Consider the following 142,143-nt stretch of genomic DNA (forward strand, 5'->3'; position numbering starts at 1 on the left):
GTCATGGAAGTTGCTCCTCCATTCTTAGTTTGCTGAGAGTTTTTATCATGAGTGGGTTTTAGATGTTTTCAGATGATTTTTATATATCTATCAATACACAGTCATGTGATTTCTCTTTAAACTGTTGATGTGATGGGGTATATTAATTGATTTTCATATGTTGAACCAGTCTTGGATACCTGGAATATATCTTACTTGGACACAGTGTATAATTCTTTTTGTACATTGTTGGATTTGGCTTGCTAATATTACGCTGAGAATTTATGAGGAATATTGGTCTGTACTTTTCCTCTTCCATAATGTCTTTGTCTGATTCTGGCATTAGGGTAATGCTAGCCTCATAAAATCATTTAGTAAGAATTTCCTCTACTACTACATTCTGGAAGAGACTTTAGACAATTGGTATAAATTCTTCCCTGAATGATTCATAGAATTCACCTGTGAACCCATCTGGGTCTCGGATTTTCTGTTCTAGAAGATAATAATTATTGATTTAATTAATTTAATAGATAAAGGCCTATTTGGACTGTATATCTTCTTGTGTGCACTTTTTAAATTGCGTTTTATTGTGATAAGAACACAACAAGAGATATAACCTTATAACTCATTTTTAAAGGTACAATGCAGTATTGTTAACTATAGGCACAGTGTTACATCATTGATATCTAGAACACATTCATCTTATTATTACTGAAATTTCATATCTGTTGATTAACAACTGCCCCTTTCCCCTACTTCTTAGGATTTAGCAAACATCATTCAATTCTTTGATTCTATGAATTTTATTATTTTAGATACTTCATAGAAGTATCTAAATCATGCAGTGTTTGTACTCTGTAGTTGACTAAGTTCACTCAGCATAATGTGTCAAGGTTCATTCATGTTATCAAATAGTGCAGCGTTACCTACTTTTTTAAGGTTGACTAACATTCCATTGTATGTATATACCACATTGTTTCCATTCATCCATTGATTGACACTCAGGATTTTTCACATATTGGCTATTTTGAATAATGCCAAAACTAACATGGGAGTGTAATATCTCTTCAATATCCTAATTTCAATTTTTTTAGGTAAATAGCCAAAAGTAACATTGTTGGCTATATGGTAATTCTATTTTTCATTTTTTGATCAACCTCTGTTTTCCATAGAAGCTGCACCATTTTACATTCCCACCAACAGCATACAAGGGTTTCAATTTCTTCACATTCTTGCCAACACTTCCTTTCTTTCTTTTTTATAATATCCAGCCTAACAGGTGTAAGGATATATTTCATTGTGGTTTTGATTTACATTGCCCTGATGATTAGTGATGTTGAGTACCTTTTTATACGCTTGTTTGCCATTGTTATGTTTTTCCTTGGAGATATGGCTCTTCTAGTCCTTTACCCATTTTAAAATTGGGTTAACAGATTTTTTAATTATTGAGTTGTAAGCATTCCTATATATTTTGGAGATTAACCCTTTATCACATATGACTTGCAGATATTTTCTCCCATTCTATATGTTGCCTTTTAACCTTATTGGTCATTCCCTTTGTTTTGTAGCTTTTCATTTTTATATAGTCCCACTGGTCTATTTTCCTTTATCTGCCTGTGCTTTTAGTGTCATATCCATAAAATCATTGTCAAAACCAATGTCATGAAGCTCACATTCTATGTTTTCTTCTAAAAGTTTTATAGTTTCGGGTCTTACATTTAGTCTTTAATCCATTTTTAGTTGATTTTTATATCTAGTGTAAGATAAGTGTCCAATTTCATCCTTTTCAACATGGATATCTATTTTTCCAGCATTATAGAAAAGACTGTTCTTTCCCCATTGTGTAGTCTTGGCATACTTGTCAAAGTCCAAGTGACTCCATAAGCTTGGATTTATTTCTGGACTCTATACTGTTTTACTGCGCTATGTGCCTATCTTTATATCAGTGTAATACTGTTTAATTACTATAGCTCTATAATAAAATTTGAAATTAGGAGGTGTGATGCCTCCAGCTCTGTCATTCTTTTTCTTGTTAAAAAAAATTATTGAATTATAGCTGATCTGTAATGTTGTGTTTAATTTTTGCTTTACAGCAAAGTGACTCAGTTATACATATATATATATATTTTCATACTCTTTTCCATTATGGTTTATCACAGGATATTGAATATAGATCCCTGTACTATACAGTAGGACCTTGTCGTTTATCCATCCTATAGATAATAGTTTGCATCTGCTAATCCCAAACTCCCAATCCTTCCCTCCTTCATCCACCCTCCCCCTCGGCAACCACAGGTCTGTTCTCTATATTGCAGATCTGTTTTTGTTTCATAGATATGTTCATTTGTGTCATATTTTAGATTTCACATATAAGTGATATCATATAGTATTTGTCTTTCTCTTTCTGACTTACCTCACTTAGTATGATAATCTTTAGGTCCATCCATGTTGCTGCAAATGACATTATTTCATTCTTTTTTATGGCTGAATAATATTCCATTGTATATTGTATACAATGGAATATTATTATATTATATATTATTATATATACAATGGAATATATATATATACACACACACCACATCTTCTTCATCTATTTCAGAGGTCCCCAACCCCCATGCCTTGGACTGGTACCGACCTGTGGCCTGCTAGGAACTGGACTGCACAGCAGGAAGTGAGTGGTGGGTGAATGAAGCTTCATCTGTCATCCCCTATTGCTCCCCATCACTTGCATTACCACCTGAACCATCACTCACATAACCATCTGAACCACACACCACCTCCATCCCATCTGTGGGAAAACTGTCTTCCATGAAACCAGTCCCTGGTGTCAGAAAGGTTGGGGACCTCTGCATTCCTCTGTTGATGGACACTTAGGTTGTTTTCATGTCTTGGCTATTGTAAATAGTGCTGCTATGAACATAGGGGTGCATCTATCTTTTCAAATTTTAGTTTTGTCTGGGTATATGCCCAGGAGTGGGATTGCTGGATCATATAGCAACTCTATTTTTAGTTTTTTGAGGAATCTCCATACTGTTTTCCATAGTGGCTGCACCAATTTACATTCTCACCACCAGTGTAAGAGGATTCCCTCTCCAGCACTTATTATTTGTAGACTTTTTAATGATAGCCATTCTGACCAGTGTGAGGTGGTACCTCATTGTAGTTTTGATTTCTCTAATAATTAGCAATGTGGAGCATCTTTTCATGTGTCTGTTGTATGTGCCATCTGTATGTCTTCTTTGGAGAAATGTCTATTTAGGTCTTCTGCCCATTTTTTGATTGGGTTGTGTGGTTTTTTGTTGTTGAGTTGTATGAGCTGTTTGTATATTTTCAAAATTAAGCCCTTGTTGGTTGCACCATTTGCAAATATTTTCTCTCAGTCCATAGGTTGTCTTTTCATTTTGTTTATGGTTTCTTTTGCTGTGCAAAAGCTTGTAAGTTTGATGAAGTCCCATTGTTGTTCTTTTTCAAGATCACATTGGCTATTTGAAGTGTTGTGGTTCCATATGAATTTAATGATTGTTTCCATTTCTGTAAAAAATATCATTAGGGTTTTGATAGATAGTGCATTGAAAATGTAGATGGCTTTGGTTCTACAGACATTTTAACAACATTAATTCTTCCAAACTATGAACACAGATGTCTTTCCATTTTTTTTGTTGTTTTAAATATCTTTCAACAATTTTTTATATTGTTTAGTGTACAAGCCGTTCATTTCCTTAGTTATTCTTAACTTTTTATGTTTTTTCATGCTGCTATAAATGGTATTGTTTTTCTAATTTACTTTACACATAGTTTATTATTAGTGGATAGAAATGCAACTGATTTTTGCATGTTGACTTTGTGTCCTGCAAATTTATTGAATTCATTTATCAGTTCTAACAGGATTTTTGTATGGAATTTTCATGATTCTTTCATATAACATCATGTGATCTGTGAACAGATATAATTTTAGTTCTTCCATCTGATTTAAATGCCTTTTACTTCTTTTTCTTGCCTAATTTCTCTAGTTAGGACTTCTAGGACTATGTTAGACATCAGTGATGAGAGTGAGTATCCTTGCTTGATCCAGATCTTAGAGAAAGAGCTTTCAGTTTTTGCCATTATGATCTTAGCTATCAGCTTTCATGTGACCTTTGTTATTTATTATTCCTAGTTTGTTGAGTGAGAGTGTTTTTATACTGAAAGGATACTGAATTTTGTCCAATGCTTTTTCTACATTTATTGAAATAATCATATGATTTTTATCCTTCATTGTGTTAATGTAGTATAATACATTGTTTAAATATTGTACATTGAAACACCTCTGCATCACAGGAATAAATTTCACTTAGCCATGATATATGATACTCCTAATGGGTTGTTGAATTTTGTCTGCTGGATTATATTAAGGATTTTTATATCCACTGTCATAAGGAATACTGACTTGTTTTCTTTTCTTGTAGTGTCTTTGCCTGACTTTGGCATCACAGAATTGCTGGCCTCAAAAAAATGAAGCTGGAAATGTTCTCTCCTCTCAATTTTTGAAAGAGTTTGAAAAGGATTAGCATTAGTTCTACATTTAAGTATTTAAAATTTACCAATGAAGCTAGGTGGTCCTGGGCTTTTCTTTGTTGGGAGGCTGTTGATTACTGATTTAATCTCTTTACTCACTGTATGTCTTTTCTGACTTTCTTCGGTGGCATATAATAGTCTCTTACAATCCTTTTTATTCTGTGACAATGTTATATAGGTTTCTCTTTATTTTTGTGATTTTATTTATTTGAATTTTGCTCTTAGTCTAGGTAAAGTATGTCAATTTTGTTTATTTTTTCAAAATACCAACTTTTATTTTCACCGGTTTATCCCTTTTTTAAAAAATATTCTCTATTTTATTCATATCTACCTTAACCACTGTTATCTTGTTCCTTCCACTAACTTTGGTTTTAGTTTAATCTTTTTCTAGCTCATTGAGGTGTAAAGTTAGGTAGTTTATTTCAGATCTTTCTCTTTTTTAATGTAGCTATTTATTGCTATAAAATTCCCTCTTAGTACTGCTTTTGTTGCATCCTGTAACTTATGGTATGATATCCTTTTATTTTCATTTCTCTCAAGGTGTTCTCTAATTTCTCTTTGATTTCCTCTTTGATCCACTGGTAGTTCAAAAGTGTATTGTTTTATTTCCACATATTTGTAAATTTCCAGTTCTCCTTCTGCTGCTGATTTCAAGTTTCATTCCACTGTATTTGGGGACGATATCTCATATGATTTCAATCTCCTTAAATTTATTAAGACTTGTTTTCTGACCTAACATGTCATCTATCTCAGATAATGTTCCAAGCATGCCTTAGAAGAATGTATATTCTGTTACTTTTGGGTAGAATGTTCTATATATGTCTGCTATGTCCATTTGGTCTACAGTGTTGTTCAAGTTGACAATTTCTTTGTTGATTTTCTTCCTGGTTGATCTATTCATTATTAAAATGGTGTACTGAAGTCTCCTACTATTATTGCATTGCTCTTATTATCATATTATACTACTATGGTATTTCTCTCTTCAGTTCTGCCAAAATTTATTTTATATATTAAGGTGCTCTGGCATTGGGTACATGTGTATTTGTAATTATTATTTTTTTTTTCTTTTTTTATTTATTTATTTTTTTATTATTTTTTTGGGGGGTACACCAAGTTCAATCATCTGTTTTTTTTTGTTGTTGTTGTTGTTTTTATTTTTTATTTTTTTTACATTTTTTTGGGGGGGTACACCAGGTTCAATCATCTGTTTTTATACACATATCCCCGTATTCCCTTCCTTCCTTGACTCCCCCCCCTCGAGTTCCCCCCACCCTCCCCGCCCCAGTCCTCTAAGGCATCTTCCATCCTCGAGCTGGACTCCCTTTGTTATACAACAACTTCCCACTGACTATCTATTTTACAGTTGGTAGTATATATATGTCTGTGCTACTCTCTCACTTCGTCTCAGTTTCCCCTTCACCCCCTGCCCCCTCCCATACCTCGAGTTCTCCAGTCCATTCTCTGTATCTGCGTCCTTGTTCTTGTCACTGAGTTCATCAGTAATTATTATATATTCATGGTGGATTGGTTCTTTTATCACTATATAACATCCTTTATATCTCTTTTAACAGTTTTTGACTTAAAGTCTATTTTGTGCAAGTGTAGTCATCCTTGTTGTCTTTTGGCTACCATTTGCAGGGAATACATTTTTCCATCCATTTACTTTCAGTCTATGAGTGTCCTTAAATCTAAAGTGGGTCTATTGTAGACAACACAAAGTTGGATCTTATTTTTTTAATCCATCCAGCCACTCTGTGGAGTTTAAACTATACACATTTAAAGTAACTGATAGAGAATGACTTACAATTGTGGTTTCATTGTCTCCTATTCATCTTGTAGTTCCTTTGTTCCCGTTTTCCTATCCTATTGTCTTACTTTGTGTTTCATTCTTTTTTGTATTGTTATATTTTGATTCTTTTCTCTTTTTCCTTTGTGTAACATCTACAGGTTTTCTTTGCAGTTACTAAAAGGCTTCTGTAAAATATTGTATCATTATAGCAGTCCATTTTAGGTTGATAACAATTTCAATCATATACAAACCTCTACAATTTTAATCCCCCACACACATTTCATGTTATTAATGTCAGAATATATACACATTCATTTACATTGTGTATCCATTAACATATTTTTACTTATAGTAATTCTTAATACTTTTTCTTTTAACTTTTATACTAGAAATAAAAGTCACCTTTGTACATCATCACAGCAAAATAGTACTCAGTATTTTTCTATATATTTACCTTTACAAAGGGGTTCTATTCTTTCTCATACTATCATGTTGCTGTTTATGGTGCTTTCATTTCAGGTCACAGAACTCCCTTTAGAACTTCTTGTAAGGCAGTTCAAGTTGTGATGAATGTTCTTGGATTTCTTGTTTGGGCAAGTGTTATCTCTTCTTCATTTTTGTTTTTTTTCCCCAGGTTTTTTTTTTAATTGAAGTATAGTTGATTTACAATGTTGTGCTAGTTTCTGCTGTACAGCAAAGTGAATAATACGTATGCGTATATATATACACACACAAATATATATACACACACACATATATATCTCCATTCTTTTTCAGATTCTTTTCCCATATAAATTATTAGAGAATATTGAGTAGAGTTCCCTGTGCTATACAGTAGGTCCTTACTAGTTACCTATATTTTATATATGTTAATCCCAATCTTCTAATTTATCATTTCCCCCCACAGATTCCCCTTTGGTAACCATAAGCTTGATTTCTAGATCTGTGAGTCTGTTTCTGTTTTGTAAATAAGTTCATTTGTATCATCTTTTTACTAGATTCCCCATATAAGTGATATCATATTATATTTGTCTTTCTCTGTCTGACTTACTTCACTCTGTATGACAGACTCTGGGTGCATCCACCTCACTACAAGTAACTCAATTTCATTCCTTCTTATGGCTGAGAAATATTCCACTGTATGTATGTGCCATATCTTTAACCATTCATCTGTTGATGGACATTTAGGTTGCTTCCATGTCCTGGCTATTGTAAATAGTGCTGTGATGAACACTGGGGTACATGTATCTTTTTGAATTATGGTTTTCTCAGGGTATATGCCCAGTAGTGAGATTGCTGGGTCATACGGTAGTTCTATTTTTAGTTTTTTAAGAAGCCTCCATACTGTTTTCCATAGTGGCTGTATCAGGTTACATTCTCACCAACAGTGCAGGAGGGTTCCCTTTTCTCCACACCCTCTCCAGCATTTACTGTTCCTAGATTTTTTGATGATGGCCATTCTGACCGGTGGGAGGTGATACCTCATTGTGGTTTTGATTTGCATTTCTCTAATGATGAGTGATGTTGAGCATCTTTTCATGTGTTTGTTGGCCATCCGTCTGTCTTCTTTGGAGAAATGTCTATTTAGATCTTCTGCCCATTTTTGGATGAGGTTGTTTGTTTTTTGATATTGAGCTGCATGAGCTGCTTGTATATTTTGGAAATTAGTTCTTTGTCAGTTGCTTCATTTGCAAATATTTTCTCCCATTCTGAGGGATGTCTTTTCGTCATATTTATGGTTTCCTTTGCTGTGCAAAAACTTTTAAGTTTCATTAGGTCCCATTTGTTTATTTTTGTTTTTATTTCCTTTATTCTAGGAGGTGGGTCAAAAAGGATCTTACTTTTATGTATGCCACAGAGTGCTCTGCCTATGTTTTCCTCTAAGAGTTTTATAGTATCTGGCCTTACATTTGGGTCTTTAATCCATTTTGAGTTTATTTTTGTGTATGGTGTTAGGGAATGTTCTAATTTCATTCTTTTACATGTAGCTATCCAGTTTTCCCAGCACCACTTATGGAAGAGGCTATCTTTTCTCCATTTTATATATTCTTGCCTACTTTGTCAAAGATAAGGTGCCCATATGTATGTGGGTTTATCTCTGGGCTTTCTATCCTGTTCCATTGATCTATACTTCTGTTTTTGTGCCAGAACCATACTGTCTTGATCACTATAGCCTTGTCGTATAGTCTGAAGTCAGGGAGCTTGATTCCTCCAGATCCATTTTTTTTCTTCTCAAGATTGCTTTGGCTACTCAGGATCTTTTGTGTTTCCACATAAATTGTATAATTTTTGTTCTGGTTCTGTGAAAAATGCCATTGGTAATTTGATAGGGATTGCATTGAATGTGTAGATTGTTTTGGGTAGTATAGTCATTTTCACAATGTTGATTCTTCCAATCCAAGAACATGGCATACGTCTCTGTTTGTATCATCTTTGATTTCTTTCATCAGTGACTTATAATTTTCTGCATACAGGTCCTTTGTCTCCTTAGGTAAGTTTATTCCTAGGTATTTTATTCTTTTTGTTGCAGTGGTAAATGGGAGTGTTTCCTTAATTCCTTTTTCTGATTTTTCATGGTTAGTGTATAGGAAGGCAAGAGATTTCTGCGCATTAGTTACAAAAATCATTTTTATTGAGACATACATACTAAGGTAGTAAGGTGTAGGTGGGTAGATGGATACATAAGTGGATATTAATGGAAGAAGTTTTCACATATTGAGGTATGGGGAAGTCATTCTGGCTTATACTTGATTTACTTGAATTTTACATTAAGTAAAGCAGCCTATCTGCGGCCTATCAAACATACATTGTATGTTTAATAATTTTAAAAAGGGTTCGTTGACCAGAAATAAAGCATGTTAAAAATAAAGATTAAATGCCTTCTTTTGGGGACACCAAAGATTCTTTGAAGGAATGTCTCCCTGACTTGCTTGATGTACTTTGTTCTGACGAGATATAAAACTGTGCTGAAAACCATGCTCCTCCAGAGCAGTTCCTCAGAGCGATCTGAGAGGCTGTCTCATCCACTTAGGCCTAAATTTGCCTCAAATAAAACTCTGTTCTGTTCCTAATATAGATTGTTTATTATTTCCATCGACATTACAAAAGTAAATATATACACAAATTCATACATTACATATATATGCATACATTTTTAATGTTTTTAGGTTTAAAAAATATTTAATGCAACCTTGGGGAAAGTTTCCACCCCCTAAACTTATCACATAAAAGGTCTACAACTCTACTTTTTTATTATTCCATGTACATTTCTACACAGGTACTGTATAAAAATATTTCCTTAAAAAAAAGATACAAAAGTCAACATACTTTCATCAAATGTTGCTCAAACAATTGCATATTCATAAAGAAATAAAGGAAGCATAACCATTACTTCACATCATAAGTAAAAATTACCTGAATGGATCAATTATCTAAATGTAAGCACTAAGGCTATAAAGCTTTAGAAATAGATAAGGGTAAATCTTTGGGATCCTCTGCTGGAAAATATTCTTTATACAGGCCAAAACAAACAAACAAAAACACAAATCAATGTTTTATATATATATATATATATATATATATATAGTCATATATTGTCATTCCCTGAAACAGTGAATGGGAGAGATAGGCAGTCGCATTTTGATTCCTAGTGCATTGTTTCCCATTTATATAGAAATAAGAGGAAAAACAAGTTTGCTTATTTATTACCTTAGACCCCCAATATGTAAAAAGAAAAGTCTTTTCCTCATTGTGTCTTTTGATGAAAAAACAGTGGACTTGAAGTCCCAATCCTTGTACCAAATCTGTGATCACTGAGACAAGTCCTGTTAGTAAAATCATAAATTTTGTCTTCTCCAAAGATTGGCATTAGTACTTGCAGCCTTACCAATCTCATTACTTTCTTTCCCCCAAAAAATACAAGTTTCAATTATATTATTTTCTAATAGTAATATGTCTTGCCTTCAAAAGGAATAGAGTAGTTTGCAACACACCAAGTAGTAAGTCTAAATACATACAGAAATTATGTGTTAGAAAGCATTAGAAATCTGCTAAGACAAACATTTGTCTCAATATTCTATAGTTAGGAGAACCTCAAACATGCAAGACTACATCTAAAGTTAATTTTAGTGTGTGTCAATGTCCTAATTTTACTTAAACAGGAGATGTTACATCATTCTGACTGCCTAATAGGAGAGGGATGAATCCTTTCTGAAGTAAGATAAACATCATCTGAAACTTCATTTTTTCATTTGTAAAAATTGATATTTAACCAAAAATAATTAGGTATTTCAAAGACACAACTAAGTGGCCATAAGTAGAAGTGGGGAAGGCAATAAAAGTAAACCCACATTATAAAACATTTCTCACCTAATTTTATGATGCCAGAATTACCTTGATAACAGAAATATGACAAGAAAATTTTGAGAAAGAAAAATTGTAGACCAAAAATCTCTAATGACTATAAATAGAGAAGTCCTGAACAAAATGTAGAAATCAAATCCACCTGTTGTGTATACTTATAACACATATATTTAGTGGGAGAAGTGAGAATAATATATATAATCATACCAGTAGATGGAGATATTGAATGAAAAAACTGTATATATGTTCATAACCAAAAATTATAAAAAACAAGAGGGTAAACTTCCCTAAACCGATTTTTAAAATCTAACAAAATGTATACAAAACATCATTCTCAATAGTTTATGTTAATCTTTACTCTGCAGCCAATCAGAAATGATGAAGGATGAAACAAAGATATTTACCCAGATAGCAGGACAATGTATACAGAAACTGCCATTAATTATTAGTAATTATTTTAAATTTAGCAAGGTTGCTACATATAAGGTCATCCAAGTGATAAAATCAATTATATTCCATATTCCAAATAATAAAATGGTAAAGTCACTTTTTAAAATTTGTAACAACAATAATATTAAGCACATAGGAAAACCAAACTAAAGTTTTACAAGTCAATGTACTGAAAAAAAATTATTGAGAAAATTAAAGAACGCTCCCCCCCCAAACTAGGAGCATATACCATATCCATTAATTGAAAGATTCAACGTGTATGATGTTAAGTCTTTCCAAATTGATCTAATGTCACCCTGATAAAAATCGCAGAGTGTTTTGGTAAATTGACAAACTGATACTAACATTTGTTTGGAAAAATAAACTGCTAAGATTAGACAAACAACATAAAAGAAGCAGAACAAATTTGGAACACTTATACTGCCAGCTGTCAAAACCTGTTAAAGCTTTATAGACTAAACTAGAAACAACACACAATCCATCAAGTTGCCACACATACGATTTTTGTGTTTCTCTCACCTCATGTTCATAGTGTATTACACCCATACTGTGTAAAGGGGAACTTCAAGATCACTGAGGTCAGTATCAGAGAAAACAATCTTACCTTGGGGATGAAGTAGTTTCTGAATTTAATGTCACAGGTCACCGCATGAGGTACGTTGTTGGGGAGGAAGTCAATGTATCTCTGGATCTCGTGGACCACGCACGGATGCAGATCCTGACATGCATGCAGGGACTCCATTGTCTGCCAATCATGTGGTCAATCACTTCTTGGACCTTAGCTGATAAGAGACAATTTTAAAATGTTGGAAAAAGAGAAAATGCATATCACATTTGCATACCAATTCAGGGATACATGAGGCATTATGAAGGTGTTCCAACATTATTATAAACATCAGTTATATTTCAGAAATGCACCTAAACATAAGGAGATAATTGCCATGATATAAATACCAATAACTCTCTTGCAAGCTAGACTTAAGGTACATCTATGTATACCTCTATATTAGCACACATAATAATACAAACAGAAATCCCCTGCATTTCAGGAAGCAGTATGGAGAGAGGAGCTAAAAGCCTCTGAATTTAAGAAGTGGATTCTTACCTAACTTTTCCTCTCAGCCGTGTACCTCACTCTTTTGCCCTTTCTCTGCTTGGTGTCCCTGAGTGTAGGTTCTCTTGGTTTCAGTTTCTCTGAAGAATAAACCTCCCTCATCCTATTGTGGGAAAACAGTTACCTGATAAAAGGAGTTGTCAAAGAGACATGGCAGGGAGAGCTACTTTTTCAGCCTATTTTTCCTTCTACCCTCTGTGACATTTGGTACTTCTAAATATTGAACCTTACAGAACTGTAGGGACACAAATTAATTTCAATTATGTACCTTTTCCTCTTTACATTTAGAATGCAACTTCATCTTCTCTACTGAGTTCATTGTCACCCCTCAACATGCTTCCTGTGTTTCAGAAACTTGTTGAAGATCTGTTGGCTATTTCCTGACCTCCTCTTGTCCAACTTTAAAATTCTTAGTCTTGACGATAATGTTATAGTTTTTAGTGGGATTGTGAAACAGAACAAGATAATGCATATTTCTAACCTGCCATGCAGATTTATAACTCTTTAAAGGTAAATTTCTAACAAAAAAGTTCTTTGTAAAAGATAAAATTATTGGCTCCCTGAAATTCTTATTTTGGCAATAACCACTTTTCTGGAAACAGACTTCTGGACTGATAAAATTCCTTTATACACATCTTAAGCCAGAATAGTACAATTTCTCATGAATCTAACTTTTTAGAGCACCTCCCAGAATGTGGAAATTATCTCAGGCAGCCTTACTAAATTTCTGGGATTTCCATTTATGCTTCATTAAGGAGAGTTTCCATTTTCCCTATTTTGGCTTTAGAATGCTGAATTTTCAGAATGATGAGAGGTTAAAGTGGGCCTTTCCAAAATAAAACCAACATCAGGTCAATTCATGCTGGTCATGCCGAATAACCTCCCATGAAATCCAGACACTGATTTACTGTTTTTGCTACTTTTCACAGTGTCTTCACTCCTCTCAGTCATCCTCCTGTATTATGAAAAGATGTCCCTTACTATCCCTTCATTAAATTTGCAAGAATTAAGCTATTCAGACAGAGATTTAAATACCAAAGCTTTGAGTGTGCTGGGGTAGGGAGATCAACATAGCAGAGTAAGAAGATGGGGAGCTCACCTCCCTCTATAAACACATCAAAAATACATCTACATGCAGAACAATTTTCACAGAAAACTAACAGGAAACTGGGAGAAGAACATTTAAACAATCAAGGCTGTAAGAAACATACACACATAAAGAGGTAGGATGGGAAGAGAAGCGTCAGGTCAGGACGGGTGCCCCTGGGAGGGGACTAAGAAAAAAAGGGAGATTGCATGGTGGACCTTTGCCCTGGGGAGTGACTGAGTAGAGCCACAGACTGGGCATCCCAGTCCTGGGGTCCTGTAAGTAGGAGACAAGACCACTTGGTTGCTTGGAGAACTGCTGGGACAGACCAAAAGGCTGGAGAAGCCTAGACTCCACTTATGAGGAGTGTGCTGGTGCTGGCTTGCCCTCACACAGGTGGAGAGAGGTCTATCCTAGTGATTGCTGCCTCACCACACTACCCAATCCAACTCAAGTGAACACCCCAGCCCCTCTCATCCACACCACAGGTTGACACTGGATCTAGGGTAGCCAGAACCTGGAAAAAGACTCCATCAGGGATGCAGAGGTGACCTGGGGTCCTGGGGTGTGCTCCAGGTGAGGCAACAGTGACCTTGTTGGTGCTTACTCAAACAGTACCCTGGAAGCAGCCCAGACTTCTGATGGCAAGGAAGCCTCTTGAATTCCTGCAACTACCACACGGCACTCCTGCTGCAGCCACTCCATGCCACAACCTAGCACTAGATCTGGGATGACCATAACAGAGAAACATGCAATTTTGGGCTGCATCTTAGTGGAATCACAGATGCCTATATAGGCAGCATATAAGACCTCTGTAAGTGCACAAGCCCCACTTGCTTCAGCACTTCCTTCCTTTGGGACGAAGGCCCCAGTGCAGAGAAAAGGAAAACACACACACTTCAAAGGAACAGAGCCAGCTCAAGTCCAAATTTCATGGCTTCCACTCCAGCAACTTAGAAGCATACCCCACCCCTAAAAGGACAGCAACAGTCACTAAGCAGAGAGGAATTCCCATCTCACACCTTGTGCAGGCTTTAGCTCTTCCATCACCAGCCACATCCCTCACCAAGGTGATAGTGGCCAGCACACCCTGAGGAAGAAACGACTGGCATCCACATCAAATTCAGCCCTCCCACCAAAGGCACTGGGCATACACAGTCTACATGGGGACATTTCCACATAAGAACACATCTTCAAGACCACAACAGGTAACTGTTTCACCTAAATTCACAGAGACAGAGAAAATTAAGTAAAATGAAAAAGCAGAGGAACCATTCTCAAGTGAAAGGGCAAGAGAAAACCCCTTAAAAATTAAATAATGAAACAGAGATAATCAGACAATGAATTCAAAACGTTGCTAATAAAAATTCTAACTGAATTAAGAAGGAGAATTGATGTAAAAACAGATAATTTTAACAAGGAACTAGAACTATAAAGAAGACCCAATCAAAAATAGGTAATTCAATTTCTGAGGTAAAAAGCACTCTAAATGCAATTAAGAGAAGACTAAATGATACAGAAGAATGCATAAGTGATCTGGAAGATGGAATAATGGAAATCACCCAATCAAAATATCAGACAGAAAGATAAGTTAAAAAAAAGAAGAAGGCAACACTGGAGATCTATGGGATAACATAAAACATAGGAACATTCTCATTGTAGGGGTTCCAGAAAAAGAAGAGAGTGAGAAGGGGATTGAAAATGTATTTGAAGAAATTATGCTTGAAAACTTCCCAAACCTAAACACGGAAACAGATATCCTGGTACAGGAAGCACAGAGGATCCAAAACAAGATGAACAGAAACAGACTCACACCAAGACATATTGTAATTAAAATGGCAAAAGTTAAATATAAAGAGAGAATTCTAAAGGCAACAAGAGAATAACAGTCATATACAAAGGAATTCCCATGAGGCAATCAGATGATTTCTTTGCAGAAACTCTGCAGGCCAGAAGGGAGTAGCAGCACAATACATTCAGAGTTCTAGAAGCGAAAAACCTGCAACCTAAGATACTCGATCCAGCAAGATTATCATTTAGAAGAGGAGAGACAAAGAACTTCTCAGACAAGCAAAAACTAAAAGAATTCAGTAATACCAAACCTACTCTAAAAGAACCATGTAGGGTTTTCTCTCAATAGAAAAGAAGTAAGAATCTATAGGAAAGACAAATATATACTAAGGATTGAAGATCACTTAAGCCAGAAAATAGATTAAAAAACAAAGTTTGAAAAAGCAACTATAACCACAATAAACAGTAAAGGGATAAGCATAGAGATGTAAAATACAACATCTAAAACAAAAAATGTGGGAAAGGAAGTAAAAAATGTAGATTTTTTGAATGTGTTTGAACTTCAAGGACTATCAGTTTATAGCAAGTAGAAATAATTATGGGTCAATATACATGAATCCATAGTAACCACAAATCAAAAACCTACAGCAAATACACAAAAACAAAAAAATAAAGGAATCCAAGCATACTACGAAAGAAAATATCAAATCACAATGAGAGAAACAAAAAGAAATGAACAAAGAAGAACTACAAAAACAACTGGAAAACAAGTAATACAGTGGAATTAAGTACATACCTATCAATAATTACTTTAAATGTCAATGGATCAAAAGACATAGGGTGGCTGATTGGATTTAAAAAAAAACAGACCTTTCAATATGCTGCCTACAAAAGACTCACTTCAGAGTAAAAGACATACGGACTGAAAGTGAGGGGATGGAAAATGATATCTCATGCAAATAAAGGCAACAAGAAAGGGGGTAACAATAATCATATCATACAAAACCAACTTTAAAACAAAGGCTATAAAAGAAGTCGAAGGGCATGATACAGTGATACAGGGATCAATAAAAGTGGAAGATATTACACTCATTAACATACATGCACCCACTATAGGAGCACCAAAAACATAAAGCAAATACTAATAGACATAAAGGGATAAATTGACAATAATGCAATAACACTAGGAGACGTTAACACCCCACTGACATAAATGGACAGATCATCCAGACAGAAAATCAATAAGGCAACAGTGGTCTTAAATGACACAACAGATCAGTTGGACTTAACTGAAATCTACAGGACACTACATTCCCAAAGAAGGAGAATACACATTCTTTCCAAGTGCACATGGAATGTTCTCCAGGATAGATGACATACTAGGTCTCAAAATAAGCCTCAACAAATTAGAAGACAGAATTCATATCAACGACTTTTTCCAAACACAATGGAATGAAACAACAAATCAACTACAGAAAGAAAAACAGGAAAAGAGCAAACACATCAAGACTAAATAACATGCTACTACAAAACCAATGGGCCAACAATGAAATCAAAGAGAAAATTAGAAGATACATCAAGACAGATGAAAATGTAAATACAACACTCCAAAATCTATGGAATGCAGCAAAAGCAGTTGTAAGAGGAAAGTTTATAGCAATACATGTCTTCCTTAAGAAATAAGAATCTCAAAGAAACAACCTAACCTACCACCTAAAATATAAAAGAAGAAAAAATAAAGCCCATAGTCAGAAAAAGGAAGGAAATAATAAAGATCAGAGAGGAAATAAATAAAATAGTGATTTAAAAAACCAACAGAAATGTCAACGAAACTAAGAGCTGGTTTTTTAAAAAGATGAACAATTTTTTTTCTATTTATTTGTTTGTTTATTGGCTGCATTGGGTCTTCGTTGCTGCACACAGGCTTTCTCTAGTTGTGGCGAGCAGGGGCTACTCTTTGTTGTGGAGCTTCTTATTGCGGTGGCTTCCCTTGTTGTGGAGCATGGGCTCTAGGCGCACAGGCTTCAGTAGTTGTGGCACGAGGGCTCAACAGTTGTGGCTCGCGGGCTCTAGAGCACAGGCTCAGTAGTTGTGGTGCATGGGCTTAGTTGTTCTGTGGCATGTGGGATCTTCCTGGACCAGGGCTCAAACCCATGTCCCCTGCATTGCAGGCAGATTCTTAACCACTGCACTATCAGGGAAGCCCAAAAGATGACCAATTTTGACAAACCTGTAGCCAAGCTCACTAAGAAGAAAAGAGAGAGGATCCAAAAAACAAAATAAAAAATGAAAAAGGAGAAACTGATACCACAGAGATACAAAAAATCATAAGAGAATTCTATGAACAATTATATGTCAACAAACTGGACACCCTAGAAGCAATGAACAATTTTCTAGAAACATAGAGCCTGTAAAGACTGATTCAAGAAGAAACAGACAATTTGAACTGACCAATCATTAGAAGTGAAACAGAATCATAAATTTTAAAAATCCAGTGGACAAAAGTCCAGGACCAGATGGCTTTGCAGGGGAATTCTACCAAACACATAAAAAAAGAACTACTATCTATCCTTCTCAAACTTTTTTTAAAAATTGAAGAGAACAGAGCACTTCCAAATTCATTCTACAAGGCCACCATCACCTTGATACCAAAATTAAACAAAGACAACAACAAAAAAGGAAATTATAGGCCAATATCCCTAATGAATATAGTTGCAAAAATCCTCAACAAAATATTAGCAAACCAAATCCAACGATACATAAAAAGGATCACAGGTCTATGGTCACAAGGATGATTCAACATACGCATATCAATCAATGTGATACACCACAATAACAAAAGGAAATACAAAAATCAAATGATCATCTCAATAGAAACAAAAAAAAGCATCTGACAAAATTCAATACCCATTCATGATAAAAACTCTCATCAAACTGGGTACAGAGGGAACATATCTCAAAATTTAAAAAGCCATTTATAACAAATCCACAGCCAAAGTAATACTCGACAGTGAAAAGCTGAAAATCTTCCCATTAAATTTAGAAAGAAGACAAGGATGCCAACTCTTGCCACTTATTTTTAACACTATTGGAAGTCCTACTGTAATCAGACAAGAAAAAGAAATTTTAAAATATCCAAATTCGAAGGTAAGAGGTAAAACTGTCACTATTTGCAGATGAAATGATTGTGTGGTGAACCCTAAAGTGTCAGCCCAAAAACTACTAAAACTAATAAATGAATTCAGCAATGTTTCAAGATACTAGATTAATATACAAAAATCAGTTGCATTTCTATACACTAATAATGAAATGTCAGAAAGAGAATGTAAAAAACTCTGTTTAAAACTGCATTAAGAAAAATAAAATATCTAGGAATAAACTTAACCAAAGAGGTGAAAGACCTAACTCTGAAAACTATAAAACAGTGATGAAGGAAAGTGAAGATGATTCAAAGGACTGGAAAGATATCCTGTGCTTTTAGACTGGAGGAAAATAGTATTAAAATGGACATACTACCCAAAGCAATCTATAGATTTTCTGCAATCCCTATTAAAATACTCTTGACATTTTTCACAAAACTAGAACAAAGAATCCTCAAATTTATATGGAACCACAAAAGACCCTAAGTGCCAAAGCAATCCAGAGAAAAACGAGCAAAGCAGGAGGTATAATCCTCTCAGATTTGAGATTATACTACAAGCTACAGTAATCAAAATAGCATGGTACTGGCACAAAAACAGACACAGAGATCAATGGAACAGAACAGACAGCCCAGAAATAAACCCACATATCTAGTTAATTAATCTATAACAAAGAAGGCAAGAATACACAATGGGGAGAAACAGTCTCTTCAACATGTAGTGATAGGAAAACTGGAGAGCCACATGTAAAACAATGAGATTAGAACATTCTCTCACATTATATACAAAAATAAACTCAAAACGTCTTAAAGACCTAAATGTAAGACCTGAAACCATAAAACTCCTAGAAAAGAACATAAGTGGAACACACTTTGACATAAATCGTAGCAATATTTTCTTGGATCTTTCTCCTAAGGCAAAAGAAATAAAAACAAAAACAAACAAATGAGACCTAATTAAACTTAAAAACTTTTGTACAGCAAAGGAAACCATTGACAAAACAAAAAGACAACCTTCAAAATGGGAGAAAATATTTGCAAAATAAGAGGTTAATATCTAAAATATACAAACAATTCATAAAACTCAATTTCAAAAAGTAAACAGTCTATTAAAAATTGGGCAGAAGGGAATTTCCCTGGTGGTGCAGTGGTTAAGAATCCGCCTTCCAATGCAGGGGACATGGGTTCGAGCCCTGGTCCAGGAAGATCCCACATGCCACAGAGCAACTAAGCCCATGCACCACAACTACTGAGCCTGCGCTCTAGAGCCCACGAGTCACAGCTATTGAGCCCACGTGCTGCAACTACTGCAGTCTGTGTACCTACAGCCCATGCTCCACAACAAGAGAAGCCACCACAATGAGAAGCCTGCCCACTATGCTGCTCATACCTGTGACCTCTGGGTGCTTCAGCAGAAGGAGCCCATATCTCACATGGTGCTCATTGTCTCTGCCCCAGCTCCAAACAAACCAAATATAGTAACTGTCAAGTTTTCAAATGTAAAGTCCAATTGTTGATTGTGCTTTCCCTGAGAATGATTTGATATAATTATTTGACAAGCTAATTTGCCAGAATTGCAGTTAATCCAAAATAACTCATATTGTTTTAAAGTTAAGCCAATATATATATTGCAAGATGCAATTTTAGGAAAAAACTACCGTATGGTATATCAAGAGACTATAGTTCAATTGACTGAGACATCATTTTCTCCTGTCTTATTTCTCACTTGCCTGAAATTTCCATTCATGAGTCTCTTTTGCATTTAGGTGAGCCAAGCAGCACAGTTTTTGCCCGTCAGATATAAGCAGAAGCTTATTGTTGCCAATTCCTCTACGTCCTCCTTCTTACCCAAAACAAATATTTGAAGGAGTTGGTAGAGTACACATCATTTTGGGACAAGAAGTTTCAACAATGAGTGAGCTCTATATACTCAGTATCAGTAAATAAAAATGAAAGGTATTTGAATCTCTGATGTTTCCAGGCTACTATACTATCCCTACACTGACACAAGACAAGACTCTTTGCATGTGAAATAAATAAAGACACTATTTGTTAAAGCACTTATGAATAGGTTTTCTCTTATTTGTAGATGAACACAATCTTAATTAGTAGAAACAGATAAATTAGGGCCATATCATGAAAGATGTTATAAGCTTGAATCAAGATTTCATAATTCTCTTCTTTGTTAAAAATGTATATAAACTCAATATTGTATGTATATTCACTATGAAGTTGAAACTGTGCAAAAGCTAATATTGCAGCTCTACCTGAAATGAATTACAATAAAAAAATGGATTCTCAAAGAGAATACAGGGCCATCAAAATTGTATTCCACAACCAATGCAATTAGCAGTTTGGTCTAGGAAACAAACATAGGAATAAATAGGGATATACAACTTGAAGTGACACTACAATCATAAAGAGAGAGAGTTGAGGCTTTCTCTGCCCACAAGGGAAAAAAGAGAGAGTAGGAGTAATACAAATGCCAACAGAGAAGAGCAGAAAGAGAAATTAAGGAAACTCTCCCATTCACCATTGCAACAAAAAGAATAAAATACCTAGGAATAAACCTGCCTAAGGAGGCAAAAGATCTGTATGCAGAAAACTTTAAGACATTGATGAAAGAAATCAAAGATGACATAAACAGATGGAGGGACATACCATGTTCCTGGATTGGAAGAATCAACATCGTGAAAATGACTGTACTACCCAAAGCAATTTACAGATTCAAGGCAATCCCGATCAGATTACCAATGGCATTTTTCACAGAACTAGAGCAAGAAATCTTACGATTTGTATGGAAACGCAAAAGACCCCGAAGAGCCAAAGCAATCTTGAGAAGGAAAAATGGAGTTGGTGGAATCAGGCTTCCTGACTTCAAACTATACTACAAGGCCATAGTGATCAAGACAGTATGGTACTGGCACAAAAATAGAAAGGAAGATCAATGGAACAGAATAGAGAACTCAGAAGTAAGCCCAAACACATATGGGCACCTTATCTTTGACAAAGGAGGCACGAGTATACAATGGAAAAAAGACAGCCTCTTCAATAAGTGGTGCTGGGAAAATTGGACAGCAACATGTAAAAGAATGAAATTCGAACACTTCCTAACACCATACACAAAAATCAACTCCAAATGGATTAAAGACCTACATGTAAGGCCAGACACTATCAAACTCCTAGAGGAAAACATAGGCAGAACACTCTTTGACATACATCAAAGCAACATCCTTTTTGACCCACCTCCTAGAATCAGGGAAATAAAATCAAGAATAAACGAATGGGACCTCATGAAACTTAAAAGCTTTTGCACAGCAAAAGAAACCATAAACAAGACTAAAAGGCAACCCTCAGAATGGGAAAAAATAATTGCCTATGAAACAATGGACAAAGGATTAACCTCCAAAATATACAAGCAGCTCATGCAGCTTCATACCAAAAAAGCAAATAACCCAATCCACAAATGGGCAGAAGACCTAAATAGACATTTCTCCAAAGAAGACATAGAGATGGCCAACAAACACATGAAAAGATGCTCAACATCACTCATCATCAGAGAAATGCAAGTCAAAGCCACAATGAGGTATCACCTCACACCAATCAGAATGGCCATCATCACAAAGTCTGGAAACAACAAATGTTGGAGAGGGTGTGGAGAAAAGGGAACTCTCCTGCACTGTTGGTGGGACTGTAAGTTGGTACAGCCACTATGGAAAACAATTTGGAGGTTCCTTAAAAAACTACAAATAGAACTACCATATGATCCAGTAATCCCACTCCTGGGCATATACCCAAAGAAAACCATAATCCCAAAAGAAACTTGTACCATAATGTTTATTGCAGCACTCTTTACAATAGCCAGGACATGGAAGCAACCGAAATGCCCATCAACAAATGAATGGATACAGAAGATGTGGCATATATATACAATGGAATATTACTCAGCTATAAAAAGGGATGAGATGGAGCTATATGTAATGAGGTGGATAGAACTACAATCTGTCATACAGAGTGAAGTAAGTCAGAAAGAGAAAGACAAATATTGTACGCTAACTCACATATACGGAATCTAAAAATGGTACTGATGAACTCAGTGACAAGAACAGGGAAGCAGATACAGAGAATGGACTGGAGAACTCGAGGTATGGGAGGGGGCGGGGGGTGAAGGGGAAACTGAGACGAAGCGAGAGAGTAGCACAGACATATATATACTACCAACTGTAAAATAGTCAGTGGGAAGTTGTTGTATAACAAAGGGAGTCCAACTCGAGGATGGAAGATGCCTTAGAGGACTGGGGCAGGGAGGGTGGGGGGGAATCGAGGGGGGGGCATCAAGGAAGGGAGGGAATATGGGGATATGTGTATAAAAACAGTTGATTGAACCTGGTGTACCCCCAAAAAAATAAAATAAAATAATAAAAAATAAAATAAAATAAAATAAAATAAAATAAAATAAAAATGAAAATTAAAAAAAAATGCCAACAGAAATTACCCACTCTGAATTTCAAAAATTAAAGGGAGTAAAGAAAATTGAACACAGCCTAGAGACCTATGGAACTCAATCAAGTGTACCAACATCCACTTTATGTGAGTCCCAGAGAAAAAAGATAAAGAAGGAACAGGAAAAAAAAAAATCTGAGGAAAGAATGGCTGAAAATTTCCAAAATTTGGTGAAATACATTAATTTACATATCCAAGAAGCTAAAGAAGGATAAAACCAAAAAGACCCACAGCAAGGCATATTTTAATCAAACTATCAAAAGATAAAGAGAGAACACTGAAAGCATCAAGAGAGCAGTGACTCATCATGTACAAAGGATCCTCAATAGGAGTAACAACCCATTTTTCTACAGAAATTGGAGGCCAGAAATCAGCAGAAAGATAACATTTAAAGTCCTAAACGGAAAAAATGTCAACCAAGAATTCTATATCTGGCACAACTATCTCTATAATGAAGAAGAAATTGAGATTGATTCAAGATAGTGGAGTAGAAGGACGTGTGCTCACTCTCTCCTGTGACAGCACCAGAATTACAACTAACTGCTGAACAATCACTGACAGGAAGAGGCTGGAACTCACCAAAAAAGACACCCTACATCCAGAGACAAAGGAGAAGCCACAATGAGATGGTAGGAGGGGTGCAATTTGGATAAAATCAAATCCCCAGAGTTTCAGACTTTGAAAGCCAGTGGGATTTGATTGCAGGATCTTCACAGGACTGGGGGAGACAGAGACTCCACTCTTGGAGGGCAAACATGTGCTCACCAGGACACAGGGGGAAGGAGCTCTACTATTTTTCTTGTGGCATCTTTAGGATTTTCTTTGTATAGTATCATACCATCTGCAAACAGTGACAGTTTTAATTCTCCTTTTCCAATTTGGATTCCTTTTATTTCTTTTTCTTCTCTGATTGCTGTGGCAAGGATTTCCACAGTTATGTTGAATAATAGTGGCGTGGGTGGACATCCTTGTCCATCCTTGTCTTTTTCCTGACCTTAGAGGGAATGCTTTCATTTTTTCACCACTGATGAATGAAATCAAACACAACACAAACAGATGGAGAGACATACCATGTTCTTGAATTGGAGGAATCAACATTGTGAAAATGACTATACTACCCAAAACAATCTACACATTCAATGCAATCCCTATCAAATTACTAATGGCATTTTTCACAGAACCAGAACAAAAATTATACAATTTATGTGGAAACACAAAAGACCCCGAGTAGCCAAAGCAATCTTGAGAAGAAAAAATGGAGCTGGTGGAATCGAGCTCCCTGACTTCAGACTATACTACAAAGCTACAGTAATCAAGACAGTATGGTACTGGTGCAGAAACAGAACTATGGATCAATGGAACAGGATAGAAAGCCCAGAGATAAACCCACGTACATATGGTCACCTTACCTTCAACAAAGAAGACAAGAATATAAAATGGAGAAAAGAAAGCCTCTTCAACAAGTGGAGCTGGGCAAGTAGGACAGCTACTTGTAAAAGAAAGAATATAGAACATTCCCTAACACCATACACAAAAATAAATTCAAAATGGATCAAAGAACTACATGTAAGGCCTAACACTATAAAACTCTTAGAGGAAAACATAGGCAGAACACTCTATGACATAAATGGCAGCAAGATTTTTCTTGACCCACCTCCTAGAGTAAAGGAAATAAAAACAAGAATAAACAAATGGGACCTAATGAAATTTTAAAGTTTTTGCACAGCTAAGGAAACCATAAATATGACAAAAAGGCAACTCTCGGAGTGGGAGACAATATTTGCAAACAACAAAGGATTAAACTCCAAAATATACAAGCAGTTCATGCAACTCAATATCAAAAAAACAAACAACCCCATCCAAAAATGGGCAGAAGACCTAAATAGACATTTCTCCAAAGAAGACAGACGGAGGGCCAACAAACACATGAAAAGATGCTCAACATCACTCATCATTAGAGAAATGCAAATCAAAACCACAATGAGGTATCACCTCCCACCGGTCAGAATGGCCATCATCAAAAAATCTAGGAACAGTAAATGCTGGAGAGGGTGTGGAGAAAAGGGAACCCTCCTGCACTGTTGGTGAGAATGTAACCTGATACAGCCACTATGGAAAACAGTATGGAGGCTTCTTAAAAAACTAAAAATAGAACTACCGTATGACCCAGCAATCTCACTACTGGGCATATACCCTGAGAAAACCATAATTCAAAAAGATACATGTACCCCAGTGTTCATCACAGCACTATTTACAATAGCCAGGACATGGAAGCAACCTAAATGTCCATTGACAGATGAATGGATAAAGATATGAAATATTACTCAGCCATAAAAAGGAATAAGTTGAGTTATTTGTAGTGAGGTGGATGGACCTAGAATCTGTTATACAGAGTGAAGTAATTCAGAAAGAGAAAAACAAATACCATATGCTAACTCACATATGTGGAATCTAAAAAATTGGTATTGATGAACTCAGGGGCAGAGGAAGAATAAAGACGCAGATGTAGAGAACAGACTTGGGGGGGGGTGGGGAGGAGAAGCTGGGACAAAGTTAAAGAGTAGTATTGACATTTATACACTACCAAATGTAAAAAAGATAGTTAGTGGGAAGAAACTGCCTAACACAGGGAGATCAAGTAGATGATTGCTGATGACCTAGAGAGGTGGGATAGGGAGGGTGGGAGGGACAGAAGGAGGGGATATAGGGATATATGTATAAATACACCTGATTCACTCTTGTACAGCAGAAACTGGCACAACAGTGTAAAGCTATTATACTCCAATCAATATTAGAAAACAAAAAGAAAACCATATGTCTCAAAAAAAAAAAAAAAAAACTCTTGCATTCCTATACATTAACAACGAAAGATCAGAAAGAGAAATTAAGGAAACAATCCCATTCAGCATTGCGACAAAAAAGAATAAAATATCTAGGAATAAACCTAAGTAAGGAGGTAAAAGACCTGTACTCAGGAGAGATAGGATTAAGATGGCAGAGTAGGAGGATGTGCGCTCACTCCCTCTTGCAAGAGCACCGGAATTACAACTAACTACTGAACAATCATCGACAGAAAGACACTGGAACTCACCAAAAAAGACACCTCACATCCAGAGACAAAGGAGAAGCTGCAATGAGATGGTAGGAGGGGCGCAATCGTGTTAAAATCAAATCCCATAAATGCTGGGTGGGTGACTCACAAACTGGAGAACAGTTATACTGCCGAAGTCCACCCGCTAAAGTGAGGGTTCTGAGCCCTACATCAGGCTTCCCAACCTGGGAGTCCAGCAACGGGAGGAGGAATCCCCAGAGAATCAGACTCTGAAAGCCAGCAGGATTTGATTGTAGGACCTCCACAGGACTTGTGGAAACAGAGACTCCACTCTTGGAGGGCACACAAAAAATGTGCTCACCAGGACCCAGGGGGAAGGAGCAGTGACCCCACAGGAGACTGAGCCAGACCTACCTGCTGGTGTTGGAGGGTTAACTGCAGAGGTGGGGGGGCAGCTGTGGCCCACCGAGGAGGCAGGGGCACTGGCAGCAGGGGCTTTGGGAAGTGCTTATTGGTGTCCCAGAGTCCGCCATTAGCCCCACCAAAGAGCCTGTGGGCTCCAGCACTAGGTGACCTCAAGCTAAACAACCAACAAGGTGTGAACACAGCCCCACCCATTTTAGCAGACAAGCAGATTAAAGTTTTACTGAGCTCCGCCCACCAAATCAGATTAAAGCTTTACTGAGCTCCACCCACCCAGCCCTATCCACCATCAGTCCCTCCCATCAGGAAGCACACATGAGCCTCCTAGATAGCTTCCTCCACAAGAGGGCAGACAGCAGTATCAGGCAGTATCAGCAGTATTTCGTCTTGTGGAACTGAAAACCACAGCCACAGAAAGAGAAGAGAAAATGAAAAAGCAGAGGACTTTGTACCAGATGAAGGGACAGGATAAAGCCCCAGAAAAACAACTAAATGAAAAGGAGATAGGCACCCTTACAGAAAAAGAATTCAGAATAATGATGGTGAAGATGATCCAGGATTTAAAAAAAGACTGGATGCAAAGATCGAAAAGTTTGCCAAAGACCTAGAAGAATTAAAGAGCAAACAAACAGAGATATGCAACACAGTAACAAAAATGAAAAATACACTAGAAGGAACCAATAGCAGATTAACTGAGGCAGAAGGACAAATAAGTGACCTGGAAGACAGAATGGTGATCATCACCGATGCAGAAAAGAATAAGGAAAAAAGAATGAAAAGAACTGAAGATAGCTTAAGAGACCTCTGGGACAATGTTAAATGCACCAACATTCGCATTATAGGGGTCCCAGAAGGAGAAGAGAGAGAGAAAGGACCCGAGAAAATACTGGAAGAGATTATAGTTGAAAACTTCCCTAACATGGGGAAGGAAACAGCTACCCAAGTCCAGGAAGCACAGAGAGTCCCAGGCAGGATAAATCCAAGGAGAAACATGCCAAGACATATATTAGTCAAGTTGACAAAAATTAAAGACAGAGAAATATTATTAAAAGCAACAAGGGAAAAATGACAAATAACATACAAGGGAACTCCCATCAGGTTAACAGCTGATTTCTCAGCAGAAACTCTGCAAGCCAGAAGGGAGTGGCATGATACATTTCAAGTGATGAAAGGGAAGAACCTACAACCAAGAATACTCTACCCAGCAAGGATCTCATTCATATTCGACAGAGAAATCAAAAGCTTTACAGACAAGCAACAGCTAAGAGAATTCAGCACCACCAAAACCAGCCCTATGACAAATGCTAAAGGAACTTCTCTAAGCAGGAAACAGAAGAGAAGAAAAGGACCTACAAAAACAACAACAAAACAATTAAGAAAATGGTAATAGGAACATACATATCAATAATTATCTTGAATGTAAATGGACTAAATGCACCAACCAGAAGACACAGACTGGCTGAATGGATACAAAAACAAGACCCATATATATGATGTCTACAAGAGACCCACTTCAGACCTAGGGACACATACAGACGGAAAGCGAGGGGATGGAAAAAGATATTCCATGCAAATGGAAATCAAAAGAAAGCTGGAGTAGCAATACTCATATCAGATAAAATAGACTTTAAAATAAAAAATGTTACAAGAGACAAGAAAGGACATTACATAAAGATCAAGGGATGTATCCAGGAAGAGGAGATAACAATTATAAATATATATGCACCCAATATAAGAGCACCTCAATACATAAGGCAAATGCTAACAACTATGAAAGAGGAAATGCAAGTCAGAAATGGAGACACAGATGTAGAGAACAAACACATGAACACCAAGTGGGGAAAGCGGGGAGGGTTGGGGGGGAATGAATTGGGAGATTGGGACACCAAATTGTACACTCTAAATATATGCTGTTTATTGTCTGTTAAAAAAAAAAAAGACCTGTACTCAGAAAACTATAAGACTATAAGACAGTTATGAAAGAAATCAAAGAGGACACAAACAGATGGAGAGATATACCATATTTTTTGATTGGAAGAAGGAACATTGTGAAAATGTCTATACTACCCAAAGCAATCTACAGGTTCAATGCAATCCCTATCAAATTGCCAATGGCATTTTTTACAGAACTAGAACAAGAAATCCTAAAATTTGCATGGAGACACAAAAGATCCTGAGTAGCCAAAGCAATCTTGAGGGAAAAAGACAGAGCTGGAGAAATCAGACTCCCTGACTTCAGACTACAATACAAAGCTACAGTAATCAAGACAATATGGTACTGGCACAAAAACAGAAATATAGATCAACAGAGCAGGATAGAAAGCCCAGAGATAAACCCACACACCTATGGACAACTAATCTATGACAAAGGAGGCAAGGATATACAATGGAAAAAAGACAGCCTCTTCAATAAGTGGTGCTGGGAAAACTGGACAGCCACATGTCAAAGAATGAAATTAGAACACTCCCTAACACCATATACAAAAATAAACTCAAAATGGATTAAAGAGCTAAATGTAAGGCCAGACACTATAAAACTCTTAGAGGAAAACATAGGAAGAACACTCTTTGACATATATCACAGCAAAATCTTTTTTGACCCACCTCCTAGAGTAATGGAAATAAAAATAAACAAACAAGTGGGACCTAATGAAATGTAAAAGCTGTTGCACAGCAAAGAAAACTATAAAGAAGACAAAAAGACAACCCTCAGAATGGGAGAAAATGTTTGCAAATGAATCAACAGAAATAGGATTAATCTCCAAAATATATAAACAGTTCATGCAGCTCAATATCAAAAAAACAAACAACCCAATCAAAAAATGGGCAGAAGACCTAACTAGGCATTTCTCCAAAGAAGACATACAGATGGCCAAGAGGCACATGAAAAGCTGCTCAACATCACTAATTATTAGAGAAATGCAAATCAAAACTACAATGATTTGTAGAATGGGCATCATCAGAAAATCTACAAACAATAAATGCTGGAGATGGTGTGGAAAAAAGGAAACCCTCCTGCACTGTTGGTGAGAATGTAAATTGATACAGCCATTATGGAGAACAGTATGGAGGTTCCTTAAGAAACTAAAATTGGAATTATCATATGACCCAGCAATCCCACTACTGGGCATATACCCAGAGAAAACCATAATACAAAAAGACACATGCACCCCAATGTTCATTGCAGCACTATTTACAACAGCCAGGTCATGGAAGCAACCTAAATGTCCATCAACAGATGAATGGATAAAGAAGATGTGGTACATAAATGCAATGGAATATTACTCAGCCACAAAAAGGAATGAATTTGGGACATTTGTAGAGACATGGATAGACCTAGAGACTGTTATACAGACTGAAGTAAGTCAGAAACAGAAAAACAAATATCGTATATTAAAACATATATGCAGAATCTAGGAAAATGGTACAGATTAACCAGCTTGCAAGGCAGAAATATAGACACAGATGTAGAGAAGAAACATAGACACCAAGAGGGGAAAGAGAGGTGGGGTGGGGTGGGGTGGGATGAACTGGGAGATTGGAATTGCCATATGTACATTACTAATAAGAAAAATATATCAAATTGTACACTTTAAATATACGCAGTTTATTGTATGTCAATTATATCTCAATAAAAGTCCTTAAAAAGAAGAAGAAATTAAGACACTTACAAAATAAAAGCCAAAGGAGTTCCTCGTTAATAGATCTGCCATATAAGAAATGCCTAAGGAAGTCAGTTTTTAGGTTAAAACCAAAAGGCACTAAATGACAATTAAAAGGAATAGTAACAAATGAAGATCCTTGTGAAAAATAACTATTTAGGTAAATAGAAAAGGTGCCTTTGATTTTTAAGTAAAAATAAAAGACATTTTTCATTTTCACCTATCTATAGAAGAACAAAAATAAGAATCATATGAGACTTCTCCTCAAAAACGATGCAAGGAAGAATATAGTGGACTGAAATATTTAGAGTATTGAGAGAAAGAAATCAACAATCTAAATTCTGTACCCTTCAAACTTTCCTTAAAAAGTGAAGAAGAGGACTTCCTAGGTGGTGCAGTCATTAAGAATCTGCCAGCCAATGCAGGGGACATGGGTTCGATCCCTTCCCCAGGAAGATATCACATGCCACAGAGCAACTAAGCCCATGCACCACAACTATTGAGCCTGTGCTCTGGAGCCTGTGAGCCACAACTATTGAGCCCATGTGCTGCAACAACTGAAGCCCATGTGCCTAGCACCTGTGCTCCCACAATGAGAGGCCACCATAATGAGGAACCCGCATACCACAATGAAGAGTAGCCCCTGCTCGCCACAACTAGAGAAAGCCCATGTGCAGCAATGAAGACCCAACACAGCCAATAAAGTAAATAAATAAATAAATAAATAAATAACTTTATATTAAAAAAGTGAAGAAGAGAGACTTCCCTGGTGGTTCAGTAGTTAAGAACCTGCCTGCCAATGCAGGGGACATGGGTTCAATCCCTGATATGGGAAGATCCCACATGCCACAGAGCAACTAAGCCCATGCACCACAACTACTGAACCTGCACTCTAGAGCCCTCAAGCCACAACTGCTGAGCCTGTGCACCACAACTACTGAAGCCCGCACACCTAGAGCCTGTGCTCCGCAACGAGAAGCCACCACAATGAGAAGCCCATGCACTGCAACAAAGAGTAGCCCTTGCTCGCCACAATTAGAGAGCACCCATGCGCAGCAACAAAGACCCAACACAGCCAAAAATAAATAAATAAATAATAAATACATTTTTTAACAAAGTGAAGCAGAAATGAATTTTGTGAGCAAACAAAATTGAGGGAATTTGTTGCTAGTCGAACTGCCTTGGAAGGAATTTTTTTTTTTTTTTTTAAATAGAGGTCCATGAATCACACTTCAGTGAAACCTTTAAATTATATTGAAAACTGCTCTGAGTATATCTGTCAGTCTGTGTGTGTGTGTGTGTGTGTGTGTGTGTGTATACATATATATGCAAGGAATGTTTTAAAAAATCCTTAGAGGAAAGGAAAATCATATACGTCAGAAACACATCTACATAAAGAAAGAGTTACAACGGGGATATGTGTATAAAAACAAATGATTGAACCTGGTGTACCCCCCCCCAAAAAAATAAAAAATAAAAAATAATAAAAAATAAAAAAAATAAAAATAAATAAAAAGAAAGAGTTACAAAGAAGGAATGAGTGAAGGTAAAATAAAAAGTTTTATTTTACTTTTTCTTTTACTTATTTACTTTATTGCTCTAACATAAAAATATGCTGAAAATAATAACAGTGTATTTGATTATGTAATGGTTATGAATATACCATATATAAATATACATATGCTTATATATAAGTGCACTGAACCATAACAATGATACAAAGGATGGAAGGGAAGAATTACAATTATTTATTATTATAAGATACATTAACTGCGAAGTGGAATAGGGTTGTTTGGAAGTGCATCAGAGCATTAAAATATGCGAGGCAAAACTGACAGAACTGTAAGGAATAGCAACAAAATGAATAAAATACTTAACATAAATTTAACCAAGGAGGTGAAAGATTTGTACACTGGAAACTAAAACACTGATGGAAGAAAATGAAGAGGACACAATCACAATAAAAAGATATCCCATGTTCATGGATAAGAAGAATTAATATTGTAAAATGTCTACACTACCCAAAGCAATCTACAAATTCAATGCAATCTGTATCAAAATTCCAATGGAACTCTTCACAGAAATAGAAAAAAGAATCCTAAAATTCATATGGAACAATGGAAGACCCTGGATAGCCATAGCAATACTTAAAAAGAAGAACAAAGGTGGAGGAATAACCACACTTCCTGATTTCAAACTATATTACAAAGCTATAGCACAGGGAACTCTGATCAATATTATGTAACAATCTAATCAGGAAAAGAATTTGAAAAAGAATAGATACATGTATATGTATAACGGAATCACTTTGTCGTACACCTGAACCTAACACAACATTGTTAATCAACTATACTCCAATATAAAATAAAAAGTTTTTTAAAAAGTGTGATACTAGCATAAAAACAGATACATAGACCAATGTAAAAGAGTAAAGAACCGAGAAATAAAAGTACAAATTTACGATCAACTGATCATCAACAAAGGTGCCAAGACACATAGTGGAGAAAGCACGTCTCTCCAAAATATAGTGCTGAGAAAACTAGATTACCACATCAAAAAAAAAAAAAAAAAGAGTTTGGATCTTTATCTTACAACATACAAAATATCACCACAAAATGGATTAAAAACATAAAAGACCTAAAGCCATGAAACACCTAGAATAAAGCATAAGGGATATTGTGTTGTATAACCACCCACAGAATAATATGTTTTACTAAATTCTAAGTTTTTCCATCATTTAAATTGTTTATCATATTTCCAATGAAGAAATTATACTACAGGAAAAGCTTTCTTTTTTGTAAAATAAAATTGCTGCAATCAAATGATTAAAGAAAATTCATTACATGTAAGGAGATATAAGATGTAATTAAAGATTACTTGAACCAAAAGTATAGCAGCAGAGTGACATCAGGAAGGTAGTAGAATAGGAAATTCCAGTCCTTGTTCTCCCACAGAAACACTGACTTGACAATAATATACGGACTAAAATTCCTTTACAAGATTTTCAGAATCCAGTTATGATGTCACAGTATCATAGGTGAGTACAAAGTTGAAAAAAGCCACATTAAAACTAATAAAAGGGGCGATTTAACTTTACCTGCATCAGCACCTCCCTCAAGCTGGCAGAACTCAATGATGGAAGAGAATGCCCCAGGTTGTGATTACTCCATCATAGGAAAAAGAAGGATGGAACATGCATCCAATGAAACAGTGGACTGCTTGAGGAAGTGGTTTCTGTCTTACCTCACTTGGAGTGCTGATAGAACTGGCATAGTCTGGATTTCTGGGACCACTGAGAATAAAGGCGAATGGGAACAGTAGTTTGCTATGGCCATCATGGCTTGGAACAACTTAGAGAAGATGAACCACTTTGGGCTTTTCCTTCAAGGGGAAGGGAGAGCAATGGAGCTTGCATCTGGTGTTATGGATTTTTGGAGGGCTACCAAGGGACTGATATTATCTTAACTGACTCAGGGTATTGAGGGGGAGTTTGCAAACTTTGGATGCCACTGAGAAAAGGAAGAGTTGAGTAACTTGTTTCTGTTGAACCAGAGAACTTACAATGCTTCACACAAACAACAAAGGGAGTAAGAGATTACTAGCACCTGAAATAGAAATTGGCAAGCTTCTCTAAATGTGAGATTCTACACACAAACCCGGAAAAGTTGCATCCACCAAAAGAAAAAGGTTTAAAAGGCCCCAGAGTCTCCAGCCAAGTTGACTGCTAAGGGTTTCACCCTACATAAAGCTGGTCCATAAAGGGTAGGAGAGGTGGATATCTTTCCAAATTTATAGATCCTGACACAAAAGTTACAAAACACACAAAGAAGCAGAAAACAGGGCTCAAACAAAGGTATAAAAAAAATTTTTTTAGAAACTGATTCTAAACAAAGGGAGAATATCACTTATGTGAACAAAGAATTTTTTTTAACGTGATAAAGATGCTTCACAAGCTCAAGAAAATGATGCATGAGCAAAATGATAATGACAACAAAGAGATAGAATACATTGCAAAAGATCCAAGAGCTGAAATCTGGCAGGCTGAAGAACATAACAACACAACTAAAAATTTTCTTCACAGATAGGTCTTTTAATATTATTCAATCAGTACAAGAGGAAAAATAAAAAAGAGTGTAGACAGCCTAAGGGACTTATGGCACACAAAAACAGGATCAATATGTGTGTTATGGGAGAAGAGAGAGAGAAAGGGGCAGAAAGCTTATTTGAAGAAATAATGGCAAAAATCTTCCCATAACTGGGGAGAAATTTTTATACCCGGATTTAAGAAGGCCAACATACTGTAAGTAGAAAGAACAAAAGAAATCCACAATGAGATACATTAAAATGAAATTGTCAAAAGTCAAAGACATCTGCAAAGAGTAACAATTTTACTTCTTCTTTTCCAATTTGGATACCTTTTATTTTGTTTTCTTCTCTGATTGCTGTGGCTAAAACTTCCAAAACTATGTTGAATAACAGTGGTGAGAGCGGGCACCCTTGTCTTGTTCCTGTTCTTAAAGGGAATGTTTTCAGTTTTTCTCCATTGAGAATGATGTTGGTTATTGGTTTGTCGTATATGGTTTTCATTATGTTGAGGTAATTTCCTTCTATGCCCATTTTCTGGAGAGCTTTTTATCATAAATGGATGTTGAATTTTGTCAAAAGCTTTTTCTGCATCTATTGAGATGATCATATGGTTTTTATCCTTCAATTTGTTGATATGATGTATCACACTGATTGATTTGCGTCTATTGAAGAATCCTTGCATCCCAGGGATAAACCCCACTTGATCATGGTGTATGATTTTTTTAATGTGCTGTTGGATTCTGTCAGCTAGTATTTTCTTGAGGATTTTTGCATCTATATTCATCGGTGATATTGGCCTGTAATGTTCTTTTTTTGTGACATCTTTGTCTGGCTTTGGTATCAGGGTGATGGTGGCCTCATAGAATGAGTCTGGGAGTGTTCCTCCTTCTGCTATATTTTGGCAGAGTTTGAGAAGAATAGGTGTTAGCTCTTCTCTATATGTTTCATAGAACATGATATTATACATAGAAAACCCTAAAGACACTACCAGAAAACTTCCAGCACTAATCGATGAATTTGGCAACTTAGCAGGATACAAAATTAATGCACAGAAATCTCTTGCCTTCCTATACACTAACAACAAAAGATCAGAAGGAGAAATTAAGGAAACATTCTCATTTACTATTGCAATAAAAAGAATAAACTACCTAGGAATAAACCTGCCTAAGGAGGCAAAAGACCTGCATGCAGAAAACTATAAAACACTGATGAAAGAAAACAAACATGATACAAAGAGATGGAGGGACATACCATGTTCTTGGATTGGAAGAATCAACATTATAAAAATGACTATACTACTCAAAGCAATTTACATATTCAATGCAATCCCTATCAAATCTCCAATGGCATCTTTCATAGAACTAGAACAAGAAATTTTACAGTGTGCTTGGACACCAAAAGACCCCGAATAGCCAAAGCAATCTTGAGAAGGAAAGATGGAGCTGGAGGAAACAGGCTCCCTGACTTCAAACTATACTGCAAGGCCATAGTGATCAAGACAGTATGGTACTGGCACAAAAACAGAAATATAGATCAATGGAACACAATAGAGAACCCAGAGATAAACCCACGCACATATGGGCACCTTATCTTTGACAAAGGAGGCAAGAATATACAATGGAAAAAAGACAGTCTCTTCAATAAGTGGTGCTGGGAAAACTGGACAGCTACATGTAAAAGAATGAAATTAGAACACTTCCTAACACCATACACAAATATAACTCAAAATGGATTAAAGACCTAAATATAAGGCCAGAAACTATAAAACTCTTAGAGGAAAACATGGGCAGAACACGCTATGGCATAAATCAAAGCAATATCCTTTTTGACCCACGTCCTAGAATAATGGAAATAAAATAAAAAATAAACAAATGGGACCTAATGAAACGTAAAAGCTTTTGCACAGAGAAAGAAACCATAAATAAGACAACCCTCAGAATGGGCAAAAATATTTGCCAACGAAGCAACGGACAAAGGATTAATCTCCAAAATATACAAGCAGCTCATGCAGCTCAATATCAAAAAAGCAAATAACCCAATCCACAAATGGGCAGAAGACCTAAATAGGCATTTCTCCAAAGAAGATGGCCAACAAACACATGAAAAGGATGCTCAACATCACTAATCATTAGAGAAATGCAAGCCAAAGCCACAATGAGGTATCATCTCACACCAGTCAGAATGGCCATCATCAAAAAATCTAGAAACAATAAATGTTGGAGAGGGTGTGGAGAAAAGGGAACCCTCCTGCACTCTTGGTGGGAATGTAAATTGGTATAGCCACTATGGAAAACACTATGGAGTTTCCTCAAAAAAACTAAAAGTAGAACTAGCATATGACCCAGCAATCCCACTACTGGGCATATACCCTGAGAAAACCATAATTCAAAAAGACACATGTACCACAATGTTCATTGTAGCACTATTTACAATAGCCAGGACATGGAAGCAACCGAAGTGAGAGAGTAGCACTGACATATATACACTACCAAATGTAAAACAGATAGCTAGTGGGAAGCTGCTGCATAACACAGGGAGATCAACTCAATGATTGCTGATGACTTAGTGGGGTGGGATAGGGAGTGTGGGAAGGAATTGTGGGAGGGAGGGGATATGGGGATATATGTATAAATACAGCTGATTCACTTTGTTGTACAGCAGAAACTGGAACAACAGTGTAAAGCAATTATAGTCCAATGAAGAGCTTTAAAAAAAAAAGTCAAAGACAAAGAGAGAATTTTGATAGCAGCAAAACAAAAATGACTTGTTGTCTCTCATACCACAGAACCATCATAAGGTTATCAGTGGATTTCTAAGCAGAAATCTTGCAGGCCAAAAGGAATGGAATGATATATTCAAAATGCAGAAAGAAAGTAGTTTTTGACGAAGAATACTATATCTGCCAAAACAATTCTCCAAAAATGAATCACAAATAATGACTTCCCCAGATAAACAAAATCTGAGGGAGTTCATCACCATGTGTTGAAACTTCACAAGAAATGCTTAAAGGAATCCTTAAAGTTGAAACAAAAGGACACTGAACAACAACACAAAAGCATATGAAAGTGTAAAGGTGGCTGATATTGGTAAATATATAGACAAAACCAGAACACTTTCAAAATGTAGAGGTGGTACATAAACCATTACTATTTCTAGTATAAAAGTTAAAAGACAAACCTTTACCTAGAGTAAGAAATAAAGAGAGAAAATGCCAATAAATAAATTCAGAAATCAAGAGGAGACATTACAATAAATACCAGAGAAATACAAAATAAGGAAGAGGCTACTATGAACAATTATCCATCAACAAATTGGATAACCTACAAGAAATGAATACATTTCTAGAAACACACAACCTGTTAGGACTAAATCATGAAGAAACAGAAAATCCAACAAACCAATAATGATAAGATTGTTTAATAAAAAGTCAAAAAAAATCCTAACAAAAAAAGTCCAGAACCAGATGGTTTCACTGGTGAATTCTACAAACATTTACAAACTGGAAAACACTGCCAACATTTCTCAAACTCAAACAAACATATGCAAAATAATAAACGTGATATACCATACTAACATAATGAAAAGTGAAAATCATATAATCATCTCGACAGGTGCAGAAAAAGCATTTGACAAAATTCAACATTCTTTCATCATAAAAGCACTTTTACACTACTTTACTCAACATAGTAAAGGCAAGATATGACAAGCCGATAGTCAACATCATACTCAAAAGTGAAAGATTAGAAGCTTTTCCTCTAAGATCGGGAAAAAATATGAGAGAGTGCCCCTTCTTACCACACCTATTCAACATAATACTGGAATTCCTAACCAGAGTAATAATGCAAGAAGAAGAAATAAAATGTATACAAAGGAAAACAAAGAAGTAAAAAAGTTTGTTTGCAGATGCTATGATTTTATATAGAAAACCCTAAAGACTCCACAAAAAACTAATCAATGAATTAGGTAAATAGAACTAATCAATGAATTCAGTAAAGCTGCAGGATACAGAACAATATACAAAAACCACTTCCATTTCTACACATTAACAGAAAACTCTCTGAGAAAGAAATAAAGAAAATAACCGTATCTTAAATAGCAACAAAAACAACAGAATACTTGGTAATAAATTTAACCAAGAAAGTAAAAGCTCTGTACACTGATCTCTTATAAGACATTGATGAAATAATTAATGAAGGCACAAATAAATGGAAAGATAGTGCTCATGAATCAGCAGAATTAATATTGTTAATATGTCTATATTACTCAGAGCAATCAGAGATTCAAAGCAATTTCTATTAAAATTCTAATGGTATTTTTAACAGGAATATTTTTAAAAATCCTAAAATTCACATGGAACCACAAAAGGTCCCAAATACCGAAACACATTCTGAGAAAAAAAAGAAAAAGCTGAAGGCACTAAAATTTCCAATTTCAAATTATATCACAAAGCTAGAAAATCAGAACAGTAGTGTACTGGCATAAAAACAAATATATGGAACAGAACTGAAAGCCCAGAAATAAACCCACACATGTAGTGATACTATCAGCTAACATTTGACAAGAGAGCCAAGAATACTCACTGGGGGAAAGGATAGGCTCTTCAATAAATGGTGTTGGGAAAACTGGATATTCACATGCAAAAGAATGAAACAGGACCCCTATCTTGCACCACTCACAAAAGTTAACTCAAACAGAATTAAAGACCTAAATGTAAAACTTGAAACTATAAAACTCCTAGAAGAAAACTTAGGGGAAATGCTTCTTAACATTGGTCTTGGCAATAAATTTTTTGGATATGACACCAAAAGCACAAGCAATAAAAGCAAAAATAAACAAGTGGGACTACACCAAACAAAAACCTTTTCTGCATAGCAAAACAAATGCCCAATGAAAAGAAAAGGCAACCTACAAAATAAGAGGAAATATTTGCAACTCATATATCTGACAAGGATCTGAAATATGTAAAGAACTCATACAACTTAACAGGAAAAAAATCTCATTAAAAATGGGCAGAGGAACTGAATAGTCAATTTTCCCAGAAGACATACAAATGGCCGACAGGTGCATAGAAAGGTTCTCAACATCACTAATCATCAGGAAAATGCAAATCAAAACTGCAATGAGGTATTACCTCACAATGTTAGAGTGGCTATCATCAAAAAATCAAAAGATATCAGGTGCTGACTAGGATGTGGAGAAAAGGGAACCCTTGTGCACTGTTAGTGTGAACATAAAATGGTACAGCCACTATGTCAAACAGTATGGAGATTCTTCAAAATATTAAAAACAGAACCACCATATGATCCAGCAATCCTACTTCTGGGTATAAATCTGAAGGAAATGAAAACAGGATATCCAAAAGATATCTTCACTTCAATGTTTATTGGAGCATTATTCACAATATCCTAGATATGGAAACAAACAGTTGAACGGATAAAGACAACATGAGATAGATGATAGATGATAGATAGATAGATGATATAGGTGATAGATAGATAGACAGATAGATAGATAGATAGATAGATAGATGATAGGTGATAGGTAGACAGACAAATATATATAAACACAGCTGACCCTTGAACAATGTGGGGGTTAGGGCACCAACCCCCTGTACCGTTGAAAATCTGGGTATGACATTTCAGTAGGCCCTCTATATCTGCAGTTCAGCATATGACTCAACCTCCATGAATTTGTGTTGTATTGTAGCAAGTACTTACTGAAAAAAATCCACGTTTGAATGGAGCCACACAGCCCAAACTCACGTTGTTCCAAGGCTAAACTGTATACACACACATATAATGGAATATTATCCAGCCAAGAGAAAGAAAGAAATCCTTATATTTGTAACAATATGAATGGATCTTGAGGGCTTTATGTTAAGTGAAATAAGTCAGACAAAGACAAATACTGTATGATATCACTTACATGTGGAATCTAAAAAAACTCAAACTCATAGAAACATAGAGTAGAAGGGTGATCACCAGGGGCTGGGGAAGGGGCAGTGGGAAAGGGGAGATGTTGGCCAAAGAGCACAGACTTCCTGTTAGAAGATGAGTAAGTTCTGGGAACCTAATGCACAGCACTGTGATATAGTTAGCATTACTGTATTATATACCTGAAAGTTGCTAAGAAAGTAGATCTTAAATGTTCTCCAAAAAAATAGTAATTATGTGACTTGATGGAGGTGTCAGACAAATGCTCATGATGGTAATCATATTGCAATATATGAGTATATCAAATCAACATAATGTATACATTAAAATTATACAGTATCAATTATATCTCAATAAAGCTGGGGGGAAAATATTGAGTGTAAACCAACTGTCAGGAAAGTTGATGGTTTTTTTTTTTAAGCTCTTTATTGGAATATAATTGCTTTACACTTTTGTACCAGCTTTTGAGGTACACCAAAGTGAATCAGCTGTATTTATACATATATTCCTATATTCCCTCCCTCCCACGACTCCCTCCCACCCTCCCTGTCCTGGCCCTCTAAGGCATCACCCTTGATGGATTTTTTTAAATCTGCATATGTAGGTGTAATTAGTGTAGGGAAATGTATGTTTCATCAGAAAACTATGAATTGTCTATAGTTCACCATTCTGTAAACCTAAGGGAGCTATTCTGCAGCTTTCTAAATTATCAATAACTGACAGCAATGCAAAAGAACTCTTGTCTATAGGCATACAAGCTCTGTTCTGTCTGGTAAAGGTTCCATTCACTTTCCCAGCTAGTTTTGTCTTCATTTGTACATTCACATCAACATTCCCTTACTCTAAATAAGTTTGTGCTTTTTGACCCTTCTCCTCTGAACAGGTTGTAAACACCTAGTTACAACTGGTTGTAACTGATTTCCTTGCTAATGATTTAAATGATATCTTTAACTTGCATTTATTTAAAAAAAATAAGGAAGACATACAAATGGTCAAATGATCTATAAAAAGATGTTCAGAGTGTCGCGAGCAGCGTCTCTGCTCACGGCAGAGCTGAGGTGTCAGGCAGCCCTGTCGCACCAGGAACTCCGGTCTGACATGCCAGGGGCGAGGCCTCTGCACGTAGCACCCTAGGAGCAAGTGAAACTGGACTAAGCGCAAAGGAAATAAAGATGGGGAAACAAGTTTGAAGCAGTGTGTCCTGACTACAAATGCAGTGTTGTTTCCAAGACACCACAATGGTGGCTGCCTCTTGGCTCAGTGCCAGCTCACTCCGGGAGTAGAGATGAGTTCTTGGGTTCCACGTCACACAACACGATGCCACATGTCCTGCATCTTCTGTGAATAGCTCTTGGTGAAACAGCACATCTAAATTGTATTTGCTGGGCCCTCTCCCAGAATACCATTCCAGCCTTATCCAGCCACCGTTCTGACACACGGAGAGCGGTGCTACAGGGGAACTGACCTGCCAGACTGGAAGATGACTAAGAGCTCCAGGACCGCTTGCTCTGAGGAGGACCGGGACGGCCTGTGGGACACCTGGGGCCCGTGGAGCGAGTGCTCACGCACCTGTGGTGGAGGGGCCTCCTACTCGCTGAGACGCTGCCTCAGCAGCAAGAGTTGTGAGGGAAGAAATATCCAATATAGAACATGCAGTAATGTGACTTAATATTCGTTTAATCCAATACTTGGACATTAGTCTGAGGCTTGGACAGTCTTCTATAAACACCTCTATCGCCAGGACAAGCAACCCCAAAAGTTTGGACAACCATGAGGAAACAAAGAAACACCATGCAGGCAAAGGAGCAGGAAAAAAACCCACAAGACCAAATAAGTGAGAAGGAAATAGGAAAAATGCCTGAAAAAGAATTCAGAGTAATGATAGTAAAAATGATACAAAATCTCAATAACAAAATAGAGAAAGTACAAGAAACAGTTCATAAGAACTCAGAAAAACAAACAGCAATGGATAACAAAATAACTGAAATTAAAAATACTCTAGATGCTATAACCAGCAGAATGACTGAGGCAGAAGAACGAATAAGTGAGTTGGAAGATAGAATGGGGGAAATAAACACCACAGAGCAGGAAAAAGAAAAAAGAATAGAAAGAATAGAAGACAGTCTCAGAGACCTCAGTGATAACATTAAGCGTACCAACATTCGAATTATAAGCATCCCAGAAGAAGAAGAAAACAAGAAAGGGTCTGAGAAAATATTTGAAGAGGTTATAGTGGAAAACTTCCCCAACATGGGAAAGGAAATAATTCACCAAGTCCAAGAAGCACAGAGAGTCCCATACAGAATAAACCCTAGGAGAAATACACCAAGGCACATATTAATCAAACTAATGACAATTAAACACAAAGAAAAAATATGAAAAGCAGCAAGAGAAAAGCAACAAACAACATATAAGGGAAAACCCATCAGGATAACAGCTGACCTTTCTACAGAAACTCTGCAGGTCAGAAGGGAATGGCAGGATATACTGAAAGTCCTGAAGGAGAGAAACCTACAGCCAAGAATACTCTACCCAGCAAGAATCTCATTCAGATTTGAGGGAGAAATCAAAAGCTTTCCAGACAAGCAAAAGCTAAGAGAATTCAGCACCACCAAACCAGCCTTACAACAAGTGCTAAAGGAACTTCTCTAAGTAGGAAACACAAGGAAAGGAAAACACCTACAAATACAAACCCAAAACAATTCAGAAAATGGTAATTGGAACACACATGTCAATAATCACCTTACATGTAAATGGATTAAATGCTCCAACCAAAAGACACAGACTGGCTGAATGGATACAAAAACAAGACCCTTCTATATGCTGCCTACAGGAAACCCACTTCAGACCAAGGGATACATATAGACTGAAAGTAAAGGGATGGAAAAAGATATTCCATGCAAATGGAAGTCAAAAGAAAGCTGGAGTAGCAATACTCATATCAGACAAATTAGACTTGAAAGTAAAGACTATTACAAGAGACAAGGAAGGACACTACATAATGATCAAGGGATCCATCCAAGAAGAACATATCACAATGGTAAATATCTATGCCCCCAATATAGGAGCACCTCAATACATAAGGCAAATGCTAACAGCTATAAGAGGGGACATCGACAGTAACACAATAATAGTGCGAGACTTGAACACCCCACTTACATCAATGGACAGATCATCCAAACAGAAAATAAATAAAGACACACAAGCTTTAAATGACACATTAGACCATCTCGACTTAATTGATATTTATAGGACATTCCATCCAAAAATGACAGACTACACTTTCTTCTCAAGTGCACACGGAACATTTTCCAGGATAGATCACATCTTGGGTCACAAATCAAACCTCAGCAAATTCAAGAAAATTGAAATCATATCAAGCATCTTCTCAGACCACAACGCCATGAGACTAGATATCAATTACAGGAAAAAAAAATGCAAAAAATACAAACACATGGAGGCTAAACAATTCACTCTTAAACAACCAAGGAATCACTACAGAAATCAAAGAGGAGATCAAAAAATATCTAGAAACAAACGACAATGAAAACACAACAACCCAAAACCTATGGGACGCAGCAAAAGCGTTCTAAGAGGGAAGTTTATAGCAATACAGTCCTACCTTAAGAAACAAGAAAATGATCGAATAAACAACCTAACCTTACACCTAAAACAACTAGAGAAAGAAGAACAAAGAAACCCCAAAGTGAGCAGAAGGAAAGAAATCATAAAGATCAGAGCAGAAATTAATGAAAAAGAAAGGAAAGAAACCATAAGAAAAATAAATAAAACTAAAAGCTTACAGGGATATGTGTATAAAAACAGATGATTGAACCTGGTGTACCCCCCCAAAAAAAAAATAATAAAAACACCCCTTTGCCAACTCTGAGAAAAAAAAAACAGATGATTGAACCTGGTGTACCCCCCCCCCAAAAAAACAAAACAAAACAAAACTAAAAGCTGGTTCTTTGAGCAGATTAACAAAATTGATAAACCATTAGCCAGACTCATCAAGAAAAAAAGGGAGAAGATGCAAATCAACAGAATTAGAAATGAAAAAGGAGAAGTCACAACGGACACCTCAGAAATACAAAACATCATGAGAGACTACTACAAGCAACTATATGCCAATCAATTGGATAACCTGGAAGAAATGGTTACATTCTTAGAAAAATACAATCTTCCAAGACTGAACCAGGAAGAAATAGAAACCATGAACAGACCAATCACAAGTACAGAAATTGAGGCAGTGATTAAAAATCTCCCAACACACAAAAGCCCAGGACCAGACGGATTCACAGGCGAATTGTATCAAACATTTCGAGAAGAGTTAATACCTATCCTTCTCAAACTCTGCCAAAATATTGCAGAAGGCGGAGCACTCCCAAACTCATTCTACGAGGCTACCGTCACCCTGATGCCAAAACCAGGCAAAGATGTCACAAAAAAAGAAAACTACAGACCAATATCACTGATGAATATAGATGCAAAAATCCTCAACAAAATACTAGCTAACAGACTGCAACAGCACATTAAAAAAATCATACACCATGATCAAGTGGGGTTTATCCCTGGGATGCCAGGATTCTTCAATAGACGCAAATCAATCAACGTGATACATCATATCAACAAATTGAAGGATAAAAACCATATGATCATCTCAATAGATGCAGAAAAAGCTTTTGACAAAGTTCAACATCCATTTATGATAAAAGCTCTCCAGAAAATGGGCATAGAAGGAAATTACCTCAACATCATAAAAGCCATATATGACAAACCAAAAGCCAACATTGTTCTCAATGGAGAAAAACTGGAAGAATTCCCTCTAAGAACAGGAACAAGACAAGGGTGTCCACTCTCACCATTCTTATTCAACATAGTTTTGGAAGTTTTAGCCACAGCAATCAGAGAAGAAAAAGAAATTAAAGGAATCCAAATTGGAAAAGAAGAAGTAAAATTGTCACTCTTTGCAGATGACATGATATTATATATAGAAAACCCTAAAGACTCTACCAGAAAACTGCTAGCACTATTTGATGAGTTTAGTAAAGTAGCAGGATACAAAATTAACGCACAGAAATCTCTTGCATTCCTATACACTAACAACGGAAGAGCAGAAAGAGAAATTAAGGAAACTCTCCCATTCACCATTGCAACAAAAAGAATAAAATACCTAGGAATAAATCTGCCTAAGGAGGCAAAAGATCTGTATGCAGAAAACTTTAAGACATTGATGAAAGAAATCAAAGACGACACAAACAGATGGAGAGCCATACCATGTTCCTGGATTGGAAGAATCAACATCGTGAAAATGACTGTACTACCCAAAGCAATTTACAGATTCAAGGCAATCCCGATCAAATTACCAATGGCATTTTTCACAGAACTAGAGCAAGAAATCTTACGATTTGTATGGAAACGCAAAAGACCCCGAAGAGCCAAAGCAATCTTGAGAAGGAAAAATGGAGTTGGTGGAATCAGGCTTCCTGACTTCAAACTATACTACAAGGCCATAGTGATCAAGACAGTATGGTACTGGCACAAAAATAGAAAGGAAGATCAATGGAATAGAATAGAAAACTCAGAAGTAAGCCCAAACACATATGGGCACCTTATCTTTGACAAAGGAGGCACAAGTATACAATGGAAAAAAGACAGCCTCTTCAATAAGTGGTGCTGGGAAAATTGGACAGCAACATGTAAAAGAATGAAATTCGAACACTTCCTAACACCATACACAAAAATAAACTCCAAATGGATTAAAGACCTACATGTAAGGCCAGACACTATCAAACTCCTAGAGGAAAACATAGGCAGAACACTCTTTGACATACATCAAAGCAACATCCTTTTTGACCCACCTCCTAGAATCATGGAAATAAAATCAAGAATAAACGAATGGGACCTCATGAAACTTAAAAGCTTTTGCACAGCAAAAGAAACCATAAACAAGACTAAAAGGCAACCCTCAGAATGGGAAAAAATAATTGCCTGTGAAACAACGGACAAAGGATTAACCTCCAAAATATACAAGCAGCTCATGCAGCTTCATACCAAAAAAGCAAATAACCCAATCCACAAATGGGCAGAAGACCTAAATAGACATTTCTCCAAAGAAGACATACAGATGGCCAAGAAACACATGAAAAGATGCTCAACATCACTCATCATCAGAGAAATGCAAGTCAAAGCCACAATGAGGTATCACCTCACACCAATCAGAATGGCCATCATCACAAAATCTGGAAACAACAAATGTTGGAGAGGGTGTGGAGAAAAGGGAACGCTCCTGCACTGTTGGTGGGACTGTAAGTTGGTACAGCCACTATGGAAAACAATTTGGAGGTTCCTTAAAAACCTACAAATAGAACTACCATATGATCCAGTCATCCCACTCCTGGGCATATACCCAAAGAAAACCATAATCCCAAAAGAAACTTGCACCATAATGTTTATTGCAGCACTCTTTACAATAGCCAGGACATGGAAGCAACCGAAATGCCCATCAACAAATGAATGGATACAGAAGATGTGGCATATATATACAATGGAATATTACTCAGCTATAAAAAGGGATGAGATGGAGCTATATGTAATGAGGTGGATAGAACTACAATCTGTCATACAGAGTGAAGTAAGTCAGAAAAAGAAGGACAAATATTGTATGCTAACTCACATATACGGAATCTAAAAATGGTACTGATGAACTCAGTGACAAGAACAAGGAAGCAGATACAGAGAATGGACTGGAGAACTTGAGGTATGGGAGGGGGCGGGGGGTGAAGGGGAAACTGAGACGAAGTGAGAGAGTAGCACAGACATATATATACTACCAACTGTAAAAGAGTCAGTGGGAAGTTGTTGTATAACAAAGGGAGTCCAACTCGAGGATGGAAGATGCCTTAGAGGACTGGGGCGGGGAGGGTGGGGGGGACTCGAGGCAGGGGGAGTCAAGGAAGGGAGGGAATACGGGGATATGTGTATAAAAACAGTTGATTGAACCTGGTGTACCCCCAAAAAAAAATTTAAAAAAGCTACAATGAGGTATCACCTCACACCAATCAGAATGGCCATCATCACAAAGTCTGGAAACCACAAATGTTGGAGAGAGTGTGGAGAAAAGGGAACGCTCCTGCACTGTGGGTGGGAATGTAAGTTGGTACAGCCACTATGGAAAACAATTTGGAGGTTCCTTAAAAACCTACAAATAGAACTACCATATGATCCAGTAATCCCTCTACTGGGCATATACCCAAAGAAAACCATAATCCCAAAAGAAACATGTACCATAATGTTTATTGCAGCACTCTTTACAATAGCCAGGACATGGAAGCAACCGAAATGCCCATCAACAAATGAATGGATACAGAAGATGTGGCATATATATACAATGGAATATTACTCAGCTATAAAAAGGGATGAGATGGAGCTATATGTAATGAGGTGGATAGAACTACAATCTGTCATACAGAGTGAAGTAAGTCAGAAAGAGAAGGACAAATATTGTATACTAACTCACATATACGGAATCTAAAAATGGTACTGATGAACTCAGTGACAAGAACAAGGATGCAGATACAGAGAATGGACTGGAGAACTCGAGGCATGGGAGGGGGCGGGGGGTGAAGGGGAAACTGAGACGAAGTGAGAGAGTAGCACAGACATATATATACTACCAACTGTAAAATAGTCAGTGGGAAGTTGTTGTATAACAAAGGGAGTCCAACTGGAGGATGGAAGATGCCTTAGAGGACTGGGGCGGGGAGGGGGGGGACTCGAGGCGGGGGGAGTCAAGGAAGGGAGGGAATACAGGGATATGTGTATAAAAACAGATGATTGAACCTGGTGTACCCCCCAAAAAATAAAAACAAAACAAAACAAAACAAAAATGTTCAATATCACTAATCACTATGTTCTGTGTTGGTCTCAACCTATCAATAACCAATGTTGTGGTTGGACCAGCCCCTGAGGTTCTTATTATGATTGCAAGATGCCCTTCAGTAGTAACAATCAAGAAACTTTCAAAAAATAGAGGTTTATTACTTACAAGATCTAGAAATTAGACTGGACCTGGGATTCCACTTTCATTGGGGTCAAGTGTGGGAGCACAGTGTTTTGAGGGCTCACTCTTTTTTTAAACTCAAGTATAGTTGAGTTACAATATATTAGTTTAAGGTGTACAACTGAAAGAGCAATTCAATATTCTTTATTGGTGAATTTAATACATATGAGTGGGAATTTAAAGCACAGGAAGAGAAAAGGGGAAAAAAAGCCCAGAAAAGTCAGTAACTGAAATCAACCAAGATCTCTAAAAAAAGGAGACTCAGTAGGGGGAGACAGCCTGGCTCTTTATCTAGTCCTGTGGCTGGCATGTGTTTATTTGAGATAGCCATCTTTGAAGGGGATGTCTCTTTAAAATGGATGCCTTGGCAATCACAGACTAAATCAGGCACTTGCATTACAAAATAGGGGGAAAACTGTCAAGGTTTATACCATATATTAGAAAATGCAAATCAAAAGCAATGAGGTATCACCTCACATCTGTCAGAATGGGCATTATCAGAAAGAAAAAGGAAGGAAAGAAGGAAGGAGGGAGGGAAGGAAGGAGGGGGTGAGAGGAGGGGGGAGGGAGTGGAGAGGAAAATAACAAATGTTGGTGATGGTGGGGAGAACAGAATTTTTGCACATGGTTGGTGCAATACTACTACCAGTAGCTCCTATGGAAGACTGTGTGGAGGTTCCTCAAACAATTAAAAATAGAATTACGATATTACCCAGCAATCCCATTTCTGAGTTTTTATCCAAAAGAAGTGAATCTGGCTTTCAAAGTGATATTTGTACTCCCTTGACCTCAAACGCCAAGAGGTAAAAACAACCTAAAAATCCCTCAATGATTAATGAATAAAGAAAATGTATAAATATATATACTGGAATATTATTCAGCCATAAACATGAAACAAATCTTGCCACATAATACAACATGGATGAACCTTGAGCACACTGTACTAAGTGAAAAAACCCTATCACAGTAGAAGAAAGGATTCATGATTCCAAATAAACGAAGTATCTGACGTCATCAAACTTATAGAAACAAAAAGTAGAATGTTGATTACCAGAGCCTTAGGGATGAAGAAATGGAGAGTTGCAGTTCGATGGGTAGAGTATCAGACAGTCATGCAGGATGAAAATTCTACAGACCTGCCGTACAACAGTGTGACTATAGTTAATAATGCTATAATGTATACTTAATAATTGGGTCTTAATTTGATCTCATGTTATATGGTTTTTTACTATAAATTTTTGTAAAGTGTTGGGAATAAATGGTTAAGGCATGAAATTAAAGGAAAATGTGTAGTTAGCCGCTTCTATGCAGGCTCCTTTAAACATTACAGAGCTCTAAGCTTTAAAACAACTTTTATTTTGGCTAGATAGGTGAAGGGTAATTTTAAAAGCCTTAGGCATTTCTTTGTCTATATGTGATTCACAGTAAATCTGATTTGTCTTCCATTTAATATAAAAGAAATAATTTTAAAACTGTAATTTGTAATATAAGCTGAAAATCAGAGTCATTGTGACAACCACTTTACAAGTCACTACACCTGGTAGTGGGAAGTAAATAATTACCATATATTTGTTATCAAAATCCAACAAGGATGGGGCAAAATTTAGCAAACTGAAAACAAAGCCAAATTCCACTCAGAGGGACTTCCTTGATGGTCCAGTGGTAAAGAATCCACCTCCCAATGCAGGGGACATGGGTTCAATCCCTGGACAGGTAACTAAGATCCCACAGGCCAAGGGGCAACTAAGTCCACACACCACAACTGCTGAGCTCGCACGCCTCAATGAGGGAGCCCGCATGCCATACCTACAGAGCCCACGCTCCCAGGAGCCCAAGTGTCACAACTAGAGAGAAGCCTGCGTGCCGCAACAAAGAGCCCACATGCCACAATTAAGACTAGATGCAGCCAAAAATGAATACATAAATAAATAAAAATTAAAATTAAAAAAAAATTCCACTCAGAGATGACAGGGTAGCAGTTACTGACAATACTGAAATCTAGTTAAATCAAACATTTTATAATTTGGCATTTGTGTATTTTGCAGAATTATGATGTAGCAAATATTTACTCAAAATATATAAATCAATACAATGAGTACTGAGTAACAAGAAATAAAGAAAGCTGATATTTTTAAATAGTGTTGTGCTTACAGAGAAATCAAAATTGGTAACAACTGCATTAAGATATTCCTAATAGAATAAAACCATAGATGGTGTTACTATTGGCCAGAACTGTAGGCCTGGACTCTCAGACTTGCCTGTGAGGCTGAATATATAAATATAGTTCAATTAAGCGAACACACAAGTCACTTGTTTCATGCTCCATAAGGGTGTGAGGAGGTCATTCCCACCCTGTCCACTTAACAAGTATCCCCTACTGAAATGCTCTGGACTATAGAACCATATTTATGCTATAGGAAGAACAATGTTCTCTCTTTCAGGAAATAACTCAAAACCATTCTTTGTGACTTCTGACTTAAAAGCAAAGTTCAGGAGAGAATATGGTTAAATGATCATTATTACCCACACTGTGCACACCATCACTGGTGTACACGCACAACAAGCACAGATACACAAAAGCCTCCTTGGCTCTATGCCTCACACCAGCCCCCTCCACATGAGGGCTGACAACCACCACCCATATGAAAGATGTGGCCACCCCTGAAATGTTTCTAAGGGCACCACTGTAGAGAGAGCAGTCTGTGAAGGTGACAGTCACAGAGCACAGAATCACCCACCATTGATTTTTGTCAACTCCTCCACAAGGCAGCAGGCTTCCTCTTGAACGTGGTCCTCAATGCTCTTCTTCTCCATCCCCAAACTCCTCAGGGTCATGAAGGTGAAGCTCTGGGTCTCCTTCCATCTCTTTCCATTGCTGAAAATGATTCCTACCAGGAGAGGAAGCAGAAGCTAGGAGGGAGGCCGTAGGCAAGGAGGAGCGAGCTGACACTTGGCAGCCTCAGAGATGGACCAAGCTCTGCTGGGGGCTCTTCAAGTTCCTCTTTTCACCCTCCACAACCCCACCCATTGCCAATGCTGAACATGTGCACATGCACACCTACCAAGTCCTTTACTAATTCTTTGAAGTGCTGGGTAACTGCCTCTTCCAGAAAACTTCTCTCCCAGATCAGTCAGAGCTTTCTTCACTGCTTCATGTTCACACAACACCACTGTGGGCTTCATGCCAAAATACAGAGTGAACACAGGGCCACAGGCTTTTGAGAGCTGAGAAAAGAGATGCATGAATAGCAAAAGAAGTCACTACTCGATAATATACGGTACCGGATTCAGAGTGTATTGTCATCCTACTTTTATACTTTTATTCTGCCACAAACAACCTAAAATATTTGTGAATACATACATATGATGGTGACTGTTATAGCTACCACTAATGGATAGCCTGCGATGTCAGGCAATGGCCCAAGTAATTGGTATACAGATCATGATTAATCCTCATATCAGCACCTTCAGCAAATTTATTTGCCCCACTTATAAATAAAGAAACTGATGTCAGGGGATTTCAATTCATTTCTAGCATCCTAGGGCTACTATACAGAAGATTCAAATTTGAAACTCTTCTTATTCAGCCTCTGATCCTTGAGCAATACCAATTCTCAGAGCGCACCTTTGGATCAACACCCAGCTGACTGCTTCAGGATCACCAGTATAGCAGGCATTAGAATTCTGATTCTCTAGCCCTATGATGAATACTAGAATTTATATTTTAAAAATTAAATTCAGATAATTCTAATGCCCATTCTAGTTTGAGATCTGCTGGTATGACTAACACAAACAGAGAGGAAGCATCACAGAGGCAGTGTCAGGACATGCAGCATCTCAGAGAACAGTATTTTCCACCCTGCAGCATTCACAGGGTGCAGACGGCAGCTTCCTGCAGAATCCAAATGAATGCTGTTGCCACCAGTTGGGCCCTGACTGATGACTTCTCTCTTTCATTCACGCATGCTCATCCTGATCCCAAGCTACTTTCTTAACATCAGGCAAATGCCCTTCTTCAGAAAAGTGCTGTCTTCCTGGCCATCTGAACAAAACACACAGCTTATATAGTGTATGACTTCTGGAAGAAAACCTCAAATCACAAACCACTTCACTTACCATTTACTTTCTGCCCCAAATCATAGCAAATGGCTGTGAAACAAAGAAGGGAAGCAACACTCCCAGCTTTTGACACTTTATTATTTTGATTCTACCATACAAAGACCTAAATGTTTCTCTACTCACAAAACACATTATTTTGTTTTTCTATTTATGATAATGACATACCTGAAAAGGCAAGAGAAATAACAACATTTACAGGGAGTAATTTGGTACACACTGACCTATTTTGACAACGTGCCCATAGCAATATGTATTAGTTTCATAATTGGGATTAATTTACTTACCGTTTGCAACACACTGCAGGAACATAAAACCTACTTAAACTGCTTAAGGATTTGCCAATGTTCCTAACATCTAATTGTAGGATATTTTCAAGAATTGGGAGAGGAGCGGGGCCAGGTGGGAGCTTCCCTTTCCCAGAGCTCTGTTTCCAGAGTGAGAGGAGAAGCAGACAGGAGAGACAGAGCACCAGGACCACAACCAGATCCATTGGTACCTTCTCTTCTTATTCAGACAACTGTGCATCTGAAATCTAAAGCTTTTATAACAATCCTTGCTAACTGAATTTGCACCTCTCTGAGGTTTAAAGAGATCAAGCAATTACATCCACTTTATACTCTATTCTGTGCGAACGCTGCCCCACTGATAAAAATAAAAAATAAACTGTCCTTTAGTCTTGTTTTCTCTGTGCCCAGTGATGACTCTAGAGATTCTGGTTTAATTGTACTGGGCTGGAGTTCAGGCATTGATAATTAAAAAATAAAGTAGTTTCTATTGCAGCCAGGATTGAGAACCACTGACATCAATAATTTGATGCCAAAAAAGACTCAAAACTCTGGACTGAAGTCAATGACCAGTTGGGAATTTACGACTTTGAGGAATATCAGTGTATTCTATGCCTTTTATATTTTAAAAAGGTTATGTTATAATGCTAAATCTAACACTAGGATAATTTGTCCTTGAAATGAAAGATTTTAAAATATTTTAATGTACTGTACTAACATTACAGTTACCTATACATAAAATAGCTAATGAGGACATACTTAAGAGCATTTAAAAATCAAAATGAAGTAACTACGGTCCCAGCCACCAGAATGGAATTAGGTAACCATTGTGGATGTGGTTTCAGACACGTTTCTGCAAAACCAAGAAATTCAATTTTCAGAACTGTGTCAAACTCAAGGATACCAACAGCCATTTTAAAACAATATATGGGCAGTGGCTGCTTACTGAGCAGTGTTTCTTTCTGAAATGAAAATGTTTTGGAATTAGATAATGCACAATGTTGTGAATATACTAAAAATTACTAAATTGTGTTCTTTAAAATGGGTAAAATGTCAAATTTTTAAAAAAGAAAACAATATATGCTAGCCACGGTGAGCTGCAACCCTGTAGTTTCAAGTACCCACACACACCACTATGTAATCATTTTGAACCTCAACCAATCCTTGCCTAACAAAAGTACCATCCATGCCAGCTCCAGTCCTAATTCTTGACAAATAATTTATGTAACCTTGTGCTTTTTTCCTTGATAAGCTTCCCCCATCTTGCAGTCTGGTGGAATACAACTCAATGTCTTCTTGGATCGGTGTCTCCTAGGCTGCAGTCCTAACAAACCTCAATTAAACACCTGTTTATTTCAAGCAGGTCTGCATTCTTGGAATTCTTGGTTAACACTAACATAATTCAAACATCTTGAATGACCAAACAGAAATAATTAACTAAGTAAATTTATATGCCTTTTACCTTGAAATTCCTCCCCCCCCCCCAAAAAAAAAGAAAAGAAAAAACACTGGAAATAGGGATTATTATTTTATACTTTTCAAATGGGGGAAATGGAGATTCTGGGAGAACAGGAGGCCTGTCCAGCATCGCACAGCTCATACTTAATAAAACTAGGATTTAAACTGAGAATCTTCTGATGCCCATCACTTATGATGCATTCACTTATACCACAGCTGCCTCAAGAACAATTTTAGCAAGAGACACTAAACCCCTGTGGACACAAATAATCAATAAGCAGTTTCTAATAAGGAACATAAGAGAATTATTTGAGCAAAACTGAGGACTACAGCCTGGGAGACAGCCTCTCAGTAGCTCTGAAAAAATTGCTCCGGAGAAGCATGGTTTTCAGTACAGTTTTATAATTTGGCAGAACAAAGAAGATACATCAAACATGACAGGGGAACATTCCTTCAAAGTATCAAAAGAGACAGATCAGCACATGCCCAGGGAGTTAGTATGACCTTGGCATCTGGGAAGGGAAACTTATCTTTGAAGGACTACTAGCATGAGTGCCATAGGAAGTGAGGTATTTTATCCCTATCTTCAAAGTGGATGTTCTTTACATCTGGATAATGCATTCTTTAACAGTTAAAGCAGACGTACAAGGTATGAAAACAGATCATACAACAGGCTATTCTAGTTATCATAAAGTTCAGGTCAAATCATGCATAAGTCAGAATGACTTCCTCATACCTCAATATGTGAAAGTTTCTTCCATTGCCCCCAGACATATTACTCTGAATATATACCCCTCCCCCCCATTGACTGTTCACAAAATAACAGGCTTCACATTAAACAGATGTCCCCTATTTGACTCCAAGGAAAAAAGGGTCATAAATTCTCAAGAGAAGAAAGTTTTTAAGGTATTCTCCCCTCTCCATCACCAAAGAGGGAAGTGCCAATCTCAAGAATTTAGTGGGGACGGCTTGAGAAACTATGGCTCAGGCCTCCCAGTTGCTTCCAAACACAACTGCTTCTGTTGCCTTTTGGAGTTTCTCTTTGTCAGAAATAATGGAATGAAGTATGCATAGTGTTAACCAAAATTTTAGAAAAGACCCGACTGAAATAAAAAGGTGTTTACTGGGGATTTGTTAAGACTGTAGACCAGGAGACACAGACTCAAGAAGCACTTGAATTGTGTTCCACTGGACTACAAAATGGTGCAGACTTATAAAGGAAAAGATGGTAAGGTTACAGTTAGTTACATGAGTTGTTTATCAAGAATTATAATTGGGGGACTTCCCTGGTGATGTGGTGGTTAAGAATCCGCCTGCCCATGCAGGGGACACAGGTTCAAGCCCTGGTCCAGGAAGATCCCACATGCTGTGGAGCAACTAAGCTCATGTGCCACAGCTACTGAGCCTGTGCTCTAGAGCCCACGAGCCACAGCTACTGAAACCTGTGTGCCCTAGAGCCCCTGCTCTGCAACAAGAGAAGCCATCGTAGCAATGAGAAGCCCGTGCACCGCAATGAAGAGTAGGCCCCTGCTTGCCGAAACTAGAGAAAGCCCATGAGCAGCAACGAAGACCCAACACAGCCAATAAATAAATAAATTTTTTAAAAAAAGAGTTATAATTGGATATGGCAATAAGTAAGAGTTTTTGTTAAGTAAACATTGGTTGGGGTTGGAAATTGTTGCACAGTTACAAGGGGAGACCTTGACACCATAAGGTTGCATTTAGTAGATACTGTCCTGAATAGGGCTGGTCCTCTCCTTGGGTCTGGTACAGGTCAAAGAAATTTCCAGTCCTCAGTGGTGCAGAGACCTGCCTGAGACCAGATCCTCAATGGCCTCCTGACCCCATTTCTGTAGGCCTGAACTGTGATTACTCCATTATAATTTCAATTTGCCATCAACAGCAAGGAGGGGAGATTTTACACAGAACAACAGGTGTGGATTCAGTGGAGGATGAGAAGCATTAAACAGACTTACAGCACAGAACCACCAGAACATGCAGACCTGAACTGGAGGTGACATTTAGTGGTCATGAAGCCCTAAATATCACTGGAATGGTAAACATTACTAGATCACTAATGACAGTGCTTTACAAACATGTGTTCTATAAGGATACCATCACATTTGTTCAAAACTGATTACTGCAGTTATTTCTAACCTCTTTTAGTAAGGAAAAAATAAGTTTTTGTCAAGACCTAATCACAAATGTTTTATTCCCCATGTTTACATTCAGGCATGTTTTACTCAACATGTAATGGAGAATTTTCACACCATAATGTCTCCTATGATTCTCTCAATTACCTTTCCCAAAGATAAATTATTTCCATTTTATGGATAGGCCTTGGAGATTCAGTACTTGGGTGAAGGACACAGTATCTACAGGTGGTAGAGCTGAGACTAGAACTCACATCTCCTGAATCAAGTGTGCTTCCCTCCAAGCAAAGACTCAGTTCACCAGGGTCACCACACTTACTGAAACTACCATGATTCAATATTTCGTGATACATCCGTCAGTGGCTCTGCAAATACATCAATTTAGTTAATAATTACTGCACCAGCTGATTAAAATGGGGGTCAGAAAAGTTTGATTTTGTAACCTTTAAACCTGAGGGAGTCCAAGATCTGGTGTAAACTTTAATTAGAAAAAAAAAGAGAAGTAGTAACTTTCTGCCTAACTTACAAAGCTCTAAACTTTAAAAGAACTGCACTAGCTTATTTTGGATGAAATAAATATATTTAGAACAACCATTCTATTCCTTGAGAAATGAATGTCCCTGCTCTGCTCCACCTTCCTTCTGTTGAAGCCATTTATTTTTATAGAACAAAACAGTCAAAGATAATTTAAAGATTAAAGGTATCTGAGATCAGTTAGTCTAATCTTTCTATTCTTAATTCCAAAAACTTTTAAACATTAATTTGTATTAGAGTATAGTTGCGTGGGATTGACATATATAGACTACTGATACTATATATAAAATATAGATAACTAATAAGAACCTACTGTATAGCACAGGGAACTCTACTCGATGCTCTGTGGCGACCCAAATGAGAAGAAAATAAAAAAAAGAGGGGAAAAATGTATACGTATAGCTGACTCACTTTGTTGTACAGTAGAAACCAATCTTTCTCTTTTTAAGTGAGCAATTAACGACAGTGGATAGAGTGTCCTCATTGCATTAGTACAAGGCCTTGTGTTAGAATCTGTTTTTCAACTCCCAGTTAAATGACATCTCATATCAAATAGCATTCCTGTTGTTGTCCAAATGACCAGGAGAGCAGAAATATTAACCCCTCTATTGTCACAGGGTAATGCAAACTTCAGGTTGGCTGGAGCTTCAGGTTGGTGGATTAGGGGTTTTCTTTTTAATGAACAGAATTTATTTTTTAGAGAAGTTTCAGGTTCACAGTAAACTAAGCAAAAAGTACATAGTTCACACACACACACATACACACATACACACAGCCTATCCCACCAACAGCAACCCTCACCAGTATGGTACAACGATATAATACTGACACATTATAAACCAAAGTTCATAGATTATGTTAGGGTTCACTCAATTTTGTACATTCTATGGATTTTGACAAATGTCGAATGACATACATCCACCCTTAAAGTATCATATAGAACAGTTTCACTGACCTAAAAATCCTCTGTGCTCCATCTATCCATCCCTACTTCCCAAGCCCCTGAGAACCACTGATCTTGCATTGTCTCCATAGTTTTCTGGAATGTTACAGAGTTGGAATTAGACAGTATGTAGCATTCAAATTAGTTACTTTCACTTAGTAATGTGCTTAAGGTTTCACCCTAGGTTTTCATGACGTGATACCTCACGACCTTTTTTTTTATTTTTTAGGATTTATTATATTTATTTATTTATTTTTTGCATGTATCTTTTTTTATTATTTTTTTTCTTTTTTTTATTTTTTTGGGGGTAACACCGAGTTCAATCATCTGTTTTTATACACATATCCCCGTATTCCCTCCCTCCCTCAACTCCCCCCCCACCCTCCCTCGAGTCCCCCCCACCCTCCCTGCCCCAGTCCTCTAAGGCATCTTCCATTCTCGAGTTGAACTCCCTTTGTTATACAACAACTTTCCACTGGCTATCTATTTTACAGTTGGTAGTATATATATGTCTCTGCTACTCTCTCACTTCATCTCAGCTTCCCCTTCACCTCCCGACCCCCCCCAAACCTCGAGTTCTCCAGTCCATTCTCTGCATCTGTGTCCTTCTTCTTGTCTTGTCACTGAGTTCGTCAGCAACATTTTTAGATTCCGTATATGTGAGTTAGCATACAATATTTGTCTTTCTCTTTCTGACTTACTTCACTCTGTATGGCAGACTCTAGGTCTATCCACCTCATTACATATAGCTCCATCTCATCCCTTTTTATAGCTGAGTAATATTCCATTGTATATATATGCCACATCTTCTGTATCCATTCATTTGTTGATGGGCATTTAGGTTGCTTCCATGTCCTGGCTATTGTAAACAGTGCTGCAATAAACATTATGGTACGTGTTTCTTTTGGGATTATGGTTTTCTTTGGGTATATGCCCAGTAGAGGGATTACTGGATCATATGGTAGTTCTATTTGTAGGTTTTTAAGGAACCTCCAAATTGTTTTCCATAGTGGCTGTACCAACTTACAGTCCCACCCACAGTGCAGGAGAGTTCCCTTTTCTCCACACCCTCTCCAACATTTGTGGTTTCCAGACTTTGTGATGATGGCCATTCTGATTGGTGTGAGGTGATACCTCATTGTGGCTTTGACTTGCATTTCTCTGATGATGAGTGATGTTGAGCATCTTTTCATGTGTGTGTTGGCCATCTGTATGTTTTCTTTGGAGAAAAGTCTATTTAGGTCTTCCGCCCATTTGTGGATTGGGTTATTTGCTTTTTTGGTATGAAGCTGCATGAGCTGCTTGTATATTTTGGAGGTTAATTCTTTGTCCGTTGTTTCGTAGGCAATTATTTTTTCCCATTCTGAGGGTTGCCTTTTAGTCTTGTTTATGGTTTCTTTCGCTGTGCAAAAGCTTCTAAGTTTCATGAGGTCCCATTTGCTTATTCTTGATTTTATTTCCATGATTCTAGGAGGTGGGTCAAAAAGGATGTTGCTTTGATGTATGTCATAGAGTGTTCTGCCTATGTTTTCCTCTAGGAGTTTTACAGTATCTGGCCTTACATGTAGCCCTTTAACCCATTTTGAGTTTATTTTGTGTATGGTGTTAGGAAGTGTTCTAATTTCATTCTTTTACATGTTGCTGTCCAATTTTCCCAGCACCACTTATTGAAGAGGCTGTCTTTTTTCCATTGTATACTCGTGCCTCCTTTGTCAAAGATAAGGTGCCCATGTGTGTTTGGGCTTACTTCTGAGTTCTCTATTCTATTCCATTGATCTTCCTTTCTATTTTTGTGCCAGTACCACACTGTCTTGATCACTATAGCCTTGTAGTATAGTTTGAAGTCAGGAAGCCTGATTCCACCAACTCCATTTTTCCTTCTCAAGATTGCTTTGGCTCTTCGGGGTCTTTTGCATTTCCATACAAATCGTAAGATTTCTTGCTCTAGTTCTGTGAAAAATGCCATTGGTAATTTGATCGGGATTGCATTGAACCTGTAAATTGCTTTGGGTAGTACAGTCATTTTCACGATGTTGATTCTTCCAATCCAGGAACATGGTATGGCTCTCCATCTGTTTGTGTCGTCTTTGATTTCTTTCATCAATGTCTTAAAGTTTTCTGCATACAGATCTTTTGCCTCCTTAGGCAGGTTTATTCCTAGGCATTTTATTCTTTTGGTTGCAATGGTGAATGGGAGAGTTTCCTTAATTTCTCTTTCTGCTCTTCCGTTGTTAGTGTATAGGAATGCAAGAGATTTCTGTGCATTAATTTTGTATCCTGCTACTTTACTAAACTCATCAATAAGTGCTAGCAGTTTTCTGGTAGAGTCTTTAGGGTTTTCTATATATAATGTCATGTCATCTGCAAAGAGTGACAATTTTACTTCTTCTTTTCCAATTTGCATTCCTTTTATTTCTTTTTCTTCTCTGATTGCTGTGGCTAAAACTTCCAAAACTATGTTGAATAAGAATGGTGAGAGTGGACACCCTTGTCTTGTTCCTGTTCTTAGAGGGAATTCTTCCAGTTTTTCTCCATTGAGAACGATGTTGGCTTTTGGTTTGTCATATATGGCTTTTATGATGTTGAGGTAATTTCCTTCTATGCCCATTTTCTGGAGAGCTTTTTATCATAAATGGATGTTGAATTTTGTCAAAAGCTTTTTCTGCATCTATTGAGATGATCATATGGTTTTTATCCTTCAATTTGTTGATATGATGTATCACGTTGATTGATTTGCATCTATTGAAGAATCCTTGCATCCCAGGGATAAACCCCACTTGATCATGGTGTATGATTTTTTTAATGTGCTGTTGCAGTCTGTTAGCTAGTATTTTGTTGAGGATTTTTGCATCTATATTCATCAGTGATATTGGTCTGTAATTTTCTTTTTTTGCGACATCTTTGCCTGGTTTTGGTATCAGGGTGATGGTAGCCTCGTAGAATGAGTTTGGGAGTGCTCCGCCTTCTGCAATATTTTGGCAGAGTTTGAGAAGGATAGGTGTTAGCTCTTCTCTAAATGTTTGATAGAATTCACCTGTGAATCCGTCTGGTCCTGGGCTTTTGTGTGTTGGGAGATTTTTAATCACTGCCTCAATTTCCGTACTTGTGATTCTTTTTCTTCCTGGTTCAGTCTTGGAAGATTGTATTTTTCTAAGAATGTATCCATTTCTTCCAGGTTATCCAATTGATTGGCATATAGTTGCTTGTAGTAGTCTCTCATGATGTTTTGTATTTCTGAGGTGTCCGTTGTTACTTCTCCTTTTTCATTTCTAATTCTGTTGATTTGCATCCTCTCCTTTTCTTGATGAGTCTGGCAAATGGTTTATCAATTTTGTTAATCTTCTCAAAGAACCAGCTTTTAGTTTTATTTATTTTTGCTATTGCTTCTTTCCTTTCTTTTTCATTAATTTCTGCTCTGATCTTTATGATTTCTTTCCTTCTGCTCACTTCAGGTTTCTTTGTTCTTCTTTCTCTAGTTGTTTTAGGTGTAAGGTTAGGTTGTTTATTCGATCATTTTCTTGTTTCTTAAGGTAGGACTGTATTGCTATAAACTTCCCTCTTAGAACTGCTTTTGCTGCGTCCCATAGGTTTTGGGTTGTTGTGTTTTCATTGTCGTTTGTTTCTAGATATTTTTTGATCTCCTCTTTGATTTCTGTAGTGATTCCTTGGTTGTTTAAGAGTGAATTGTTTAGCCTCCATGTGTTCGTATTTTTTGCAGTTTTTTTCCTGTAATTGATATCTAGTCTCATGGCATTGTGGTCTGAGAAGATGCTTGATATGATTTCAGTTTTCTTGAATTTGCCGAGGTTTGATTTGTGACCCAAGATGTGATCTATCCTGGAAAATGTTCCATGTGCACTTGAGAAGTGTAGTCTGCCGTTTTTGGATGGAATGTCCTATAAATATCAATTAAGTCGAGATGGTCTAATGTGTCATTTAAAGCTTGTGTGTCTTTATTTATTTTCTGTTTGGATGATCTGTCCATTGATGTAAGTGGGGTGTTCAAGTCTCCCACTATTATTGTGTTACTGTCGATGTCCCCTCTTATAGCTGTTAGCATTTGCCTTATGTATTGAGGTGCTCCTATATTGGGGGCATAGATATTTACCATTGTGATATGTTCTTCTTGAATGGATCCCTTGATCATTATGTAGTGTCCTTCCTTGTCTCTTGTAATAGTCTTTACTTTCAAGTCTAATTTGTCTGATATGAGGATTGCTACTCCAGCTTTCTTTTGACTTCCATTTGCATGGAATATCTTTTTCCATCCCTTTACTGTCAGTCTATATGTATCCCTTGGTCTGAAGTGGGTTTCCTGTAGGCAGCATATAGAAGGGTCTTGTTTTTGTATCCATTCAGCCAGTCTGTGTCTTTTGGTTGGAGCATTTAATCCATTTACATGTAAGGTGATTATTGACATGTGTGTTCCAATTACCATTTTCTGAATTGTTTTGGGTTTGTATTTGTAGGTGTTTGTTTTCCTTTCCTTGTGTTTCCTACTTAGAGAAGTTCCTTTAGCACTTGTTGTAAGGCTGGTTTGGTGGTGCTGAATTCTCTTAGCTTTTGCTTGTCTGGAAAGCTTTTGATTTCTCCGTCAAATCTGAATGAGATTCTTGCTGGGTAGAGTATTCTTGGCTGTAGGTTTCTCTCTTTCAGGACTTTCAGTATATCCTGCCATTCCCTTCTGGCCTGCAGAGTTTCTGTAGAAAGGTCAGCTGTTATCCTGATGGGTTTTCCCTTATATGTTGTTTGTTGCTTTTCTCTTGCTGCTTTTCATATTTTTTCTTTGTGTTTGATTGTCATTAGTTTGATTAATATGTGCCTTGGTGTATTTCTCCTAGGGTTTATTCTGTATGGGACTCTCTGTGCTTCTTGGACTTGGTGAATTATTTCCTTTCCCATGTTGGGGAAGTTTTCCACTATAACCTCTTCAAATATTTTCTCAGACCCTTTCTTGTTTTCTTCTTCTTCTGGGATGCTTATAATTCGAATGTTGGCACGCTTAATGTTATCACTGAGGTCTCTGAGACTGTCTTCTATTCTTTTTATTCTTTTTTCTTTTTCCTGCTCTGTGGCGTTTATTTCCCCCATTCTATCTTCCAACTCACTTATTCGTTCTTCTGCCTCAGTCATTCTGCTGGTTATAGCATCTAGAGTATTTTTAATTTCAGTTATTTTGTTATCCATTGCTGTTTGTTTTTCTGAGTTCTTATGAACTGTTTCTTGTACTTTCTCTATTTTGTTATTGAGATTTTGTATCATTTTTACTATCATTACTCTGAATTCTTTTTCAGGCATTTTTCCTATTTCCTCCTCACTTATTTGGTCTTGTGGGTTTTTTTCCTGCTCCTTTGCCTGCATGGTGTTTCTTTGTTTCCTCATGGTTGTCCAAACTTTTGGGGTTGCTTGTCCTGGCGATAGAGGTGTTTATAGAAGACTGTCCAAGCCTCAGACTAATGTTAATATTTCTGTTTCCTTAGAGTCTCAGCTGTAAGTGTCCTTCTACTCGCCTTAGGTTTTTTTGCATTATTCTGTGACCAGCAGAGCTTCCTTTATTGTTCGTTTGTAAGCGTTGGTGTGTGGGGAAGGAGAGAGTACAATAGTGGCTCCTTCTCCTGGGAGTGAGTGGGCAGTGGCGCACTGTTGTTTCAGTCAGGCTTGGAGGTGCCTGTTGTAGAGGGACGCCAGTGGCTCAGGTGTAAACAGAAAGTCTCAGAGTTGGGCCTCCCTTGGGTTTTTTTTTTTTTTTCCCCTCGGCAGCCTCCCTGCTGCCAGCGTTCCAAGGGGTTTTAATGTAGCCCCACCCGAGTGCCTGAGGGTACTTGTTATCCCTGAGCGCCTTAGGTGGCTGGCAGGGCATCTCTCCACTGCCCACTGCAGAGGCGCCTGAAAGAGAGAGAGAGGCTATGCGCGCGGCTCCTCCTCCCCGCCCGTGAGCCTGCAGCTTCCAGCCGCCATCATGCCCGGGCAGCTCTCGGGGCGGGCACTCCTCGCCGCGGACCTCTTCCCTCCTGTCCTCTCGGTCCGTCACCTTACTGGCAACAATTTTTCTCACCCTGAACCAGCTCTCCGGTTCCCACACTCCCGCTCCTGGACCCTCCGTTCAGCCGCGGATCGATGTCTCGGTCCGGGAACGCTGAGCTGCGCTGCGGACCCTCCGTATGTTTCTCACTCCCTCCCGTCTGCCACAGCTCCGCCGCTTCACCCTCTTTGAGCCGTGGTAGATGCCTCCCTACCAGTTATGTTGGGCTCCTTGCGGTCCTTTCTGGTTTCCGAGGTCGTCTGCTGGTGTTCAGTTGGTTTTCTGTGGGAATTATTGCGTCTTTTGGTGCATTCCCAATGCATCTGTGGAGAGGGATGCATTCCACGTCCCTCTACTTCACCGCCATCTTTTTCTCCTCACTACTTTTTAACAATGAATAATATTCCACTCAATTGATGTATCACAGTTTGTTTATACATTCGCCAATTGAAGGACATCTTGGTTGCTCCCAGGTTTTGACACAAATTTATGAATAATATAACATAAATATTATATATAATTATGTTTATTGTATATGTAAACTATATATATAAACAATTATAACTGTTTAATTTATATATAAACAATAATAATATAAACATTAATTTTATGAACAAACATGTTTTTATGAAAAAAGTAACTGTAAACATTCATGTGCAGGTTTTTGTGCAGATGTTAAGTTCTCAACTCATTTGAGAAAACACCAAGGAGTGTGATTGCTGGATCATATGGCAAGTATATGTTTAGTTTTGTAAGGAACTGCTATCTTCCAAAGTGGTTATACCATTTTGCATTCCCACCAATGACTAATAGACCTTGTTGCTCCACGTCCTTGACAATATTTATTTTTGTCAATGATTTGGATTTTAGCCATTCTATAACATGTGCAGTGGTATCTCATTGTTTTTGTTTGGAAGCCCGTAATCACATATGATGTTTAGCATTTTTCACATGTGTATTTGTCCCTTGGATATCTCCTTTGCTAATGTTTTTGTTCAGATATTTTGCACATTTGAAAATCAGGCTGTTATGCTTCTGAGTTTTAAGAGTTCTTTATATATTCTGGGTAACAGTCCTTCATCAGAAATGCCTTTGGCAAACCCTTTATCCCAGTCTGCTGCTTGTCTTCTCCTTCCATTGACAGTATATTTCACAGAGTAGAAGGTTTTTGATTTTAATGAACTCCAAATTATCAATTATTTTTATGGATTATGCTTTGGTAATATATGTGTATTTTAAAAGGTATCGCTAAACTCAAGGTAATCTATGTTATCTTCTAGGAATTAAAATTTTGCACTCTGCATTTAATTCCATGATTCATTTTAAGTTAATTTTTGTAAAGAGTATAAGATCTGTGTGTAGATTCTTTGTGTGTCAGTGTGTTTCACATGTAGGTATCCTGTTGCTCCATCTACACTTGTTGAAAAGACTATCATTTTCTCCATTGTATTGCCTTTGTTCCTTTCCTGAAGATCAGTTAATTATATTTGTGTGGATCTACTTCTGGGCTCTCTATTTTGTTCCACTGATCCATTTGTTTCTTCCTTCATGAATACCACACTATTTTCATCATGGAGCTTTATAATAAGCCTTGATATCAGATAGTGTCAGTACTTTGACTTTATTTTTCTCCCCCAATATTATATTGATGATTCTAGGACTTTCATTTCTCCCTATAAACTTAAGAGTCAAAATGTCAGTATCTGAAAAATAATTTGCTGGGATTTTTATTGGATTGCACTAAATCTATCGTTGAAATTGAGAAGAACTGACATGTTGACAATATTAAGTTGTCCTGTCCATGAACATGGAACATGGAATAGCCCTCCGTTTATTTAGACTATCTGGTTTCTTTCATCAGAATTTTGTAGTTTTCTTCATATAGATCATGTATATATTTAGTCCAATTTATATCTAAATATTTCTTTTTTTTGGTTAATGTACATGGTATTGTTTTTAAATTTCAAATCCCAATTGTTTATTGCTAATATATAGGAAATCAATTGACTGTTAGACAAAACAATGTATCTTGCAATCTTGCTACAACTGCTTATTAATTCTAGGAGATTTTTGGAGAGGAAGGGCTCAATTTGGGCAATTTCCTACATAGATAATTATGTTATCTGAAAATAAAAGTTTTATTTTTCTTTCACAATCTATATACCCTTTATTTCCTTTCTTGTCTTATTACATTAGAGAGCACTTTCAGGATGATGTTGAGTAAGAGTGGTGAGGGGGAACATCTTGCCTTGTACCTAATCTTAGTAGGAAAGCTTCTAGTTCTTCACCCTTAATGATAATGGTAGCTGTAGGTATTTCGTGGATGATTACCAAGTAAAGAAAGTTCCCTCCCTAATCCTAGTTTACTAAGGTTTTTTAAATTAATTAATTAATTAATTAATTGGCTGTGTTGGGTCTTCCTTGTTCTGTGCGGGCTTTCTCTAGTTGCGGCGAGCGGGGGCTACTCTTCATTGTGGTGCGAGGGCTTCTCATTGCAGTGGCTTCTCTTGTTGCAGAGAACAGGCTCTAGGCGTGTAGGCTTCAGTAGTTGTGGCTCTCGGGCTCAATAGTTATGGCTCGAGGGCCTAGAGTGTAGGCTCAGTAGTTGTGGCACACGGGCTTAGCTGTTCTGTGGCATGTGGGATCTTCCCGGACCAGGGATCAAACCCATATCCCCTGCACTGGTAGGTGGATTCTTAACCACTGCGCCATCAGGGAAGTCCCTACTAAGGGTTTTTATCATGAATGACATTTGGTTTTTGTCAAGTGTTTTTTGTATATCTGTTGATATGACCATGTTGATTTCTCTTCTTTAGCCTGCTAATATGATGACGTACATTAATTGATTTGCAAAGAACAAATCAGTCTTGCACACTTAAAATAAATCCTACTTGGTCAAAGTGTATAATTTTTTAATACATTGCTGAAATCAATTTGCTAATATTTTGTTGAGGATTTTGGCATGTGTGTTCCTGAGAGATATATCTGTAGTTTTATTTTCTAATGATGTCTCTGTCTGGTTTTGGTATTAGAGTAATGCTAGTCTCACAGAATGAGTTAGGAAGAATTTCCTCTGCTCCTGTCTTCTGATAGAGATTGTATAGAATTGGTACAATTTCTTCTCTAAATATTTGATATAATTCACCAGTGAACCCATGTTAGTTGGTGCTCTGTGATGTTGAGGGCATTAATTATTGACTCAATTGTTTAATAGATAAAAAGCAACTCAGGTTATAAATCTAGTGTGAGTTTCAACAGTGTGTGTTTAAAGAATTGATCCATTTTACCTAAGTCATCTAATTTGTAAGCACAGAGTTGTTCACAATATTCCTTTATTATCCTTCTAATTGCTATGGTACCAGTACAGATGGCCCCTCTTTTAATTCTGACATTAATAATTTGTGTGTTCTCTCTCCTCTCTCTCTCTCTTTTTGGCTAGCCTGGCTGGAAGCTTATCAATTTTATTGAACTTTTCAACGACCTAGCTTTTGGTTTTATTGATTTTCTCTATTGATTTCTTATTTTTAACTTCATTGATTTCTGCTGACTTTTGTTTGTTTGTTTTCTGCTGACTTTGTATATAATTTGCTCTTCTTTCTCTAATTTCCTAAGATGGATATTTAAATCATTGATCTTAAATCTTCCTTTCTTTATAATACATGAATGCAATGCTCTAAATTTCCCTCTAAGCACTCCTTTCCCTCCATCCCATAAATTTTGATAAGTTGAATTTTCATTTAATTTAGTTCAAAATATCTTTCAAATCTCTTGAGATTTCTCTTTGGCCTACGCTTATTTAGAAGTGTGTTGTTTAATCTTCAAATATTTGGAGATTTTCCAGCTAATTCTTTTGTTATCATAAAAGAATACTACAAGCAGCTAATGCCAACAAATTGGACAACCTAAAAGAAATGAATAAATTTCTAGAGACATACTGCCTTCCAAGAGTGAATCAAGAAGAAACAGAACAAGCTGAACAGACTGATCAATAGTAGTGAAATTGAATTTGTAATAAAAAAAATCCAAGCAAGCAAAAGCCCAGGACCAGATGGCTAGATAGGGGAATTCTACCAAACATATAAAGAAGAATTAATACCTATCCTTCTCAAACTATTCCAAAAACTTGAAGAGGATGGAACATTCCAAAATTCATTCTACAAGACAAAACCAGACAAAGACACTACAAAAAAAGAAACTTATAGATCAATATCTCTGGTGAATATAGATGAAAATACCCTCAACAAAATATTGATATTAGCAAACTGAATTCTACATTATATAGAAAATATCATACACCATGATCAAGGGGGTGAGATTTATTCCAGGGATGCGAGGATGGTTTAATATCCAGAAACCAATCACCATGATACACCAGATTAACAAAAGTAACAATAAAAATCACATGATCACCTCAATAGACGCAGGAAAACATGTGACAAAATTCAACATCTATTCATGAGAAAAAGTCTCACCTAAGTTGGGACAGAGAGAACATATCTCAACATAATAAAGATCATGTACAACAAGACCACAGCTAACATTACACACGGTGGTGAAAAGCTGAAAGATTTTCCTCTGACATCAGGAACATGACAAGAATGTCCACTCTTGGCACTTCTATTCAACATACTATTGGAACATACTCTCCAGCATCACTAATATCTTTGCTCTCACTTATTTCATTTATCCACAATCTCTAATCACAAAATACATTATTGCTATTATTACTGCAAATAAACTATTCTGTTAGATCAATTAAGAATAATAAAAATGGGGCTTACTAGGTGGCATGGTGGTTAAGAATCCTGCCAATGCAGGGGACACGGGTTTGATCCCTGCTCCAGGAAGATCCCACATGTTGCAGAGCAACTAAGCCCATGCGCCACAACTACTGAGCCTGAGCTCTAGAGCCTATGAGCCACAACTATTGAGCCCGTGTGCCTAGAGCCTGTGCTCTGCAACAAGAGAAGCCACGGCAATGAGGAGCCCACGCACCACAACAAAGAGTAGCTCCCGCTCGCAGCAACTAGATAAAGCCGTGTGCAGCAACGAAGACCCAACACAGCCAAAAATAAATAAATAAATTTTTTTAAAAAGAGGATAATAAAAATGGAAATGTTATGCTACCTTCCATTATTTCTTCTGTAATGCTCTTCCTTTGTTTATGTAAATTAGAGTATTTTTTTTTCTTTCCAATCTTTATCGGAGTATAATAGCTTTACGCTGTTGTGCCAGTTTGTGCTGTACAAAAAAATGAATCAGCTGTATTTATACATATATCCCCATATCCCCTACCTCTTGAGCCTTCCTCCTCAGCCTCCCTCCCCAGCCTCCCTCCTACCCTTCCTATCCCACCCCTGTAGGTCATCAGCAATCATCGAGTTGATCTCCCTGGGTTAGGCAGTTGCTTCCCACTAGCTATTTTACATTTGGTAGTATATAAACGTCAATACTATTCTTTCACTTTGTTCCAGCTTCTCCTTCCCCACCTCCCCATGTCCTCAAGTCTGTTCTCTACCTCTGTGTCTTTATTCTGCCTCTACCACTGAGTTCATCAGTACTATTTTTTTTTTTTTAGATTCCATATATATGAGTTAGCATACAGTATTTGTTCTTTTCTTTCTGACTTACTTTACTCTGTATGATAGACTCTAGGTCCATCCACCTCACTACAAATAACTCAATTTCATTCCTTTTTATTGCTGAGTAATAGTCCATTGTATATATGTGCCACATTGAAGAACTTTTTAAATATTTCTTCCCAGTCAAGTATTGGAGACAAATTTTCTCAATTTTGTTTGTCTGTTTCTCCTTTACTTTTAAAGATAATTTCACTGGATACATAAATCAAGGTTGGTGGGGGTTTTTCCCTTTACATATTTCAAATATTTCACTCCACTCTTTCTGCTTGCATAGAGTTTGAAGAGAATCCCAATGTAACTCTTATCCTGTTCCTCTGTAGGTAAGATGTTTTCTTCCTCTGGTTTCTTTCAGATATTTTCTTTGTCTTTGTATTCTGCATTTGAATATGATGTACCTACATATAGACTTTGGGGTGTTTTTCCTACGTGATATTCTCTGAGTTTCCTGAATCTGTGGCATGGTTTCTGACATTAATTTTGGGAAATTCTCTGAAATTACTGCTCAAATATTTCTTCTGTAGATCTGCTTGTCTTTAAACAATCATTTTCATTGAAGCATAACATACATAGAGAAAAATACATGTTCTAAATGTGCACATCAACACACTAAAACAATGTGAATATTTCTGTATAATCAAGACACAGATCATGAAAAAGAATTTCATAATTTATTTTTCCCATTGTACTGTTATAGACATTTCAGTTTCTTCCTGTGTGGAGCTATTTTTATTGGTGCTGTTATGTGCATTCCAATACATGTCTTCTTCACATCCCAATACTGCATTTCTGTTAAGTATTTACATACCTACAAGTGGAACTGCTGGACATGCAAGTGTTTACTTCCAAAAAATACTGCCAAATAATTGTCCAAATGGTTGAACCAATTTACAGTTTTACCCTAAGAATGCCAGTTGCTTCACTTTCTTGCCAACAGTTAGTATAATTTTTTTTCATTTTAACCATTCTGATGGCTATATAAGAATATCTCATTAAAATTTTAATTCGCATTTCCACGAAACTTAACGTTGCTGAGCACATTTTCAGATGTCCATTGCCAATACTGAGTATTCATATGTGAAAAACTAATTTCTTTTGGATATAAGCCAATGGTTGGCTTCATATATTTTTTAAACAAATACAAGTGTCAGAGAGAAAACTTGGTAGCATGTACAAAAAATTATTTTATTTTGAACTATTTGAGCATAAATTGCTGACCTGATTTCAAAGGTCTGAATTATTTTAGTACATTTCCTTAAAAGAAGGCAAATCTGCTGTACAACTATAATAAAACCTTCAAAATCAAGAAATTAATATGAATGCAATAGGAATTTCTAATTCTCATTTCCACTGGTGTTTCAGGGATAAGTCCCAAAGATATTCTTTATCTCCCAGTTGTCTACACTTCAGAGATGTCATGAGACTAAAAAGTTCAGGATCATAACATTATATTGCTATCATTTACATTAAGCATAAAACAATGTGATGGTAAAAGTAGAAAAAAATAGAATCTGATCACATCTTCCAGGGATTTTGTTCTTGTTCTGAGAGAAAAGAATAACACTTAGAACACACATGATTAGAAATGTGAAAAATAGGTTAATATCTGACTATAAGTTTGAAACCAATTAATGTGAACATTTTATATCTCTTGGACATAATTTCTCTCATTTTCAAATCCAAACCTCACATAAGTCTAGGTGACACTTAGCAAAGACAGTTTTTTCTGCCCTCTTCCCCTTTGACCTTCTCTCTGTTTATCATAATGAGGACAAGCATGGCCTCTTTGGACTCTATTTTCTTTCATTTCTTACCTGCATTATGTACAAAAGAAGGAAAGTCTTGGCTCACACTAATCATTCCACTCTGTTTCACAGTGATAGTATAGTACCAACTCTTAGGTGAGTATTAGCATAAGTGGTAGTCAATACAAGTGTTACAGAATATAAAGATATCACATATTTTGTGCAGTAAAACTCAGGAAAGTTTCCTTTAATGGAGGTTGGATATTCGCTGGATATTAAGAGAATATGGAGATATGAGATGGAGGTCAGAGAGAGCATCCTTGGTAGCAAGAAGGAGGTGAACGATGCCCCAAAAGAGAGTGAGTTACAGACAACAGCATGGCAGCAGCCAGACGGTCTGCCATTCATCACAGAGGAATGAAGCAGAGTTGGTACACGGGTGGCACATGGCCAAGCCCACTAGTAGCTGGGGTGGTGTCAATGTCCTTTGGGTCAACCACAGATTCCAGGGTAAATTTCTGTAAAATGCTGGTCAGAAATAAAAATAGCTCCATGCGGGCCAGGCCTTCTCCCACACAACTTCGTTTTCCTGGAAATAACATACATAAGGGATTTGTTTCTTGAATATTATGTTTTGAACTAAAATGTATGAATGACTGAACACATGAAGGGCTGGAAGGATGGTTAGAGAGAGAGATGGACAAAAGGATAGACACACTCGCTATTTACCTAATGTCTTCATGGGAACCTCTCAATCAGCAAATATTTACTGAGTGTCAGTTCTATGTCAAGCACTTCATCATGTATTCCCACATTCTAACTGCTCTTTTCCATTGCCAGTTTCCATGGATCTTTGTAGAAACACCCCCACTCTGCTTGTCCAGGTGGGTTGAAAAGAAAAGGACTGAGAGGAAGGAACTCATATACATGTGTTTCCTTTTCTACCTCTGGCACAAAAAGTCAGCCTGCAGGCTTTTTCTTCCATGTGTTTTCAAAAGCACATGTCTAAATGTGTCATTTTCCCACTTTAAAATATTAAATGTCTCTCCCATCTGTTTCCTGAGATGAGGTCCAGGTGGGTTGAGCCAGCCCTTCATATTTTGTTCCCAGCATGATGTACCATCTCATTCCTTCTCTACTCTCAGCACTAGCCATGTACACTCTTCAATCTCCAACACACCATGAAGCTTCTAGCTTTTTCTTATGTTGTTCCATTTGGAGCAACCTTCCACACCTCTCACTTACACTTCCTCCAGGACCGATGTCCCATGTCATTTCCTCTTTATGGTCTTTTTGACCTTCATCGGCAGTAGAATCTTGCCCTCTCTGGGTTTCCTCAACGTCACATTTATGCTTCAGTTGAAGCATGAACCACCTTGAATCATAATTCTGTTTATTTATTTTTCTGCTATGCTAAAATGTGTGCTTTTGAAGGGGAGGGTCAGTCCGCGCCATCTTGTTACATACAGAGCAAGACCCAAAGCAGGCATCAAAACCCATCAAATACATGAAGGTGAGTTCGTGGCCAGAGACTCTGCACACACGGCAGCCGTGGAGCCCCAATATCCAAGATCCTGAGTGGAAGAAGATCATGTGCTCTGGAACCACTGCAGAGTCTCCTGCCACATTCCCAAGGACTCCCTGATACTGCAGTTAGTTGGTTCTGACCTTCTCAATCTACAAGGAAATGTCCCACCCCTGTAAAAATGCCCCGCCCTCTCTTCTTACCTTGCTCCTGTGAGGCAGCTCAAATTCCCTTTCTTCTGTTAGAATGTCCTTTGTTCCATTTTATGCCTCACTGTGGCGTATGAGTGACCAGAAAACAGGCAGCTTCCCCTTCTGGTCTCATGAGCATCTCGTGCTTTCCTCTCTCACAGCATTATTCAAAGTTCTCTTTACTAATCTGCTTCCCTAACTAGGATGTGAGCCACTCTGGTGCCCATTCTGTGCTCGTGGATACTTTTAACTCCAGAGCCCAGCCTGGGGAGTGATGGACATCACACAGCAAATACCCAAACTTGTGGACTTATGTACCTTTCTCATGGCAGGCAAGGAAAGTCTAAATGAGTTTCACCTACGAAGAGGAGCTCTTAGGTAGCTCAGTGATACAGCTAGAGGCATAATTCAAGCAACCTATTTTCTAGCCTTCTCACTTTGAAGAATTGGGTCACCTCCCCGAACTTCCAATACTGGGGGTGTATGGTGAGGGGAGGAAGCACATGGGCATTGGGAGTGGTGGTCATGAACATGGATAAAAAGCATTTCTACCAGCCCCAGAGTGGGCATCATTAAGTTCCAACCAACTCCAGAAAGGTATCTTGTTCCCTAAGTACCTAAGGAAATTAATTTCTATTACCTGCTGAGAAAGCCATGAAGCAGTTACTCGTCTTAAAGTTGCCACTCTCATCCAGGAAGTGGGCAGGGTCAAACACCTCCGGGTTGGGGAATTCTTTGTTATCATGCAGCACAGAACTCAGAGATGTTACTACAGTCGTGCCCTGGAATGACCAGATGGAGATCGACTGAGTTATGAAGAAGTTGTGGAGCAGAAAAATGCTGCAAATCATTTAGTCCGATCTTATGATCTACAGACGAGGAATCCCAGGCCTGAAGAAGGGCAGTGGCAATTCCAGACAGACAGACCAAGTAATAAACAGGGATGAGTTTAAGGCCAGTGGCAGTGACGTTACTAACGTGGCCTCCAATAGCATTTGAAGTACTGAGTACTTGGTTACTTGATCTCTGAATCCCCTTTACTTAGCACAACGTTTGGACACTGCGGTCTGTATCCCACCTTTTGCTCTATTTCACCATTTCAGTTTTCATACATCTCATATGTGGATTATAGTTTAAAATAGAAGCCTCTGATGGCTTTTGAGAAGTCAGATGTATCTGGAATCTGTTTATAGGGCTTTTTAAAACAGAGATTTGATATGATTAAAAATGACATCTGGCAAATCCATACAGACAGAAACAGATTAGTGGTTGCCAGGGGCTGGAGGGAGGGAGGAATGGGCAGACTGCTTAACGCATGGGGCGGGGGGTAGGGAGGGGAGCAGATTTCATCGTGGAGTGATGAAAATGTTCTGGAACTAGACAGTAGCTATGGTTGCACAACACTGTGAATGTACTAAATTTCACTAAATTGTATACTTTAAAATAGCTAAAATGGTAATTTTTATGTTACAGTTATTTTACCACAATAAAAAAGAAAATTTTCCCAAGAGGAAAAATGACTTCTTAGACAATATCAACAAGTACACTAACAACTACTGAGCATTTATCTTTGGCATGAAATTTGTTTCTCTTAATTTAAAAATGTGGGGTGGGGGCTTCCCTGGTGGCACAGTGGTTAAGAATCCGCCTGCCAATACAGGGGACACAGGTTCGATCCCTGGGCCAGGAAGATCCCACATGCCACAGAACAACAAAGCCTGTGTACCACAACTACTGAGCCTGCGCTCTAGAGCCCTCAAGCCACAACTACTGAGCCAATGCACCACAACTACTGAAGCTCATGTGCCTAGAGCCCATGCTCTGCAACAAGAGAAGCCATCACATTGAGAAGCCCTGCACCATAATGAAGAGTAGCCCCTGCTCACCACAACTAGAGAAAACCTGTGTGCAGCAATGAAGCTCCAAAGCAGCCAAACATAAATAAATAAATAAATAAATAAATAAATAAATAAATAAATAAATAAAATCTTTAAAAATAATAATAATAATAAAAATTAAAATGTGGGGAGGGACTTCCCTGGTGGCGCAGTGGTTAAGAATCTGCCTGTCAATGCAGGGGACACAGGTTCAATCCCTGGTCCAGGAAGATCCCACATGCCATGAAGCAACTAAGCCTGTGAGCCACAACTACTATGCCCATGTGCCACCAATTACTGAAGCCTGAGAGCCTGACGCCCATGTTCCACAACAAGAGAAGCCACCGCAATGAGAAGCCTGTGCACTGCAATGAAGAGTAGCCCCACTCGCGGCAACTAGAGAAAGCCCGTGCACAGAAAGGAAGACCCAATGCAGCCAAGTAATTAATTAATTAATAAAAAAAAATGTGGGGAAATACTTCATTATGGATGAATCCTAGATTTTAAAAAGACACAAAAATGATAACATTAGAAAAATTCTCATTTTTCAACAACTCAGGTAAAGATCATCAATTAATGCCAAAACTGGATGAATCATTTGGGAAACAGTATATTCACAAGGTCTTAATGTACTATGCCATAGATTTTTAATTAATTACCTATGAAAACAGAACCTCAGCAATGGAGTGATATGGCAGATTCCTGCTTAATAAGTGATCATCTTAGCATCACCAATAATGGGATAAACTGACATTACATGTCTTCAGCCAAAATGTGATGCAGTGGGACATACACAACATCACCTATGTAATTTTCTTGCCAAATACACAGAACTGGAATCTAATCTCAAGAAAACAATCATATAAAGCCAGACTGAGTAACACTTAACGTGACAATTGTCCTGTACTCTTCAACACTGTCAGTGTATTGAAATGAAATAAACATAGGAAAAGGAACTGTTCTTGATAACTTGGGAGTGAAAGGGCAGATAAATTAAATACTTGTTCCTCGATTGGATATCAGATGTCCCCTCAAAAAAAGCTACACAAGATATTCTAGGATAATGGAGAAAATATAAATATAGTATATATATTAGATAAAATTATTGCATAGATTAGATAAAATTATTCCTTCAGTGTGAATGCTTTTACTGTTATGTAGATAAAGTCCTTGTTCACTGTTCTTAGAAGATACATACAGAAGTATTTAAGTGTTAAGTGTGACAGACGATAAATAGATATAGAGTTAAAATGTACATATATACACAATTTCATATGTATTTCATATATTTATATATATCTCCATTGTGTTTAAATACTATTTAAAATTTAAAATCTTATAAATTCAAAATTGGGAGTAATTCCACCACTTAAGTTTATCCTATTTAAGGTCTGTAATTTTATTTTTAAAATTATTGCCATGTATATTTTAAAACAAATAATATAGCAAAATGTTACTTTAAGATTTTAAAAGCAGGCATATTTTCAGTAAATGGTGCTGGGACAAGTAGATATCCATAAAGAAAAAAGATGAAGTATGATCATCACTTCACACCACAAGAAAAAATGAACTTTAAATGGATCATAGACCTTAACATAAAAGCTAAAAGTATAAAACCTGAAAAAGAAAAGATAAGCATAAATATTTGACAACACGTGCTACAAAATAAATATGACACAAAAGCACAGGCCATAAGAGAAATAACTGATAAACCGGATCCAAAATTTTAAATTTATGCTTTTTTTTTTAAACTCTGTTCTTTGAAAGACATTCTTAGAAACCAAAAAAGGAAAGAAAAAGTCACAGACTGGAGTTAATATTTGCAATACTTAGACGTGATAAAGGGAGTGCATACAAAACATACAAAGAACTGCAATACTCAATAAAGCAAACCACCCAGTGAAAAATAAGACTAATTTGAGCAAACACTATCAATGAACACGTGAGAATGGCCAATCAACACATGAAAAGAAGCCAAATATCATTATTCACCAAGAATATAGAAGTAAAACAAAATGTGATATCAGGACACAACCACCACCCGTCTAAAATTTAGAGGGTGCGGGGGCAAGTGTTGGGGCGTGGAGGTCGGTGGGGCGCACACCGCGCACGCAGGATCCACGCAGTGCCGGCGGCCGCGTGCTTGCCCGCCAGCCGGCCAGTTAGCCACGCACAAGGCAAACCAGCAACGACAACAGCAACAACAAGACAGTGTGAGGAGCCTTTGCCTCTCGCGCTTGCTTTGCCTAGTCTCCGGACTCATCCCGCCTCAGTTGAAGTGCCGCCCTTCGGAGCCCGGTCCCCGGGCAGCGCGGGACGCGCAGCTGTGCCCCGGGCTTGGGATCTGTGAGCGCTGCAAGCCTGTCGCGCCAGGCCGGGGGATGAGCAAGTCGGGCTCTACACCTGGTCCAGGCAGCGCCGCCCACCTGCCCTGCGCCTCGGAGAGGAGGCCCCTGTCACAGGCTGGACCACGGCGCCCCGCTGCCGCCAAGCCCAAGGCCCTCCCTGTGCTGGAAGCAAGCGCGTTTGGAGAGGCCACCGCTTCAGCAGTGAGGCCTGCCTCCACCCTTCGTCTGTCCTTCTCGGCGCGGGCTCCGAAGCCGGATTCTGGCCGGGCTGAGCCCCCGCGGGCCGGGGAGCTCCACGGTGAGGCGCCAAGGCCCCGATCTTTAACCTCTGACCCCCACCCCACCTTACACGTGAGGCGAGCCAGACCTCTTCTGATGCACGCCTGCAAGCGCTTCCACGGAAAAGCTAGAAAACCTTAGGCGCTTTAGCATGCCAGATAATCAATTACACCAAAGTTTGCAATGATGCTTTAAATGTGGTGTTTTTTTTTTCTCTTTAAAAGCATTTACAGATCTGAAATCTCTCCGTTCCGCCCCCACCCCCACCCCCACCCCCACCCCCCAACCCTCAGGACAAGGGAAAAGAAAAGAAGCGCTGAGATAATTGTTCAAAGCCCCCAAGGGCTGGCTTGGCCTGCTATGTTTGGGTGTACACATATACAGGTGTATGTATGTATGGAGAGAGAGGTGTACTTGGTTTCGTGTTTTTCTGATTTTTTTTCCCCCTACCAATCAAGGTTGATCAGTTGATCAGGCCCTTTCCCACCACTACTCGAGAACATCCCTTCCAAAATGGTTTTCTTTTTTTTTTTTTAAGCTCTTTATTGGAATGTAATTGCTTTACACTGTTGTGCCAGTTTCTGCTGTACAACAAAGTGAATCTGTATTTATACATATACCTCCATATCCCCTCCCTCCCACGACTCCTTCCCACCCTCCCTGTCCCAATCCTTTAAGTCATCACCAATAATTGAGCTGATCTCCCTGTGTTATGCAGCAGCTTCCCACTAGCTATTGATTGTAGAAAGCAGATGATCTGTCTGGAAGAATGCTGATAAATACCAGAAACAATCAAAACAAAAGGTAAGGCAGAAGCCGTAAATAAGAGGTAATGAATTAAAAAATAAAATAAAATTTAAGAACACTAACAACAGCAAGTGGTGGAGGGTACCTCCAGCAACTGGAACTCTCTTGGAAAGCAGTTTGGTGGGATTTTTAATAAAATTCAACATTTAGGGACCGAAAAAAGATGGCAGAGGAGTAAGACATGGAGATTACCTTCCTACCCACAAATACATCAAGAATACATCTACGTGTGGAAAAGCTTCGAAATGCTGGCAGGGGACCTCGGACTCCCAGAAAGGCAAGAAAATTCCCAGCAACTGGGGAACACAAAAGCAAAAAGGGAAAAAAGGAGATAAAGGAATCCCGAGGACACCGTGCCCCTCTGGGAGGGAGCTGTGAAGGGAGGAAAGCTTCCACACACTGGGAAGCCCCCTCGCTGGCAGGGACAGACGGGGGAGCTTCGGAACCCCCAGAGGAGAGAGCAACAACAGGTGTGCTGAGGACAGAGCGGAAAGATTCCCACGCGGAGGACTCAGGCAGCACTCCCCAGCCAGAGACGCCGGTCTGCTCACCTGCAGCGGCGGGTGGGGTCTGGGCACTGAGGCTTGCGCTTCAGAGAACAGACACCAGGGAGAGAGCTGGGGCTGGCTGCGAGAAACAGCCTGGGGGGAAAGTGCGCCAGAGCAGGCTGGTAGGGAGTTGGGGGAAAGCCTGGGCCTGAAGGAGAGGCAGGAGACCTTTGTTTCCAGGTGCTGGAGAGGAGCTTGCTGCTCCGCGAACTCACAGGCCGCAGAGTGGCACCTGTGTGAGCACCACCCGTGACCCGTGGCTGCTAAATCGAAACACAGAGACTGTCGCCACCGCTGTGCCCGCTGCCGTCGCTGCCAAGGGTCCTGTGTGCAAGGCAGGTCACTGGCCGTGTCCTCCCGGCAGCGGGTGCAGCCCACCAGTGCTGGGGGTCCTGCATTCGGGACCAGCTTCCGTGGGAGAGCGCATGGCACACCTCAGGCTCATGCCGACCTCTGCTGCTGCAAGCACTTCTGCAAATTTCAATTAGACTGCCATACCCTCCCTCCCCCCGACCTGAATTTGCAAGTGAGCCCCAATCACCCTCTTTCACCCCCTCTTGCCTGGGCAGGGAACTGACTTCTGAGAGCAGCCCACACACAAAGAAGGGACCAAAACCAAAACTGATCCCTGACAACCTAGGACCAAAGAAGAAAAACGGAAACAGCTGCAAGAGAAGCAGATTTAATACCCACAGTAGGCTTGATAGACCCTGCATCTGTGGATCACCTGAATAGACATATGTTTCTACAATAGAGTCTGTAGACTTAGGGGGCAACTGTGGGCTGTGGGGGCAAATACACGCAGGACTAATACCAGATTACAGTCTGAGTTCTCCACAGTCCTCCCCACAGCAAGTGCAGAGACCTACCTAGAAGTACTGAAGGACTTCCTGGTATGTTTGACTCGTTCCTGGTTTTATGTATTTGTTAGTTTAATCTTTACTGTATATATTTGTATGTGGCTTTGTAAATGGGCTTGATTACTCCCTTCTTTGTTTTCTCTCTTTCTCTTTGTTTTCTCTTCTCCTTCTCTTTTCTTCTCTTTTTGCAAGTGCAAGTGTGCACATCTCCTCATGTGATTTTGACTGTTTAGAGTTGCTTTTACCACCTGTCTTGGGGCTTTGTCTGTCCTTTCCCTTTCTTCCATTTTTTTCTTTTCTCTCTTTCTACCTCCTTTTTCTCCATGCTATACAGCTTCAAGGCGCTTGGTGCCCTGGACGGGGGTCAGACCTGGACCTCTGAGGCAGCAGAGCTGAGTCCAGGACGTTGGACCACCAGAGAACTCCCGACCCCATGGAATATTAATCAGCAAGTGCTCCCCCAGAGGTCTCATTCTCAACACTAAGATCCAAATCCAACCAAAGGCCAGCAAGCTCCAGTGCTGGATGCCTCAAGCCAAACAACTAGCAAGACATGAATATAACCCCACCCACTAGCAAACAGACAGCCTGCACTCATACTAAGCCCACAGACACACCCAAACACACCAACAGATGTGGCCCTGCACATCAGAAGGATAAGATCCAGCTCCACACACAAGAACACAGGCACCAGTCCCCACCACCAAGAAGCCTACACAACCCACTGGACCAACCTCCCCACTGGGGGCAGACAACAGAGTTAAAAAGAACTACAACCCTGTAGCCTAAGGAAAGAAGACCCCAAACACAGTAAGTTAAACAAAATGAGAAAACAGATAAAGATGCAGCTGATGAAGGAACAAGGTAAAAACCCACAAGACCAGGCAAATGAAGATGAGACAGTCAGTGTACCTGAAAAAGAATTCAGAATAATGATAGTAAAGATGATCCAAGATTTCAGAAACAGTATTGAGGCACAGATGGAGCAAGTGAAAGAATGTTACCAAGGAGCTGGAAGAACTAAAAAGCAAACAAACAGTGATGAACAACACAATAACTGAACTCAAAAATACTACATAAGGAATGCAGAGCAGAATAACTAAGACAGAAGAACGCATAAATCACCTGGAAGACAGAATGGTGGAAATAACTGATGTGGAGCAGAAAAAAGAAAAAAGAATGAAAAGAATTGAGGACAGTCTCAGAGACCTCTGGGGCAACATTAAATGTACCAACATTCGAATTACAGGGGTCCCAGAAGAAGAAGAGAAAAAGAAAGGCTCTGAGAAAATATTTAAAGAGATGAGTGGAAACCTTCTCCAATATGGGAAAGGAAATAGTAAATCAAGTCCAAGAAGTGCAGAGAGGCCGAAACAACAACAACAACAACAACAGCAACAAAACCAAAAAAAGCCTATGGCTATAGGAAATTAAAATAAATTAATTATAAAAAAAAAGAAGAAGCAGCACAGAGAGTCCCATACAGAATAAACCCTAGGATAGACACACCAAGGCACATAGTAATCAAACTAATGAAAATTAAACACAAAGAAAAGATATTAAAAACAGCAACAGAAAAGCAACAAATAACATATAAGGGAAAACCCATCAGGATAACAGCTGATCTTTCTGCAGAAACTGCAGGGCAGAAGGGAGTGGCAGGATATACTGAAAGTCCTGAAAGAGAGAAACCTACAGCCAAGAATACTCTACCCAGCAAGAATCTCATTCAGATTTGACGGAGAAATCAAAAGCTTTCCAGACAAGCAAAGGTTAACAGAATTCAGCACCACCAAACCAGCCTTACAACAATTGCTGAAGGAACTTCTCTAGGCAGGAAATACAACAGAAGGGAAATACCTACAAAAACAAACCCAAAACAATTCAGAAAATGGTAATAGGAACACACATGTCAATAATTACCTTACATGTAAATGGATTAAATGCTCCAACCAAAAGACACAGACTGGCTGAATGGATACAAAAACAAGACCCTTCTATATGCTGTCAACAAGAAATCTACTTCAGACCTAGGGACACATACAGACTGAAAGTAAAGGGATGGAAAAAGATATTCCATGCAAATGGAAGTCAAAAGAAAGCTGGAGTAGCAATACTCATATCAGACAAATTAGACTTGAAAGTAAAGACCATTACAAGAGACAAGGAAAGACACTGCATAATGATCAAGGGATCAATCCAAGAAGAAGATATAACAATTGTAAATATCTATGCACCCAACATAGGAGCACCTCAATACATAAGGCAAATGCTAACAGCCATAAAAGGGGAAATCAACAGTAACACAATAATAGTAGGAGACTTTAACACTCTATTTACACCAATGGACAGATCATCCAAACAGAAAATAAATAAGAAAACACAAGATTTAAATGACACATTAGACCATCTCAACTTAATTGATATTTATAGGACATTCCATCCAAAAAACTAGAGAATACACTTTCTTCTCAAGTGCACATAGAACATTTTCCAGGATAGATGACATCTTGGGTCACAAATCAAGCTTCGGTAAATTCAAGAAAATTGAAATTGCATCAAGCATTTTCTCAGACCACAACACCATGAGACTAGGTATCAATTACAGGAAAAAAAAACTGTAAAAAAATACAAACACATGGAGGCTAAACAATACACCATTAAACAGCCAAGAAATCACTAAAGAAATCAAAGAGGAAATCAAAAAATATCTAGAGACAGATGACAATGAAAACATGATGATCCAAAACTTATGGGATGCAGCAAAAGCAGTTCTAAGAAGGAATTTTATAACAATACAATCCTACCTCAAGAAACAAGAAAAATATTGAATAAACAACCTAACCATACACCCAAAACAATTAGAGAAAGAAGAACAAAAAAATCCCATAGTGAGCAGAAGAAAAGAAATCATAAAGATCAGATAAGATATAAATGAAAAAGAAATGAAGGAAACAATAGCAAAGATCAATGAAACTGAAAGCTGGTTCTTTGAGAAGATAAACAAAATTGATAAACCATTAGCCAGACTCATCAGGAAAAAAAGAGAGAAGACGCAAATCAACAGAATTAGAAATGAAAAAGAAGTAACATGAGACTGCAGAAATACAAAAGATCGTGAGAGACTACTACAAGCAACTATATGCCAATAAATTGGATAACCTGGAAGAAATGGATAAATTCTTAGAAAAATACAATCTTCCAAGACTGAACCAGGAAGAAAAAGAAATATAAACAGACCAAAATCAGAAGCACTGAAATTGAGACTGTGATTAAAAATCTCCAACAAACAAAAGTCCAGGGTCAGGTGGCTTTACAGGTGAATTCTATCAAGACATGTAGAGAAGAGCTAACAGCTATCCTTCTCAAACTCTTCCAAAATATAGCAGAAGGAGGAACACTCCCAAACTCATTCTACGAGGCCACCATCACCCTGATACCCAAGCAGACAAAGATGTCACAAAAAAAGAAAATTACAGGCTAATATCACTGATGAATATAGATGCAAAAATCCTCAACAAAATACTAGCTAACAGAATCCAACAGCACATTAAAAAGATCATACACCATGATCAAGTGGGGTTTATCTCTGGAATGCAAGGATTCTTCAATAGACGCAAATCAATCAATGCGATACATCATATTAACAAACTGAAGGATAAAAACCATATGATAATCTCAACACACACAGAAAAAGCTTTTGACAAAATTCAACATCCATTTATGCTAAAAACTCTCCAGAAAATGGGCAGAGAAGGAAATTACCTCAACATAATAAAAGCCATATATGAGAAACCAACAGCCAACATCATTCCAAATGGTGAAAAACTGAAAGCATTCCCTCTAAGAACAGAAACAAGAAAAGGGTGCCCACTTCCACCATTATTATTCAACATAGTTTTGGAAGTTTTAGTCACAGCAATCAGAGAAGAAAATGAAATAAAAGGAATGCAAATTGGAAAAGAAGTAAAATTGTTGCTCTTTGCAGATGACATGATATTATACATAGGAAACCCTAAAGAAGATACCAGAAAACTTCTAGCACTAATCGATGAATTTAGTAAAGTAGCAGGATACAAAATTAATGCACAGAAATCTCTTGCATTCTTATACACCAGCAACGAAAGATCAGAAAAAGAAATTAAGAAAACAATCCCATTTACCATTGCAACAAAAAGAATAAAATACCTAGGAATAAATCTGCCTAAAGAGGGAAAAGACCTATATGCCGAAAATTGTAAGACACTGATGAAAGAAATCAAAGACGATACAAACAGATGGAGAGACATACCATGTTCCTGGATTGGAAGAATCAACATTGTGCAAATGACTGTACTACCCAAAGCAATTTACAGATTCAATGCAATCCCTATCAAATTACCAATGGCATTTTTCACAGAACTAGAACAAGAAATTTTACAATTTGTATGGAAATGCAGAAGACCCCAAATAGCCAAAGCAATCTTGAGAAGGAAAGACAGAGCTGGTGGAATCAGGCTTCCTGACTTCAAACTATACTACAAGGCTACAGTGATCAAGACAATATGGTACTGGCACAAAAAAAGAAATACAGATCAATGGAACACAATAGAGAACCCAGAGATAAATCCACACACATATGGGCACCTTATCTTTGACAAAGAAGGCAAGAATATACAATGGAAAAAAGACAGCCTCTTCAATAAGTGGTGCTGGGAAAATTGGACAGCTACATTTAAAAGAATGAAATTAGAACACTTCCTAATACCATACACAAAAATAAACTCAAAATGGATTAAAGACCTCAATGTAAGGCCAGACACTATAAAACCCTTAGAGGAAAACATAGGCAGAACATTCTATGACATAAATCAAAGCAAGGTCCTTTTTGACCCACCTCCTAGAATCATGGAAATAAAATTAAGAATAAACAAATGGGACCTCATGAAACTTAAAAGCTTTTGCACAGCGAAAGAAACCATAAACAAGACAAGAAGACAACCCTCAGAATGGAGAAAATATTTGCCAACGAAGCAATTGACAGAGGATTAATCGCCAAAACATACAAGCAGCTCATGCAGCTCAATATCAAAAAAGCAAATAACCCAATCCACAAATGCGCGGAAGACCTAAATAGACAGTTCTCCAAAGAAGACATGCCGATGGCCAACAAACACGTGAAAAGATGCTCAGCATCACTCATCATTAGAGAAATGAAAGTCAAAGCCACAATGAGGTATCACCTCACACCAGTCAGAATGGCCATCATAAAAAAATCTAGAAAAAATAAATGTTGGAGAGGGTGTGGAGAAAAGGGAACCCTCCTGCACTGTCGGTGGGAATGTAAATTGGTACAGCCACTACGGAAAACAGTATGGAGGTTCCTTAAAAAACTAAAAGTAGAACTACCATATGACCCAGCAATCCCACTACTGAGCATATACCCAGAGAACACCATAATCCAAAAAGAAACATGTACCACAATGTTCACTGCAGCATTATTTACAATAGCCAGGACGTGGAAGCAACCTAAATGTTCATCAACAGATGAATGGCTAAACAAGATGTGGCACATATATACAATGGAATATTATTCAGCCATAAAAAGAAATGAAATTGAGTTATTTGTGGTGAAGTGGATGGATCTAGAGTCTGTCATGCAGAGTGAAGTAAGCCAGAAAGAAAAACAAATACCATATGCTAACACATATATATGGAGTCTAAAAAAATGGTACTGATGAACCCAGTGACAGGGCAAGAATAAAGATGCAGATGCAGAGAACGGACTTGAGGACATGGGGTGGGGAGTGAAGGGGAAGCTGGGATGAAGTGAGAGAGTATCAGTGACATGTATATACTACCAAATGTAAAACATATAGCTTGTGGGAAGCTGCTGCATAAAACAGGGAGATCAACTGGATGATGGGTGATGACTTGGAGGGGTGGGATCGGGGCGTGGGATAGGGAGGGTGGGAGGGAGTTGCGGGAGGGAGGGGTATAGGGATATATGTATAAATACATCTGATTCACTGTGTTGTACAGCAAAAAACTGGCACAACAGTGTAAAGCAATTATATTCCAATAAAGAGCTTAAAAAATTAAATATTTAAGCAATACTCCCACTCCTTAGTATTTACCCAAAAGAACTGAAAACTTATGTCCTTAAAAATCCTGTATGCAGATATTTATAACACCTTTACTCAAACAGCCCAAAACTGGAAACCACCCAAATAACCATCAATTAGTGAATGAGTAAACAATTTGTGGTACTCCACATAATGGATTACTCATCAATAAAAAAGGAATAAACTAATGACACAAGCAATAACAAAGATGAATCTCAAACATATTCTGCCACATAAAAAGAGATAAAGGTGTATACTGATTACAAGTGATTTCATTTATGTCACATTCCATTATACTGCACTCTTGAAAAGGCAGAACTGTAGGACCAAAAACAGATCAATGGTTACCAAGGGCAAGAATTGCGGGAAATGGATTGGTTGCAAAAGGAGAATAAGGAAACTTTTTTGAGATGATGAAAATGTTTTATATCTTAGTTGTGGTGGTAGTTACATAACTTCAGATATTGGCCAAAACTCTTTAGACTCTACATTTAAAAAGGTGATTTTTCTTTTACATAACTTATACCTCAAGTAAAAAATAGAGGAATGCATTTTCACAAAAAGCACATATGGTGAAAAGTAAATCTCCTTCCCATCTAACTACACAAACTCATTTAGACTTTCCAAAAATAACCATTTCCACCAACTAGTTATATGTCTTTCCAGAGAGATTATGTATATCAGCAGATAATCCTGTATACATTTATGCCACTTACCACTTTGTTTTTTACCCAAGGACAAACATCCACTGGATCTTGATTTTTTTTCTTTAATAAAATCATTTAGATATTGTCCCATGTGAACACATATACCTCTGCCTTATTCGTGCTACATAATGTAAATGTGCCATTACACTACTGATGAACATTTAGATAGCTCAAAATACTTTATTACAAGCAACAATGCAAGGACAAACTGTTTGGATATTCCTTCATTAGCACCTGTAGCAGATACCAAGAATTATAATTCTTGCATTATAAGATACTATATTTTTTAATAGATACTGATGAAATGTCCTCCTTAAAAAAAAAATGTACTTATTTATAATCATGCCAGTGGCACTTGAAAGTACTTGTTTACATATATCCTAACTAATAAAAGGTTTTCTCAGCCTTTGATTTCACCACTCTGATAGATGAAAATAGTATCTCATAGTTTTAGCTTGTATTCTGCACAAGTTACTTGGTTTAATTCTTGCAATATTTTGATGTAAACAAGGTTAGTACTATCAACAGTTCACAAATGTCTTGAACAGGACATGAATATTCACACAAAGTGGCATAAATAAGGAATATTCACTTCAGTTCAAGTAAGGTTGTGACCACCAAATGAAATTGCACCAAACTTATACCGCTTTTAATTTCCCACGGTTTTAGTATTGCAGAATTAAGGATGAGGGATTTCTAAACTCATGTTACGGGGGAAAAAAAAAACCAAACTTAGATCAGTTCTACCACAGTAGCCTTGAGTGATCCATGGCTACTTATATTTAAATTAAAGCTAATCGAAAGTAAATAAAATTTAAAATTCAGTTCTTCAGTTGCATTAATCATATTTCAGACACTCACTAGGCACATGTGGCTAGTGGCTACCATACGGGACAACGCAGATATTCAGAATTCCCTCCTTCCCAGAATATAGCAGTTATAATTTCAACCTTAATAAACTCACAACCCTCTTCCCCTTGAAGTGGAAGTTTTAGTTATCTTATCTTTATATATAATAGTAATATATGCAGTCTTCAAATGGGAGTAGCTTATAGGATACCAACTAAGAAGTCTGAATAAAAATAGAAACCATGTGTTAGAAAGCACTGGAAAGCTGCTGAGAAAAATTGGTTTCCAGATTCCAGAGGTGGAAGAAACTTGGAAAGGTAAACTGGCAACTACAGTCAATTTTTGACTGTATTAATATCCAATTCTGAAACATGAGGTGTTGTGTAATTCTGTCTGCCTAGTGGAGGAAAGATGCACACCTTCTGGAAGAAGATTGACTTCACCTGAAACTGCATTTTTTTCTTATGTAACACCTAAGCCTAAGCAAAACTTATTAGGTACAGGAAAGACAGAACTAAGTGAACACCAAAAGAAGAGAAAAGAGGGCAATTACATATAGATATAATAAAAATATACCCACAATTTGGAAAACTACCCACCTTATTTTATGAAGCCAGCATTAAATTGATATCATAAGTCTGATAAAAATTTTTGAGAAGGAATAATTGCAGACTAGTCTCTTGTGAGTATAAATACAAATGTTCTCAATAAATGTAGCAAACCAAATTCAGCTTTTTATATATGAGAGAGACAGACACACAGACATAGACAGAGAGAGAACAAAATATATGCCATATAAACAAACGCAGAGAATGCATGTGATCGAATTGTACACACATTTATGAAAAAAATTATAGATTGTGAACATCAGGGGACAGGGGAAAATGGGGAGTTTCTAATCAATAGGTATAAAGTGGTTGCCAGGGGTTTGGGGAAGACAAGGATGAATAGAACACAGAGGATTGTTAGAGCAGTGAAACCACTCTATACGATACTGCAATGGTGGATACATGTCATTATACACTTGCCCAAACTCACAGAATGTACAACATCAAAGGCGAACCCTAATGTAAATGACCAGCTTTGGATGCTAATGATGTGTCAGTATAGGCTCATCAATTTCAAAAAAATGTACCACTCTGATAGAGGATATTGATAACGGGTGAGGCTATGCATGTGTGGAGGCAGGGAGTATATTGGAAATCTCTGTAAGTTCAGCTTAATATGGCTGTGAACCTAAAACTGCTCTTAAAAATAAAGTTTATCCCAAAAAATTATACAAAAATAAGATTAGGAAGTATTTCCTTAGTCTGCTTTTTTAAAATATTACAAAAATATACATAAAATATCATTCTCAATGATGAGATATTTAACCCTCACTTCTTCCTGGATATCATAAATGAAACAACGGCCACTATCGCCACTTCTGTTCAACACTACCCTGGAAATCCTGCCAGTGTGATAATGCAATAAAGAAAATTAAAGTCATGAGAATTGGAAGAAAAAGAATAAAACAAATATTAAACCAGATGGTAGAACTGTGGATAGAGAAATTACAAAGAAGCCATAAACAAGCTATCAGCAATGATAAATGAATTTGGAAAGGTTGCTAGATATAAAGCCATCAAAATAATAAAATCAATTATATTTCCATATACCAAAAAAGTGGAAAAGGCATTTTCAAAATTATACAATGTATAACACATCAAAAATATTATTTATCTGAGAAAAACATAACAGATATGCAAGCCACTGTACTGAAAACAAAACAGTATTGAAAAAATTAAAGCTCAAACTATATCTGTAAACTGAAAGATTCAACATGTCAAGTAAAATAGATAGCTAGTGGGAAACTGCTGCATAGCACAGGGAGATCAGCTCAGTGCTTTGTGATGACCTAGAGGGGTGGGATAGGGAGGGTAGGAGGGAGGCTCAAGAGGGAGGGGATATGGGGATATATATGTATACATATAGCTGATTCACTTTGTTGTACAGCAGAAACTAACACAACTCTGTAAAGCAATTATACTCAAATAAAGATGTTAAAAAAAAAAAGATTCAACATGTCAAGATGTCAATTCTTTCCAAACTGATTTAGTATCATCCTGATAAAAATCATAGCTGAGTGTTTTGGGTAATTGACAAACAGATACTAAAATTTATCTGGAAATGTAAACAGCTAAGAGTAGGCGAAAAGATATTAAAGAAGCAGAACAAATTTGAGATACTTAGCCAGATATCAAGGTCTGTCATAAAGACTTACAGCTACAAATTGGAAACCACACAAAACCCATCAAGCTGCCACATGCACGATTTTTACAATTCACTCATCCTGAGGATTGAAACCATACTGTGAATACGGGAACTTCAAGAGCACTGAGGTCACTGTACGAGAAAAAAATCTTACCTTGGGGATGTGGTAGTTTCTGAATTTAATGTCACGGGTCACCGCGTGGGGCAGGTTGGCAGGGACCAGATCAATGTATCTCTGGATCTCATGGACCACAGCATCCATGTAGGGCATGCGGCTCCTGTCCTGCATGCAGGGGCTCCGGTGTCTGCCAATCACACGGTCAATCTCTTCCTGGATTTTAGCTGATAAGACACAAGTAAGACAGATGGAAAAAAGAGAAAACTACATACCACATTTGCATACCAATTCAAAGGGTTACATAAAGCTCTATGAAGGTGTTCCAGCATCATTATAAACATCAACTATATGCCCAGAAGTACATCTAGACATAGGGAGTCAGTTGCCATAATATAGATATGAATGACCTTCATACAAACTAGGCTTTGAGATTAATCTGTGGACACCTGTATATTAGCATAAAGGATCATTAATACAAGTAGAAATGATGAATTGCTTCAAATATAAATAGTACATTATTAATTGAAGAAACTACTGTCCTTGCAGAAGGAAAAACAGGAATCAAGTATTAATTTCATATCAAAATAATATATGATGTTTTAAAAATCAAATTCTCTAACTGATGTATAATATATGTATGTATGGTTTGTGTGACTGTATATGTGCATGTGTGTATTTATTTGCAACTTGAAATGCTATCTTCTTTAATCCTCATACTTCCCAAAGGTGGCCACTTTGAAACAGTCTAGCAGTTTCTTCTGAAATTTAAATTTCATATATTTAAATAATTACTATTTCTATTTCTTGATTTATCCATTTTTAGACAATGTATAATGACTTTCTGGTAAGTGAGATGAGGGCTTACATCTCAACCACCACCCCATACAAAATACATACCCATAATCAGATGCACACGTGTGCGCATGCACGCGCACGCACACACACACAAAACTTTCCCTCACTCAATTTTCCCCAATATATTTATATCACAATTTTTTATTATATCACTATTCATTGTTTTATCTCATTAGGACTATGTCAATACTGTACAGGTAAGACAACTATGGTTATGTTGAATCTTTTATACATTCTTGGTCTTTGAACACATATTTCAATTCCTAATTTTTAGAATTACTGCAAATGCTCAGGCAGACATTTCAAATTCTTAGTAATTAATTTTCTAATTCCTGAAAAGCCTCAATTTATCATTTCTCTTCCGCTCTTGGTGTCTCCTCTCACATCTGCTCTATCTACCTAGTCCATTTTGAAACAGATGTTTTCTAAACCTTGTGCCCAGCACCCTCTCTGAAACCTCCATTCTCCTACATGCGATCCCCTGACTCTTCAGGAATAATTCTCATTTGTATTTAATTTACCATCATTTCAAAAGGGTTTGACCCAGAAAAAATAATTAGCTTAAAGATATTTTTAAAAAATTTTTAAAGTGTTGTTCATAAAAATTAAAGCTACTGACGTGAAAAGAAATTCCTATGGCAAACACCATTTTTCTGGACTCAGACTTCTGGAATAATAAAATTCCTTTTGAAGTTTGACATGAGTACAAAAAAAGAAAATTACTGGCCAATATTCCTAATGAACATAGATGCAAAAATTCTCAACAAAATACTAGCAAACTGAATTCAAGAGCACATTAAAAGGATCAGACACCATGATTAAGCCAGATTAATCCTTGAGATATACGGGTGGTTCAAAATATGCAAAACAATAAGTAAGATACACCACATTAACAGAATAAAGGATAAAAAAAAATCATACTATCATTTCAACAGATGCAGAAAAACCATTGGACAAAATTTAACATCCTCTCATGATAAACACTCCCAACAAATTACGTATAGAAGGAATGTATCTCAACAAAATAAAGGCCATATATGACAAGCCCAGGGCTAACATAGTCATCGGTGAGGGGAATGACACCAGCATCACAGCTGTGTGAGACATTCCCTTTGTACTCACCTTCAATCTACAACCAGTAAAACATCCATAACTCAACAAAGGTAACACACCAGGATGCCAGAGAATTCCGCACATCTATACATTTAAAGGTGGGTGGATTGGAACATACAGAAGAGGCAGAACTGAGGGAACAGATGAGGTAATGCCTGAGATCTGGGCACCCAGCCACGATATCTAAGCCCACAGCCCCAGAGAATCCAGTAGTAGCAGGGGAGGCAGTGCACACAATTCTGAGCTCCCATCACAACGGCACCCACAGCCACAGGGAACTGAGCAGCAGTGGCAGCAGGACCTGTGACCCTGTCCCTTCAGCTGTGGAGGCACCTGCAACTCTGGACCCCCACCCCCCACTGCAGCACCACCCATGAACCAAAAAACTCCTAAGGCAGTAGAGGTCCCACAGCTCCAACTACCCTCCAACTCCCACCCTCCCCCACCAGCAGCGGAGCCCACAGCCCAGACGACCCTGGGCAAGGTGCCTGCCATCCTGGTGGCCCAGGTGGCAATGCCAGCAATAGCAGTGACACCAGCATCAGCAAGGCACCAGTGACAGTGAGGCACAAGTAGTAACAATGAGGGCACCAAGCAACATCTCTGTCAGAGGCGGTGCTGTGAAAAGCGCCAATTCTCAAATATAGCCAGAGGTAGCTAAAGTAAGAGAAACCAAAAAATTTGCACTATGGTGTTATCCACTGAAAACAAACCCAAAAAAGGCCTCTAATTACAAACTTGCTGAGTTGTTAGAAACAAGTTTAAAAAAAAAAAACTTTAAAGAAGAAAGGTGTTTGCTACTTCAAATGCACCAACAGTAGAACAACTCTTCAAGAGACATGGTAACATGGCATAAAAATCTCCAGAAGCCAAACTTAAAGCCACAGAATATTGAGATCTAACTGATAGACAATTCAAGAGAGCTGTCATGAATAAACTCAAACTCAACAAGATACAACAAAACTCAGACAGGCAGTTCAATGAGCTCAAGAATGAAATTAATGGACAGAAAGAATACCTTATCAAAGAGACTGAAACACTAAAAAAAAATTTGAAGCTGAAGCATGCAATAAATAAGATGAAGAACACGTTATAAAGCACTGGAAATAGGGCAGAGCACATGAAAGAGAAAATTAGGGAGTCCAAAGATAGAAATTTAGAAATGATTCTGGTCGAAGAGGAGAGAAAAGTAAGGTGTTAAAAAAAAATTGAAGAAATTCTAAAAGAACTATTGGAATCCATTAGGAAGGACAATATAAGGATAATGGGTATCCCACAAGGAGAAGAGAGGGAGAAAGGAACAGAGAGTTCATTTAAAGAAATAATAACTGAGAACTTCCTAAACCTGGGAGAGGAACTGGATATACAAGTCCATGAAGCTAAGAAACACCTAATTACCTCAATGCAAGAAGACCTTCTCCAAAACACATACATTAAAACTGCCAAAAGTCAATGAATGTATAGAAATTGGTTATGTTTCTATATACTAACAATGAACTACCTGAGAAAGAAATGATAAAAAATCATCCGCTTTATAATACCATCAAAAAAAACAGAACACTTAGTGATAAATTTAAGCAAAGAGATTAAAGATCTGTACACCAAAAATTATAAAACACTGATTAAAAAGAATTTAAGAGGATACAATTAAATAAAAAGATATCCTGCAGTCATGGATTAGAAGAATGAATATTGTCTAAATGTCTACACTGTCTAAAGTGATCTACTGATTCAATGTAATCCTTATCAAAATTCTGATGACATTTTCACAGAAATAGAAAAAGAAATCTTAAAATTCATATGGAATCACAAAAAACCTTGACTAGACCAAGCAATCTTGAGAAAGAAAAATAAAGCTGGAGGCACCATACTTTCTTATTTAAAACTATATTACAAAGATACAGTTTTCAAAACAGTAGAATATTGGCATAAAAACAGACACATAAATCAATGGAACATAATGAAGAGACCAGAAATACAGATGGTCCCCAACTTATGACAGTTCCACTTATGGTTTTTCCACTTTACAATGGTAGGAAAGCTATATGCATTTAGTAGAAACCGTACTTGGAATTTTGAATTTTGATCTTTTCTTAGGCTAGCAATACACAATATGATATGCTCTCATAATGCTGGATTAGTCAGCCATGCAATCATGAGGGTAGACAACCAATACATTTACAACCACATTCTGCACCCATACAACCATTCTGTTTTTCACTTTCAGTACAGTATTCAATAAATTACATGAAATAGTCAATGTTTATAATAAAATTAACTTTGTGTTTGGTGATTTTGCACAACTGTAGACTAATGTATGTGTTCTGAGCATGTTTAAGGTAGGCTAAACTAAACTATGACACTTAGTAGGTTAGATGTATTAAGCACATTTTCGATTTACAATATTTTCAGCTTAAAATGGATTCACTGGGGTGTAATCCCATTGTAAGTTGAGAAAGATCTGTAAATCCATGTATCTAAAGTCAACTCTCTTTGACAAGGGCACCAAGAATACATAGTGGGAAAATGATAGTCTCTTCAATAAATGGTGCAAGGAAAACTGGATATTCACATACAAAAGACTATAATTTGACCCTTATACCTTTCATAAAAATTAATTCAAAATGGATTAAAGACTTAAATGGAAGACCTCAAATCATAAAACTCCTAGTAAAAAACACAGGGGAAAAGTTCCTTGACATGGTCTTGGTAATAATTTTTGATGTGACATCAAAAAACACAGGCAACAAAAGCAAAAATAAGTAAGACTACATCAATAGAAAAAGCTTCTACACAGCAAAAGAAACAATCAACAAAATGAAAAGGCAACCTACAGAATGGGAGAAAATATCTGTGGACCATATATCTGATAAGGTGTTAATATCCAAATTACATAAGGAACTCAAACAACTCAATAGCAAATAATAGTAATAACCCAATTAAAATGGGCAAAAGACCTGATATACCCATTTTTCCAAAGAAGACATACAAATGGCCAACAGGTATAAGAAAAGGTACTCAACATCAGGAAAACAGATATCACAACTCCTTTTTAGTATGGCTGTTACAAAAAAGACAAGAGATAACAAGTATTAGTGAGAATGTGGAAAAAAGGAAACCCTTATACATGCTGATGGGAATGTAAATTGGCAGAGCCATCATGGAAAACAGTAGAAAGGTTCCTCAAAAAATCAAAAATAGAACTATCATATGATCCAGCAATTTCCCTTCTGGGTACATATCCAAAGGAAATGAAGTCAGTATCTCAAAGAGATATCTGCATTCCCACGTTCACTGCAACATTATTCACAACAGCCAAGATATGGAAACAACCGAAGTGTCTATTGATGGATAAATAAAGAAAAGATGACGTATACAATAAGAATATTACTCACCCAATAAAGAGGAAAATCCTGCCATTTGCAAAACATGAGTGAACCTGGAGGATATTATGCTAAGCAAAGTAAGCCACACACAAAAAGACAAATACTGTATATGATCTAACTTATATGGGGAATATGAGAAAGTCAAACTCATGAAAACAAAAAGTGGAGGGGTGGTTGTCAGAAGCTGGGGCTAGGGGAAATGGGGAGATGTTAGTCAAAGGGTACAAACTTTCAGTTATAAGATGAACAAGTTCTGGGGATCTAAAGTATAACATGGTGACCAACACAGTATTTTGTAGACTTGAAGTGTGCTAAGAGTAGTTAATTAGCTTGATTGTGGAAATCATTTCACAATTTGTCCATATATGAAATCATCACATTGCACACCTTAAATATATAGTTTGTATTTGTTAATTATATTTCAATAAAAAGGCAAAAAAATAAAGTTGTTTAAAAAGGGAAAAAATTCATTTAGGCACATCTTATGTATAAATAGCATCTACATTTTCCTGATCTGACCTTTTCCCAACTCTGACCTCTTAAAGTACTTCGCGGACTATGTAAATTTTCTCAGGCTTTCTTACCATATTTCTAGAATTTCTGCTATAATTCAATATATATAGTTCCCATCTTCCCTCCCTAGCATTAGAACGCTGCATATTCAGGATAAGGAAAGATTTCTGCAAAAATAAAAAAAACACCTGCCATTCAAAGTGGCCTCTTCTTAAGAAAACTAATATTCAATCGTAGGCTGATTTACACTGGCTGTGCCTGCTGCAAACCCCTTCCCATGAAGTCCAGACACTTATCCAGAATTTTTTTTTAAGAACTTTTATTGAGATACAGTTAACAAACAATAAACAGCATATATTTAAAGTGTACAATTCGGTATCTCAATCTCCCAATTCATTCCCCCCCAACTCTCCCTGCTTTACCCACTTGGTGTCCATGTGTTTGTTCTCTACATCTGTGTCTCTATTTCTGACTTGCATTTTCTCTTTCATAGTTGTTAGCATTTGCCTTATGTATTGAGGTGCTCCTATATTGGGTGCATATATATTTATAATTGTTATCTCCTCTTCTTGGATGGATCCCTTGATCTTTATGTAATGCCCTTTCTTGTCTCTTGTAACATTTTTTATTTTAAAGTCTATTTTATCAGATATGACTATTGCTACTCCAGCTTTCTTTTGATTTCCATTTGCATGGAATATCTTTTTCCATTCCCTCACTTTCTATCTGTATATGTCCCTAGGTCTGAAGTGGGTCTCTTGTAGACAACATACATATGGGTCTTGTTTTTGTATCCATTCAGCCAGCCTGTGTCTTTTGGTTGGTGCATGTAGTCCATTTACATTCAAGGTAGTTATTGATATGTATGTTCCTATTACCATTTTCTTAATTGTTTTGTTTTTATTTTTGTAGGTCGTTTTCTTCTGTTTCCTGCTTAGAGAAGTTCCTTTAGCATTTGTTGTAGGGCTGGTTTGGTGGTGCTGAATTCTCTTAGCTGTTGCTTATCTGTAAAGCTTTTGATTTCTCTGTCAAATCTGAGTAGAGTATTCTTGGTTGTAGGTTATTCCCTGTCATCACTTGAAATATATCGTGCCACTCCCCTCTGGCTTGCAGAGTTTCTGCTGAGAAATCAACTGTTAACCTGATGGGAGTTCCCTTGTATGTTGTCATTTTTCCCTTGTTGCTTTCAATAACTTTTCTCTGTCTTTAATTTTTGTCAATTTGACTAATATATGTCTTGGCATGTTTCTCCGTGGGTTTATCCTGCCTGGGACTCTCTGCACTTCCTGAACTTGGGTAGCTATTTCCTTTCCCATGTTAGGGGAGTTTTCAACTAGAATCTCTTCCAGTATTTTCTCAGATCCTTTCTCTCTCTCTCCTCCTTCTGGGACCCCTATAATGTGAATGTTGGCATGTTTAACATTGTCCCAGAGGTCTCTTAGGCTGTCTTCAGTTCTTTTCATTCTTTTTTCCTTATTCTTTTCGGCATCAGTGATTTTCACCCTTCTGTCTTCCAGGTCACTTATTTGCCCTTCTGCCTCAGTTAATCTGCTATTGGTTCCTTCTAGTGTATTTTTCATTTCAGTTATTGTGTTGCATATCTCTGTTTGTTTGCTCTTTAATTCTTCTAGGTCTTTGGTAAACTTTTCGATCTTTGCATCCAGTCTTTTTTCAAAGTCCTGGATCATCTTCACCATCATTATTCTGAATTCTTTTTCTGTAAGGGTGCCTATCTCCTCTTCATTTAGTTGTTTTTCTGGGTTTTTACCCTGTTCCTTCATCTGGTATAAAGTCCTCTGCTTTTTCATTTTCTCTGTCTTTCTGTGGCTGTGGTTTTCAGTTCCACAAGATGAAATACTGCTGATACGGCTTGATATTGCTGTCTTCCCTCTTATCCAGAATTTTTTATTGATGAAATCCATAGCTTTATTCCCTTTGCTACTGCTCACACTGTCTTCACTTTTCTCAGTCATCCTCCCCTATTGTACAAATTTGTCTCACTTTCATTCTTTTTTAAAATATTTGGACCCCTTATAGCTGGTGACACAAAAATTTCAGAAATACAGCTTCTCTAAGAGAAATAAGATGGAGGACCCAGTATCTCTTCTGAAACCACCCTGCCCACCATGCTGCTCATACCTGTGACCTCTGGGTGCTTCAGCAGGAGGAGGAGCCCATATCTCAGAGTGGTGCTTGTTGTCTCTGTCCCAGCTCCAAACAAATCAGTTACAGTGGTTATCAAATTTTCAAGAGTGAACTCCATCTGTTGATCGTGCTTTTCCTAGGGATGATTTGATGTCATTATCTGATAGTTTGCCAGCACATATAATTACAATCAATCCAAAATAACACACACTGTTACCAAGTTGAGCAAACTTAGACACTGGCGAGTACAGTATTTAAAACAACAACAACTGTATGGTATGGCAAAGTGTGTGGACTGGGATGACACAGTCTTCATTTCCTACTCCTTATCCCTTACTTGCCCAAAAATTTCATTCCAAGCCTCTTCTGCAGCTACCTTGGCCAAGCTACATACTTCTTACCAAAGGGCTACTGATGCCAGTTTCTCCCTTTCTTTCTTCATACTCAAAACACAGATATGAAGGTGGAGGTGGTACAGACATTATCTTGGGACATGAGCATCTGAGTATGAAGATGAATCCTATATACTTAAGCATGTCGAAGAAAAGTGGAAGGCCCCCAAGTCCACGATACTTCAGGGCTAGCCAACATGAGACTCTCTGTATGTGAGATAAATATAGTCACTATTTCTTTAAACCTTTGTTAATTTTTTTTCTTATTGGTAGGCAAACACAATCTTAATGATAGAAATGAGCAAATTAGAGCTATATCTTGAAAACCATTATAAGCCAGAATCAAGAGTTTGCAATTCTCTTCTCCCACTAAAGAACTGATATGGACTCTGTATTGCCTAAAGACCCAATACAAAGCTGAAAACGTGCAAAAGCTAACATGGCAGCACATCCTAGAATAGATTATAGAGAAAGACAACGGATTCACAAAGACAAAATGAGGATGGCCACTACTATATTCCAAGATGTGAGGCAATAGGCAACTCTAGGAAACTGGTGCAGATGCTAAGGATAAGGAACTGACTGAATAAAGCTCTCACAAATCTGAAGTTGGGAGAGTAAAAGCCCTTCACAAGGACAACTAAGGTTGGTTTAGATGAGGGATATATGTGGCACAAAACTGATAATAACAATGGGACAATCTGAAATATTGACTACAGTGGTCATTAACATACCAGAAAATAATCATTTCTTCCTATCCAGTCCTCTAGACCAGCATTAATTTAATAAGGCCTTTATAATCCCCAAGTGACCTATGGCGTGCCCAATATCATATAATCCAACACCATTAAGATAGACTTAACCCTACTGACAGTTGTACTTGGTAGACAAAAGTAGTTATCCCCATGGGTAACATGAACTTCACACAGTTTTCTAAGCTTGTCAACTCAACATTACTCTGAGGCCAAGAAAGAGAGTAGAGTTCTTATAAACCATAACTACTATTTCCACCTGTTCAAGTGCATTTGAAGAATCAGTGGTTATGTACACACAGCCTATTAAAAGTAAATTAGCCTATACAAAACCTTGCTGAAAGAAATTAAAGAATATCTAAATAAATGGAAATACAACCATGTTCATCTACTGAAAGACTTAGTATTGTTAAGATGCCATTACTCCCAAACTGACCTACGGATTCAACATGATCCGCATCAAAATTGCTGCTAGCTTCTTTACAGAAATTGATGAGATTGCCCTAAAATTCATATGAAAATTTAATTGACCAAGAATAGATAGAAGAATCTTGGAAAGAAGAACAAAATTGAAGGACTCACAACTTCCCATATTAAAACTTACAATAAAGCTACAGTAATCAAGATTACCTGGTACTGGCACAGAGCAAGATATGTAGACCAATGGAATCGAACTGAGAGTCCAAAAATAAACCCTTCACATTTATAGTCAATTAATTTTCAACAAAGTTGCCAAATCATTCTATGTGAAAAGAATAGTCATTTCAACAAATGGTGCTGGGACAACTGCACACCCATATGCAAAAAAATGAAGCTGGACCCATACCGTACACTATTATCAAAAATTGGTTTAAAACGGATCATAGACCTCAATATGAGCTAAAAATACAAAACGATTAGAAGAAAACTTGGAGTGAACCTTTATGACCTTAGATTAGATAATAGTTTCTTAGATATGACACCAAAAGCACAAGCAACCAAAGGAAAAAAATTAATAAATTGGATTTCATGAAATTTAAAGCTTTTGAATTTCAAAACACACTATCAAGAAAGGAAAAGGATATGGACTTCCTTGGCAGTCCAGTGGTTAAGACTGTGTGGTTCCAATGCAGGGGGCACGGGTTTGATCCCTGGTCAGGGAACTAAGATCCCACATGATGCACAGCGCAGGCAAAAAAATATATAAAACAAAATAAAATAATAAAAAAAGAGAGTAAAAAGACAACCCACAAAATGAGAGACAATGTCTACAAATCATATATCTGATAAGGCACTTGTATCTATAACATTTAAGAACTCTTACATCTCAACAATTTAAAACTGATAGGACTTCCTAGGTGGTGCAGTGGTAAAGAATCTGCCTGCCAATGCAGGGGACACGGGTTCGAGCCCTGCTCTGGGAAGATTCCACATGCCACAGAGCAACTAAGCCCATGTGCCACAACTATTGAGCCTGTGCTCTAGAGCCCATGAGCCACAACTATTGAGCCCATGTGCTGCAACTATTGAAGCCCACGTGCCTAGAGCCCATGCTCCACAACAAGAGAAGCCACTACAATGAGGACCCTGCACACCACAATGAAGAGTAGCCGCCGCTTGCAGCAACTAGGGAAAGCCCGTGTGCAGCAACGAAGACCCAATGCAGCCAATAAATTAATAAAATAAATAAATTTATTTGAAAAAAAAAACTGATAAAAGCCAAATTCAAAAATGGGCAAAGGACTAAAATAGACATTTTTCCAAAGAGATACATAAATGGCCAACAAGCACATGAAAGATGTTTAACATCATTAGCCAGCAGGGAAATGCAAAACAAAACTACAAGGAAAGGCCACTTCACATCTACTAGGATGGCTAGAATCAAAAAGACAGATAATTAGAAGCACTGTCAAGGACGTAAATAAATTGTAATCTTCATACACTGCTGGTGAGAATATAAAATGGTGCAGCCAATTTTATGTGTAAGTTTTCTTCTGAGAGTTTTATAGTTTCAGCTCTTGCATTGTCTTCAATCTGCCACACTTCCTTCAAAGGTTAAATATAAAGTTATCATAGACCTGACAATTCTACCATTAAGTATATACCCAAGAGAAATTAAAACATATGTATACACAAAAACCTGTACACAAATGTCAATAGAAACATTATTCTTAATAACCAAAAAACAGAAGCAACCAAAATGTCCACCAGCCAACAAGCAGATATATAAAATGTGGTATATCCACACTGAAATATCATTCAACCACTTAAAGGAGTGAAGTACTAATATATGCTACATCATCAATGAACCTTGAAAACACTGTTAAGTGAAAAAAGCTAGACACACAAAAGACCACATATTGTATAATTCCAATGATATGAAATATCCAGAATAGCAAATTTATAGAGATGGAAAGTAGATGAGTGATGCCTACACCTGGGGAGGTTGGGAAAGAATGAGGGTGACTCCTAAAGTGTACAGGATTTCTTTTCAAGCTGATAAAAATGTTCAGAAATTAATTGTGATGGTAGTTGCACAATTCTGTGGAAATATTGAATTGTACTTAAAATGTGTGAAGGGTATGGTATGTAAATTATACTCACTAAAGATGCTATCAGAAAATAATGTTAGACTCTAAATACTACAGTGAAGTCCAGAGAAACAATGAAGGTTTTAAATATAGCACTGAGGAAACAGCCACTGTTAAATGAAATACCAGACATCTTAGAGCCTCCTTAGCTCAGGATTAGTGGAGAGGCTTCAAAGTATTATGGGAATCCCTCAAATTATGTGCAAAATACCAAGAACTCATATAGGTGCATCTTTCTGGGACAGTGTCCATACTGCTAATCAGGTTCTCAAATCAACTGGACCCCAGAAAGCAAAAGATCATTACCCTAGCAGCAGAGAGCAGAAGTAATTTACTTCTTCTTTCCTCCCGTTTCTTCAAACCACTCCACCTGCTTCACTTCATTCTATTGGAAGCACATGATCTGAACAGTTCAATTCAAATCTGTGGAAAATTCTTTGAAAGTCATCTTCATCAGCATCTTTGACTCCTTGACATTTTAGCCTACTAACTGATTTCTCATTTCTGCCCAGTGCCACAAAGTGGTTGAATAAAATCATGCTGGCCTCAGATGAAGAAATTTCCTTCTCTAGAAAAAGCTTTTTACAGTGTGTTCTGGATTCTGCCTTTTCCCAGTTCAAGAACAACTCTGCCCCTACACAAATGTGTTTTTTATGGCATCTATATTACTTTTGTCACAGTTTCCAAACTTGACCCTACCACTACTCAAATTCACTACTCAGATTTGCTATCTGAAATTTTCCCTCCTTGGTTGAACTTCTCAAATAGGGAATTTGGTCTTATTATTGAAATTTCCCATATAGTCCCTACAATTTGGCTCTCATCCTCTCCTCTAACTAAAACCCATCTTTATAGATCTCTGATAATATGACAAGATGGACAGGTTGATTTTATTTCAGAATCTTCTGCATTTCCATGGTCCAGACTTTCATCAAGCCAAAGTCCAAAGAAATTAGAAAACTCAGCTTATCCTTGAGCTCCATTCTCATCATACAGATGATTCTACAGAACTCCCAGGAAAATCTTCCCCAATAACTATTTGCATTCTACTCTTGTTCTGGCTCATACATCTACTTGCTCAGATCAAAACTTTTCATGCCAACATTCATGTTTACAGTAACTTGATAGACATCAACCTCCAACTCCACAACTGTCCAAATTTATTTTTGGTTACACTCAGTTAAGGCTTCTCTATTCCATCCATCTAGTCTCTTTACCACAACACACCTCTGAACTTCTCACGACACCATTCTACCAACCTGAAATTCCCTCCCCTATGACGTATTGCAAATATGAGTGTTTGAAGATCTACACCAAACCTCAGGACATACAGGAAGCCCACCAGGCTAAACCGCTCCTTTTCACTCTCCCACATGCTGTGTGAAATGATCACATCCACCTTCCTTTTATGGCTCAGTATTTTGTGTTTCTCACTTGTTTGTATTTCCATTTCACCTGAGATGTATGTTCTACTTCTCCTCAGATAGCCTGTTAGTATCTAACAAACAGGGTCCACATATTCTCGTCATTTAACAATTCAATTTTAAATCTCCCATGATGCTCAAACCAGATCCATGCACACATAAGCACCCAAAAGTGTTAGTAAAGCATTTCTTCCCTAATCATTTAAACCTCCCCAATAAGTACAGAACTAGTCAATGAACAAAAAAATTCAGGCAAAAAGATAACCAATCTGTCATTAATATTTTACCTGTTCCATTTTGATCAGGAAACAATCAATGAAGTCCCGAGGGTTGTTAATGTCCAGAGATGCTTGGTGTTCTTTTATTTTCTCCAAAACATAGCTTTTTACATCAGCAAAATTTTTAAGTACTTTGTTATGACTCCCTGGGAGATAGTCGATGAGAACAGGAAAACTATTGCAGATCTTAAAGAATTAAAAGGGGAAACTGAGAAGAAGCGGGAGAGTAGTACAGACATATATATACTACCAACTGTAAAATAGTCAGTGGGAAGTTGTTGTATAACAAAGGGAGTCCAACTCGAGGATGGAAGATTCCTTAGAGGACTGGGGCAGGGAGGGTGGGGGGGAATCGAGGGGGGGGCGTCAAGGAGGGGAGGGAATATGGGGATATGTGTATAAAAACAGTTGATTGAACCTGGTGTACCCCCAAAAAAAATAAAATAAAAAAATATATATATATATTTATTAAACAAAAAACATATGAGGGTGAGTCAAAAATTATCCGCACTCTGGCTGTAGAATTTATAGAAGTTTTAATATAACCGGAGTGCAGATAATTTCTGACTCCCCCTCATATGTTAACGACATATATACCATATGCCAAGCCCTGGTTAAAGACTGAAGTAAGTAAAAAATGGTCTTTATCTTCGGGGGGAGCATTTTATAGTGTACACGTAAAATAATTCGTTATGCTGATAGAGATATTTAAGGGAGAAAACTCTGACCAGATGATGAAAGTTGATAGTAATTTCCTACACTCGTACCTCCTCCTTATGGTATTAAAGTATATTTACGTCAATTCTCTCATTTTTTAAATTAATTCTTCCTTACAATCTTCAAAGTACAGAACAAGATGAATTACTATGATTCACATCTTGTAGATGAGGACAGAGGTTAATGAAGTCTGGGTAACCTGATACTGAGCACAAAGCCACTCCCTGCTATTTCTACTACTATCAAGCAGCCTCAGGAATAGAATCACTATCTTATAATTCAGAGGGGTGCAAAAATGGCATGAAATGCAACTTGGAATTTTATGGATAAAGTAGCTGTGCACCAGAGCAGGTAAGTGACTTTTCTAAGATCACGTGATTTTATGTCAGCAGAGTACAGGATGTATCAGCTCAGCACAGGGCAAAACTGTGGTGCTTAAGATTCATACACCATAAAACCAATCATTTTGTCATCCTAAGCCCAACTGTGCTGTCAGCTAGGATCCCAAATGAAGCATCAAACACCCCTGCCCCAGTCAGTGTCCCTGGCAACATCTCTATTCACAAATATTCTCCCTTCTAGAAAGAGATATTCTCTTCCTTCCTAACTTAGGATATTTCTGCTAAGTAATGTGATGAAAAAATCACTAAGTATGATTGGAGGACAAGCCTTGTGGGCAATGGAAACCTTTCAGCAAAGGTCTGGATGTCCATTGAGTGCTATGGCCATGCTTTTGGGCAGTTACCAAAGTAGTTTATGGAAACTGGGCTTTGGGGGGCAATGGAAAAACCACTGGCTAACGAGCCAATGGGCTTGAATTCCAGCTTTCTATCCAGGCATTTCTTTTCTTTGTAAAACGAAGGCTCAGCCGTCTCTCCCATATTTCACTCTATGACACTAAGGCAGGACTGCTGTGTTCAAGCATTCACTTACAGAATAACATCGGCAAAAATGATGCAGCAGACACCTCTAAAGGCCCATCCCGCTAAAAAAAAAATGTCAGAGAGTCAAGCAAAAACTGCTAGAATCAACTTAAAAAATGGCAGGAAAGATCTGTGGCTTATTTTTTTCTTTTTTTCTTCCTTTTTTTTTTTTTTTCGGCCCTTGTCTGACTTCCCTCCTCAGCTTGGCAGTGGTCTTAACAAGGGCAGCATGTGCTGTTGGTGCCTGGTTCCTGGTTCCAGAGGGACCACAGCAGACCTCACTCACAAAGACTGTGTTCCTGTGTCCTCACCTGTCTGGGGCCACCGGACAGACTGACACAGGCACCTGTTTTTGTTTCATTTAACTTGGAACTTAGGGTGGAAAGGCAGCAAGGATGTCTCAAAAACCTTGCAAGCTTAATGAACAACCCATAGCCATCTGGGGCAAAAGATGACAGTCAAGGCACAAAACACAGCGCCAAACCCCAGGAAGAAGAGCTGGGGAGGGAGTGCCTTTGGGAAACTAGGACATTCAAAAGCACCCCTGTATGCTGAGAAATTTAAAAGTCTACACACATGCACAGAGCCAATCTAGAAGAGTTATTAGCTTCTTTCCTTCCTTCCTTCCTTCCTTCCTTCCCTCCTTCTTCCCTCCCTCCCTCTCTCCCTTTCTCTCTCTCTCTCCTTCTCTTTCTCATCACCTTTTTTTTGGCTCCTCACGTTCAAGGACATGGATATTCATAGGCTCCAGACACAGAGAACAAGCTAGTGGTTACCAGAGGGGAGCGGAAAGAGGGAGGGGCAAGATAGGTGCAGAGCAGGAAAAAATGGTTATTCTGGGACTATACGAAATCATGTGTGTGAAACTTTTGAATATTGTAAAGCAATATAGAATTTAAAGACTCTGTCACTCAGCTTAAAAGAATGAAAAAAAGAAAAGCAAAAGATATATCATTAAAAAAAAAAAGAAAGCACATCTCTATCCAAACAGTAGCTGAACATAAGCTAAAGGCACAGAGATTCCAGTGACCACACAAGACAAAAAAAAAACTTTACCAAAATAGTTTAGAAAAGTTACCAAATAAACAAATAGCTACAGCTTGTGGAAACAAGAAACAAACAGAAAAAACTACAGGGACTTTCTTGGCGGTCCAGTGGTTAAGACTCCGTGCTTCCAACGCAGGAGGTTCGAACCCTAGTCGGAGAACTCAGAGAAACAAAAAACAAAAATAGAAAGGGGAGAATCTGATTCCCAGAGTTACCACACTATAATATCCAAAATGTCCAGTTTTCAAAGATTGACTTCACAGCTTGGTCCAGATAGAATTTTGGACTTAGAGAAAAGAGCATAAACTATTTCTCAGAAAGAGAGGATCTTGACCACACCTGGATCCATGGGGAGCTCATAATGCTGAAGTTTTCATTAAATTTTTCCATCAAGTTAAGAAAATCCTGATCTGTATAATCAAAACGATTCTGGAAAATAATGGAACAGATCACATTGCAGGGAGCACAGCCCAGGATGAAAGTGGGATCACAGGGTGACCCTAAAGAATTGAAAAGATTTACAAAACACCATTAAAACATAAATACAAAACTTTGTTGTGGATAACATAATTTTAGAATCTCTGAAGCAATACCTACCTAGAAATTCCCTTATCAGCAAAAATTTAAGCTTGCTTAAAATCAACACACCACTGTTCCCTTAAACATAAATTGACCACTCCATCCTAGTTTACTTAATAATAGTTTTCCAAATACTCCATTTACATCACTGCCTTGAGTCAAGGTGCTGGTTTGTTTTTTAGAACCAAAAAATTTTTAAGGGTCAGTTTTTTAAAACAATAATTCAGGTTATCTATCAGTGCAAAATCACGTTTGTCTGGTAAACCTGCAGACAATTACAAGGAAGGAAGAAATAGGAACCTGGAAAACTTTTATATAGAGATATAACGGATAGTTGAAGAAACAACTTACGGAATCAGGAAAGGAAAAGATTAAAGAGAGTGAGAGATTAAGGAAAAATTCAGGTATTTGATGGAACAATGAAAAAAAGCAAAAGCTGTCCATGTTGTACAAGAAGAAAACCAATACGAATGAACACAAGTTGTAAGATAGACGTGTTTACCTAAAATAAAAGTAAATACGAATTCTTCATTTCAAACGTAAATCACAGGGTAAACAAAAAAGATTAAGTATGGGGAGGGAGTGAGGGGAGGAACATTCTGTTCTAAGAAATAGTGTCCCTCATCACCAATCAGGCCTCACATTTAATTTATTTGGACAGAACATGTCCTCTTGTGGAATTCCAGGATATTGCTATGTATAGCCATCAACAGAATACCGTATGTTGTTACAAATTTTTTAATTTGAATTTACATCAATTCCATCATTTTACAGATAAATAAATTAAAGCAGAGGAAAAGTAGTTTTCTTTTTCTAGTGGTCAATATTTATACGAAATTTCTATAATCAAATGATCTATAAACCTTATATGCAAAAAAGCTAACCACATCATATATGTAATAAGGGTGACTTGAATCAAAGTGTTGTGAAGAAATGATAGAAAATTAAGTAATAGGAAACCTGTTTAGTTAACTGCTCCTATGCCAGGCTCCTTTTCAGCTGAACCATGCCAAGGCACTAAGCTTTCAGAAAAACTTTTACTTTAGAAGGTAGGGGATAATTTGAAAAGACCTTAAGATTTCTTTCTATGTGTGTGACAGCTAAAATCTGATTTTTAATCTCTCCTTTCATTTGAGAGAGACTTACGAAGCAGGGTAATTTGGAATCCAGACTGAAAATAAGATTCATCGTGACAAGCACTTCATAGGTCAGTACAGCTGACAGTAGGGAGTAAAATATTACCAAATTACCATAATTGGGAAAAAATTACCAATTACCATCCAACTGTTTCAAAATGTACCTGGGGTTTTATTTTTATTCAGATTGTGAGGCCAACAGATCAGGAGATGATAACCATTGAAAAGATAGTTTATTACTCATGCTTTCCAAGATGAGAGGCACAGCACACAGGCCACATGGAGAAGCACAAAGGTCGGTCAGGAGGCAAAAGGAACAAGGAGACAGCATGGACAGAGCCTTTCCTGGGGTTTTCGTGGAAGAAATGAGCACGGTGGGGTAGGTACGCTGACTAAGTTTAGGATTGGATAGTTTGGGTAATTTCAGAGGGCTCTAGGCCATAGGGGTGGTCCTTAGTTGTCTTGTAACTGGCCCTGGGTTGATTAGGGCAGGGAGAATATTGGTTTGGTGTGTGAGGGTTTCATAAAGGAAGTATCCGGGGGCTATGGGCTTTGGATAGGTCAGTTTGAAAATGAAAGGAATGCTCACAGACAAGATGTGATGCTGTATCTCAGAATTAGCTAACCCTGGGAGAGGCAGTTGCTCCCTTGCTCTGCAAGGCCCCCAAGATGTCAAAGTATCATAAAGTAGAGAAAATAGAAAACATGATTATTATACCAAGAAAGGGGGAGAGAAATATAAAGAAAGCTGAAAACAGAAGCATCTAATAGGGAAGGCAGCGTAATGAATTATTAATAATAGTTGAAATCTGTTTAAATAAATCATTTTATAACCTGGTATTTATGTAACGTTAAGGATTATGCTATAGCATCTATTTCTTAAAATATATAAAACAATGTAAGTAGGCAGAAACATTAAATAACTCAAGCTGATAATTTTAAAACAGTTGTTTACAAGGAAATCACAGTTGACGCAGCCTGCACTAAGGGATGCCTAAGCAATTAAAACCACAGACAAATATCATTACTGGCCAGAACAGTAGGCAGTGGGTCTCAGAAGAAACCCTCAGACACGTGACTGAAGCTGACCATACAAATATAGGCCAATTAAGTGAAAGCACATGTCATCTGTTTCATGCTCCATAAGGGTCATTCCCACCATGTCCACTTGACAAGTATTCCTTGATGAAATGTTCTGGAAGAAATAACCCACATTTACACTATGGGAAAAAACATTGTTCTCTAATGCTAAAAAAAGAGAGAGAGAGAGACTCAAAACCTTCTACCTTCATTACCTAATGATTGAAAACAAAAAGTATGGGACAGAATAGGGTTAAACGACCTTTAATCCACACTATATGCACCATCACGGGTGTACACACACAACAAGCACAGATACACAAAAGCCCTCTTGGTTCTTTCCTCTCTCTCCCCCCGCCACATGAGGGCTGGCAATCACCACCCATGTGAAAGATGTGGCCGCCCCTGAAATGTTTCCTAGGACGTCACTGGAGAGAGAGCAGTCTGTGAAGGTGACAGTCACAGAGCACAGAATCACCCACCGTTGGTTTTTCTCAACTCCTCCACAAGGCAGCGGGCTTCCTCTTGAACGCGGTCCTCAATGCTCCTCTTCCCCATCCCGAAATTCCGCAGGGTCATCAGGGAGAAGCGCCGGATCTCCTTCCATCTCTTTCCATTGCTAAAGAGGATCCCTACCAGGAGGAGAAACAGAAACTAAGAGAGAGGCCCTAGGGAAGGAGGAGCGAACTGACACTTGGCAGCCTCGCAGGTGGACCAAGCTCTGCTGGGGGGTTCTTCAAGTTCCTCTTTTCCATCCTCCCAACCCCCATTTCCAATGCTGAACACGCACATGCACACCTACCAAGTCCTTTATTAACTCTCTGAGAGATGGGGAAACTGCCTCTTCCAGAAAACTCTTCTCCCAGATCAATCAGGGCTTCTTTCACTGCTTCATATCCATGCAACACAATGGTGGGCCTCAAGCCTAAATACACTGTGAACACAGGGCCATAGGCTTTGGAGAGCTGGGAAATGGAAAGAAAATGCAAACATTAGCAGAAGAAGTCACAATCTGCTCTGTTTTGCTCATGATTAAGATTGCTATGGTCATCATATTGTTGATGTTTTATTCTGCCGTAGATAACTTCAAACATTTCTGGATCTTATATATAAATATGATGATAATTCACCATCCATTCATGATTAAAAAAACACAAAAACTCTCACCAAAGTGGGTATAGAGGGAACATATCTCAATTTAATAAAGCAGAAGACCTAAATAGACATTTCTCCAAAGAAGACATACAGATGGCCAACAGGCACATGAACAGATGCTCAACATCACTAACAGAGAAATGAAAATCAAAAGCACAATGAGGTACCATCTCACACCAGTCAAAATGGCCATCATCAAAAAGCCTACAAATAATAAATGTTGGAGAGAGTGTGGAGGAAAGGGGACCCTCCTACACTGTCGGTGGGAATGTAAATCGCTGCAGCCACTATGGAGATTCCTTTAAAAACTAAAAACAGAACTACCATATGATCCAGCAATTCCACTTCTAGGTATATATCCAGAAAAAAGGAAAACGCTAATTCTAAAAGATAATGCACTCCAATGTTCACAGCAGCACTATTTATAATAGCCAAACCATGGAAGCAACCCAAGTGCCCATCAACAGACAAATGGCTTAAGAACATGTGGTGTATGATATACAATGGAATATTACTCAGCCATTAAAAAAGAAAAAGAATGAAATGTTGCCATTTGCAGCAACCTGGCTCGGCCTAGAAAATAACGTGCTTAGTGAAATAAGTCAGAGAAAGAAAAATACTACATAATATCACCTATATGTAGAATCTTAAAAACAACACGAATTTATATACAAAACAGAAAGTGACTCACAGATATAGAAAACAAATTTATGGTTACCAAAGGGGCACGGGGTGGGGGGGGGGGGGTGTGTGGACAAATTAGGGGTATAGGATTAACAGGTACAAACTATTATACCTAAAATTGATAAGCAACAAGGACTTACTGTATAGCACTGAGAATTACATTCAATAACTTGTAATAGGCAACCCGGAAGACGGCCGCGTCCAAATCAGGGCGCACTTGCCCAGGTGGTGGTTTGGTACCAGGTGGGTCTGGAGTCTTGCCCCTGCGGCTGTGTGAGGCCCACTCGGGAGCTCAGGGGGTGCTGGCCGTGGGGAGCGTTCGGTCGGGGTCTGTTCAAGGAGTTCTACCTGGAGAGGGACGAAGACAGAGCTCCCAGGGCTCTTTCCGCGGCCCCGCCAGCAACTTTCCCGAGACTCTTGCGGCTTGACCCCACGACTCGCTGCCTGGACCCCACGACTCGCTGCCTGGACCCCACGACTCGCCGCCTGTGAGGCGTCTGCTGGCGCTGCTGGGCCCGTCTCGCTTCCACCGGCTGGGCCACGAAGTGATGGCGCCAGGGCCGCGCGCGCTGCGGCACCACGGAGCGCGGGGCGCTGCGTGCGGAGCGCGTGCCGGGCAACGTGTGCGCCCTGCGCCGGGGCTCTGCGCGGCTCACCACCGGCAGCCCCTCGCGAACGGGCCGACCCGGGGCGGCTCCACGGTACTGGACAACTCGGCCTGGTACCAAAAGGAGCACCTGGTGGACCTCCTAGAGGCCGCGGGCGGCCACTTCCGCATGGGCACGCTGCTGAGCCGGCCCAGCCTGCAGGCTCGGCTCATGACCGCGACGGCGGGAGGTTGGCGGAGTGTTTGTACCGGGTGGGACCCTGAGACAAGCGTCCTAGACACACGCTGCAAAGCAATGCCGTTTCCAGGCGGTCCCCGAGGGTATCGGATGATGACGAGAGGTGGAGTCAGTGTGAAAGACAAGTAAATCCTGAGAGTGTTTTAGTTGGACAACATATTCTTAAGAATGGACTTTCGTTACTTAAAACAGGAAAAAGGAGTTTTTACGTTATAGAATGGCTTCAGCTGTGATGAAAAATCCTTCCGGTGGTTCGAACAAACTTACCCATCATTCATTCTCAAGACATACGAACTTAGAATCTTGGCTTACGCAAATCAAACAATAGAGAATGGAGTATAGTTTAGGCCTCACAGGGTGAGTGATTTCATTATTATATGGGTTAGTTCTGTTTGTGTAATAGTGGGATGTTTTGTTACCTGGTCCATAAACATTAAGGAGCACCACAGAAAAGCATGATTTCCAGGGTTAATCTCTTTTAATAATTATTCTTCATGAAAAACTAAATGCTGTCTTTCCTATCCTGTCCTTCTTGCTCTTTTGAAGACAAGGAAGAAGAGTGAAAAAGAGGTAGTATAAGAAATTGTGGGTACTTTTATATCAGGTGTATATATCTGGATTTTTTTGTTGTGGCTGAAGAAGCTAATACAGTTCTGAAAGCAGGCAAAAAGTTAGAAGAAGCCATAGTTGGCGTTAGAAATTACGGTAGAAGTAGTTTCTTTTACAAAAATAAAAAACAAAAATCAGTACTTGACTTTTCAGGAAGTTTCTAATTCAGTTTTCCAGTCGCTTACCAGTGTTCCCTAGAGTTAAATTTACTCACAGCGATGCTTTTTGTTTTTTGTTTTACTTAGTGAAAAAAGTAGCAATGTTTTATAAGTTTATAAACTTTTAGCTTTAAGTTTCAAATTCTGTTCCCAGGCAGATCGCAGCTCGAGATGAACTTGAAAAGTTAAGTAACCAACAAGATAAAATAGAGGATAACTATATGAATATACCAAAAGATAAAAGGGGTAAAAAATTTCAAGTCAAATTTAAAGGATTTGAAATCGAGTTAATTAAGTTAAACTCTACATTCAGTAGGCAAGTTGATGCTCCAGAAATGTTTCTAAAATCTGCAAAATCAAGGTAATAGCACCCCTATTTCCCCCGAGGATCAAGTGAAACACAAACACAAAATGGTTTACAATCAGATTTGTTCTAGAAAATCTTACAGGTAGTAAAGCATGGCTTTAGAGTTCAAATTCTAGCCATTTACTACCTGGAGATTACTTGGAGCAAGTCATTATCTTCATATGCAGAATTGGAGATGTAATAGTACTTTGAATCAATTATGAAAATTGAATAGGAAAAAAGCCACAAAACTTTTCTACAGTATAAGCTGTATTGCTATGTTCCAAAGTAGATTTAGATGTTAAAAACCTATAGTTTATCCAAACCTTCCTCTGGGAGTAAAGTTAGGAAGAACTCATTTATTGGCAAATTTTAATGTCACTTCATGCCAGCAATTTTATTTACATGGTAAGAACATACAGGTATCCATTATAAATGTCAGAGATCATCTCTACATTTCAGAACCTCACTCAGTTTGAGGGCCAACAAAAGGTTTTCTCTTTCTATACCTATCTTGCCTCTGTTTTTCTTTGTAAAAGGTATGAGTACTAGCAAGTGCATAACTATAACAAGCCACGTTTTTAATCTGAAATTTGTTTGCTATGCTGGAGAAAGGTGCATTATGAGGTTTCTTTCCCCTTACAAATTTAAAAAGGTAGAATAGAATGAAATAGGTAGGACAGATGACCTACCTGAAATTACAGTCATGGATGGCTATAATTTCAAAATTGATGTTTAATGATGGCAGAGTAATTTTAAAGTGTGCTAACAAACATTTTGGAAGCATGTATTCTATGAAGATGGTGCTACGAACAGATTCAAAGTAGTACCATAGCATATCAGGCTGAATCTGCTTTTTCATGTTTGAGATGAGTAGCTGAGCCTGTTGTTTATTAGCAAATGGGTAACGTTAGCTAAAGCTAGCAGACACATCTATATTGTTCCTGCCAGTAGTCCTTCATAAATGTCATGACTTAAAAATTTTTAATATCTACAATATATAATTTATCTTCAAATTTATAATGTAATTCATATCAAGAACCACCTGGGGAATTTTAGTAAAATGTTTATGTTCTAAACCTCACTCCCAACCCCCTGAAAGCCTTTAGGAGTATGTGTGTGTGTGTCCCCAGATGTTTTTCTTTAAATAATAATGGCCCACCATTATTTGCGTTTAAAAAATACCTTATAATAATGTATAATGAAATATCATCTGCAAAAAAAACTGAATCACTGTGCTGTACACCTGAAACTAATGTAACATTGTAACTCAACTATACTTCAATAAAAATGTTTTGAAAGACTAAATGTGATGGTGATTATTACTAATCATCATATTAATACCTTGAACTAGGTTTATTTACCCTGTTTTATAGATAAAGAGATTAAGGTTCAAAGACTTTTCTATTTATTTTCAGTGTCTCCCAGTTAATAAGTAGAAGACCCAAATTTCTTTTAATAGAAGTATGGTTGATTTACAATGTTGTGCCAATCTCTGCTGCACAGCAAAGTGACTCAGTTTACACATATATACATTTTTTTAAATATTCTTTTCCATTATGGTTTATCCCAGGAGATTGGATGTAGTTCCCTGTGCTATATGGTAGGAACTTGCTGTCTGTTCATTCTAAATGTGATAGTTTGCATCTACCGTCCCCAAACTCCCAGTCCATCCCTCTCCCTCCCTGCCTCCCGCTTGGGAACCACAGTCTGGTTTCTATGTCGTGAGTCTGTTTCTGTTTTGTAGGTAGGTTCATTTGTGCCACATTTTAGACTCCACATAGAAGTGATATCATATAATATTTTTCTTTCTCTTCCTGACTGACTTCATTTAGTATGATAATCTCTAGTTGCATCCATGTTGCTGCAAATGGCATCATTTCCTTCTTTTTTATGGCTGAGTAGTATTCCATGGTATTTATGTACCACATCTTCTTTATCCATTCATCAGTCAATGGACATTTAGGTTGTTTCCATGTTTAAGCTATTGTGAATAGTGCTGCTATGAACATAGGGGTGCATGTATCTTTTTTGACCTATAGTTTTGTGCTGGTGTATGCCCAGGAGTGGGAATGCTGGATCTTATAGTAATTCTATTTTTAGTTTTCTGAGGAACCTCCATACTGTTTTCCATAGTGGGTGCACCAGCTAACATTCCCACCAATACTGTAGGAGGGTTCTCTCTTCTCTACAACCTCTCCAGCATTTGTTATTTGTAGACTTTTTAATGATGGCCATTCTGACTGGTATGAGGTTGTACCTCATTGTAGTTTGGATTTGCATTGCTCTAATAATTAGTGATGTTGAACATCTTCTCATGTGCCTTCTAGCCATCTGTATGTCTTCTTTGGAGAAATGTTTATTAAGGAGAAGACCCAAATTTCAACACTGCTTAGTCAACCTCCGATGCCTAAGAAATTTACCAGTCCCGTACCAATATCTAGCTGACTGCTTCAGCATCACCTGTAAAGCTCATCCCATGGGAATCCTGTCTCAGTAGTGGTAAATACTAGAAATCTACATTTTTTAAAACCACCCAGATGATTCAAACACCCGGCCCAGTTTAAGATTCACTGGTATCACTAACAGAAAGAAAGCAAGCATCACAGAGGCAGTGCTAGGACATGCAGCAGCTCACAGAAGAACAGTTTCTTCCATCCTGCCTCATTCTTGGCCACAGACAGCAGCTTTGTGCAGAAACCAAAAGGATTTTGTTATGACCCAGATGGCTGTAATTACTTTTTTCTTTCATTCACTCATAGTTGTCCTGATCCCAAGCTATTTCCTTAACGTCAGGCATAATTTGCTTCTTCACAGAAGTTCAGTTTTCATGGTTATTCCGAACAAAACACAGTTTAAATAGTAGATGTGTTTTGAATGAAGTCTCTAATCACAAAACATTTCCCTTACCATTTACCTTCAGCCAAAAATCATAGCAAATGGTGGTGAAAGGAAGAAGGGAAGAAACATGCCAGTCTTTTGCTACATTATTATTTTGATCCAATCATACAAAGACCTAAATGTTTCTCTACTTGCAAAATGCACTCCACTATTCTTGACAATGACAGACCAAAAGTAATATTCCAAGGGAGTATTTGCTTTAAAATGATACATTTTAATAATTTTATTTTAATATAATATATTTTAATGAATATATTTTATTTAAAATTAGACATTGATTTACTTACCCTTTGCAAGCCATTGGAGGAACATAAAACCTACTTACATTGGTTAAGGATTTGCCGATGTCCTTAACATCTAGCTGTAGGATATTTCCAAGAATTGGGAGAGGAGTGGGGCCAGGCGGGAGCTTCCCTTCCCCAGAGCTCTGTTTCCAGAGTGAGAGCAGAAGCAGACAGGAGAGACAGAGCACCAGGACCACAACCAGATCCATTGGTGCCTTCTCTTCCTACTCAGACAACAGTGAGTCTGAAATCTAAGGCTTTTATGCCAGTCCCTGCTAATTCAGCTGTGTCTCTGACTTATAAAGTGAACAGTCAGCTGGGTCTACTTTAATCTCTCTTTTGAAGGGACTTTAGCCCTGTGATAAAGGTTAAAATATGGTGTAATTTGCCCTTGCCCTTTTTTCAATGACCCCCCTGGGCATTCCAGTCTAACAGGTCGGGTGTGGAGCCCAGGTACTGGTAGTTTTTTTTAAACACTCCAGGTGGTTGACAGCCAGTGAAGTAAATGGTTTAATCAAAAAGTTGCTCAACATTCTGGATTCTCAGATTAGTAACCAGTTGAGGGTTTATGACTTTGAGGGCCATCCTTGTATATTAAAAAAATGTTTATCCTTTAATGCTTTATCAAATGCTAATATACTTTGTCCTTGAAAATGAAAGCCTTTTGAAGTATTTTAGTGTGCCGTACTAACATGATAGCTTCTTAAACATAAACCAGGTAACATAACTCATACATCTTGAAAGTCCAAACATGTATCATGTAATTAGCTAAGTAAATTTACACACATTTCACCATTAAACTCTCCTCCTCCCCTCAAAAATAGCACTAGAAGAAATTTTTAATTTTTCTCTTTCAAATGGAGAAAGGGAAATTTATAGAGAACAGGAGATCTGTCCAGTGTCACATAGCTAATAAATGACAAAACTGGGATTTGAACTAATATCCTCTAATACCCATCATGGTCCCCTGCATTAGCAAGTGGATTCTTAACCACTGCACCACCAGGGAAGTCCAGTATTTTTAAAGTATTGTGCAATATTGTTTATTTTAAAGATTCTAAAAGATTATTTAGGAGAGTTCTGAAATTTCCAAGCAGTTTTATTTCCTTCAAACTTCGTTTTTAATTATCCTGAAATGGATTGCAGGAAATGATCTTCATTACACTATTTAATTTTTTTTTAAGTTGAGGATCTTTTAGAGTCCAAAATGGTGAATTTTCTTTAATGTTACATGGTCATCTGTTATTAACATTTGTTCGACATTTTTAATTATATCAATCCTTCATTCTGCACCGACCAGAGTTTTAACTGCCTGAGGAGTCAGCAGAACACGATGTGTGAATCTCCAGGGATGACAAAGGATGGCTTTCCCCTTCCTCCATTCGTTCAAATGCTCACTCCTGTGTTCCTCTCACAAACTTGCCTGGAGCACCGGACCCCTAATCCCGGTCAGGCCCTGTCCTGGGCCCTGAAAACATAGGGACAAGTGAATACAGTTGTTAAAGGAAGGGGTGTGACCCCACATTAGCAATGCGAGGAAGATCTTTCCAAGCTGAGAGTACAGCCTGCTCAGAGGATTGGATGGACCTGCTGGGGCCACAGAAGGAGAAGTTTAAGTAGAGGAAAGAAAATGCCAAAGACAGGGTGGAGGGTGTGTGAGGTTTTTATGGCTTTGGTGCTGCTCACTCAACCTTCTGCAGGCATGGTCTGCCCCAGTTACCTGTTACAGAAATGATACTGGGCGGAACCCAGCTCAGTTACCTCCACCGTGTGCTGTGGTCCAGCTGGCCATGGTGGCAGCTGCAAGGGCCTCTGCATCAGGAGCCACTGTGGAGGAACCACATTCCTGGCAGGGATGTGGACTTGGAGCAATTGTAGCAAATGCTGAAGAGTTTCCTGGCAGAACCCACTGACAGTGAGACACCCAGTCTCCCTGTTGCTGGCATCAGTGAAGATGGAGGAGTGTGCTGTGATGGTTCAAGTGTTCATAGCTCACTTAATTTTAGGCAGAATTTTTCAGGCATCAAAAATGCCTTTCTCTACTAGGAGACAAGGAATCTGTCAGTCAGCAGTTCCGGCACAAGCTGTAGCAAAATGTAACGCTCTTGACAAGTTTCATCCTGTGAGGAAAGAGGATGCAAATGCAGAAAAGTCTGGTGACCTGGACACATTCAACCCTGTGATGAGGTACATCATATCCGTTGTAATAAAACATGGGGGTTGGGGGTGGAGAAAATCCTCAGGATTCAGACCAAGAACAGTTGATGTCTGTTCCTGTGGGGAAAAAAAAGACCCAGCCTCTGGGAGGTGAAACCAATTCTATCAAAAAAAGTGGAAGAAGCTAAACCATGATTAAAACTACCGTGGGTGACTGCAAAAAGGCTCAGGGTCTCCACTGTGAGCCTGAGTGTAGAGTCCAGTCATGTCTCTGTGGGATGCTGGCTCAAGATCAAAGTCCTGACAGCTTCCCTGGAGGAAGTGGACACAGTTGATAACCTGGAGTCAGAGGATGGAGAGAATGTTGGCCACCCAGCAGAAGGATCCAGGAGGACACAGCAAAGTCTGATGCACTTTCAGACATTCAAAACAGCAAGAACTATCCATCCTACACCAACACGGCTAAACAAAGAGAAGAAGAAGCCCACCTGGCAGATCATCGTGCAGATGCCCGGACTGAAGAATCCTCAGTCAGATGGGCAGATCAACGTCCTGAGGAGGGCGGAAATGAAATGACTGAGCTTTATCAACAGAAGCAGGAAGAAGAGTGTCTCAGAGTGAGCTGTCATGGCAGATCGTGACTTGGCAGCAAGAAGTGGGAAGTTCTGAAGCAAATGACCTGATGCAGCATGAACATGACGCGCTCAAGACCTACAGAAAACAGTTCAAAGATCTCAAAAAAAAAAAAGAAAAGAAAAGCTGACAAGAACCATTTCTTCTTCACAGAGGCAGTGTGTCCGTGGAACTAAAGACTCATGAGAGTTTGGGAGGGAACCGAATGCAACTTCATCATCTACAGAGAAGAGGTTGCAAACCTGGGACAAAGAAAAACCCTGTGATTAAATCAGCTTGAGCTTCTAGAAGTGGTTCCTCAGACATCTGATGACCCCAAAGGAGCATCTGGCAAGGACCATTTGCTCCCCAGTACCTGTGCATGGGTGCTGCTCCCCTCTCCTCAGACCCTCCCCCTGAATGCCAGGCTGACCTCCCCCTGCAGCTCCGTTCCCCAACCCGTGTTTCCTGTGAGTCTAAGGTGGGGGAGCTCCTGGCAAGAGGGTGTTTGCCACAACCACGGGAAGCCTCCATACACCCCTCTGAATCACATTCCACCAAGAGGTTTTTGTCCCTCTTTTTGTCTATCATGGCCTGGTTTTTTTCCCCTGGACACCTTCATTCTGAAATTTGAAGTGTGTTACCTGTGGCTTCCCTCATAACACTAGTCATAAAAATCCGAATATACCAGTACACTTTCATGTCCCTGAATTTCTTATTTTCCTCAAAATATTGTGGAACTCTGTGTGTATTTATTTTTGCAATGCAAAGCTCATTTTTGGCAAGTGGTTTTACTTTTTTGTATCTGGATATTATTAATATTTCAAGATTGATTCAATTTGTCATTCCCATTACATCATACATCTAGAAACAATAAGCAGTAGATATTTCTTTGATGAGTCAGTTCATTTTTGTTTAAACAATACAATATCTATGAGCAGTTTAATCCACAGAGGCACTTGAAATCAAAAAATACTTTTCTCTGTTAATGTGACTACCCACCAGTGTTACAAGAGAGAGCTGAAAATTGCTTCATGGTCAGTTAATTATTGTTGAATTTTTAAATGGCTAATGGGCGGTGATTGAGTGGAGAGGGCAGTCTGTGGAGTGGGAGTCCAGCAGGACTGGACTCATCCATGTCCAGTGCTCTCTGGCTGGATGGAGCTCTGGAAGGGGCTGCACTAATTGTAGATGTTCAGTGAAGAGGGAGGTAGCCTCAGGCGATCACTCCTTGCCTCTGTGCCAACTCACCAGGAGACCTGGTGGCCACTGGGACCCTCAAACTCTTCATCGGAAAGATGGAGCTATCCCAATATAACTCCCTCTACAAGATGGTGTCTTTAGGCTTCACGTGCTGACGTCCTCAGTGGGATCTTACCCCAGGAGCTTGGGTGGGGGCCCTGGTACTGGAGGACGAGGCCTGGAGGCAGGTTTGCCCAGTAGCAGGGCTGACACGGAGTCAGGCATATGCCCAGTGCTGGCATGTAGAAGGGTGTGGAAGCAGAGAGCACAACTGAAGTCTCAGGTATTTAGGCACAGTGTCTTGAGTCTCAGGCCCAGGCCAGTCCCATGCTACAATCAACAGACCTGAGCCTGAGCCTCAAACACTCAGGGCAGAGCAGCTGTCACAGTCTCCAGGGGACACATATCCTTGGTGTCAGCCGTCATAGGTCTGGAGAAACAGCACACTGTCTGACCACCACTGAGTCTCAGGTTCCCCATCTGTACCAGGGTCCAACATTAGGAAGTGCCTGCTGTGATCCTGGGGAGCTTCCAGTATGAGTAGAGTCTCTGAATCATGATAAACCTGTTGCCCAGACCTGTTCCCATTACTCATCCTGAAGCCGTGGCGGCGGTGCTGTTGAGCAAGAGGGGCCCTTTCATTTCTGTTCAGTGATGTGATGGGAGGATTTCACTTTCTCATGAAGGTGGAGTAAGTAATCTATCTCACCTTCTCACAGATAACAATGATTTGGTCTGGGCAGTTTTTTCATAAGAAAACAATTCACAAACATGTTCGGAGAGCCACCCAAATCAAACAGATCCTAGAAGGAATTACTTGAGAAAAAAGAACTGCAAGGAGTGAGACCTCTAAGGGTGTGGCTTTTCATCTCAGGACAAGCCCCAAGATGCACTAAGTATCAAAATTCACGCAAATGACACAGGATCAAATAGAAAATCTAAAAAGTCATGTTGGTTGAAGAAATTGATTTTAGGGACTTCCCTGGTGGCAGAGTGGTTAAGAATCTGCCTGCCAATGCAGGGGACATTGGTTCAATCCCTGGTCTGGGAAGATCCCACATGGCACAGCAACAAGGACCCAACCCAGCCAATAAATAAATAAATTTATTAAAGAAAAAAAGAAATTGATTTTATAATCAAAATTAACCCCATGAAGTCAGCTTTGAGTTCAATGGCTTTCTTCATGAATTCTATCAAATTGAAGGAAGAACCAACATCAAACTTATCCAACGCTTTCAGAAAGTAGAGGAAGAAAGAACACTTCCTATGTTTTGTAGAAGTCAGTTATTACCCTGACACCAAACCTGGGAAGGACATCACTCGGAAAGAGAATGACACACCAGTGCGGTCGTGATCACGCTCACATTGTCTTAACAAGATATACTGACCCAGCAACAAGCATAGCATCATGACCAAGTGGCATTTGTCAACAGGAATGCAAATTAACCTTCAAAATAAAACACAAACTTTAAGTCCACTCCGGTTAACTAAATAAAAAAGAGAAAACAAAAAATTCATCTCAGTAGATTTGGGGAAGTTTGGGAGAAAATCATTACCCATTCAATATGGAAAAACCCTGCAGCAAAATTGGAATAGAGGGAAAGTTCCTCCATTGATGAAGTACCTCTGTAAAGAGTCTTGAGTCAGCACTGTCTTTATCAGTGAAACATGGAAACATTTCTCCACACTATGGAGAGCAAGGCAAGCTCTCATCACCTCTGCTCAACATGAGGTCGTGGATTTAGTGAGTGAAGTATGGCGGGGGCAGGGGGGAACAGACAAGAATATTAAAAAGGAAGAAGTAAAAATTTCCGTCTTCACAAAGGATGTGAATTTATATGTTGAAAACCTGAACTTGTAAAAACTATCAACACGTACATTCAGATGTACCTAGGATTTGTTTTAATCGGGTGTGGTAAGACGCACAGACACAGAAACGGCTGTCGTGAAGGAAGAAATTGTTGCTCACAGCTCCCTGGACACGGGAGGCACTTGCACACCCGGCAGGGCCACGTGCGGATGCACCTTGGTTGGTCAGGAGGCAGAAGTGGGGTGAAGGGAAAGCATGGGCAAAAGCCTTCATCTTGGTTTTCATGGGAAGGAGTGGGTGAGGCAGGGTAGGTCCAATTACCAAGCCTAAGATTAGCTGTTTGAATAATTTCAGCAGGCTCCAGGGTGTAGGTACTGCCCCCAGTCGCCTGTTGCCTGACCCTGAGATAATCACGACAGAGGAATATTGCTTCCTGGTGAGTAAGAGCCCGATAGAGGGGGCAGATGGGGCTCTGGGGTCGTTCTTCTCTGTAAGGGAGAAATTACTCTGGGAACCGCTGCCATGAAACTGGCTATGTTATTCCACGTATATGAATTTCAAGGAAGGGAAAAATTAATGTATAGTAGTAGAAATCAGAAAAGTATTGTTTTAGGACAATTATGGACATTGACTGGATCGGATGTAAGGGGACTTACGTGGGTAATGATGAGGTTCTGTATTTTGATTGGATGGTTGTTATGTGGCTGTTAGCATGGATTAAAACTCATCAACTTGTACAGTCAAAATATGTACAATTCCCTGTTGCTAAATTTCACCTCAATAAAGAAATTATGTTTTTATATTGTATTTTTTTGGTAAAATTGACATACAACATTATATTAACTTCAGGTGTACAACATAATGATTTGATATTTGTATATATTGAAAAATGATCACTACAATAGGTCTAGTTAACATCCATCCCAATATACAGTTACAGAATTTTTTTCCTCATGATGAAAACTTTTAAGACTTACTCTCAGCAGCTTTCAGACATGCAATACAGTATTACTAAGTATAGGCAAATGCTGCACAGTACATCCCATGACTTATTTATTTTATAATTTGAAGAGCATACCCTTTGACCCCTTCACACATTTTGCCCTCCCTCAACCCCCACCTTGGGTAACCACCAATCTGTTCTCTGTATCTAGGAGCTTAGTTTTTTTTTTTTTTATTATTACACATGAAAATGAGATTATATGGTATTTGTCTTTCTCTGTCTGATTTATTTCACTTAGCATAATCCCCTCAAGGTCCACCCAAGATTTTATTCTTTTTTTTTTTTTATGGCCAAATAGTAATCCATTGCATATATAGAGCACATTTTTTTCATCCATTCATCCTTCAGTGGACATTTAGGTTGTTTCCATATCTTGGCTATTGTAAATAATGCTGCAGTGAACATGGGGGTGCATCTATTTTTTCAAGTTAGTGTTTTCATTTTCTTCAGATAAATACCCAGAAGTGTAATTGCTGGGTCGTATGGTAGCTCTATTTTTAAATTTATGAGGAGTTTCCATACTGTTTTCCATAGTGACTGCACCAATTTGCATTCCCACCAACGGTGCTCAAGGGTTCGCTTTTCTCCACATCCTCATCAACACATTGTTGACTTCCTGATAATAGCCATTCTAAGAGGTGTGAAGTGATACCTCGTGGTTTTGATTTGCATTTCCCTGATGATTAGTGATGTAGAACATCTTTTCAGGTGTCTGTTGGCCATTTGTATGTCTTCTTTGGCAAAATGCCTATTCAGAGCCTCTGCCTGTTTTTTAATCACATTGTTTGGGGTTTTTTTGCTATTGAGCTATATGAATTCTTTATGTATTTTGAATATTAACCATTTATCAGATATATAATCTGCAAATATTTTCTCCCATTTAGTAGGTTGCCTTTTCATTTTGTTGATAGTTTCCTTTGCTGTGCAGAAGCTTTTTAATTTGATGTGGTCCCACTTGTTTATTTTTGATTTTGTTGCCTTTACTTTTGGAGTCAGAGCCAAAAATGTATTCCCAAGACCAATGTCAAGGAGCTTAACACCTATGCTTTCTTCTGAAAGTTTTATGGTTTCAGGTCTTACATTAAAGTCTTTAATCCATCTTGAGTTAATTTTTGTGTATGGTGTAAGATAGTGGTCCAGTTTCATTCTTTTGCATGTGGCTGTCCAGTTTTCCCAACACCATTTATGGAAGAGACTGTTCTCTCCCCATCATATGTTTTTGTCTCCTTTGTCATAAATTAATTGACCATATAAGCATGGTTTTACTTCTAGGCTCTCTATTCTGTCCCATTGAGCTAAGTGTCTGTTTTGATTACTGTAGTTGTGTAATATAGTTTGAAATCAGGGAGTATGATGCCTTTAGCTTTGTTCTCCTTTCTCAGATTGTTTTGGCTATTTGGGGTCTTTTGTGGTTCCATACAAATTTTAGGATTGTTTGTTCAATTTTTGTAGAAAATGCCATTAGAATTATGATGGGGATTGCATTGAATCTGTACATTGCTTTGGGTAGTATGAACATTTTAACAATATTAATTCTTCCAATCCATGAGCATGGGATATCCTTCCATTTATTTGTAGCTTCTTGAATTTCTATCATCAATGTCTTATAGTTTTCATTGCACAAGTCTTTTACCTCCTTGGTTAAATTTATTCCTAGGTACTTTATTATTTTTGATGCAATTGTCTATATTGTCATTTTATATCCAAGTCCATTGATTGGAAGAGCCCATATTGTATAGATGCTAATTTTCTTCTAACTGATCCGTAGATTCAGTGCAATTGCAAAGCCCCAACAAGCTTTTTTTTTCTTTTCATAGAGAAAAGAAAATTTACGTGAAAAATACAAATCCCAGTAATAGGAAGAGCAGGAGAAAAAGGAGAAGGAGGAAGAAGTTGAGGGGAAGGGGAGGGGGGTAGCAGGAGAAAGAAAGTTTTATTCTACCAGAAATCAAGCATATTGTAAAGCTACGTAACGGGTGATAGATACAGTGATAGAACAGATGACGTGGATTCTGTAGAGCAGAGTGGTTAACAAACATGCCCCAAGGTATGTTAAATTATCATTCCTTAGACAAAGTTTGCAAGAAAGACAGATTGCTCCTAGGTAACCTTGTGAAGTGCTCCTGTGATTTCTGTCTCACTCCATCAGTATAAGAGTCCCCACTGCAGTGCCCTGTCTTAATCTAGGTCGCTTTTTCCTGGCATCGACTGGTACACCAGAATTTTACTATCCCAACACCTCAGATTAAGGCTTCTCAAGCCTATGTTGATGCTCTTAGCTTCATTAAGAGAGAGCTAAGTAACCTGATCAAGAGATCACAAAGTGGGACTTCCCTGGTGGTGCAGTGGTTAAGAATCTGCCTGCCAATTCAGGGGACACAGGTTCGATCCCTAGTCCAGGAAGATCCCACATGCTGCAGAGCAACTAAGCCCGCATGCCACAACTACTGAGTGCGCATGCCACAACTACCGAAGCCCACGCACTTAGGGCCTGTGCTCAGCAACAAGAGAAGCCACTGCTTGCCGTAACTAAAGAAAGCCTGTACAGCAACGAAGACCCAACGCAGCCAATAAATTAATTAATTAAAAAAAAAGAGATCACAAAGTTATTCAAAGAAAGAAAGGCTTTTTTGCTAAAAGTATTTCGATAAATGTCACAGAATTTCAGCTCTTGTGGGGAACTGCTTGGTTATTCCATAAAAATGCCTTAGACCAGTGTTATAAACTCCTTACTAGCCACAGACTCTTGTTTTTAAATTTTTAACATCAGTAATTCTAGAAGGGATATGTCCTCACCACTTTACATGAGGCCCCAACATTTCCAATTGTCTTCATTCACTTCCTTTACTCTCCTGCCTTGATCACTAACCTACTCAGAGACACCCCTTGGTAGATGCCTGGCTCATTTATTTAAGATGGTAGAATGGAAGGACCACAGGGTAGAAAGCCAGGAGATCTAGATTCTGAGTCTGGCTTCTGCCCTGTCATCTTTGTGAAAATTGCTTTTCTCTCTGGCCTTAGTTTCCTCATCAGTAAAATGAAACCGGAAGACTTCTCATTCTCCAGGGTCCCTGAACAGGGGAACAATGTGTAACAGAGCTCTGGTAGGAATTTTGGTACTCAGTAACCACATGTTCAGGGTTTTAAACACTTTTTTCTACTATCACTTTCAGTAAGAAGCACATTGACATGACAAGAAAATGCACACATGCACTCAACCACTCTCAAATGTATTAAATTAATAAATGAAAAAGACGAATGAATAAATAAATACATATGCACACTGCTTGGTTAAAGTAGGTAAGTGCTGTTTTAATTTTGTGGAGGTATAGATATAGATATATAGATATATGCACAAATCATTCCTAGACAATATGCATTAAAAGCCTTACAAATATTTACAACTCCAGATTTAACAAAATTAATTGAATAAATTAATACACACACACAGTGCTAGGGAAATGGGTAAATGTTAAAATGGGCAAATCATTCCTAGACAACATTTATCAAAAGCCTTCAGACTTCTTGACATGTATCCCAAGAAGCAAATCAGAGACTTACAAAGACCTATATAGGAGACATCCCTACATATCCAACACTTATCCAATAATAGACAATTACTTTAAAATAATAATGATTCACGTATACTGTAAAATAATTTAGTATGTACTCAATAATATTCTTGGAAAACATTTATAAATTGTGTATTTTATAGTCTTAACGGGAAAAACAATTTACTAGGTTTTGTATACAATATGATCCTGAGAGTGTAAGCGTATGTGTGCTTTGTAATTGTGCACATTGAAAGAGATAAGGAACGTGATTTCTATTTCCCAAATTTTCTGAAATTGTTACTTTTATAGTTAGAAAAAGAGTAGATTCTACTTTAAAGTATAATGAAATAACTTAGAAATCTCCCTTGCTGTTACAGATACAGGAGTTGGTGAATTGTTCTTTCCATTTTTCAACAGGCAAAATAAAATAAGTAAAATTGAAATCTTACCTCAGAAAGACTGCCTGAAAGATTTAGAACCGAGGTCAGTTTTAATCGAGCAAATCGTGCCACCTTGTGGTCTTTTTGTATATTGCCACGTATAATTTTTTTTTAGTACAAATTTTAGGGCTCAGTTCTGAGATTGTCCTCTAGCTTGCACATTGAGAGGTTCTTTTTCGATTTCATGCCATGTGCGGCAAAGAAGAGTTTGTTTATGAAATGAGATGGTTCTAGTCAATCAAAAATAAGTTTGTATTTACTGAGCCACTACTATCAATAACAGGAAATCTTTGAGTTAGCTAACCCTTAAATAAAGTTCCTTCTCGATTAAGACATTATAATTCTAAGTCTGCAGCAGAATTTTTATATTCTTTGGAGAGAAAGACAGGAGTCAAAAGAAAATTTTTTCCGTTCATTGTCAAGTGAAAAATAAAAGGGCTGAGGGACACCTCAGAAGCGGCACTGACCGGTGAAGCCATTCTGTGGCCCTGGTCCAAGCCCAGCCCAGGCCCAGCCCAGGCCAAGTGAGATCCTTGCAGGCCCAGTAATCTCAAGCAGAGTCACAAGGATGGGAGGGGACAGTGGCTGCAGAGAGTCACCTGAGCTAGAGGCCTAAACACAGAGCTAAAAGGTTATGCAAGCCCCCAAGGCAGTTGATTTTAAAGCAGGAAGAGCTCAGGACAGATTCACAGAGAACAAAGTAGGAAAAAACCCAGGAAGTAATTGATAACAGTAGAGATGTGGTAAAAGATGGCACCAACCTATATTATCTTTCCCTAAAATACATAGGAATAAAAGCAGCTATTAGACAATAGTTCTGCTGTTATTTGATAAGCTTTAATTTTTTGAGTACATTTTTTATTTTAATTGTGGTAAAATTCATATAACATAAAATTTTACCATCTTAATCATTTTTAAGTGCAGAGTTCAGTGGCATTAAGTCCCTTTACATTATTGTGCCACCATCACCACCATCCATCCACAAAACACTTTCACCTTGAAAGACTGAAACTGCCTATTAAACAATAACTCCCAATTTCCCCTCCCCTAGTCCCTGGCAGTCATCATTCTACTGCCTCTGTGAGTTTGACTACTTTCAGTTCTTAATGTAGATGGCTTGTTTTACTTAGCATAATCTCCTCAAATTTCATTCATGTTGTAACATGTGTCCCTTCCTTTTTAAAGTTAAATAATATTCCATGTATGTATATACCACATTTTGGATAAGCTTTAGTTTTTAGAGGAAAAAAAGCATACCAGATTGTTCACTTGAAATCTGACAGGGAGTTATCCCTAACAGATGGGCTTGTAACAATTTATACTGAAAGATTTAGTGTAGGTAAAGGTCTTGGAACAGTGCCTGGCACATGATAGCACTGTACACACGTGATAGCTCGCATTATCATTAAACGGTCACTATAGCATTTTTTCTTTGTCTACGAGCTGGTTTCTGACAAAATTTTTCTGAAGTAGGATAACATGCAATTTGCCAGTTAAAACAAACAAACAAACATTGCCCTTTGGATGATTATAACAGCATGCGACTCAAAACTCTGCTTCATCTCTCCTTGACAAAGGATTTATGTATTTCAAAGCTGGCTAAAAACCACACTGTGGGCAAGCAGATACCCCCTGCGCACGTGCTCCTTTTTGCTTCCTGTGGTCAGTGCAGCCAGGATTCCATGAAAGAATGGAGGCTTCTTCCTCCTCTGACAAGCGGAACCACGGGCGCCCATCTCTGGAGGCACAGCCCTCTCTGCAGAAGCAGAGGGTGACAAGGGGAGGCAGAATGATGCTGAGACACCTCAGGGCCAGTCCTTGTCCCAGCAGTTCCCAGTCTGGCTTCACTTCTTTTCTGCTCAGTCGGGAGTGATCTTGGCCGCAAAATGTTTGGTATGTATCAAGCTAAAAAGACATGTTGAAAAGAACATATAGAGAACTTCCATTTTAAAGAAAACATGTAAACACATATATGTTCACATAGAAAAGTGTGGGAAGGAATTTGCCCCCAAATTTTTAACAGTAGTCACTGGGTGGTGAAATTTTAAGTGATGTTTCTTTTCCTTTTCTTTCTTTTCTTTTTAAAATGTATCCGATGTTTTGACACTTTCAACACAGAACATGTATTAGTTTAGAAAGAATTGGGGAAAAAGTTATTTGGAAAGAATGGTTTGATTTTTTCTGAGGACTGGAGAGTTTCTGCATATGTGCTTACCAGTCTTGTCTTAAATATTGTATTATTTGTCATCAGAAATCATTTTTACCAAGGTTAATATTTAATCATAATGCAAAGCATAAAGCCCAGCTATGCCTTGAAAAGGCAAGTATAAACACATGGTCAGTCTAAATCAGAATGGGCATGAGAAAAGGTTTATTTTCCGGTGCTTGAAATACCGTTCCTTTTAGAAACGGCCTTTAACATCTTGCTCATTTGGGGACACTGGGGCCATCTAATAAGAGCTAAGTATACAGTATAGTCAGTTCTGATAAACACCAACCCCTAGAAACCACTCACTATCAAGACATAGAATAATCCCATCCCCCTAGAAAGGTCCCTCACCCCCTTCCAGTCAATCCCCATCCTTAGAAGCAACCACTGCTCTGGTTTCTAGCATACTACATTAGTTTTAGCTCTTCTAGAACTACATAGAAAATGGACACTTTTGAATGATGAAATTGGCACTTTGCAAACACCAGACTTTAAAGGATTTTAAGATTGCCTTTACAGACAATTAAAGAAAACCCTTTAGTTGTCAGAAATCTACCTAGTTACTATGAGATTAGTTTCATAATTCAAACATCATATACATTTAATATACAATACGGTATTCTACCTCTTTAGGAGAAATAAATTGTCACTGGGAAGTCTGGGTGTGATTTGTGTCTGTTTCTCTTTAAAGAAACACTTCAAATAAGGTCAGTTTTAAATTAGCATTACTGGAAATTGAGCTTTTTTCTTGTAGGAAGAAAAGAATAATAATTAGAACATACAAGGACTTCTTATAGGATTTAAGGGATTTTCTTATGTCCAAAAACCCTCTCTGAAGATTTGCTTAATCTTTCTTCCATTTGCTCATTCTTGTATTTATTCAGTGTTTATTGGACAATTACTGCACACCAGGTTCAGAAACTAGGAATTAAGGAACTTTTTCAGGAAAAAAAAAAGTGGTCCTCAGGATATTATTCTCTAGTCAAGAATAAAATGCATATTCTCAGAGAGTTATAAGATACTGAATAACGAGTGTCCTAAAAAAGGTGGAAGGATCTGTAGAAACCTGAAAAAGATGAAAATGCCCTGTTGTGAGAAGCAAGAAAAGTTAATGGAAAAGTTGGTATTTGACTAAGCTTTGAAGACTAGGCAGACATAACTAAATATCACAAGGCTTCCAAAAACGATTTCACCTATCACCAACTGGTTTTGTATTTCCTTGAGTGTGAGAGAGAGAAATAATTCTCAGTGATGGTTTGCATAAATGCCTCATCTGTCCCGTACCCACACCTTTGCCACATAACTTTACAATGCCCTCCCCGCGCTATGATTCTGGGCTTTCCCCAGTGACTTTCTTTGGCTGATGGGAAATTAGATGTGATGCAAGTAGAATGGGGGTAGTTGGGTAGAATTTGTAGGGCATAGACAGTCAACCTCCTCGTTAAAGAGTGGAGCAGCTAAGCCAAACTTGAAAGCTTTTGGTGCAACTGACCTTTCATCTGCTCCAGGACAAAGCTGCTAGTAGAGCTCTTTTAAAAATTAACTACTTACTAGGCCACAAAGAATATCTTAATTGACCACCAAAAGCAACATTGTTATTCAAGCAACATTCACTGATCACAATGCAGTGAAATCAGAATTCTTTTTTTTAAGTCTAACCAAAAAAAAAAAAAACCCCACCCACTATTTAACAGTACTGTTCAAAATATTTTAAAACACATTCTAAATAATTACAGATAAGAAAAGATTCTAAAATTAAAATCCCAACTATTTGCAAATGTATGTCAATAAATGCCCAATATTTATCAATATATAGATTGTATAGCTTTGCATGTAATCACTGGATTACAGGCAAGAAAAGAAATGCACTAGCTATTCAACTTCAACAATCAGAAAATAAGAACAGCAACGTAAACCCAAAGAAAGATGGTAGCTGATATGAATGGCTTCCCACCAACTATAAACACATATAAATGCTGCATAAAATATTATGAAAATACTTTTATACAAACTCAAAGGAAAGAAAGGCAAATATTCAGGTGCCAGAACCCAAAAGATAAAGAGTGGGATACAGAATTGACTCATAAGCCCAAGGACAGAAGAGAATTACTGCCTCAAAATGGGGCATTAAGTTTGGAAAGAACTACACAAAACCTGGATGTTCACAAGACTGCTTCATTCTATTAAAAAAGGATTAAGGATGGCGGTGAAGTAGAGAGATGTGGAGTGCATCCCTCTCCACAGATGCATTGGGAATGCACGGAAGGACGCAGTCATTCCCACAGAGAACCAGCTGAACACCAGCAGACGGCCTCGGACACCAGAAAGGGCTGCGGGGAGCCCGACATAGCCGGTAGGGAGGCATCTACGAGGGCTCAAAGAGGGTGAAGCGGCAGAGCTGTGGCAGACGGGAGGGAGTGAGAAACATACGGAGGGTCCGCAGCGCAGCTCAGCGTTCCCGGACCGAGACGTCGATCCGCGGCTGAATGGAGGGTCCAGGAGCGGGAGCGTGGGAACCGGAGAGCTGGTTCAGGGGGAGAAACATTGTTGCCGGTAGGTTGACAGACCGAGAGGACAGGAGGGAGGAGGTCTGCGGAGAGGAGTGCCCGCCCCTGAGAGCTGCCCGGCCATGATGGCGCCTGGAGGCTGCAGGCTCACGGGCGGGGGGGTGGGGGGGGGAGGAGCCCCACGCGTAGCCGCTCTCTCTCTTTCGGCGCCTTTGCAACAGGCAGTGGAGAGACGCCCTGCGGGCCACCTAAGGCGCTCAGGGATAACAAGCACCCTCAGGCGCTCGGGCGGGGCTAGATTAAAACCCCTTGCAACGCCAGCAGCAGGGAGGCTGCCGAGAGAAAAAAAAAAAAAAAAAAAACAGCATCAAAAAGAAAAAAACCCCGAGAGAGGCCCAACTCTAAGACTTTCTGTGTACGCCTGAGCCACCAGCACCCTCTGCAACAGGCACCTCCAAGCCTGACTGAAACAACAGTGCGCCACTGCTCACTCACTCCCAGGAGAAGGAGCCACTATTGTACCCTCTCCCTCCCCACACACCGATGCTTACAGACGAACAATAAAGGAACCTCTGCTGGTCACAGAATAACGCAAAAAAAACCCAAGGCAAGGAGAAGGACACTTACAGCTGAAACGCTAAGGAAACAGAAATAGTAGTATCAATAACTATTGAACTGGTCTATTTTGGGATCAGTTCTGGATTTTTTTTTTTTTTTTCTTTCTCTCTCTCTCTCTCTTTTTTTTTTTTTTTTTTTTGATTTATTAAATACGATCTTAGCCCTAAGGGATCTACAAGTTTTATAACATAATTTTTTAATGATATTTTTAATCCTTTTTTTTTTTTTTTGCTTTTTTATATACTTCTATATCTAGCTAAGTTTTTGGTAGTACGGACAATATATCTCTCATACTTTCCTTTCATCCTTATCTTTTATACATTTCTATTCCCTTCTTTTTATTTGCATATTTCCAACCACATTACGCTCTTCTGTTCCCCTTTCTTCCAGCCTTTTTAAGTTTATTTTATCTTATAATACTTATAAGCAACACTATCGGTCTGCTCAGACTCCTTGCTCTATTCTCCAGATGACACACTGCCTTGGTATTTACTATTAGGCTTTTGTCTTTATCTTAGTTCTTAGTACAGTTGTCTAATTACATTCTGAGAATCTCCATTCTCTCTGGTGGTACTCCAGCTCTTTTCTATATTTGATCCTAGCTTACAAAATCTCCCTGGACTGATGTTTGTATGTGTAGGGTGTTATTTGTTGTTTGTTTGCTTTTGCTTTTGTCTCTGATTTGTTCTGTTTCAGTTGTCAATTTCTGCTGGGTTTCTCTTTGAATATCTGATAGCACACTGGGGTTCTGTCAGGTCTTTCTAGAGCCTTATGTCCTAACGGATTCAGTAATGGTGTGTCTTATACATGTATATGTTTCCTAGACTTAATATTCGTTTAATCCAATACTTGGACATTAGTCTGAGGCTTGGACAGTCTTCTATAAACACCTCTATCGCCAGGACAAGCAACCCCAAAAGTTTGGACAACCATGAGGAAACAAAGAAACACCATGCAGGCAAAGGAGCAGGAAAAAAACCCACAAGACCAAATAAGTGCGGGGGAAATAGGAAAAATGCCTGAAAAAGCATTTAGAGTAATGATAGTAAAAATGATACAAAATCTCAATAACAAAATAAAGTACAAGAAACAGTTCATAAGAACTCAGAAAAACAGACAGCAATGGATAACAAAATAACTGAAATTAAAAATACTCTAGATGCTATAACCAGCAGAATGACTGAGGCAGAAGAATGAATAAGTGAGTTGGAAGATAGAATGGGGGAAATAAATGCCACAGAGCAGGAAAAAGAATAAAGAATAAAAAGAATAGAAGACAGTCTCAGAGACCTCAGTGATAACCGTAAACGTACCAACATTCGAATTATAGGCATCCCAGAAGAAGAAGAAAACAAGAAAGGGTCTGAGAAAATATTTGAAGAGGTTATAGTGGAAGACTTCCCCAACATGGGAAAGGAAATAATTAACCAAGTCCAAGAAGCACAGAGAGTCCCATACAGAATAAACCCAAGGAGAAATACACCAAGACACATATTAATCAAACTAACGACAATCAAACACAAAGAAAAAATATTAAAAGCAGCAAGAGAAAAGCAACAAACAACATATAAGGGAAAACCCATCAGGATAACAGCTGACCTTTCTACAGAAACTCTGCAGGCCAGAAGGGAATGGCAGGATATACTGAAAGTCCTGAAGGAGAGAAACCTACAGCCAAGAATACTCTACCCAGCAAGAATCTCATTCAGATTTGAGGGAGAACTCAAAAGCTTTCCAGACAAGCAAAAGTGAAGAGAATTCAGCACCACCAAACCAGCCTTACAACAAGTGCTAAAGGAACTTCTCTAAGCAGGAAACACAAGAAAAGGAAAACACCTACAAATACAAACCCAAAACAATTCAGAAAATGGTAATTGGAACACACATGTCAATAATCACCTTACATGTAAATGGATTAAATGCTCCAACCAAAAGACACAGACTGGCTGAATGGATACAAAAACAAGACCCTTCTATATGCTGCCTACCAGAAACCCACTTCAGACCAAGGGATACATATAGACTGAAAGTAAAGGGATGGAAAAAGATATTCCATGCAAATGGAAGTCAAAAGAAAGCTGGAGTAGCAATCCTCATATCAGACAAATTAGACTTGAAAGTAAAGACTATTACAAGAGACAAGGAAGGACACTACATAATGATCAAGGGATCCATTCAAGAAGAACATATCACAATGGTAAATATCTATGCCCCCAATATAGGAGCACCTCAATACATAAGGCAAATGCTAACAGCTATAAGAGGGGACATCGACAGTAACACAATAACAGTGGGAGACTTGAACACCCCACTTACATCAATGGACAGATCATCCAAACAGAAAATAAATAAAGACACACAAGCTTTAAATGACACATTAGACCATCTCGACTTAATTGATATTTATAGGACATTCCATCCAAAAACGAGAGACTACACTTTCTTCTCAAGTGTACATGGAACATTTTCCAGGATAGATCACATCTTGGGTCACAAATCAAACCTCAGCAAATTCAAGAAAATTGAAATCATATCAAGCATCTTCTCAGACCACAATGCCATGAGACTAGATATCAATTACAGGAAAATAGCTGCAAAAAACACAAACACATGGAGGCTAAACAGTTCACTCTTAAACAACCAAGGAATCACTAAAGAAATCAAAGAGGAAAGCAAAAAATATCTAGAAACAAATGACAACCAAAACACAACAACCCAAAACCTATGGGATGCAGCAAAAGCAGTTCTAAGAGGGAAGTTTATAGCAATACAGTCCTACCTTAAGAAACAAGAAAATGATCGAATAAACAACCTAACCTTACACCTCAAACAACTAGAGAAAGAAGAACAAAGAAACCCCAAAGTGAGCAGAAGGAAAGAAATCATAAAGATCAGAGCAGAAATAAATGAAAAAGAAAGGAAGGAAGCCATAGCAAAAATAAATAAAACTAAAAGCTGGTTCTTTGAGAAGATTAACAAAATTGATAAACCATTAGCCAGACTCATCAAGAAAAAAAGGGAGAAGATGCAAATCAACAGAATTAGAAATGAAAAAGGAGAAGTCACAATGGACACCTCAGAAATACAAAACATCATGAGAGACTACTACAAGCAACTATATGCCAATAAATTGGATAACCTGGAAGAAATGGATACATTCTTAGAAAAATACAATCTTCCAAGACTGAACCAGGAAGAAATAGAAACCATGAACAGACCAATCACAAGTACGGAAATTGAGGCAGTGATTAAAAATCTCCCAACACACAAAAGCCCAGGACCAGATGGGTTCACGGGCGAATTCTATCAAACATTTAGAGAAGAGTTAACACCTATCCTTCTCAAACTCTTCCAAAATATTGCAGAAGGCGGAGCACTCCCAAACTCATTCTACGAGGCCACCATCACCCTGATACCAAAACCAGGCAAAGATGTCACAAAAAAAGAAAACTACAGACCAATATCACTGATGAATATAGATGCAAAAATCCTCAACAAAATACTAGCTGACAGACTCCAACAGCACATTAAAAAAATCATACACCGTGATCAAGTGGGGTTTATTCCTGGGATGCAAGGATTCTTCAATAGATGCAAATCAATCAATGTGATACATCATATCAACAAATTGAAGGATAAAAACCATATGATCATTTCAATAGATGCAGAAAAAGCTTTTGACAAAGTTCAACATCCATTTATGATAAAAGCTCTCCAGAAAATGGGCAGAGAAGGAAATTACCTCAACATAATAAAAGCCATATATGAAAAACCAAAAGCCAACATCGTTCTCAATGGGGAAAAACTGGAAGAATTCCCTCTAAGAACAGGAACAAGACAAGGGTGTCCACTCTCACCACTATTATTCAACATAGTTTTGGAAGTTCTAGCCACAGCAATCAGAGAAGAAAAAGAAATAAAAGGAATGCAAATTGGAAAAGAAGAAGTAAAATTGTCACTCTTTGCAGATGACATGATATTATATATAGAAAACCCTAAAGACTCTACCAGAAAACTGCTAGCACTCATTGATGAGTTTAGTAAAGTAACAGGATACAAAATTAATGCACAGAAATCTCTTGCATTCCTATACACGAACAACGGAAGAGCAGAAAGAGAAATTAAGGAAACTCTCCCATTCACCATTGCAACCAAAAGAATAAAATACCTAGGGATAAACCTGCCTAAGGAGGCAAAAGATCTGTATGCAGAAAACTTTAAGACATTGATGAAAGAAATCAAAGACGACACAAACAGATGGAGGGACATACCATGTTCCTGGATTGGAAGAATCAACATCGTGAAAATGTCTGTACTACCCAAAGCAATTTACAGATTCAGTGCAATCCCGATCAAATTCCCAATGGCATTTTTCACAGAACTAGAGAAAGAAATCTTACGATTTGTATGGAAACGCAAAAGACCCCGAATAGCCAAAGCAATCTTGAGAAGGAAAAATGGACTTGGTGGAATCAGGCTTCCTGACTTCAAACTATACTACAAGGCCATAGTGATCAAGACAGTATGGTACTGGCACAAAAATAGAAAGGAAGATCAATGGAATAGAATAGAGAACTCAGAAGTAAGCCCAAACACATATGGGCACCTTATCTTTGACAAAGGAGGCACGCGTATACAATGGAAAAAAGACAGCCTCTTCAATAAGTGGTGCTGGGAAAATTGGACAGCAACATGTAAAAGAATGAAATTAGAACACTTCCTAACACCATACCCAAAAATAAACTCCAAATGGATTAAAGACCTCAATGTAAGGCCAGACACTATAAAACTCCTCGAGGAAAACATAGGCAGAACACTCTATGACATCCATCAAAGCGCCATCCTTTTTGACCCACCTCCTAGAATCATGGAAATAAAATCAAGAATAAATGAATGGGACCTCATGAAACTTAAAAGCTTTTGCACAGCAAAAGAAACCATCAACAAGACTAAAAGGCAACCCTCAGAATGGGAAAAAATAATTGCCTATGAAACAACAGACAAAGGATTAACCTCCAAAATATACAAGCAGCTCATGCAGCTTCATACCAAAAAAGCAAATAACCCAATCCACAAATGGGCAGAAGACCTAAATAGACTTTTCTCCAAAGAAGACATACAGATGGCCAACAAACACATGAAAAGATGCTCAACATCACTCATCATCAGAGAAATGCAAGTCAAAGCCACAATGAGGTATCACCTCACACCAATCAGAATGGCCATCATCACAAAGTCTGGAAACAACAAATGTTGGAGAGGGTGTGGAGAAAAGGGAACTCTCCTGCACTGTTGGTGGGACTGTAAGTTAGTACAGCCACTATGGAAAACAATTTGGAGGTTCCTTAAAAAACTACAAATAGAACTACCATATGATCCAGTAATCCCACTCCTGGGCATATACCCAAAGAAAACCATAATCCCAAAAGAAACGTGTACCATAATGTTTATTGCAGCACTATTTACAATAGCCAGGACATGGAAGCAACCTAAATGCCCATCAACAAATGAATGGATACAGAAGATGTGGCATATATATACAATGGAATATTACTCAGCTATAAAAAGGGATGAGATGGAGCTATATGTAATGAGGTGGATAGAACTACAATCTGTCATACAGAGTGAAGTAAGTCAGAAAGAGAAGGACAAATATTGTATGCTAACTCACATATACGGAATCTAAAAATGGTACTGATGAACTCAGTGACAAGAATAAGGATGCAGATACAGAGAATGGACTGGAGAACTCGAGGTATGGGAGGGGGCAGGGGGTGAAGGGGAAACTGAGACGAAGCGAGAGAGTAGCACAGACATATATATACTACCAACTGTAAAATAGTCAGTGGGAAGTTGTTGTATAACAAAGGGAGTCCAACTCGAGGATGGAAGATGCCTTAGAGGACTGGGGCGGGGAGGGTGGGGGGGACTCGAGGGGGGGAGTCAAGGAAGGGAGGGAATATGGGGATATGTGTATAAAAACAGATGATTGAACCTGGTGTACCCCAATAAAAAATAAAAAAAAAAAAAAGGATTAAAAGAACTCCATCCACCAACGTAGGAAAATGAAGGGAGTTCACTGTCAGTCCAGGCCGGACCTTGGGTAGAGAGAAAAAGGTCACTCGTGAGAAATCAGAACCGCAGGTCTGCACCACACAAGGGGTGAAGGCTATGTTTTTTATTTTTTTAATTTTTTTTAAATTGAAGTATAGTTGATTTACATTTTGTGTTAATTTCTGCTGTACAGCAGCAAAGCGACTCAGTTATACGTATATACACATTATGGGTTTTTAATATTCTTTTCCATTATGGTTTATCATAGGATACTGAATATAGTTCTCTGTGTTCTACAGCAGGACCTTGTTGTTTATCCATTCTATATATATTAGCTTACATCTGCTAACCTCAATCTCCCACTCCATCCCTCCCCCAACCCCGTTCCCCTTAGCAACCACAAGTCTATTCTTTATGTCTGTGAGTCTCTTTTTTATAGATTCGTGTCATATTTTAGATTCCACATATAAGTGATATCATATGGTGTTTTTCTTTTCCTGACTTACTTCACTTAGTATGATAATCTCTAGTTGCATCCATGTTGCTGCAAATGGCATTATTTTCTTTTTTATGGCTGAGTAGTATTCCACTGTATATATGTACCACATCTTTATCCATTCATCTGTCAATGGACATTTAGGCTGTTTACATGTTTTGGCTATTGTGAATAGTGCTGCTGTGAACATAGGGGTGCATGTATCTTTTCAGATTAGAGTTTTTTTCTGGTTATATGCCCAGGAGTGGAATTGCTGGATTATATGATAATTCTGTTTTTGGTTTTTTGAGGAATCTCCATACTGTTCTCTGTAGTGGCTGTACCAAAATACATTCCCACCGACAGTGTAGGAGGGTTCCCTTTTCTCCACACCCTCTCCAGCATTTACTTATAGCGTTTTTAATGATGGCCATTCTGAGCAGTGAGAGGTGGTACCTTATTGTAGTTTTAATTTGCATTTCTTTAATAATTAGCAATGTTGAGCATCTTTTCACGTGAAAGGCTATGGTTTTGAACCGTGTGTTTTGGGAACTGTGTTGGAAGTCCCCAAGACTGCCCTCAGCTTCTGTGATTCACTAGACTCAGAAGGATTCAGCATAGCTAACAGCTAAGATTTGTTTTCGTGAAAGTACAGTCTGCATTGAGAAATTAAAGAAAAACTGATGTAATTTCCCCTTTCGAGTAAGATGTGATAGTTTGCAGCAGCCCAATGTTCCTGCTGCAATAACTAGAAAAAGCCAGATAAGGCACGTGTCGTTTGTTTGTTTTAAAGACACCAGAAAACAGTGCAAAAATAACAACTACGTGGATTTTAATTCCAGAGACGTCCTTTGGAGGTTAGCTGAACAGCATTAGCCATTTTTCCCCCAGGAACATTTGCTAATTTGGGGTTCAGACTGAAGATCAGGCTTGGCCCACACAGAGAGATTCTACAAGAGGAAAGAAAAACCAGCAAGGCTTTCCAGAGTTGCTAAGACTGGCATGACAGATTGGAAGCTTGACAAACCCCAAAGATGTATCCAGTTTTCTCCACAGAACATTTGCTAGGGCTACAAATGCAAAGGTGAGGAGGTAGGCTGGTGGCCTCTAAAAGGCAGACAGAAATTTCCCATAGTCTCAAAGTGTTTAGAAAACAAGGTCCCTCTGAAAGAAGAAACCTCCAGCAAACACACACAGTTTCCACCTAAATAAATTTCCAAGTTAAAGTTTAACTCTGCAACACCTATTTTGACTTGGTATGTTTTAAAAGTTATTTGTTATATTTATTTTTAACGATCTGCTTTCTAACAAAAATATATGAGATTTTTTTTTATTATATCTTTTGTTATTAGCTTCTAATTTTATTCTATTATGACCAGAAAACAGGTATTTATGCTACTGATCCTTTATAATTTATCAAGGCTTTCCTTTTGGCCTTTTACATTTTTGTAAATGTCCTATACAGACTGGCAAAGAAAATGTTTTCTCTGATAGATTTAGGCAGGTTGCCTTACCCAAGGTGTACATTGGACAGAGCAGTAACTGAAATCCAGGTCTTCTCATTTCAAATCTGATATTTTCTTACATGCTAAACCTAAAAGATTGTTTTGTCTCCCCCGCCCCCAAATTTCCAGATCAATTGTCAGAAGCTTTCAAGATGTGCTCATTCTGGACTAAGAGAATTGCTCTCCTCAAACTTCTTTTTGGGTTCTGCCGTTCAGGAAAATGCTTCAGAATTGTAGCTACATGTTTATATTAGAAATGAAAGGAGTGTGACTGGGCAGAAAGAGAATCCTTTTCTTCTTCAGAGAAACAATCAGATAATGCTTTTCTTCAAGGAATGGAGATTTCTGTTTAGTGTTTTGCAAGACATAATAGCACAGCAGAAAGATTCTGACTATGGTTTAGATTTTGACGCTTCCACTTAAGCACCATTTCTTTGTTAGTTTACTAATTATCATTACTGGAATTGTTATTAATAAAAATAAAATGTAGTAGTGATGGTGGTAATAATAGCACCTGTCATTTATTGAACATTAACTGGGAGACACTGCATGAAGTACTTTATGTACACTGTATCATTTGCCCATAATATCTTTGAAGTTATTATCAAATTTAATGTATGTCCTTTTGTGCAAGACCCTACTTAAACCCTACAACACCCTTGAGGTAGGACTTAACCCCTGTTTTCCTCATTTTGCAGTTTATAACTGCGAGAGCCAGGACTTAACCATTATACTGTATTACAGAACTAGGTTTACAATGGCATGAAGTCACAAAAGTACCTTTCTCTGGCAGCCCCCCAAAGCATGTACTTCTGTTTATTCAGAGAAATACATATATTAAACTAGAGTAATCATAGTTCTCATCTAAGGGAAGTGGTTCAAAAGCTGCACTTAGTTCCAAAGAACATCACACCTAACCCTGAAGGTGTAGGCTGCCTGTTCAGTGACATCAACTGCTGGCTTGAAATTCATCTACATCTCCGTCTGGTTCTTGGCTGTTACAGCTCTGCTTTGTCAACAGAGCTGTTGCTTATTAAGAATGGCTTACATTTAAAAACAAATTTTTATTGAAGTATAATTGATTTACAATGTTAATTTCTGCTGTACAACAAAGTGACTGGGTTATACACGTTATATGTATTCTTTTTTATATTCTTTTCCACTGTGGTTTATCCCAGGATATTGAATATAGTTCCCTTTGCTATACAGTAGAACATTGTTTATTCATTCTAAGCGTAACAGTTTGCATCTAATCCCAAACTCCCAGTTTACCCTTCCCCAACCCCTCCCTCCCCCTTGGCAACCACAAGTCTGTTCTCTATGTCTGTGAATCTATTTCGTGGAAAGGTTCATTTGTGCCATATTTTAGATGTCAAATATAAGTGATATATTTATTTTTCTCTGTCTGGCTTACTTCTCTTAGTATAATCTCTAGGTTCATCCATGTTACTGCAAATGGCATTATTTCAGTCATTTCCATGGCTGAGTAGTGTATGTATATACCACATCTTTATCCATTCATCTGTTGATGGACATTTAGGTCTTAGCTATTCTAAATAGTACTGCTATGAATATAGGGGTACATGTATCTTTTCAAGTTACAGTTTTCTCTGGATATATGCCCAGGAGCGGGACTGCCGGATCACATGGTAGCTTTATTCTTAGTTTTTTAGGAACCTCCACACTGTTCTCCATAGTGGCTGCACCAATTTACATTCCCACCGCCAATGTAGGAGGGTTCCTTTTTCTTCACACCTTCAACATTTATTTGTAGACTTTTTGATGATTCTGACTAGAGGTGATACCTCATTGTAGTTTTGATTTGCATTTCTCTTAATTAGTGATGTTGAACATTTTTTCATGTGCCTGTCAGCCATCCGTATGTCTTCTTTAGAGAAATGTCCATTTAGATCTTCTGCTTACTTTTTGATTGGGTTGTTTTTTTTGATAAATCAACTATACTTCAATTTAAAAAAAAGTTAAATGGCCTAATGGCCTACATTTTGAAGTACTGAATTAAAGTGATCCTCAGTGAGGTACTAAGCCACGTCAGGGACTTCCTTGGTGGTCCAGTGGTTAAAACTCTGTGTTCCCAGTGCAGAGATGCAAGGGCCTGGGTTTGATCCCTGGTCAAGGAATTAGATCCCACATGCTGCAACTAAAAAAAGATCCCTCGTGCTGCAACTAAGATCCGGCGCAGCCAAATAAATAAAATTTTTTTAACCCAATAATACGTTGTACAGAGGGTAAGAGGAAAGAAGGGCAAGATAACTGTATAATTGACCTGTTCTCACCAAAGGCTTTGACCGTTTTTTGTTAACGTTTCCCAAACCTCATTAATTTGAATACCTGTCATAGATTTTACAATGTAGAACTAGTCCGTGGTGATGAAAATTAGGAGAGTGGTTACCTTGGGGTAGGGTTATTATTTAGGAGGGCAGAGAGCCTTCTGAAAAGAAACACCCCATCTTACTCTGGATGGTAATTACACAGGGGATATACCAAACTGAGCACGAGATTTCTTTATTGAGATGTTATCTCAATAAAAAGTAAAAATGAAATTTGCCATGTTTCTGTAATAACTGTGAGATATACATATAAATTTTAAATTATTTATTTGGTCATGCCACATGGCTTGTGGGATCTTAGTTCCCCGACCAGGGATCGAAGCTGTGCTCCCTGCACTGGAAGCGTGGCGTCTTAACCACTGGAC

General features: G+C 38.1%; 2 protein-coding genes across 2 annotated transcripts; both read right to left on the bottom strand.

Annotated features, from left to right (window-relative positions):
* Window positions 1-11,779: 11,779 nt before the first annotated feature.
* Window positions 11,780-52,598, bottom strand: LOC130853803 (cytochrome P450 2C55-like). The gene is made up of 4 exons (XM_057736142.1): window positions 52,416-52,598; window positions 51,052-51,214; window positions 50,728-50,877; window positions 11,780-11,919 (listed from the first exon to the last, which is right to left on the bottom strand). Exons 1-4 carry the CDS (start codon window positions 52,596-52,598, stop codon window positions 11,780-11,782), a joined length of 636 nt encoding a protein of 211 aa, XP_057592125.1.
* A 17,701-nt stretch (window positions 52,599-70,299) lies between these two features.
* Window positions 70,300-115,527, bottom strand: LOC130853639 (cytochrome P450 2C18-like). The gene is made up of 9 exons (XM_057735837.1): window positions 115,286-115,527; window positions 109,065-109,227; window positions 108,745-108,894; window positions 105,807-105,967; window positions 102,790-102,966; window positions 97,359-97,500; window positions 89,389-89,576; window positions 73,243-73,384; window positions 70,300-71,475 (listed from the first exon to the last, which is right to left on the bottom strand). The coding sequence occupies exons 1-9, from the start codon at window positions 115,451-115,453 to the stop codon at window positions 71,294-71,296; spliced, it is 1,473 nt and encodes a 490-aa protein (XP_057591820.1). The 5' UTR covers window positions 115,454-115,527; the 3' UTR covers window positions 70,300-71,293.
* Window positions 115,528-142,143: the final 26,616 nt, after the last annotated feature.

Source organism: Hippopotamus amphibius, chromosome 5, assembly GCF_030028045.1.
Source record: "Hippopotamus amphibius kiboko isolate mHipAmp2 chromosome 5, mHipAmp2.hap2, whole genome shotgun sequence".
Classification (NCBI taxonomy): Eukaryota; Metazoa; Chordata; class Mammalia; order Artiodactyla; family Hippopotamidae; genus Hippopotamus; species Hippopotamus amphibius.

What these genes read in the sequence shown, in the direction of transcription:
- LOC130853803 (XM_057736142.1), bottom strand. Translation starts at nt 52,598, where the DNA reads ATGGATCTGGTTGTGGTCCTGGTGCTCTGTCTCTCCTGTCTGCTTCTC. An exon ending in GCAGTTTAAGTAGGTTTTAT is followed by an intron (nt 51,215 to 52,415) that starts GTTCCTGCAGTG and finishes CTCTTTTCTCAG; the next exon opens with CTCTCAAAAGCCTGTGGCCC. An exon ending in AAGAATTAGTAAAGGACTTG is followed by an intron (nt 50,878 to 51,051) that starts GTAGGTGTGCAT and finishes CTCTCCTGGTAG; the next exon opens with GAATCATTTTCAGCAATGGA.
- LOC130853639 (XM_057735837.1), bottom strand. Translation starts at nt 115,453, where the DNA reads ATGGATCTGGTTGTGGTCCTGGTGCTCTGTCTCTCCTGTCTGCTTCTG. An exon ending in GGAGTTGAGAAAAACCAACG is followed by an intron (nt 105,968 to 108,744) that starts GTGGGTGATTCT and finishes TCAATTCTTTAG; the next exon opens with GGTCACCCTGTGATCCCACT. An exon ending in GAAACTACCACATCCCCAAG is followed by an intron (nt 73,385 to 89,388) that starts GTAAGATTTTTT and finishes TGGTCATTCCAG; the next exon opens with GGCACGACTGTAGTAACATC.